Raw genomic sequence first — 120678 nt, 5'->3', positions numbered from 1 at the left:
TCACCCTTTCCAAGTCATGGGTGGGCTGAGGAAAGGCACAGTGTGGTTGTAGGGGCTGTCAGGGATTGTTGCTTCACTCAGGAGGGAGACAAAACCTCAAAGACAAACAAGACCTTGAGAGCAAGTGCATCAAGGATTGCCTCTTTTTGTGAACAGGGTGCAGTGGAAAAGGCCTGAAATTGTGGGTGAAGACCTCTTCTAGCCTCATCCCTTTTCTCTTTTTACCATGGACTCTTAGGGCATCTCTAACTCATTTTTTATGGATTGGCACCAGCAGATGCAGTTGAGTGCTCAGAAGCACATGGCTTCACCCTTTCCACCTCCACGTGTCACTCACAGCAGCTGTCCCTTGATCCAGTGTCCAGTGCCCGGCCAGTTTCAGCCCTGAGGAGCAGCAACTGGTTACAAGCAACGAGCTGTGATGTCCTGCACAGAGCCTGCAGCAGGTAATTTTGGAGATGAAGTCACTTGTGTGTCACTTGTGCTGGGTGGCACAAGACAAGACACAGCCATTAACACTGGGAATTAATGAGGTATATAAAAGCAGCAGTGGGAAGGTGCTTTTATCTGATCCAAGGACATTATGTCTCCACAAACAAACAGAATTACTGAGTCAGTCCTTTGCTTTCAACACTGGTGATGGCTTTAAAACACAAACACCATGGCAGATAGCTTAGACCCTGAAGGTAGGATGAAATCCATCAATCCATGTCAAGATACAGAAAGTCCATGCTCTGTCCCCTGGCAATTTTTGAGATGTAGTAAGAAATGACTGGTGTGAAATATCTAGAATGACTCCAGGGATAAATTTCTGCTTGAAACACTGAACGAGAGCCCTTTCTCCATCCCCACCCAGCTGGTGGTGGCTTGTGTGAACTGTGCTACCCATAGCCTGGGTTTTGTCACTCACAGCTCTCTCCCAGAGCTATTTTCAAACTCTAAAGCAGATGGCTTTACCTCCCCTTGTACAGGATGCTGCAACATCCCAGCAACACCAACCTGCCAAGGGAAATACATGAACAGCTCGCTCTCTCTGCACCCCTTGTCCACCCATCTCACTCTGCTTCAGCTCCCCCTCACCTCCCACCACCCTCATCCTCTTCTCTGAGGAGAAAACAGCCCTCAAGAGCCCCTGCCCATTGATTATTCATGTCTCTTCCCTGCCTGACTCTTCCCAACATGCCAAATCAGTTTTGGCTTTGAAACCAGCAGCCCTGACCCAAGAGAGGTTGGTTCATACAAGGAACTTGACCTGGAAGGAGTTGCTTCCCCAACATAAGGTGGAGCCTTCAGGGGAAGAAAGCTGTAGGAAAGATAATTCATGTGCACAAATGGAGAAATCTATGTATTTCCAAAGGAGAAAGGTGAGTGTGACATTTCTGGCTGGGATAAAAGACAATGCTCAGACAAAGCTTCCACATTTGGGATGAAGAGATGTGGTACAGCTGCAGAGGATGTGCAGGGTGGTGAGGGCACTGGTGCAAAACCTTGAGAGCAAGAGGGTTCAAACTGGCAGAGATCAAAGATGGCTTTTGGCACTCAGTCACAACCACAGCATCAGCACTGATTTTTTTAAACTTTTGTTTTTAATCACCTGAAACGAAGGTGCACCAGATGGTTTTCCAGTCCTGATCAAATCTGACAGTCATCTGTTTCAATGCTAATTAAGTTTCTATCCATTTTCATCAAAACTAGAAGCCCTGATAGACAGAGGCTCCCCAATGGTTCCTTCTCCCCCTTCAAAGGTGGTTTTAAAGTGAATTCTCCTCTTTACCAGGCACAGGAAAAGGTGCCCATGAGGAGGCCACGCCTCCCAACCACTAAAAATCTTTAGATCAATCAGAATTTGCAAGCAACGTGCTGATAAGAAGAAACCAGGCTCCCTTCATCCTGCTGCTGACAGAGCCGCTTATTTTATATTACATATTTATTGGATGCAAAATTTCTGTGCCACCATCCATCTTCCTGCCCTGTTCTTAGACAGCACCGACCTCATTGGAGGCTGCTCCAGAAAAAAGTCAGGACAAATCCTGCTGTATGAGATCAGCTTGAGCTGCAGCTGGAAGCGTCTGACACTATGAACAGAAATCTCTCCAAGTTATGCTGAATTGACTTGGGAGATACACATGCTCCATTCTTAACTAGAAATTTATGTTCCTCCTTTCTAAGGGTGATTAAAATTGCTGAGGTCTAAATATTAATTTGTGCCGTGGAGGCCTGACTTTAAGGAAAACTGGTTTCTGGAAAGAACAGCTGCTTGGCTGGGCATGTGGAAGGAGAAACAAGTGGAGAAAAACCCAAAATTAAGGCAAATTCTCTTGAATTAATAAATTGTGTTACCCTTGGAGCGCCCACGAAGCTGAAAGTCACAGAGGGATCAGCACCCAGCCCAATTCCCTGTCACCTTTACACTGCTCTGCTTCTGCCCCACTCAGTGCACACAAATCCTGCTAAATTCCCCACTGGCCAGGTCTCCTTCCCCATCTCCACTCTCCACCCCTCCATCATTGCCCTCCAGCTCCTTCTCCTGCCCTCGCCTCCTTTGGGACCACGTGTAATTTCTTTTCTTCATTTATGCCGTTACCTTGAAAGTATTTTTAGCCCATGACCACAGTTGCCCCTGAGCCTTCCTTTTCCCAGACTCTGTAAATTTAGCTCTCTTAGTCATCCCTCACGTCTCCCAGTGCTCACATTGTTCCTCCTGACCTCCTTGGGTTTCCACCTCCTCCTCCTGCACCCACAAGGACCAAAGCCGCACCATCAGATTGCCATCACCTCAGTGCTCTTTGACCTCATCCCCCAGGACAAGGAGGCTCCAGGACCTCGTCCCACACCCTGATGGCCACCACAAGCTCCTTGGGGACGAGCACTCAGAGATGGAGGAGCCTTGCCACCAAGAGCCCCCTCCCAGCGTCTCCAAACCAACGCTGTGCCCCTCACAATACACAGCTTACGGCAACAAAACCAAACCGGGTCTCACTTGGGAGCTCTTCCAGCCTTGCCTGGGTTCAGGAGCTTGGAATCCAGCTCAGGACTGGCTCTGGTCCCAGCAAAGCACCTCCCAGAACCATAACTGCATCCTGGCTCGGGCCCAGTCCCACAAAGCCCATTAGGTGCTTTGTTCCCATTCAAGCACCTGCCTCCCACTGACTTCAAAGCTGAATCAAAACCTGCATGAATATTTAGGCACTGGAGGTTGTCATCCGAAAGAAGCAAGCCCATACTGAAATAGCTGATTCTGACACATCATCTCTGCAAGGAGGGGCACATCAGATTGATCTGTGCTCTAGCCTGACATGGAAGGGAAAGCAGCTCAAATAAATATATTCCAGATGGTCCCAGCTGTCCTGGGTTAGGAGGGGAGCAGCGTGAGGAGATGCTAAAGCCCTAAACCTGCATGGAGGAAAAAATAATTTTCTTTTTTGGATGCAAAAGCTTTTTTTCAATTCTTTTTCTTTCTTTCTGAAATGTCAAAATCTACAGAGTTGGAAAGTAAGAAAACCAAACACAATTACTAAAATACTGAAAGGCTTGAAAGCTAATTATTTTACCTCTTCATTGTTGAGAAAGATTTTAAAAAATCCTTCCAAATAAAAAAAAAAAAAATCTGCATTACATTTTTCCATGTAATTTTTTTCCATTTCAAAAATATTGAAGAAAGAATATTAGATTTTGATTTTAGTTGGGAGGGCTGCTTTTGATCCATGTTTCAGGTTTTAAAAAAATGGAAGTATTCTGCTGGGAAGCTGCCAGGCAGACGTGGCTGTCTCCATGCTCCTGCTTCTGTCACAGCATTCCATGTGTCATCTGCAAAGAAAAACTCTCAAAGTAACTGAATTCATAGTTTCTATGCACCACGGGCTTTTGCTGCAGGCTTTCGTCAGTCTTTCAGCCTGGACACCTGGGAAATCAAAAGAACGTGAAAGGGCAAGGGTTTATGATTTATTTATCTTTAACCTGAGGTCTTAAGGAAAGCTGGTGTACATGCATCTGCATCTCTCTTGCCTCCTTTAATAACTGCAGAGCTTTTGGGCATTTTTTATCTTCTTTATTAAAGATTGGGGGGACATTTCAGATCGCTTTGAGTGAGAGTATGTGATGAGAGAGAGGACAGAAATCTCCTCAGTGCAGGAACTGGTGATGCATGGACACGATAACAATGGGCATCAGAGAACCCACAGGATATTATTAGAAATATAAATGTATGGGAAAATGGGCACCCCTGGTTCTACTGGTGATGAAATTCTCTCTTTGTGGGCTCACCTTGGATCCTGTGTGGGAAGCACCTGCTGAACATCTGGGGTGTCAGGGCAAGATCAAGCACTTTGGGCATGTTTCCCCAGGTGAAAATGTGGGTGCTGTGCCTGCAGGGTGGCTTTTCCTCACTTCCAGCCTGATTTTCCTGCAACTCCTCTTTTGTTTTCCCAACTTCGCCTTGCTCATGCTGTCCCTGTCCTTGGGGACCCATCGATCACTGTCACCTCCTCCTGCCCTTTCTGGTCACCACAGTCCTTCAGGGTGGGATGGGGACAATTCCATGCTGTGTCCTCGGAGAGGATCCTCTCACTGCACTGATGTGAGGGGTGGCAGGGCTGGCACACACACTCCTGTGTCCCCTACACTCCTGGCTTACCAAAACCCAGCTCAGACACCCACAGCCTGTGCCAGGTGACTGCTGTCCCACCCGTCACATCCCCACAAAGCTGACATTTGGGGATTGTCCTCTTCTCTTTGCCCTGCTTGTGTCCCCATCCCAAAGCCTGGCTGCTGCCAGACTCATCACTCTGAGTGCTGGGCTGTGGCTGGCCAGGACTGCAGAGAGCATTCAGCAGATAGCAGGCAAGAGAACAGTGCCAGACTCGGGGTGATTACAAATCATTTAGACTTAGCAAAACCAGGCCATCCTAAATTTGCAGGCAGCAAAGGAGTGTTTGTGAGCAGAGCTGAAGTGAGTTATTTGAAGATGCTGCAGTACTTCTACATAAAGCATCAGAGTGGTGGCTAAGGGAGAGGCAGAAGGGAGAGTCTGGCCCAGAGCTGCACCCTGGGCTGGGCTACAGTTCCAGTTTCTCTTCAGCTCAGCAATATTCCTGCACAGGGTAAAGCACAGGCCAAGAGGAGGATGGGACGTGCCAAGTGGTGCATTGCCCTGGCCAGAGCTGCTGCTTTGTGCTCCCCTGGCTGCAGGTGCACCTGCATCTCAAACTGGGCAAATGCAGAGGGAGGTGGTCAAAGGAAATCAGTCAAAAACTCTCAGGTTTGGCCCTTAGAGAATGTTGGGGGAGAGCCTGGCTTCCCTCCCTCTTTTCTGAATTTATACCTCTGGGGCCAAGGGTGGCTGATGGATTTGCGAAGGGGGTGTGATGGAAGCAGGATGGAGAGATAAGACCCCCCCAGCCATGGATGTTCCCTGCCCTGATCTGCCTTTCCCCAGCTTCTGGTCTGGCCCATCTGCTTCACAAGAAGGTTTAGTCCGAGGGATGTGTGTCCAGCCCCAAGGACACGAAACCCAGGGAGAACTCCTCATCCCCAGGCACTGCCCAGGCTGTGGGGATGGCCTCAGCCCCTTCTGCTCTGACCTGGGTGCCCAGCATCGTGCAGATCTGCTCAGGAAAGAGGCCAAGCCCAGATACTTGGGCTGGGCAGCAGAGCAGAGGTGATTTACACCAGGGCTGGATGGAGAGCTGCCCAGGGCAGTGCAGCTCTGTAAGGGAAACGGGCTGTGCAACTGCCAAAGGAGAAGAGAAGCATCTGCTGGGGCACAAGGGAAGACATTGTTCAGGGATGAAGTCACTGTCTGAGGTCACACAGTCACTTTGTGCTGCATGTGCATCATTCCCACTGCTACCACAGATGATTCAGCATCTCCATCACCAGCAGTGATGGCAGGACTCCCTTGGGTGATGTCCTCTGGAAATTCTGGGCTGAGCAGCACCTTGGCCTCCTTGGCAGTCAGTGGCATTGTCTTCTAAGGCAGGAAAACCAGGATGGGAGGTCAGGAGATCTTTGTTTGCTTTTTTCCCTCAGTGGGGTGTATTTTCAAATGCTGTGTAAATGCTTCAGTTGTCACCAAGACTTTTGAGTCAGCGTGACAGAGGCAGGACCTCAGTGCCTGTGTGGGGTTAAGGTTCAGCAAAGTCTGGTGACAGATGAGGGAGCCATGGGAGAGGAGCTGCCCTGACTGGAGAGGTTTTCTGCATGCCAGTGATGTGTGCCCTGTGCTGGGTCTCTGCAGGGACCTGCCCAGGCTGACAAGGGGCTGTGCCTGATGCTTTAACTCCCCTCCAAGTGCAGAAGGGCAGCAGGCAGTTCAAATTCCCCCAGCTCAGCATCTGCAGCCTGGATTCCACTTGCAATCTTGAAAAAGCCTTATAAATTTTTTAGAGCAGCCCCAAACGCCTGCTGAGTCGGCCAACCAGCTCCAGTGGATTAAGAAAACTTACTTTAAATTATTAACAGCACCCAGCCAGACAGGAGGGTAGAGGTGGGAAGGGAGAAGCGCTCATTCCTCATTCCAGTGGATGCCACCAGAGCAGTCAGCACCAGGTTCGGCAGAGGATGTCCATTCACACCTAAAGGATGGTGCCACCTATGGGATTTCCCTTCTCCATCAGGAGCCCCCACCAACAGTGCCATGCAGTGCACAGGGTGTGCTGCATGTGGAGATGATGTCCCTTTGGGAGAGCTGGTCACATCCAGCCCCCACACACCTCCCTCTCCTTCCCTCCTCTTCCAGGCCCTTTGGATTCTCTCCTCTTGAGGAGCTGATCCCCAGCTGTACAGCAGAGCCAGCCCTGATGGTTTCTGACTTTCCTACAACCTCAATTAATTTTCCCTCCGCCAGCTTCAAATTTCAGGAAATACAATGACATTTGCAAACTCTGGTCCCCAAAGAAACGGCAATAAGCACTTTGCATCTCCCGAGGCTATTCCTTTTGCTTTTGGACGTCCCTGCCAGGATCGGGGATGCGGGTCTGGATTTCCTCTGCTCGGCATCTGTTCCTGGAGGATTTTGTCCCTGTTTCCACGAGATGGCACCGATGAGGCTGCCATGGGATGCAGCCACCGCGACGCCTTCAGGGAGGACCGCAATGGAAAACGACTCCAAAACAATAAAAGTTGCTATAAAAAATACCTCTGGCCTCCACCTTGTGGTGTCCTAGCACACATCCTGGCCACGGCAAGGAGGAATTGGAGGAGAATTTGGTATTTTAAAATCCATCTCACCAACACAGCTCTGTCACCTGCCATGGGTCGCACACACCCACCTGCTCCAATATGGTGCTGGTGGTTCCAGAATTAGCTTGAGCTCGCTGCAAGGTTTGCCAAAACCCACCTATGGTCCAGTTCAGGGGGCTGTTGGGTTGTTTATCATTTTGGTATGACCCCAAAGTGGATCATGTCAAACCAAGAGCATCACTGCTTGCGTTCCTGCAAGCCCTGTGGGTCCTGGCAGTGATTTGCACATGGTGGGTTGTTGATCCAATCCCAAAACACAGATCCACATGGATTCAAACCCAAGGTTTGGCTGGAGGCAGGTTGTGGCCTCATGGGTACTGTGTTGAGATGCCCAGAAATTCATAATATTTTTCTTTTCTTCATGCTTTGAAATGGGTTTAAATAACAATATTTCTGTTAATTCTGTTTCACTAAAGATCCTGACCCAAACCTCCCAAAATGCTGCTGCTGCTGAGATCTCACTGCAGGCACCATCTCCTCTTTCTGCTGCTGCAGATCACCTTGGGCACCAACCCACATTGAAATGAGGCTGAAAGCTTGGCCCTGCTCTGAGCCATGAGCAAGTCTGAGTTAAATCCTCTGGGATTTATATTTTTGCTGTTCTGCAGTTCCATCATTAATTACCTCACCACTTGTGCAGTGCTACCAGTGTCTCTTTCACAGCTCCCCTGGCATATTTCTATGGAAACGAAGCCGTGGTTTTTGTCAGGCCTGTTTTTGCTTTTAAAATAGCAGGAGAGGTGCAGACTTTGCTCCTGCTCTTCTCTGTCCCCCAGGGTTGTCCCCACTGCCAGGGGTTGGCTTCCATGGGGCACAGGAGCTGGAGGTTCCTGAACAGTGTGGGAGGGATATTCCCACAGGAATTCCTGTTTCTGCTGCTTCTAAGGATGCAGGAAGATCGTGCACATGAGGATGTTCTCCTGCTTGGAAATACCCAGGAAGAGGCACAAGCTGTCTCAGGGAAAACATGCCTTGGGAGCTGGGAAATGCAGGAGGAGCTGGAAGATGAGATTAAACCATCAGTGGGATAACAGCCTTCTCCTGTGGCTGTGCTGTGCCTGCAGGGATCCCCAGATCCCCTTCCAATTTGTGGCATGCCAAGGACACGGCACTTCAGAGAGTCCAGGTACCGCAAAGATGTTGGGAATCAAATTGATTTCTGTGTTGGTGGATGTGGGGTGTGTGGTGAGAGATGATGAGCCTTGGTGGGCTGTGCAGAGTTTTGGGGATCTTGGCCCAGGGAGCCAGCCTGTGTCTGTCAGATGCAGAAATGGGATGGGAGAGTTTTGGGGAGCAGGCAGGGGGAGATCATGCAGAGCTCTCGGTAATTCAGCTGCATGTCAACTCCTCGAGGCTCTGCCTGGGGACACTCAGCACTGCAGAGCATCAGATGCTAATTAGGATCATTAAGGGCTTTGTGACACAAACAGTGATGATGATGATGCTGGTGCCTCTGGAGCTCTCCTGGGCAGGGCCTCGCATGGTGCTGCCCTTCACAGAGGCTGTAGAGCATCTGTTCCCAGCACTGTCTCCTCCTTAAGGCCGAGTCATGGGCACAGACAAGCTCAGGATGCCCCAGCACGCTGCTAATGCCTCCTCCAGGGAGGAAATGTCCCTTGGAAACATCCCTGGAATGATGCAGTGGATGTACAACTCTCACACCGCCTCCCTCCTTCTCCCTGCCCCACTGCACCTCCTGCAGCTCCCACTCAGGCCCCTCACAGCTCCTGGCTGGGGCTTTTTGGTCAATCCCAACCACTCAGCAACCACAACCCTTTGGGCTGGGGGAGCTGCACTGGGTGGAGCTGGGAGAGATGCACACCTTGCCTGGGGCTGCAAGGTTTTGATGGGAGTCAAGACACTGCCCTGGGTGAAGACTATGAGTTTTGGGGCTTCTTGTGAGACCTGAGTCGTGTCTAGGCTTCAGTCAGGAAGAAATGTTTCTGTTGTGTTGTTTGGAAAGGGCTGGGGATCCACCATGTGTGAGGCAGAGCAGGATGTGGGGAGAGAAGGCAGTCTCTGTCACTGCTCCCAAAATGATAGGGGATGACAAAGACCCAAAGTGATGCTGCTCACCCTTACAGAGACATGGGGTGCCCTATTTTCCTTTCTTTCAGTGGCATAACTGTAAGAGCTCAATTTAAGCCTGTTTTGCATGAATAAAATATAATAATGACCTTAGAAAATTATTTTAGAGGCTTGAACTGGTTAAGTAGATCCTCAAAACTGCTGTGAGAGCTGTTGCTGCTTCTGGCTGGGGGAATCACCTGGGTCAAGTGGTGGAGAAGGGCTGAGTGCAGGCTGACACCCTGAATATGGGCTCCCAATGGTCCTCTTTCCTCCTTATCTCCATCCCAGCCCCTCCTGTGCCCATCCCCACCATCTACTCTGAGTGAGACTACACAACCCCAGCCAACCCAGCCCCTCTCAGTGACAGACACACACACACAGCTCCACACCTTTTGGGTTGGTTTGGTTTGGTTTTTTTTGGGGGAGGGAGGGGGGATTTGTCTGGTTTTGGTTTGTTTTTGTTTTTTTTTCCACTGTGGATGTTGCACCAGTTTTATTGGTAAAATTAACATGAAGCCTCACAAACGCTGGAACATGCTTTTCCTTTTAAAGAATTTCCACTGGACCTTAATGGTGAGCATCCAGTCGTTGACATATAAACTCTTACAAGCTGATGTGCACACGTGCGCCCGGGGGAGTCGGTGGCAGCGTCCTGGTGTCAGGGATGGTTTCTGCGCGATGCACTGGGAGCCCACGATTCATTTGCCAGCCTTCTGGGCCTTCTGGGCAGACTTGGTGACCTTCCCAGCCCCACCACTCTTCTTCTCCACGTTCTTGATGACGCCCACGGCCACAGTCTGCCGCATGTCACGGACAGCGAAGCGGCCTAAGGGACAGACAGAGGAGGAATGCCAGTGAGACACCAAGGCTGGGCTCTCAGGGCTTGTCCCTGCAGGAATGCCAGTGAGACACCAAGGCTGGGCTCTTTGGGAGGATGGTGGTGGGGATCTACATCCTCCTACTCATGGTGCCATGTGCTATCCTTGCCCTTGGAGCAGGGACAAGCCCTGAGATATCAACCCTTCCTAGTCCTAATGCTCCCCTCTATTTAAATTACTGTTTTTAAACTTAAACCTAATTTCTTCTTTGCAAGCTTCCATCACTGCTAAACTTCCAGATGCGCAACATCAGCCTGGTCTAGTTGGAGGTGTATCTGCCCATGGCAGGGGGGTGGAACAAGATGGCCTTTAATGTCATTTCCAATACAACCATCCTAGAACTCAAGTATGGCCCTTCCCTGCATTAAAAGGTGGCCTCCACTGAGCAAACTTCCTTCTTTCTTCTCCTGACCAGTTGTTTTAGGGCAGAGAGGTGGAAATGTTTCTGTGCTCAGAAACTATCATGGTTTAGTAACCATAAAGGAAAAGTCTTGCTGCTCCCAGAGAGAAGCAACCCAGCCTTTGGAAACTCAGCTCAGAAGCACATGGGGGAGCAAAAAACCATCCTCAGCTCCCTCCTCATCTAGCTGGGAGAAGCTCAGCATGCCTGGTGTGAGCTCTGCACCCACAGAGCCCTCACACTCCTCCACAGGAAACCTCCAAAGCGCCATTCCCTTACCAAGAGGTGGGTACTGGGAGAAGCTCTCCACACACATGGGCTTGCCAGGGATCATCTCCACGATGGCTGCATCACCCGACTTCAGGGACTTGGGGTTGTCCTCCAGCTTCTTGCCGGAGCGCCGGTCGATCTTCTCCTTCAGCTCGGCGAACTTGCAGGCGATGTGTGCGGTGTGGCAGTCGATGACGGGCGAGTAGCCAGCGCTGATCTGGCCAGGGTGGTTCAGGATGATCACCTGGGGGACAGAGCAGTGTCATGGCAGGGCTGGCTGTAGGAGCATCAGGGGTAGGATGGTGGGGATGGACGGAGATGAGAGATCTCTGAAGCCAGGTGGTGGAACTTGGGGTTTATTGCAAAGGACCTGGGTGCAGGGCCCTGCTGGGAGCTGCCAGCCACAGCTCAGAGCAGGAATGAGAGAAGAGAGGGGAAGAGAGGATGAGAGTGTAAGAGCATAAAAGGGTAAGAGAGCAAAAGCATAAGAGAGTAAAAGGGGTAAGAGAGCAAAGTTCCCTTTACAATACAATAAATTGTCTTCTGTATTGAATATTCTGATTCTCACTAACCAATCTAGTACAATATACAAATTCTGTAGCATTTACATACAGCCTATAAGAATCACTATATTACCATACTGTGCTACATTTTAAACCCTAAAACTCCTCTTTGGGCCCCTTCTTCCAAGCTGGTAGGGTCTGCTCTGACCCTTGGATCTGCCTGCAAGCAGAAGGAATTGTTTCATCAAAAGAGGATTACCTTCAGCTGGCCACACCATTGTTTTCCCATTGTTCAGTAACTAAGGGATCTCAAAGCTTGCTTTCATTCCAATCTCACTTATAGTTTCCATATTCTCAAAATCTTTTGCCGCGCAATCATATTTATAAGGCTTTCCTGTTTCATCTTCCCCAACGGCTGGCAGCTGGGGGATGGCAGCGAGCCAGGCGTGGTGGCACCACCAAGCCCTGCTCACCTGAGACGTGAACTGGGCAGCCTCCTGCGGCGGGTCGGACTTGCTGTCCCCGCAGACGTTGCCGCGGCGGATGTCCTTCACGGAGACGTTCTTCACGTTGAAGCCGACGTTGTCGCCGGGCAGAGCCTCGCTCAGGGCCTCGTGGTGCATCTCCACGGATTTCACCTCAGTGGTGATGTTCACAGGGGCAAAGGTGACCACCATGCCAGGCCGCAGGATGCCGGTCTCCACTCGGCCCACGGGAACTGTGCCAATGCCTGCAGAAACAGGGACAGAGTGCAGCAAAGTTCAATCTGCTTGGTATATCCCTGGGCCAGAACCTGGGTTCAGCAAAAGTAAGATTTCTACACTGGTTGTCCCCAAAGAACATGTTTGATCCTTGCCAAAACCCCCATGTTTTCAGCAGATCAACACTAGGATCTTGATAATCACTATGAGTCCATCCTTCCTACTCAGAGTTTTTTTTTTTAAATAAGTAACCCTGAGCAATCTGCATGCTCCAAAAGTTCTCCTGGAGCAGCTGTGGCATCTCCTGCGTGGAGGACTGGGACATCCCAGCATGTGTGCAACAACACTGTCCACATCCCTGATGGCCACGCCACCAGCTGTGACAGAGAATGAGGGTGGCTCATTACATGACTGGGGTCTTTTGCACCCTGTGTCACCAGGAGACTTTGGGGAAATTCCCCTTTGAAGGCACATGAAGAATGATTGAGAAAAACAACATTGAAAAGAGATTGAAGAGGCTGGCTGGAACCATCTGCTCCTCCACATCCACCCAGCTGCCCCCATCTCCCCTCTTCCTACAGTGTCTCTCCTCCTCAAGGACTTGCCTCCCAGTAAAACCATATCCCTTTGCCCCAGCTGAGCTAGGGGAGGACACAGACCTGCTCACCACCTTTCATGTCCACTGCAAACAACAGCAGCCTGCATTAAAAACCCAGCTAAAATCCCACGTTCAACCCCTGCAGTGCATGTGTCCTTGGAAAAGGGTGGGAAAGAGCTGGAAAAGTCTGTGCCCGCCTGATCCAGCAGCCAGGGAGTCAGCAGTGCTGTCCACTTATGCCAGCAGGTCAGAGAGCTCACAGAGGGGTATTTATAGCTGAGCAAAGTGTCCCCATCACCTCTGCAGAGGGAAGGGGACACGCGTCAGCCGCGGTGCTCCCTACATGGCTGGCACAGCTCGGCAGGAGGAGGTGCCAGTGATGGACACCAGCATTTGGGAAGCCTGGGCAGGTCACAGCCAAGCTGCCATGCACCAGCTTCAGTGGCCCTCCCTGCTGGTCTTGTCTCTCACCTGGGTCACAGAATGTGTGTTTTGCTGCCTCCAGCTTGCCTGGCCAGCCATGACCTCTGGGACACACAGATTTGCAGCCGTTTTGGCATCGTGTGTTGCCTGGGGGAGAGCTCACAAAGCTGCTGCTCCTCTCTGGTCCCTGGGCACCTTTGGGCATGTCCACCTCCACCCCAGACAGCCCAAGCTCAAATGGGGTTTTTGCCCTGGAACTACCACCCTTTTCTCTGAAGAGAAGAGTCAAATCGGTCCAGTTTCCCAACACCTGGAAATGTCATTCCCAAATTTCTGTGGAATGATGACTCAGTTAAGGCAGAGGAGGGGCAAGGCTCACCTCCAATCTTGTAGACATCCTGGAGGGGCAGGCGCAGGGGTTTGTCTGTGGGGCGGGTCGGGGGCAGGATGGTGTCCAGGGCCTCCAGCAGGGACACCCCGCTGGCGTTGCCTTCTTTGCGCTCCACCTTCCAGCCTTTGAACCAAGGCATCTGGGGAGAGAGCAGCCAGAGAACCATGGAATCACAGGATACTTTGTATTGGATGGGACCTTAACAACCATCTTGTTCCACCCCTCTGCCATGGGCAGGAACACCTTCCACGAGACCAGATTGCTCCAAGGCCCATCCAACCTGGCCTTCAACACTTCCAACATGCCCTGGGTGTGCCTGTCCTCAGCACCCAGAGGTAAATGCAGAGAGCTGTCCCACCAAGACAACATCCACAAAGTCAGTCCTCCCAAGTCCTGGCTTTACCAGGGTGCTGGGGAGCTCCTTCCACTCCACCATCCCTGCAGGTTTATCTGCTCCTCTTTGCTCAGTCTCCCTCTCTCTCTTCTAGAAAGCAACACATCCACTAACAGGAGAAAAAGGATGGACGTGGTTAAAGCCAGCAAACTCACAGCCCACTTCCAACACCAACCCCTGGGCACTGCACCAGCTGCCTGGATCCCACCCTCCAGGGATGCTGCCTCCAGCACAGGGACTGCAGGGTCTGCAGCCAAGCACCAGCTACAAAGTGCTCAACCAAGGTGCTCTCCAAGGCGAGCCCCAGAGAGATGCTTCTCCCCACCCTCTCCTGCTATCATCCCTCTAGGGTCTGGATTCTAAACCCTGGCTTAGGGAGGGTGCTGCAAACCCAGCTGCCAAGAGACAGCATTGCTTTTCACAGATGTTCCCTTCTCCTGCCTTAAAATGGGTTTTGAAACTAAAAATTGCCCAGAAAAGAGGCAGAGAGGGGTGGAAATGGGCTCAGGTACCATGGTTGAATGCAGGGAACTACAGTGCTTTATTGGGGTGAGGCTGCACATCTGGAAACTGTAGCAACACCTAGAGCTTGCTGGAAACACAAATTTAGTCCTGGGTCTGAGGCAACCCTGACACAACAAGCAGAGGTCAGAGTCTGCAAGGCCATTCCCTGCCTCTGCACAGAGAGGGTTAGACAGTATTTTCCCATTATAATGTCAAATGCTTCCTGTGTGTCCCAAATCCATCACACATTTTGTGGATGTGGCTTTTTCCCCTTAGCACCAGCACCAATGGCACAGAGCAGTGGGCATGGGGAGCTGGGGTGAAGCAAGACCCCAAATTGCCCCCAGCTTCACAGGCATCCCTGCAGGATGTGGCTATGCCAAGTCTGGTTTCCTATCCTGCAATCTGCACCAGCTTTGGGAAGGAGAGAGGGAAAACATGCATCCAGGGAACTCAGCTTGCATCCAAAGCATTCAGGCCAGCCCCTTCGGAGGGTCACATCTGACACCACTTGTCTTTCCTGGTGGCAGTGGCAGGAGGAGCCTGGGGACACTCTTGCAGTGGGTTCTGCTCAGGGCACTGCAGGTCTTGCTGTGCAGCCAGACCCAGAGCCAGGCACAGCTTGGCAAAATGGGAGCAGCATCCAGGCACTGAGGGAGCCTCGTGCTGTGTGCAGGATGACTCAGAGCTTCCCCCACCCTGCTGGTGCACGGCCCAAACGCCAGGCAGGGCCCTGTGCCAGCAGCTGCTGGTGGCCACCTGCCCACAGGCTCTGCTCTCGAGGATGGTGACCACCAGGTACCCACAGCTCCTGTCCCTCTGCCCCACACAGCTCTGGCACACAGGAGAATAACAATCTCTGCCCATGTCCCTCTCTCCAGGGGACTGCTGACCTGCCAAGAATCAGGTAAAGATGAACTTAGAGACCTTCTGGGAACAAATCTCTGCAAAACCTCAGCATGGCCTCAGGGTGAAAGGCATCTGCAAAACCTGGTTTGTGCTGCCTATGGCCATCCAAATAAAACCTCTGTCATGAATTCCCCAAAACTGCCCCACAAAGAGCAATTCCTACTCCATCGCTCCTATGGCAAAAGCAGCATCTGACCAAATCCTGCAGGCAGAGAGGCTCCAGCTCCCCAGAATAACAGCTGAGCTCCAGCTCCTTAACACTCAAAGTTTATTTTACAGAGCAGTCGTCTTTCCCTGGTTTTTCCCAGCCCATGAGCACCTCAACACCCCCCCACACATGCACTTCAGTGTTGAGGCTGCAGCCCCAGGCAACCACACCAGAGACTGGGAGTGTTTGGGTTGCAGCATCCCATGGGGTGAAAATCTCCCATACCACATTGGAATGGCCCTGTTCTGCCAGCTGGAGCATCACAAAGCTGCTTCACGGAATACCCCACTTCCCAAAAAGCTCTCAAATGCCAAACTTTGATGGAAGCACAGCCCAACTGTCATGTTTTCAGTTGGCCTTGGGATTCTGTGCAACAGGGCTGTGGGCTGGAGTCTCCCACACAGAGCCAGCTCCACCACACCACCCTTGCTCAGAGGCAACAGGAGCTGCAGGGACATCATGGCTCTAATCCCCACTTTCTGATAAGTCCCCTGACAGACAGACAAGTCACTTGACTGCCTTGTGCTTCAGTGAAACCTGTCCAGAAATTACAAGGGAAAATAATCAGAGCTTTTTCAGGCGAGGAAAGAGAGAAGAGACATCTACACCAGGTTCCTGCTTAAGCTCTCACAGAGATGATGCAATATGAGGAGGAGGAGTCTGTACCCAACCCTCTCCAGAAGAGCTCATGCTCTTCCAGGCCAGGTTTTCTTCCCAATTCCCTAGGAGCCAGCTGGTTCCTTAGGACAAAGGAGAGAGTTGTTTCCTGCCCTGCCTTCTCTCAGGCAGCACATCACACTGGGAACCTGCCCTGAGACCCCTCTGGAGGAAGGGGGGTCACAGAGCCCCTCCTGCTCCGTGCCTCCCCTCTGCTGCCTATTTATAGGAGAATTGTTCAGGATCATCTTCCCAGCCCAGCAGCTGCTGACATTTGGAGCCTGCCTGATTTGAGGCACTCAGGAACCACGGGGCTGGGTTTGGCATGGCCGTGGCTGACCTTTATCCCAGCTCTGCTCCTCAGGGAGCAGGAATCTCCCAAGCACCCCAATAATTCCTTCCTTCCAAGCCATCCCAAGTGAGCTGCCTTTCCTGTGCAGGGCAGGAGCTGTGTTTCATGGCTGTGTGAGTTTGCATTGCAGCACTCCCCTTCCTCAGGACTGTGATCCCTGACCTCCCTCGGTTGCTGCTGGACTCAAGGATTGCCTCACTCACCACAGAGCCCTGCCCTCACCCACAGGTGATGTCCTGAAGTCCCCCTAAGCATCAAATTTCCCATTGGTTTCACAAGAGACTCCTGGGGTGTCTGATCTGAGCAACTTGATCAAGGTCACACAGAAGTCACCAGGAGAGCAGGGACCTTCCCCTGGCCAGAACTTTCCAGCCCATTTCTTTAAAAGGTTAACCCTGAGGTAGGTTTTCTCCAACAAAAGCAGTGTCAGAATAGTTATGGGCAGCCTGTCTGCCAAAAACCTCCATCTTTCTTAAGCTGGTGTATGAAATAATGGCATGGGCACACCCAGAGCACCCTGCCTTTGTCTCCCCACCATCCCCATCACAGAGGGAGTAAAAACCAACTGGAAAAGGAGCAGCCTCAAAGGGATACTGTAGGGAACTGTGGTTTTGGCATGGGAAACCTGGTAATTCCTGAAGAAAACATCACCTGTAGGTGGTTTTGGCATGGGAAACCTGGTACTTCCTGGAGAAAACACCACTTGTAGGAGTGAGATCCCAGCACTGGAAGAGGAGGTTTGGCCACTACAGTGACACAGAGCATGGATGGAATAGGGGACCTGAGACCCAGCTGCACTGTGGGAGCTGCTCCAAGCCTGACCCCAGATTGTTTTACTCCCCTCAGAAAACAATGCCCTAAAAAACACACCCTCTGCTCCTGCTGAGAGTGACAATTGCTGCTCTAATGTCACCATGAGCTCTGACAAGGTGAAAACTTCAAATCCAGCAGAGCCAGGCAGATCATCTCCTGAAGATGCCCATGTTTAGCTGTTGGGTGCCTGGCCTGGGCACAGCACCCACGAACAGTGAGCCCATCCATCCTGCCCAGGGCCAAGCAGAGCTCCATGGCACATCACCCGCTGCCCTTGTGCACAACGGGTGCATGAAATGCTTGCAGAGCACAGAGCTCATCTTCAGCCCAGGTCAGGATCCTCAGGGTGGGGGGAGAAGTGCAACACAAGGCACACTTACATTGGGAGAGGGCTCCAGCATGTTGTCTCCATGCCAGCCCGAGATGGGCACGAAGGGAACTGTGGCCGGGTTGTAGCCGATCTTCTTGATGTAGGCGCTGACCTCCTTGACGATCTCGTCGTAGCGCTTCTCGCTGTAGGGGGGCTCTGTGGAATCCATCTTGTTGATGCCCACGATGAGCTGCTTCACCCCCAGGGTGTAAGCCAGCAGGGCGTGCTCGCGGGTCTGCCCGTTCTTGGAGATGCCAGCTTCAAATTCACCCACACCGGCAGCCACGATCAGCACAGCACAGTCAGCCTGGGGATGGAGAGCAAGAGAATTGCTGCACAGCCCTGGTGACACCCCAAGGGCTTTGAGCAGCTGCCAGCTGCTGATCTGCCTTAAAACTGAGCCAGCTGTGCTATTTCAGACTTGCCAACCTCACATGGTTCTGCATTGTGGGTGGGAAACCAGTGTGGATCCCTCCTGGACTCTGACCAGGACCTCATCTTGATCATCTACAGACAAGGTTTTATTTAAAACCCTACTGAGGTCTTGCAAAAAACCTTCCTGGGTGATGGGTGTGACTCCAGGAATGGAAAGTGTTCCCTAGATTTGCTTTTGTACCGAAACACACAGCAGAAGCTGCCTGGGTTTGGCAGATAGCCATGCCCAGTCCAACTGGTACCTCACTGGAAATCTCACTGGGCATGCAGTGGGGTTAACTCAGCACCCATCAGTGACAGGGAGATGCAGGAATGTCCCACAAAGCAACGAGGGGAAACCACCCTACTCAGGAAGGGTAGGCCATTGGGTTTGGCAATATAACGTGGGACAAAGAACAGTTTGAGGAAAAGGAAGGAGAAAAGATCTGTGGAGCCTCCTTTATCCAATAAAACCTAGGGGATTGGTGGAATTTTCTTGTCTATCTCATCTGGCTGAGGCTAAAATAGTGAGGAGATGCCCTCACACAAAGGTCTGTAGCTCGCAGCATCCCAGCCATCAGGCAGGCCACATTCATCCCACCTTCTCATGTGGGTGGAAATGGGGTGGAGAAACCACCTCTTTGTGCCCAAAGAACCCAGGGAGGTGCAGGACCATGGCGTGCTGGGGCCCCTGGTGCCACCCAGTCTCTGGGGTGGACCCTGCTGAACACTCCTCCATGTCTGCTCTCTCAACTCCCCACCTCCCAAAGGACTCCAACAGCACCTGCACGACCCTGAGCTTGTGAACAGCCCCAGCCTCTCCCCTGCAGCAGCCCCCCGTGCCCTGGGCCCCATCCCTCACCTGGGAGGTGCCGGTGATCATGTTCTTGATGAAGTCCCTGTGGCCAGGGGCGTCGATGATGGTGATGTAGTACTTGGTGGTCTCAAACTTCCACAGAGAGATGTCAATGGTGATGCCACGCTCGCGCTCGGCCTTCAGCTTGTCCAGCACCCAGGCGTATTTGAAGGATCCCTTCCCCATCTGGCCAACACAGAGGCAAGAAATAGTGAGAAATAGTGAGCCCACAGCACTGGTGATTGCCTCCTACTCTCCAGGGCACTTCCCAAGCTCACACAGCAAATACTTAAAGGTAAAATTGCCTAAATTCAAGATCTATTGGTGGCCTATTTACTAAAAAATACAGCTGAAAGGATGTACTGTTCTCAACATGTTCCTCAGCAGGATGCAGGAGAGGCTGTAAGAAGAGCCATGAGGTGAATTTGTGAGTGGGGCTGGGTGGGCAGGATGTAAAGGCAGCAGCCCATGAGGTCTCCTCCATGAAACACCCATCATGGTTCTGCACTGCTGCTGGGAAATCGTGTACAGAAACAAGGAAAGCTGCTTCTTGTCACACTAAATGTCTCTGAGAGGATATTTATATACTTATCCCATTTCCTAATGCTCATGGAGCTATTGAAAAATGGCTGTTTATGAGATTTATTTAATTTCCCCTCAAAGAGATGCATACACAGGAATGTGGTCTAGTGGTGGGTTTGCCAGTGCTGGTTGGACTCGATGACCTTAGAGGGATTTTCCAACCTAAATGATTCTCTGATTCTGTGATCTTAATCCATGACTCAGACCTGTGAGTCAGCTGGTTAGTGGGAAAGGGCATTACTACATGAGAGAGCCCAAAACTGGCAGGGGGGGAATGGGTTAAAAGAAATGAGAGATGGTTGCTACGAGCAGAATAGAAACGTGATTGATTTTTGCCACAGAGTGTGCAAATTCACAGGAAAAGCTTCTGTGAGCCGCAGCCAGACCAACTGTTGTTGCCAAATGGCCAAAATCTCAGCCAACATTGCAATGCAGGAAATCACGCTGGGGGAGATTAGCTCCAGTAAATCTTCGTGCCCTGTGATAAAGCACATTCCCTGGTAAAACCACAGTGGCACTTCTGGGAGGCCTTCTCCTTGGGGCTGGAGCCCTTCGACGTCACTGCACCAGGGAGAGCTGGATTTCCCTCCAGCCTGGAGGTCATGCCCCCAGTCTGAGCTGGGATCCTGACAAGGCGGAGATGGGGCAGGAGGAGCCCACCCTTGCTGACCACACTGTGAGCTTGGCCAAAGCAAGGGGTTAAAATGGGCTCCAGCCATCAGCTCTTGGCCTCAGATACAAGGAGGTTTTAAGGTAGAGAAAGGAATTTAGGCCATTTGCAAATGATTTAATGGTCTTCCATTGTTCTGCAAGGTCAGAGCTGTGATACCCTGCTTCCTTCCATCCATCCATCCATCCATCCATCCATCCATCCATCCATCCATCCATCCATCCCCTGCAATCACAGTTTCTCCTGCCCATTCTCAATCATGGACAGAGGGAAGCACTTCTCGATGGCAAGTACTGAACACTCCAGTGATGAGCCCCCCCCCCCGGAAAGAGCACAGCATCCCACCCACACCTGCCCTGCCCACACCCTGCCCAGGGGCTGCTCTGCTGCTCTGCTCCATCTCCCACACTCCAGCCCTGCTCCCAGCCAGCACAAGGAATTAATGGTGACAGCCTGTTTCGTAACAGCTGAGTGCTGCGATGACTTTGCAGCTTGCTCCAGAGGATTAAGGGCAAAATCCTAAAGCCAGGGGCAAGACTTCCCCTCCTCAGAGGGGAGGCCAGGTCGAGGAGGTGATGCCCCATCTCTGCTGGGAAGCTGTGAGCTCTCGCTGGCATGGAAAAATCCAGAATCAAGTGTCTGCTCCTGAGCATCCTCCTGACACTGGATTTAGCAAGGGGGTGGAGGAGGAGCTTGCAGGTTTTTAGAATCACTAAATGGTTTGGGGTGGAAAAGACCTCAAAGATCATCTCATTCCAATCCCTCTGCCATGGACAGAGGCACTTTCTACTAGACCAAGTTGCTCCAAATTCCATCCAGCTTGGCCTTGAACACTTCCAGGGACGGGGCCACGTTAACCCTTTCCAGCACTCACATCAAACTCCCCGTTCCCAGGAAACAGGGAGGAGTCATCAGAGTGTGCTCATTCACTGCTGGAAATGGAGGCACAGCAGGGAATGGTGCATTTGTGCATTGCATTAATAATGGGCTCTTCTCGGGCAGGAGGTCAACTGCACATCCCACAGCCTCTCCCCCATCAGCAGCCTACTCCCTCCCTTCTGGATGGGGAAACTGAGGCACAGAGCAGAGCCCTGGCTCTCCCATGGCAGCTGAGTGGGAATGAGCCCCTTCTTGCCATCAGCCATGTCCACATACACATAACCATCTTCTCATCACGTGTGTGACCCCCCCAGAGCTCGGCACCACACGTAACATGAAGACAAACGAGATCCTTTATTTAGCAAACAGTTTCCCTCCTTTCACGGGGTGTATTCAGTTACCCAGGGCTGGTGTTGAAAAACCCAGGGTATTATCTAGCTCTGCACAATACCTTCCCTGTTCAGTGCCAGAAATAGCCTGAATTTCCCTCATCGAACCCCAGTGGAGGGACAGCTTTCTATTCGGAGGCCACAAATACTGATTATTTAATTTTTTTAAAAAACAGAACAACTCTTCGTTCAGAGATACTGTTACGTCTGCCCTTGAATCAAAAGGGAAAAAAATAAAGAGAGAAATCCTCGCTCTTTTCTCTTAAATAAAACAACAGACTCTGGGGTTTTTTTGTTGGCCTTTTGGGTGCACGCAGGCCTCCATTTCCTGTGAATGCCACCTAATGGAAGCAAACCCTTCCCCAGCCCTGCATCAGAAAATGGAGTCTGTAAGCTCAGTCAATAGGCTATTAATAGCAGCCTCCGGTGCCCGCGGATCCTGGCAAGGCAGTGAAAGTGCCTGTTCAATTAAAATCACTGCAATCACGTCGACAATATCCTCACCATGCCTTATCTGATCTTGTAGGTAAAGGGGGGGGAATTCGTGGAAGGATATCAGCAATCATTTTAAACCAGGGGAGAGATATAGTTCTGTATGGAGGAAGAGGCTCTTTGGCTTATGGATGCAAAAAAAAAGGCTGAAAGTGAGGCAGGAAAATAAGGGATTAAGCTCAGATGCTATCGGAAAATGAAAAAGGTTAAGGCAGACAGACAGAAAAATGTGAAATCAAAAGTAGCAGCTCTGTAAATCTCTTTTTTTTTAATTAAATGTGAGATTTTAACCAGAAAAAGAAATTGGAAAAAAAAAAAAAAAAAGGAGGGATATCTGCATTCCCAGAGCGATGACGACAAGCCATCTTCTGAGTGACAGGAGCTGCCCCATGGATAACACAGCCAGGCTGTTCCTGGCTCACCCACCTCTCTAGAATTTACCATCATCAATTTCCCAGCACTCCCAATTGGCATTTTTCTTCCCAAGACTGTTTTTTCCTCTTTAATCTTGGGGTTTGCCACATTACAGGTATCAGGGGCTGTTTTGCTGTGTGACAGCTTCTAAATGCATGCACGATAAAATGGTTATAAATGCCACCATTGCAAGGGTCAAACAAAAGAATTTAACTTCAATGTTTGGATTTCCAGCCAGTTTTCTGTATCACAGGCTGCCAATCACAGTACAAACCAGACCTCCTGCCTGAGGAAAATGGGAATGAGGTTTTTCAACTGGATCAAATGAGTGGTCCAGCTGATGCTGCACCTTGACCCCAGCAGGCGCTGGAAACTGATGCTTCAGAGTGAAATTCAGGCAGCCCTGACCCATGCAGGGAGGGATTATCAGGTTTTCCCCCCTCACACACCATAATTAGAAGGAATTTCATGCCTTGAAGCACCATGGTTTGTGGCTTTTCCAGAATCCTGGTGATTTCTGCATCTTGCAGACCTCGGCGTGCCCCTGCCCTCATTAACAGCCGGCAGCAGGGAGTCCCCCAGCTCCGGAAAAAGAGGGTGGCCAGCGCCCAAATGGCCTAATTTCCCAAGGCCAGAGAAATTGGGAGGACCCAGAGGCACAGAGGGAGAAAAGCAGATGGGAACAAAGGGAGAAATGGAATGCTAGAGAAGGGCAGCACCAGCAGAAGGGGAACATTGCCCGCGGGATGCCGGCGGGGACCAGCGCGGAGCATCCCCGCGGGTGGGAACGCGGGGCGGGGGCGGGCTCCTCACCTCGGCAGCCTCCTTCTCAAATTTCTCAATGGTCCGTTTGTCGATGCCCCCGCATTTGTAGATGAGGTGCCCGGTGGTGGTGGATTTCCCAGAGTCCACATGCCCGATGACGACGATGTTGATGTGCGTCTTCTCCTTCCCCATGCTGCTGCTGGGCTACGCGGGGCTGGCCGGGGCGGGCGGCGCTGGGGAGGGCGGTGGGAACGCAGCTGCCTTTTTTCGGGGGGGGGAGGCTGCGAGGGGAAAAGAGTCAGGAGAGTCAAAATGAGCCCCCTACGTGCCAGCACCCTCCCAAACCTTTGGGAAAGGATGTCGTCCCCTCGCCCCACCTTCCCGCTGGACCATGAGCCCGGGGGTGCCCGGCCTCGTCTGGCAGCTCTGGGTCAGAGCCAGCGTGCCCTGGAGGAGGCCAGCCGGGCTATTTCGGGCTGCCATGTCCAGCCTCCAAGTCTCGGCAAGACGCCGTGTGTTTATCGGCATCTTGCCCTCCGCCTCGGAGACCCCCAGCTCCCAGCGCTACGTCATCGATGCTTCGAAGGTGCCCTTCCCTCCTGGAAAACCTTCCCGACGCTCAGGGATGCTCTTCTCGCTCTTTCCAAACCCGAGGGCATCTCCTGCATGCCCTGGGAGGAGCCGAGGGTGCCCGTCCTCCCTGGGCTGCCCCCACCGCTCCCCAGCTGGGCACAGTTCAGGTGACAACAGAGTGTCTGCAAAGCGGGGCGGACAAAAATAGCCCTCGCCTGCTGCCCCGAGCAGGGCTGGAACAGCGGGGCTGCCCAGGGCTCCTCTGAGCCTGCACTTGGGGGGGTTTATTATATTTTGCTGGATGGAACAGAGGGAGGAGGCTGAAAACGCAAACGGATATATCCGGGGAGCTGTCCTGGCATCTCCCGGCGTTGCCATGGCTCTGCAGCCGCACACAAACCGGGCACAATTAGGAGCTTTAATCTGACGTCTAAAAAAAAAAATCCAATTTCACGAATCTGCCCGTAGAAGTAAAGGAGGTCAGGAGGAGTTTGCGGCTCTAATAGCGACTCAGTCATGCGGGTGGGAACATTCCCAGCGAGAAGCTTGCCCGGGCAGCAGGAGCGGCGGCTGCCCCGTCCCTGCTGCCCTTGAGCCCTGCCAGCCCCGATCTGGCCATTTTGCGGCTCCACTGAGATGCTCGGTCCCGGAGCTCCCAGTGCGGGGTGCGGGTCCCTCCCTGTCTGCCCTGCAGACCCCTGGCACACGGGGGGAGATGCAGGATCGCCTTGGGAATTGGGGAATTATTTTTTTTATTCCTTCCCCAAGGCGCTAAAGGCATCCCTGCCCATGGCCGGGGGGTTGGAAGGAGATGATCTTTTAGGTCCTTCCGACCCAAATCATTCGAGGATTCCGGGATTCTAAAGGCAGGGTGGGGGGAGGGGAGGGGGGAGCTGACGGGGGGGGGGATTATCAGGTTTTCCTCCTCACGCACAACATTTAGAAGGATTTTCACGTCCCGAAGCACCACGGCTTGCGTGCTATTCCCCACCTGCGGCAAGGACGCACCTGCGGGATGAAGGAATGGTCCAGCCCCATCCTTTCCCTCCCGGGGGTACCTGAACAGCACCCACACAGGGGAGGGGGGGCACTGATGCCCCGCAGCCCCTGGGGCAGGGCAGGGCACCCCCCCCGCATCCCCGCTGTCCCCCCCATCCCGCCGGGGTCCCGCAGCTCTTACCGGGGCGGCGGTCGGGGCGGCCAGAGGCTGCCGGCTTGGGCTCCGCCGGCTTTATCTCCGCGGGAGGGGCCCACCTATCGACGGCGGCAGCGCAATGCAGCGGCCCCCCCGCACTACGGCAATGCGGTACCGGGCGGGGGAGGAGGAGGAGGAGGAGGAGGCGGCGCGGGGGGGACGGGGGGAGGACGACGACGAAGAGGAGGAGGAGGAGGAGGAGGGAGAGGCGGGGAGGGAATGTGTAGGGATGGGAAGGAGGTGGAAGGATGGGAGATAAAGGGATGGAGGAAGATGGAGAGATAGGGAAAATGGAGAGGGATGGGAAGGTGGAAGGCCGAAGTCAGGGGGAGGCGGCAAGATGGAAGATGGAGAGATGGGAGGAAAGTGGAAGGAGGAAAGATGGAGAGACAGGAGATGCGGAAGGTGAAGGCTTGAGAGGGAGGTGGAGAGATTGGAGGCAGAAGGATGGAAGGATGGGGGAAATGGAGGAGAAATGGAGAGGTGGAGGGGTGGAAAATGGAGGGATGGGAAGATGGAGAGATGGAAGACTGAAATCAGAGGGTAACAGCAGGATGGAAGATAGAGGCAGGAGGAAAGATGGGAGGATAAAAGATGGAGAAACAGGAGAGAGGGATGATGAAGACATGAGAGGGAGATGGGATGGAGGAGATGGAGAGACTAGAAACAGAGGGATGGGAGGAAGACAGGTAGATGGAGGGAAGGATTTGTTTGGAAGACAGGGGAAATGATGGAAGTGCTGGCCCAGGGAGACTTGGACTCCCTGTGGGAACCTGGGAAGGGCCAGGGCTGGCTTTGGAGGGGGCCACCAAACCCCACATCCCTTGCTGTGCCCCAGTGGTGAGAAGGGCTGTGCTCCCATCCGGGCTGAGAGGGGAGGGGTCCCTGCAGGGCACAACACAACCCTGGGCAGACCCCGAGGGCACTGCCCCACATCTCTGTCCCATCAGTCCAGGAGCAAGTGACAGAGCAAGGGACAAACACAGCAAAACAGATTTCTGCATCTGCAACACGTGTGGGGGCTGCTCAAAAATTTGTGATATAACAACAAAATCTCTTTTTTAATTGGAAATGGGGTTCAAGTCCTAGGAGGACAAGGAAACCATAAACCTTCAGTAATATAATGACATTTTCTTTGCATAAAAAAATAATATGTAGTGGTCAGAATATTTATGTCTGTGTCAAGTGTGGATTTCCAAGGCCAATCCAAAATTTTCTGTGTCCCAAAGCCAAATATAGGTCAAAAGAAAGCTAATTTTGACTAAAGCTATGAAATAACCCAGAACAATTTTATGGCCCAGACCATCCTTCCAGTGAATTTAACAGCTAATTTAGATACTCTTATGAAAATACTCTTACCTTCCTAGGCTAATGGCTAAAAACTTACTCATTATGTGGATAAAAATGTTCCTAACTTCTCATTAGAGCTTAAAAGGAGGCCTTTTTTAATGAATATTATAGCTCATTGGTATTTTCTTAGAAATATGATAGTCAAGCTATCCTTTGTTTTTATGAAGCATTCCATGCACAACATAAAATGTACTGAGTGCCAGGAAAAATAAAAAAGAAACTTCCAAGGAGAAGCTCTAAGAGGATTTAAAGAGATTACCCCAACCTTGTTTTGGGACAGGGGTGGAAGATTTACCACAGGTCTGGATGGGCTGGAGATGGACAGCAAGTGTGACAACGTGGAGAGGGAGAGGTTTATAACTCTCTTATTCTTTCTATCCATATTTTAGTGCTTTGCCCTTTTTTTACACAAAGGCTGAGGCAGCCTGGAAACAGTGGGGCAATGGCTGAGTTTAATAATGAAGATGGGGATGGAGTAAATCCTGGTCACCTCTGCCAGGTGAGCATGGGATGGGCCTCTCCTGCCTCCTTTCCTTCTCCAGTAAATAGAATTTTTGTTTGCCCCCCTTTTCCCAGGCAGGAAGAAGGGAGCTGGGCAGTGCCCTGTTCTGCACTGAAATAGAGCCTGACGGCCCATCAGCCTATAAATAGTGCAGGACCTGAGCAGGAGAGAGGGCTCTCAGACCTGGCTAATCCCAGCTCCCTTAAGCCACTTTACCCCAGCCTGGAGAGGCTTAAAGCCACAGCTGTGTGCCCAGGTTTGGGCACAAAAGGCTCTTCCTTAATGCCAGGTTTGGCTGGCACCCGGGGCAGAGGACTTCACTGAGCACATGTGGTCCTGGGGACCATCAAGCTCAACAGCCATGCCTAAATGGAATAATATTCCCTCAGAAAAAATGGTGTGAATTTGCCCTTAAATGTTCAGCCGTGTGAAATTACAGAGACCCGAGGAAGTGAAATCCGAGGGTGGCTGAAGTTTAGCGCCTTGTCTGCCTCCATCTGGTGTCAGACCCAGGGCCCCCAAAACAATTCCCCTCCATCACACTGGGGCTTGATTCACCCTCCCTGTAAGCCACCACCAAATGATTTAGGGTGACTCAATAAAACAGAAATCCCCTTCCTCAGAAGGGATGGGTGTCGCAGACATCTTTTCATGAAAAATCCTTTCTTTAGGATTTTTCCTCTTGAGAAGCTGAGAGGCTTCAAGAACAAAATGTTAACATTTATTATCTGCTGCTGTGGAATGCAACAGGTGGATCTGTGATTGGTCTCATAGAGTTGTTTCTAATTAATGGCCAATCACAACCCAGCTGGCTTGAGCTCTTTGTCCAAGCCACAAACTTTTGTTATCATTCTTTTCTATTCTTAGCTTAGCTAGCCTTCTAATGAAACTTTTTCTTCTATTCTTTTACTATAGTTTTAATGTAATATATATAATAAAATAATAAATCAAGCCGTCTGGATTTATCTGACATGGAGTCAGATCCTCATCTCTTCCCTCAACCTGAGACCCCTGTGAACACCATCACAGATGGGCAGCCTGCACATAAACATGGCAGGGACCTCTTTAATCATCATCACCTCCACCCCACCCAGCCCCACAGCCTCTGGGTTGAGATTTGGTGCTTTAAACTAAGCTAAAATTTCCATTTGCCCAGACATAACAACTGGAATTTATTTTTTCCTCCAAGAGGCCCTCACAGTGTGACTGGGAGAAGGAATAATCCGCAGTGCTGGTAATTTGTATGGATCTGGGATGTGAGCACTCCAGGCTGCCTGCCTGGATTTGCCTGGCTCTGGGGGTGTTCCTGCCCATGAATGTTCAGCTCACTGAGCAATTGTGTGTTTGTGGTTATAAAATGCAGCAGGTCTCCTCTGAAGGAGGGAGGTTTGGGCAGGGCAGATGGCAGCCACGAGGAATGCCAGCCTGGATGTCACCCCAGGAGCTCTGGTCTCACAAGGGAGAAGTTGGGGCTGGACAGAGGGATGGCTGTAAATTGCTGCTTTCTTTCTATGCAAAGAAATAGAGTCCTTGAAAGGAAGAAGTGCAGCCTGGCCTCATGCAAGAGCCATTGGAAAAGCAGATCCAAGGTGGGTAGGGCAGTGGTTGTCCTTTAAAAGGCAGTTTGTGGACAGAGTGGAGGCTGTTAGGTTTCCTTCTTGCCATGTTCAGGCTTTCAGCTCCTTCCACACCAGTTTTGGAGGCTGGGGCCAAGGTTTTGCACCCTGATATTTCAGCATTTACCATCTGCTGGGAGTGGACAAGCTCTAAACACCAAGGCACTGACCATCCTCTGCTCATGTACACGTCCTGCATCCCATGGCAATCCTGACTGCTGGTGCACACGAACCAGGCATTCCCATTGCAGCTAAACCCAGATTAACTGGTGTTAGAACAGGGTGGGATCTTCTGCTGTACATCCCAGGGGTTTCTAGAGCATGTTTACCTGGGGCTGGCTTTGGGGTCACACTTTCCAGGCCCCTGTGTTTACATGCCATGACCCTCCCAGTGTGTTTGCCTGGCAGCACTCCTGGCCCAGGGCACCAAATAGGAAAATATCATATGATTATAGAAACCCAGACTGCTTTGTGTTGGAAGGGATTTTAACCATCATCTCATTCCAACTCCACTGCCATAGGCAGGGGCATTTTCCACTGGACCAGTTTGTTAAAAGCCTCATCAAACTGGCCTTGAACACTTCCAGGGTTGGAGTAGATTTCATGAACTTTTAACATGAGCAGGTTTTTCAGCTCATGCTCGTGTTGTAAACCTGGAGAGGAGAGATAAAAACAGGATTTATGGGACAGAAAGGCAGGGGAAGGAGGAGAAAGGGAGTATTTTAAGGTCCTGCACTCAGCTCATGCTGCTGATACCTTTAAATTGGAGCCAGAGATTTAAAAATAAACTTTGGAAGTGATAACAAGACATCCAAGTCCTCCAGCCACTTGGCCAGCTGGGGATGGAGTCTGGTGTCACCCCTGATGGGACAGCACAGTACCTAGGGCAGGGTGGCTGCTCCTCAGGACCCACCATGGTGCTCACATGGGTTTGGTCACAGCCATTGGTGATCTGAGGTAGCAGTGCTGGAGGGACAATGCTTAAAGGCCTGGAAAACTGTCCCCATTCCTCCTGGGTGTCAGTGGTAGCACACAGCTCCAGGCATGCTCTTCCAGGAACCCCTTTTCCACCAAATATCTGAGTTAGGGGGTTGAGGCTGTGGAGGATAAAGCTGCTCAGCCTGAGCTGCTGTCCATGTGGAAGCAGCCAGGATGAACATTTCCATGCCCTGAAATATCTTTCACCACCAGGGAAGGAGACAGGCACCATTTCATCCACATCTCATCAGGGACACTGTGACATTTCTGCTGCCTGGATGCAGCATCTGTGGGGGCTGCAGACTCTGATCCCTTAAATCTCCCTGTGAGCTGAGGATGGGGCAGAGCCCAATCTAGGTCAAGCCCAAATGAGATAAGGCACCTCTGGCCTGTGTTTAGTGCTGATTGCTGGATGCTGCCTTGCCCTGGACCATGCTGGGTTTTCAGCAGAGATGTCTGGTGCTGTGTCAAGCTGCACCAGATTGATGTGTTTGTTTTGGCAGCTGTGCACATCTCCCACTTAGGAAAAGCCTGATTAATCCCAGGGATGGCTTTTCCTATCAAACCACAGGCACTGAGTGAAAAGAGCCCTGGCTGCCCACATCTTCTGATGGCTTTAGTGGAAATGTTAAAGGAGATATCTGGATAGCAGCATGAGCTTCGGGTGCATCCAAAGGGTGAAAACAGGATCAGAGAATTTAATGAGAATTTTTTTTGCTGAACCAACCCCTGTAAAAGCCCTAGGATTTATATTGGTGAATAATTTGTTTTCATGTGAGGATAGTGACTGGTAGTGGCATCTCCCCTGATCCCACAAATGTGGGTCTGGGAGTTTTCTGCAGACATGGGTCCTGCTCAGTGTTGCTGCTGGTTTCTGCAAGATGATTTTCCAGTTTTTAGAGAGGAACAGATGAACCATAAGTCAGGAACTTGTGGAAGCAAGTTTACCACAAGCCTCTGGATTGCAGCAAGAGGCTGTCTTCTCTCTTCACTGGCTTTTCCAAATTGGAGACATCCCTTTTCACAGTAAATCAGACATGTTGTGACTCTCTATCTAACTCTCTCCACAATGTATTTTCAGATCAGACTCACAGCTCTGGGAGTCCTGATGCCAATTCCCTGTGCCCTTTGGGAACTCAGACTGCAGGTGAGCAGAGCTTCTCCCATCACCGTGGGGACAGTGATCCACGCCCTGATCTGACTTTGGTTTATTCTCCTGCCAAGGAGGCACTTGGGTCATTGCTGCACATGTCCCAGAAAGGCAGAGCACGAATTTCACATGACAGGTAAAATATGCTGCTCAAGCACCGCGCTTCAGGGAGGTCTTTCCCTGCATTTCCAGGACATTTCCCTTTCCAATTTAAACCATACAGGCAGGGGAAGATGTCCAGGCATTTCTGTCAGACAGAAGCATGGGCTGAGCATGGGCTTGGTGACACCTCTGGCTCTGACAGAGACGGCCCCAGTGTGGCATCCAGGATGAATATTTCGGGTATGTTTTATCCATAGGTGGCAGCAGCTGCCTGCGCCGGGCGGACGCTGCCCTAATCCCAAACCTGGCACGGAGGAACAGGCAGGGGAGGAGGAGGAGGAGGAGCGAGAGAAGGAGGAGGGGAAAAGGAGAACGAGCCTGAACGCAGCTCCTGCCCGCTCCCTCCTCTGCAGCAAGAGTGCCTCAACAGAGGGAGGATTAGGGAAACACCTCCATGGGGCAGGATCAGGCTGAACAGCGCTGTGGAGAGCTCAAATCTGTCACTGACCAGACTGCCCAGAGAAGCTGTGGCTGCCCCATCCCTGGAAGTGTTCAAGGTCAAGTTGGACAGGGCTTGGAGACCTCTGGGTTAGTGGGAGGTGTCCCTGCCCATGGCAGGGAGCAGGAATGAGATGGGCTTTAAGGTCCCTTCCAAGCCAGTCTGTGGTTCTGCTGCTGTGCCAGGATGCAGTGCTGCCTTCTTACCCAGGAAGAAAATTGCTGCATACTCTGGTGGGGAAGGGGCTGCTGGGCAACCTTTTATTGACCAAATTCCTGAAGCCACTGGGGTGCCACATCTGGTAACAGCATTGGGGTACCCCAAACACCCACTGATGCTGGCCCACAGGTGCTGGTTCCTTCAGCAGTTCCTTCAGTTCTGGGGCTTTTGCTGGCTTCCAGAAATTTCTGCCAAGTTCAAAATGACACAAAAGCCTCTTGCTTAATGGCCCACACAAATGGCGGATAACAAAAGCCAGTTGCCAGAAGCTAAAAGCCAGATTAAAAAAAAAAAAAAAAAAAAAAAAAAGAAAACAGAGAAACCTTGCTAAAAAGCAAACTGGAGACACTTGCAGTCCTGGGCTCTAGCCTAGAGGCTCTAATGAGAGGAAAACCAAAGAGAAAAATCTATCCAAATCTTGTCATCTGCTCATTTTGAAAGTACCATTTCTTGATCAATATAAATGAAATGTATCTTCCTCTTTTCAACACACCTGATACGAACAGGCTTTGTCCTGGGAAACCAGACTGTCTGCTCAATCTCCCCTGGCTGCTCTGTCCTACCCATGCTGCTCCTGCTGCATCATTAAGGCAAAATGGAATTGATTGTGAGAGGAAAAGCAGAACAAGGCACGAGCAAAGCCCCAGTTCACCCCTCATGGCTGTGGGGGCAGCATCACACCCCCAGTGTTATCTGCCTAATGAGGTGATCCTTTAAAAGCAGCCCCAAATGTGGGTGTAAGTGGTGAAATTGCACAAAGGGACTGGGGCAGGTTTGTTCATTTCTGCTCTATCATTAATTAAAGCAATTAGCCTGCTCAGGCTCGGTGGGGTACACAATCATCCTGTACCTGCTGGGGAGAACATAATCCATTATGGAATATAATCTTTCTATCAATACACTCTAATTGCTCTGTACATTATTAGGGGGGTGGAGGATGCAGGAATTCATCTCTAGGGAGCTGAGGAGGAACCTGAGAGATGACACAGGCTACACTAAAACAAAAGTGACTTCTCATGTCTGAAGCACTGACTTTTTAGCCTTCTATCATTCCTTTCCAGGCCAGGAAAATCTCCAAGCCTGTGCCCTGGAACTCTCCATGCTGTGTACCCAGGCAGGGCTGGGAGTGTCAGGACCCCGAAATCCAAGCAGTGCTCAAACCCAGTCACACAGCACAAAAGCAAAGCCTTATGCTGGGCATGAAAACAACCACGTGGCTGTTTTAAACTGCCTGCTGGAATTTGTGTATTCAAAGTCCATCTCAACCTTTAGCCAAACCCTTCCCTGGAAAGCGCTGAGTCAGTATTATCAGTGGGGAAACTGAGGCACGGCTGGAGGAACTTGGTCCCCAGCTGGACCACGCATGTGCTTCTGTTGGCCCTTTAACCTCTGGGGTAAATTTTGTAAATAATCTATTTATTTACAGACTTTATTTACTTTATCTATTTATTTACTGCCAAGATTTTCCCTGAAAGCTGTGCTGGCTGCTTTCCTCATGCAGTGTCCATGCCAGTGGCCATGGCAGTGGTCACTGTGGCCTTCTTCTTGGGTCAGCTGGGGACAGGGCTCACATGGAGTGTCCCCATGCTGGGGTGGTCATACCCCACTGACAAACACACCCCTGAGGGCAGCTCGGCCTTTTTGCTGTCCCATGAGCTGTGCAGGGAGGTTGATGTCCTGGAGCAACCCAGGGCAGCCTCCCCTGGCACTGGGTCCTTGTCCTGAGGATTAAAGAATAACTCCAGATCAATAAGGAAAAAACCAGACTGGGGAGGAATGAAGCTCGTTGCATGGGGAGTTTGTGACAGAACCACCCCAGGCTGGGATGTGGGCTCCCTTCTTCCTTCAGTCCCTAAAACTGTTAAAGCATCACCCTCCAAAAATGTTCTTTTCCACAGCTGCACCAAAACTGCAAGGTTTTACTGCAGCCCTCAGCATGCTGGGCTGCAAAGCTCTGCTCTGGAGCATTGCTGAATTTTAGGGGAGAGAAAATTAGCAATATTTTAGGTGTAACAAGTACCAAACTGCCTTTGTGGAGACACCTTAAGGCTCTGGCATCTCTTAGAGCGTTTTGTGCTCAACCCCATTTCCATCCCAAACAGAAGGAAATTGTCTGTGGAGTTTCAGTTCCTCTTCAACACATCTGCTTCCTCTTACACATCCATTGCCTTGGCTCTCCCAGCCTCACAAAAGCAGTTGTTCATGGAGCAGCACCTGTACAGGATGCTACCCTGGTACCCAAACACAGAGGAGCTGCTCTGTGCTGTTGGTTGTACTTTGGCCTTGCCGCAAGCTTTTCCTCTGAAATAAAGGGTTCTTTTCCAAAAGTCATAAAGCCCAGCCAGCTCAGAATCCTTCGAATCCCTATTTATTTAGTTTTCATGTTTACCCTCATTTGGAACGGAGCTTGAAAGGAGAAAGAAACTTCTCCAGCTAGGATCTGGAGCTGAACCACCTCAGAGATGAAGAGATGAGGGGTGGGCAGGATTTTTGGGAGGATCATTACTGAAATTTAGAGGAGAGAAAATGAGGAACATTTTACATATACCAAGTACCAAACTGCCTTTGTGGAGATACCTTAAGGCTCTGGCTTCTCTTAAAACGTTTTGTTCTCAACCCCATTTCCATCCCAAACAGAAAGAAATTGTCTGTGAAGTTGCTGTTCCTCTTCAACACATCTGCTTCCTCTTGCACATCCATGGCTCTCCCAGCCTCACAAAAGCAGTGGTTCATGGAGCAGCACCTGTACAGGATGCTACCCTGGTACCCAAACACAGCTCTGTGCTGTGGGTTGTACTTTGGCCTTGCTGCAAGCTTTTCCTCTGAAATAAAGGGCTCTTTTCCAAAACTGATAGAGCCCCCTCGAATCCGTATTTATTTATTTTTCAAGTTTACCCTCATTTTAAACGCAGCAAGGAGAAAGAAAGGAGAAAGAAACTTGTCCAGCTCGGAACTGGAGCTGAACCACCTCAGCGGAGCAGGGTGTTTGGGCGGAACCCCCTCTCTGCGCGCTCCGGGCGCTGCTGCGCCGTGCCTCCAGCCCTCGGGGGTGTCCCCTGTCCCCGAGGCTGTCAGGGGCGTGTCGGGCGCGCCCCCGCTCCATTGGCGGCGCGGTGCTGGGGCGTGCCCGGCGCGGATAAAGCCGCGGGGCGCGGGGGCGGCTCGGCAGCGCCGCGGCTCAGGCCGTGCGGTGCGAGCGATCCGCGGCCCCGCGCCGGACCCCGGCCCTCCCTGCCCTGCCCTCCCTGCCCGAGCCCGCCGGACCCGCACACGGCCCAGGTGCGCTGCCGGGGAGGGGACGGGGGGCCCCCGAGCCTTTGCTTTGCCAGGGGGCCGCGCTGGGGTCGCTGTGGGGTGGAATTTCGCCGTGCCTCAGTTTCCCCGCTAAGGTTGATTCCCCCGCGTGTCCGGCAGCTGTTGGCAGCTGGCGCTGTGAGCCCCTGAGCGGTTTTTAGAGATTTCTTGGAGAACAAGGGGTCGGGCTGTGGGAAGAGTCAGCGGCTGGCAGGAAGGTGCTTTGTGCCCGGAGGAGGGAAGGAACTGGAGCTGCAGTTCAGAAAGAATTTCTCCAGTTCAGAACTGGGGCTGGACCGCATCAAAGGTGAAGCGGGCGGGTTTATCCCGGCTCTGGCTGATGGGGAGCTCGCCGAGGACAGGCTGGGGCTGGAGTTTCTTGCAGGAACACCCTCGGTGTGTGCCCCAGCTCAGGTCAGGCTGGGGCTGGAGTTTCTTACAGGAACACCCTCGGTGTGTGCCCCAGCTCAGGTCAGGCTGGGGCTGGAGTTTCTTACAGGAACACCCTCGGTGTGTGCCCCAGCTCAGGTCAGGCTGGGGCTGGAGTTTCTTGCAGGAACACCCTCGGTGTGTGCCCCAGCTCAGCGTTTCTCTGCTTCTTATGCAACATCCGCCCCAGATTTTGTAACTCCAGATGTTGATCTAAGGAGGGGAGCTGGATTCCTGCAAGAAAATCACCCGGGGTGGGGCTGGGGGGTCGGGAAGGGGCTGTGCCAGGCTGTGCTCTGCACAGGCAGTTGTGTAGGACGGAATTATTTTGGCTTTGCACGTAGCTCTTGGAGCTCTGTGGGTTTAATCCGTGTGCAGTGAGCCCCAGCCGCCGTTCCCAGTGCAGGGCTAGGAATGGAACTCTGTGAATGGTTCCATTTGCACCCCTGCAGCATTTGGGGGCTCAGGGCTGGGTCGGGGTGGGTGCTGACAGCTGCCTCTGTGCTCCCAGGTTCAGATCTGCACAAGAACCAAGATCAGGAACCATGGCATCCATCCCATCCAGCGGCTCGCTCATGGCCACGCACAACTATCGCAGAAGTAAGGGCAGGCTGGGGCTGGGGGTGCTGGGTGGGCACATGGGGGTCTCTGCCAGCTGTGGGGGGATGCGGCTCCAGCAGAGATGGAGCTGAGCTCGGGTCTGTGCTTTCAGCTGCATCCCCATGGGAGTGTTTGGTGAGGAAAGGGCACAGCCAGCAATGTCCCTGCTGCTGCCCAGACCCTCCTTGGGCCCCCCAGCCCATCTGTACCGGCTGCTGAGGGGGCTCAAATCTCTTCACTTGTTACTAAGATTGTAGGGGATGGGGTGGATGGTTTCACCTTGCACTGTTGCTTCAGAAGTGAGCTCCAAAACCAGTCTGGGCAATGGTTGCTCCTGGTTCCTCATCTGGGAGAGAGTTTCTGGTTTAATGCATTGCTTAAACCAGAGGGAATTAAAGGATTCCCCCGAGATGAAAAAAGCAGCAGGCTTGGAGCTGTTGTACTAAAAGCACATGGATTATACACAGGAATTTGCATCCTCTTGGCCTCAAGTCATCTCTCAAAGCCACTAAATTTTATCCTTGGGGTTGCAGGTTTTTCCCTGCAGACGTGTTCAGGTGTTTTTCTGGTCCCTATGTTTGGAATGTCTCTTCCCTTCCTAGTGGTTTTTGCTGGCCTGGCACTAAACTGGGCACGCAGTGGAGTGAGTCAGTGATGAGGCTGAGCTGTATCACCCAGGCACAGCCTCACCAAGGCTATGTTTTCCTTCTCATGGCATGACCACAGGTCAGCAGTGGTTCTGATGGCCGTGATTTTTCCACAGGGCGCCTGAGCTCCACATCCAGCACCAGCTCCTGCAGCTCAGAGTACTCTGGGGAGGTCATCCCCCATGGCCCAGGTGAGTGTCACCTGTCCTGGCTCGTGGGAGCTCTTCCTGGAGGTGACCCAGCCCCTCCTGTGGGGTGAGGTTGGGGTGCCCAGGTTGCACTGACCTGGACTCTCCCTGCCATGCCCTGTTCCTGTTCCTCAGAACTGCCCAAGTCTGACCCTGGCCAGTGGTGGTCCAGCTTCTTCTTCGGGAAGACAACTCACCCAGCCATGAGAACGGTGTCAGAGTCCCAGGAGAGGTGAGTGCCTTGAGGTGACACGGGGTAGCAGCACCAGGGGCCATCCCCGCTGCATCCCCAGGGCGCATCCCGACCCCATGGACCACATCCATATCATCCAGGAATGAACGCAGGGCAGCAGTGCCGCACGCGGGGGCTGGCACGGTGGCTGACTGTCCCTGTGCTGTGTGTTACAGCCCGGTAGCCCTGCGGGTGGCCACAGCACCGATGGCCTGCGGGCTGGTGGCGGCCCCGGGCGCGGGGCGGAGGCGCCACGCCAGCGAGTCGAGCATCACGGCCGCTCCCTCCCACCCGGCGGGCACGGCCCCTCCTCCCCTGTAGAACCCCGGCTGCTCCGAGCAAAACGCGCTGCTCCCTCATGGAAAACCGCAGCGACCCCGACGATTCCACTCCAGCCTTTTTTACTCTCTCCCGGTGTAACTAAGCCCTCTCGAAGCACATGCAGGAACACGTTTGTATTTTACCCTCAACTCGTACAATGGCAATGAATAAACTTGAGCAGCCTTTTAAGACGTTGTGGGTTGTTTTTTGTCCGCAGAGCGGTGCTGGGGGTGTTGGTGGGGCTGGACCAGGATGATGGTTTGTCCCAGGATGTGCTGGTGCCAGTATCACGTGCCAGCCTGGCTCCGTGTGTTTTGCACATGAGCAGGATCTGGCTGGGCTGTGCTGGTGTTGCAAACGCCTTCCCTCAGCCTCTTCTCTCCTTACTTGGCTCCGCAGCCTGTCCCTGCTGGCACTGAAGTTGTTTTGTTCCCTGAGCACACGGCTGCTCTGCGCTGCTCTGGTAGCTCCAGGGGCAGGAGCGAGTGCCAGGGCCTGAGCAGGTGTGGCTGGGGCTGAGGGAAGGATTTGGGTAAACAGTGACCCCTCCATAAAGAGGAGAGAGGTTAAACTTGCTCAAGGCATGCATTTATGGACCTGGATATCAGGCTGGAGCTCATGGTGTGGATGGCTGCACTGGATTTGCAGCCCTGGATCCCAACTGCCCCAGGTGCTGTTTCCCCTGATTTTTGCCTTCAATTATTCAATTTGGCTGTTTGATCTTTCTGTGACCAGCCCAATAGCTGGGAAAACAAGAGCCTGCATGAAGAGAGTGCCTTTGTTCCTGCTGGAGGCAAAAAAAACCACCTTGCAGAGGTTCATTTAAAGGTGCCAAATCTTCCTGTCTGCTGCCAGCCACAGCACGAGGTGTGGGGCCGTCCTGTGGGCACTGGGGGCTGCAGCTGAGGCCATGGGACCCCTGAGCTCTGCTTTGCCTCCTGGTGTCCCTTGCTGGCAGGACAAAGGGCAGGGAGCAGCTGGGGCCAAGTGGCTGCTCTGCTTTGTGGCTGCTTGCAGGGGCAGTCAGGGTCATTCCAGTTCTGTTGTTTTTACAGCGGGAAGTGTTGAGTAAGCTTTTCCCTGAGCTCTGGTCCCTGTCAGGGCAGAGTGTCTGTGTTCCCTGTCCCTCTGGGGGGCCAGGGCAGCACTGGCACCTCTGCTGCCCCTGTGTCAGTGTGTGCACCCAAGGGGGATGGCTTCAGGGCTGTTCCAGCACTCTGGGCACTGCCAGCACCCTGAAGGTGACCCCCATGTCCATGGCAGCAGCTGATCTGATGTGACTTCCAGCCAGGCAGCAAACTGCTGTTGTTGTTGTGGGGCTGCCTTTGAAATTCAAGAAACACAGGAAAATCACGATAAAATAAACCATTTCTGAGTAAGACAAGGCAAGGTGGGCTGGCTGGCTGGGACATGTGGTTGTGGCACTGCTTCAGGGTCTTCCCAGGGCCAGAAAAGCTCTTTGGGTGCTGCTCAACCCCAGGTGCCTCAGGGATCTCTTCTGCTGCTGGTTGCCAGCAAAAGCCACGTATTTTGGAGAGACAAATACTTTTTTTCCAAGCCTGAGAATCAGCGTGGACACACAAAGGTAAAGTCAATATTACTGTATTTGCTTGTTGGTCTTGTGATCATGGAGGGACAAACCCAGCAACTGTCCTCAGGCACCCAGGGGACGCAGTGACAGGGCAAAGACACCAATGCCACATCCCTGGCTTTCCTCTGGGCATGTTCCCCACCCTGGTCCAGCTCTAAGTGAGCTGCTCTCTGATGCCATGAGCACATGGATGCTCCCCTATGCAGTGTTTGGATGCTGGATGAAGGTTAAGTTCATTCCCACATTGCTCCAAGGTGTTGGATTTACAGCAGGGACTGCAACACCTGTCAGTGTCTGCCCTTCTGCCCATGGTTCCCTGTCCAGTGAAGCAAAACGGCCTGGAAAACCCCTGCTGAATTAAAGGCTGTTTTTCTGAATGTCTGTGAAGTGTCACAGACTCAGACTCCTTCTCTGCTGAGAGTGGAGATACAGAGAGAGTCCAGATCCCCCAAAATGTGCTCCTGGGCAGCTTCATGGCATTTCTGAGAGCAAAGTCCTTGGCATTGCCTTTTATTGCTTGGGATTGAAAGGCTTTTAGGGCCTTTCTTATCCTTTCACAGCCTGCAGACATTTTGGAAAAGCATCTGACAGCCAAGCACATTTATTTTTGTTCTATCTCCACTGCTGTGGGTGTCTCTCTGCTCAAGTAACAAGTGATGAGAGAAAACTCTCATTTCACAATTCTATGGATCAGCCTCAAATTGTGGCAGGAGAGGTTTAGGTTGGATATCAGGACAAATTTCCACACTGAAAGAGTTCCCAAGCATGGGAGTCCCCACCCCTGGAGAGTTTAAAAGCCCCATGGATGTGGCACTTGGGGCCATGGGTTAGTGGTGGGCTCAGCAGTGCTGGGGGAATGATTGTACTCAATGATCTTAGAGGGTTTTTCCAACCTATGATTCCAGCTGATTTCCTGTGTCCTCATGTTGCTGCTGTGGTGGGATAGCAAGGGAAACATTGTGCAGTAGAAGATAATGAAAGGGGGTCCCCATACACTCCACACCTCCCTAATCAATCCCCTTCTTCCTGTAGGGAGGGACAAGCACCCACCTCCCATGGCATTCCACAGGGGCTGATGTCCCCCCTCTGCTTCCTTGATGGTGTTTTAACTGTTGATTAATGCAGATATTTGCTAAAAACTCGTGCTGCTGTTTTCTGCTCACTCGTCCTTTGCAGCAGCCCTCGCGCCACCCCGCCGCCTCCAGTGCGAAATATTTCTTTACATTCCCTGCCTCTTGCTGCTGGGGGCTGTTTTGGTTTGGTTTATTTCCCTCCAGCAGCTTTCCTTCCCCCTCACCCTTCAAACGCTGATGTGGGCCCTTAAAAATAGAAATGAGCTGTGCAGCTGAAATACATTGCATTAGCCTGAGGCTGCTTCCAAATGCCACTGGGTCAAGGCTCCCATCCTTGAATCCTCACACGGGCACATGCCAGGCTAAGTGGAGCAGGAGGCACCTGTAACAACAGGATTTGCAGTGCCCTCCAACAGCAGGATCTGCAGGAGGCACCTGTAACAACAGGATTTGCAGTGCCCTCCAACAGCAGGATCTGCAGGAGGCACCTGTAACAACAGGATTTGCAGTGCCCTCTAACAGCAGGATCTGCAGGAGGCACCTGTGACAACAGGATTTGCAGTGCCCTCCAACAGCAGGATCTGCAGGAGGTTCCTGTGACAGGATTTGCAGTGCCCACCAACAGCAGGATCTGCAGGAGGTTCCTGTGACAGGATTTGCAGTGCCCTCCAACAGCAGGATCTGCAGGAGGTTCCTGTGACAACAGGATTTGCAGTGCCCTCTAACAGCAGGATCTGCAGGAGGCACCTGTGACAGGATTTGCAGTGCCCTCTAACAGCAGGATCTGCAGTGCCCACTCTGGAGCAGTGCTGGAGGGACTGGGACCCCAGCGCTCCTGCCTTTGTGGAGTGGATTAAGGAAAAGCCTGGTGCAGTTTTGGGGGGAGGGTTGCAGTGCCCAGCTCAGGCTGAGATCCTGGGAGCAGATAAGAAAATTTGGGTTCCCCCTCTCACCACTAAGTTTATCTACTTTTAGAAAACAAGTAATGGCTCTGAGAAATGCCAAAACCCAGCAGACCGTGTTGGAGGGCACACCCAGGCTGTGGATTGGCTTTTCATGCAGCAGAGGAAGAGGAGGAGGAAGGAAAACTGCTGTGGACAGCACCGTGTCATTACATCCCCAAATTCCCTCTCCTCATCCCCAAGAGCTCACTGTGACTGCTGAGTGAGCTGTTTTGGGCCATGTGTGTGACAGGCTGGTGGCATCTCCAGGTACCCCACCATGGATGGCTGTGCCCCACACCAGCCCCGTCACCCCACGCACTCCCCTCTCCTGCTGCTTATTTTTGAGCTCCATCTGGTGGCAGCCAGACCTGCAGATTTACTGTTTTATTGCCATTTGAGCAGCCTGCTCTAGGGGGGTGGAACAAGGTGAGCTTGAAGGTCCCTTCCAAGCCAAACCATTCCGTGATTCTGAGGTGCAGCAGCTCCCCACCGTGTTCCTGCCCTTCCTTAGTGTGCCACAGCCCTTCACCTGCTGGATGTGCCTTCAGTCTTTATTTTCCTGCAGGATAGGACCTGGGCTGGGCATAGCTGTGCTCTCTGCTCAGGTGTTTGATCAGGCTGCAAAATGTTTGTGCAAGGAGAGGATTTCCTCTTGCAACCATGTCCAAACACAACCTGTTGCTTTTTCCATCTGGGAATACTCCAACCAGGAGCTGCTGGGACAGGGACAGGGACAGAGCAGGCTTCATCCCACCCCTAAACCACATTCCTGCCTCCCCTTTCCAGGCCCCTTGTGCTTGGAGACTTGCTCAGCCAAGAGCCAGACTTGTTTCTGCTGCTCTGCACAGCATGGACACTGCCCAGGCATGGGGAATGTTACATAAACTTTATTAACTTTATAAATTCCAACGTTGCTGTTGGCTCAGTCCCCCTGGTCACCTGCAAAGGGGCAAGATGAGCTTGTCAGGAGGAATTCTAAACCCCTGCCAGGTGCCTTTCACCCACAGCCTGTCTGCTGCTGCTGCCACCACAATTGTGTTAGGGCTCTAACAGCCCCACTTGGGCTGCCCACGCCTGCACCAGCCTGGAGCTTTGACATTGTTCCAATTCCTGCTTTTCCATGTGTCCTTCCACTGCTGCCAGGGACAGTCCAGCCTCTGGGAGTGTGCATGGGCAGGGGGCAACAGGAACTTGGTGCAGCAAACTCTGCCGTGGCTAGGGAGGGACAAGAGGCTCAAGGTCCCCCTGCAATGCCAGATCCTGGGATTAGGGAGGAGCTGGGGGTGGTGGGAGCACCTCTTGGCCATCCCCATGGGTGGGATGAAGAGTAAGTAGGGTGATGCAGGGTTTTACCTTTGCTGCCTGCACCTGGGATAAAGAGGCAGTCAATATTAGAACATAGAGATTCATTTTTCTTGGAATTACCACAGGATGGTGAGTGAGACAAGGATCCAGAGCAGAGCAGCCCAGTCAGGAGCTGACTCTGCAGAGTCCTCAGGGCCATGTGGGGAAAAGGGTGGCCGAGGCACACAGGGGTACTTGGGTGAATAGAGTCCAAAGAGACACAAGAACGGTTTTATCTGTGGTTGCAAGAGTGGGGCTGTTTGCAAATCAGTGCTTCCTTGAACCCATCCTTGGTGGGCTCTTTGAACCCATCCCTGGAAGCGTTCACACCCAGGTTGGACAGGGCATGGAGCAATCTGCTCTACTGGAAGGTGTCCTGTCCTTGCCAGGGGGCTTGGAACAAGAGGAGCTTTCGGGCTGTGCCCACCCAAGCCATTCCATGATTCCTGAGAGGGAGTGGAGCAATGTGCTGAGGGAGGAGCATCCAGCAACGCCCTGTGGATGCACACACATTTATTGATAAATACACCAAACACACACTACAAGATACATGAACTGCAAACCTTCACGTCTGTGTGGGGAGCAGCAGGGGCCTCCCACCCTGCTGAGTGAATGAAGATGTAAACTTTGAGTGATGCCTCCGTGGGGCTTCTCCAAACTGTTACACAGCCAAGCGCTGGCAACGAGTTCTGCACAACTTGTTGCTTTCTGCCTTGGCCACCTCCCTGCACCCTGGCTGTGAGGGACCACAGGCTGTTTTCTGGGGGAATGTGCTTTCCTTGTAGCCCTGTCAGAGGGCAAACCAGAAGGAAGGAACTTCTTGGCAAGAGCTGGCCTGGAGGGGCTTGTGCAGGAAGGATGGTGGGAAGGGGTCCCTCAGGAGAGGGAGCTGAGCAGCCGCCTGTAGATGAAGCCCAGCTTCTCCCTCAGGGCCAGGAAGGTGGGACGCTCCTCTGTGTTGCCATTCCAGCACTCCAGCATGATGCTGTAGATCTCAGGAGGGCAGGGGCTGGGCCGGGGCAGGCGGTAGCCCCTGGTGATTTGCCGTACAGTTTCTTGGTTTGTCATTCCTGCAAGGAAGGAGGAGAAGCCCCTGAGTCTGATGTCCCCAAAGGATGCCCTGAAGGTACACCTGCAGTGGCCAAGATGTCACTGGTGGTGCTGTGATGTCTCTGTGCCAGAGGGGTGGTAGAAAAGAGGATCTGGGATATCCAGACCAACTTTCTGCCCCCAGCTCCTGCACACACTCTGCAACCACTGAATATCCCTCTAAGCCATCCCTAAATGGACAATAACCTGCTCATGCTCCAGGAGCTGTTGCCATATCCCTTAGGGAAGGGACAATATAGCAATTTCATGGAGTGGGGCAGCAGCCCTACCTTCATAGGGGATCTGTCCATACGTGAAGACCTCGTAGAGCAGAATCCCATAGGACCAGACGTCGGACTTGAGGGAGTAGGTGCGGTAGTTGGCTGCCTCTGGGGCCGTCCACTTCACTGGGATTTTAGTGCTGCTGCTGGTGGAGTAAATGTCATCCTGAAAAGCAATGGCAGACAGGATATGAGGGATGGGGTGAACACCATAGACACAGCTTTAAGGGATGGCAGGGATTGCCTCCATCATGGGACAGCTCTATGAGCTCGAGTGGTGGCAGAGAGGGACCAGAGCATCCCCTGAGCTGACCTTGAGGAGCCGGGCAAGTCCGAAATCAGCAATTTTGCAGGTGAGCTCCTCTCCAACCAGGATGTTTCTGGCTGCCAGATCCCGGTGGACAATGTGCTTCTCCTCCAGGTACCTCATCCCATCCGCCACTTGGCAGGAGATGTTGAGCAGGTGGGAGGTGCCCAGGGACTTCCCTTCAGGACCTGTTAATCCAGACAATCCAAGCATTGGGGGCAATCTACCAACACCTTTTTTGGTGTTTTGGTTTGGAAGGAGACCCTGTGCTGGCACTGTGGGACATGAGGATGATATAAAACCTCAAATTTGTGCTCCTGTCTAACTGTCCTTGTACTGTGTGGGAAGTTCAGTACGGCCATGTGCTCCTCAGGCATGGGACGGGGTGGGCTCTGAGGAGCACCAAGGTCACAGATATCCATGGCTTGTTCAAAGCCAAAGGTGACCATCTGCCATGCAAATCTCCCTGCAGGCCTCTCAGCCTGTTGTACCTGTGAGCTCCAGCTCTGCTGCTGGAACCGCAACCAGAAACAAGGTCAGTGTAGATGGGAAGGGGAGCACCCTGTAGAAAAACAGGTTTTGGTGGGAGAGGTTTGTTTGGTTGTGCTGGGTCAGGGAAAAAAAGGCCAAGAAAATTAAACTGGGTGATGAGTGGTCCTTGGCATGTTATGAGCTCTGCACATGCACAAACCCACGGGGAGGTTTGGCTGTTTCATTCCTAAAGAGGGTGGGGTTGTCCAAACACAGCAGTGAGATTCTGTGCTCTGGTGGGAGTGGCAGACCATGGGGAGCTGGAGGAGGGATGAAGCTCCCTACCAACGGGATTGGGCTCCCAGGGGTTGATACAGAGCCAGCCCACATGGACACCCAGAGGATCATGGCAGACTTCGTGTCCCAAGACCATCTCCACCCATCCATCTACCCATGGACTGCGCTGTGTTACCACTGATCAAACAGGGCAGAAACCAGGCTGGCACTCTGTTAGGGTCCCCATTCAGGTTCATAGGGCCCCTCTGAGGCACAGGAAGCAGGGACCCAGCACTCACTGTTGAGGTAGCTGTGGAGGTTGCCCTTGCGCATGAGCTCGGTGATGATGTACACGGGCTCCTCCAGGGAGCACACGGCGTGCAGCTGGATCAGCTTCTCATGCCTCAGGCGCTTCAGGTTCTGAATCTCCTTGGTGAAGTCTTCTGCTTTCATGTCAGCTGTGGGACAAAGCCAACACAGCCCTTGTGAGCCACTTTCTCATGTAGACATTGGGACTTCAGTGACTCCAGTTGGGATAAGGACCTTTTTTACCTCCTCACAGCCCATCCCTGCTCTCAAAGCTCTGCACAACCTGTGTTTCAGAGCCAAAGAGATGTTTTCCATGTGGCTTTGGGTCCCATTTTCAGGTTCATAGTCCCATCAGGACTTGATGTATCACAAACCCACTTGATTTGATGTCACTTGTCATACACTCAGTGGCTGGAGCCATTTATAGGGATACAGCCCAGAGTTAGGTTTGTGCACAGAAATATTCCAATGGCTCCTCACCAGGTCCTCCTGCCATTTGCATGATAAAACAGTCACCGTGGCCAAGAGGATGAGGAAATAAAGGAGGGTCTGTCACCCTGATTTTTAAGATTTTCTAAGCCTTCTGATGTTGACATTCTTGTAGTGAACTTTCTCACACACTTTCTGTAAATAACTCATTATTTTGCATTTCTTTATAGAAGAGGAGAAAGTTGATAGACTGTTAGTTTGTCCAGTGTCATTGGAGAGGTGGCAGTCACCCTCCAATCCACTGTCACTTTTAGAAAACTATAAATGTTAGAGTCAGAAAATAAACTTCCCTTTTTCTTCACCTTAACAACAGCAGTGTGCGCTTGTGTACTTTTGTGTCCTATAGCGACAAGGGTCAATGATAATGGCAGTGAACGAGAGACTCAGTTGGCTGCTGTCAACATCTGATTCTCCACGCACCTTTAATGATCTTGATGGCCACTGGCACGGTGTTCCTCCACAGCCCTTCCCACACCTCTCCAAAGTAGCCCTCTCCCAGCTTCCTCCGCAGGGTGAACTCCCAGCGCGGGCGCTCCCAGCCGTCCCTCTCGGGGGGAGTCTGTCAGGTGGACATGGAATGGCACACTCGGACCAGCCAGACAGCCAGGACCTGCTGCTGGGGCCTGCAGCAGCCCTTGGTGCCCACAGAGGAGCAGGACATGGTGCTCCACCAGCCAGGGCTGAGCCTGAGCACTGCCCTTCCCTCTGTGCTCACTGCCGGCACAGAACACACGGGGCATCCTCTGCATGAGCCCTGCTGGGACCCCAGCTGTGCAAGCAGGAGACTACATGGAATACCAAGAGTTCAAGTCATGATTCACTCCTCATCAGACCTCAAAAGTGGCTTTTCTCCATCCCCACCAATAAATAAAAATGCGTGAATTAATATTACTGCATATTATGGCTGATTTAGATTTTAGTTCATTGAACATTACTTTTGTCCCACACCTTTCAATTTCACTCTTGGATTATTCACATGGTTAATTGCTGTTTCCAAGTCATAATCAGTAGATGGAACTCTAATCAGGAAATGAGCTGGCAATTTGAGATTAATACTGTAATTAGACTTATGAGAACTGCACTAATTGATATGAAAACTTTATAAAAGCCATGTGTTTTGTCTTATATTCTCAGGAAAAAATTGGAAGGGCAGGTATTTCCAGAATCTGTATTGAATGGAATTGTAACAACTTGGTTTCCAGTCTTTGAGACGGACAACACATTTCAGAAAATTCTGCTCAAAAATACATATAAATGCCTTAACGTGGCTGATCAAAGGCAATGCTGGCAGCTATACTAATGGTGGGCTTTAAATTTAGTTTAATAAACTCAAAAGCCAAAGGGACAGACTAATTATTTCTAGTTTCCCTTTCCCTTTTCCCACCCCGGGGAGAGCTGTGCCCGTACGCACCGCGGGGCTGCAGGGCTGCAGCAGGGGGCTCTGGATGACCTTCCAGTGCTCCGTGTAGAAGGCGAGCAGCTCCTCCATGTTGGGGAAGGGGTGTCCCTTCTGGATGTAGAGGCTGCCCCGGGGGCTCTTGCAGATTCGGAAGTGGCTGACCTTGGCGTGGTTGCGCACTGCGGGGAAGCCCAGGTTGGGGAAAACTCAATTTGTGCAGAGATCAGTCCCTCCCCACCTCCCTGCTGGCTCCACCTTCCCTCCTTTAAAGATTCCAAGTCTTCTAATGAAGCTAAAGCAACACAACTCTCCTTTGGACTGCTTCATCTCACTCCCCACGTCCCTTCTGCTCCCACCTCCGGGCCCTCATTGTGAGCCAGGCTTCTTTGGACCACAGAGGTGATGCGTTATTATCAGGTGTAATTAATTAGCTTTATTGCTAGGAATAACTCCACCATGGACTGCTCAGACAACATCAGAGCTGCTCCAAGAGGATAAACCAGGAGTGGCTGTGACTCCCACAGCTCAGGGACTGATGGTGGGATGTAGAGTTTGCCATGAATTTTCCTAGGATTACTTTTATGGGGATTAAAACAAATTGTAATAGTACTGCCTGGTCCAAAACCCCCTGAATTCAGATTTCAGTATGTGGGAGCAGCCCAGGCCCTGGTAATCTGGAGTGGCAGCATATTTTTAAACAACCCTCAGATGACAAAAGCTGCTGGAATGAAATCCTGGGAGTTAGTGCCACGGAACCATCATTAAGCTGCAGTGAAATGTTTACGGCTTTCATACCCCAGACAGGAGCCACGCACTTTCCTTTGCCACAGTGATTCAACAATCCGTCCCTGCCCTGTAAACTTTCCCCTCACCCTCAGAAAGCAGACCATTCCCTTCAACAAGGTGCTGAAAAACGCTTTAAACTTATTCTTGTTTTCACCCCATGCTAAGCAAGCCAGGAGCTGTTCCTAAGGAGCAGTCTGCTTCCTTTCCTTGTGCTAATTATATCTGGATAATTGCCACAAGGTCACCTGAGAGAGAGTATTCGCCCTTGCTGCTCTCGCTGTCCCGGACGAGGAAGGAGCCGTGCTGGTTGGGAGGCGAGAGGAGGAGCTGCTCCGCTTCATTTCGGCTGATCTTGCTGAAGTACCAGCTGGGGAGCAGAGCAGAGGGGTCACAGCAGGGCAGGGGAATGCTGCACTGATGGGTCTGCATCCATTTCAGGGGATTTTGCACCCTCTGAGCTGGGGAGGGGGAGCAGCTGCTGGGATCCCACTGTTTGCTCATTCCTGCAGCCACCAAGCAAGTGGCACAGTGGCTAGACTGTGTCACAAAACCTGTAGACCAAAGCTGTTTCCATTGGGTGGGCTTTACAGGCACTTGCTGCAGTTTATTGTAGCTCACTGCCTGCAGACCATTTCACAGAATCAGAGAATCTCAGAATGGTTTGGGTTGGGAGGGACCCTAAAACCCCTCCTGCCATGGGCAGGGACACCTTCCACTAGCCCAGGCTTCTCAAAGCCCCTTCCAGCCTGGTACTGAACACTGCCAGGGATGGGGCATGTCCTCCACCAGTCTCTGGACACTGCTGTCCGGGCCTCAGCTCCATCCCAAGCCCTGAGGTGAGGTTTATACTCTTGGGCTGACAACCTGTGGTAAATAAAGCACTGAATGACCTGGCGCTGTGTGGAAAATGCTCTGGAGAGGTTGTCCCTGTGTCCTGCCATGACACAGGGACATCTGGAGGCACGGGATCCCTTTGCACTTCTTGACCTGCAGCTCACGGGCAGAACCAGCTCTGAGCCTGGGCATCAATGGAAACACCTCTGGCAATTGCCATTTGCTGCTCCAGCCTTGGCAGTGCTGGCTGGGGACTTCACAGCACCAAGCCAGGGGAGGACCCAGCCAAACCCCTTTTCTCTGTCACCTCACTGAGATTCCTCACTGAATTCCTGTAAGGAAAGGCAGGTCGGCTGGCTGGATCCCGACACAGCGGGATGCACATTAAGACGCAGCTCCATCCAGCCTAAGGCAGCCAGGACGTGAGAAGCCAAAAGTTTCATTAGCTGGGATCGCCAGCGTCTGAGAAGCCGCGCAGGAAATTATACGTGATGGGGTGAACAAATTACCGGGCAGCTGCGAGGCGGCTCCGCGCAGTCTGCCTGAGCGCTCACGGCTCGCTCGGGCGGGGAAGCCGCGCACGGTCCGGCCCTGCCCCGCCCCAGCATCGGCAACGTCCCGGTCCGCAGCACGGGGCTGGGCAGCGGCCGCGCACGGCTGCTGCTCACACGGGGACACACACACAGGTACACACAGGTACACACATGTACACACAGGTACACACATATGCGCACACACAGGTACACACACACAGGTACACACAGGTACACACACATGTACACACACAGGTACATACACAGGTACACACGCATATATAGACACATATGTTACATACACATGTACACACACTGGTATACACACACAGGTACACACATATACGCATGTACACATACACACACACAGGTGCATATAGACACACAGGTATACACACACAAGCACACATGTACACACACAGGTGCACACATACACACATGTACACAGGCACACGTACACACAGGTACAGTCACATGTACACACACACACATATGTACACACCCAGGTACACACACATGAACACACACATGAACACACACAGGTACACACATATGTACATACACACAGGTACGCACAAGTCCACACACACGTACACACGTACACACACACAGGTACACACACGTGTACACACACAGGCACACACACACAGGTACATACATCTGTGTGTGTGCCACATGCTCCCCCGTAGCCTGTCCTACTCTTCCATGCCATGGGAATAGGGCAGGGAGGGAGCCGACCCCGCGGTCCGCACCGGTGTGGTCCCAGCACAGCCCAGCCGGATGGGTTTGCCTTCCTCAAAGCACACGCAGGGAGGGTCTCTCCTACCCCACCCGCACATCGGGGACCCTTCCCGGGCTTCTCCCGCTGCTCTCCTTCACCCCACCCAGCACAAGGCTGGCGCGGGGGGGTCCCCGGGGTGCCGCAGCCCCGCGCTGCCCGCGCTCGGTGACTCAGGGCACGGAGGGAACAGCTGTGGCTCGGGGCGCTTCGCCCGACGTGTCGGGACCAGGTTGCCTTATGCAACGAGGAGCTGGGCTTTTCCCGGCTGCCAGAGGGCTGAGACATGCCCCGAGCTCCCGGCCAGCTGGGAGAGGCACCCCCCGGGAGGAAACCCCCAGCCCTGGATAAGCAGGATGGCAGCAACAGCTGGCCCTGAAGAGCTCTGGGCTTCCTGGCAGGTGCCAACCCAAAAATGCTTCTTCTCGTTCTCTCAAGCCATTTGGAGCTGGCAGGGGTCAGGTACAAGCTCCCCAGCTCCCTCTCTTCCTGCTGGGTCCCCTTTAACAAGACGGAAAGCAGTAGAAACAAGCAGGAGCCTTTGCAACCCTGCCCAGAGCCAGCCCAGCCCGTGCCAGGGTGATGCAGCCAGGAAGGGACACCGGCATCTCTGGCGCATCCCCCAAATCTCGCTGCCTCTGCCGAACACCTCCACCCTCCTGCCACGACCTGCAGGAGCTGCAGGGGCTGCAGGGGCTGCAGGGGATTCAGGGATGCTCAGGGAAAGACAAATCCCCGCTCAGTCCCAGCGCCGCTGATGACCAAAGCAGGGGACGGGGAAATGGTGCTCGTCGCCGCTGTGGAGGGTGAGCGCTGCCTCTCCCTGCCCGAGCCCAGCCTCCATCCATCCCCCGGTGCATGCAGAGCCGGGGATACTTACGGGCGGTGAGCAGAGGTGCCCTGGCTGAGGTTGGCCACGTAGGCAGCGGGGACGTAGCCCATGGCCGGCTCCCCCAGCAGCCGCCGGGCTAAGACATACTCGCCCTCCTCTCTGAGGACACGCAGTTTGTCCCCTGCGCTTATGCTCAGCTCCTCGGCGCTGCGGGCTGTGAAAGCGTACAAAGCGATACAGAGAGACGACTTGGGGATGAAGGAAATGGAAGTCGCCTCCGAGTTGAGCGAAACGGAATTAGAGCCAAGATACCCCAGCGAGCAGCTCTCCGTCACGGAGCGGGGACGGAGCTTGTTCCAGAAGGATGTCAGGAAGGTCAGGCGCTTCCTGACGAACTGCTCCATGCCCGGCGATGCTCTGGATGCGTGGGCTATGCCCACCGGGAGGCCGGGGGAAAGGGGGATGCGGAGCTCCTGCCGCCGGCCGCGGAGCTCATCCTGCCGGCCCGCGTTACCCGCACGCGTCTGGGCGCTCGCCGGCCCTTCCCGGCCAACTTCCTATTTCTGAAAGTGAAACTGGTTCGTCTGGTGCGACGAGTCTGCCGGCGGGACGAGTCTGCAGGCAGGAGTCCCACGCTCAGACCCACGGGCACATCTGGGAGACAGGCACAGCTGGAGCCGGGCTTGCTGCTCTCGAAGAAGGAGGAGAACGGGTGTTGTCTTATTTAATCATTATTTTAAAGTGTGCTCTTTGCTTCTTACCAAGGCACCATAAACACAGCTCTCTGCTCTTCGTGCAGCTCTTGTCACTAGTGGCTGACTCCAGCTAATAGTCTTCATCTCACTTGTGTGGGAGGATATTTTTTTTTCCATAGGACAATAATTGCATCCACAAATGTGGGAGAGTTAAAACAGAATTAAGGAAATAACCTTAGAAGAGATCTCAAGTGTTTGGATATTTCCTGGTTGGATATTAGGGGGCTTATAACACAAGATCCTTTGTTCCTTCAGTCTACAATGACCTCCCAGAGTGACCCCACTAAAGCATTTGCCTCCTCACATTAATTCCCTGTTGCAGAGGATTCCTAGGGAATTAGCATCTCAGATCCACCAGGATCTGGTGCTCACTCAGCTTCCACCAGAAGTGGGTCCCTCTCAGAATCAGGAGATCTTTTCCTGATGCAGGGTCTGAACCAGCCTCAGGTGCTTGCAATGCATCCACAGCCAAGCCCTGCAATGCAACCCCCAGCTCTCAGTGTCAGCACAGCCCTGGTCACACTTGGGCACTGACATGCTCCAAACCCCCTCCCAAATCCCACCACCCACAGCCATCACCCAAAAGACCCATTACCCCCTCACATCTTTCATGTGACTTTAGGTCACCTAAAGATTGCTCTGGTGAGAAATCCCAACTCCAATTCCCCAGCCCCCACCTAAACTTTGTCATTTAACTGTTCCATCTAATTAGTGGGAGTTGTTCACCTGGCAACCCCACTCCTGGCCTTGAGCCTATTATTTTGATTCTCCTCTGCTTGCAGTTAGTCTGTGTAGCTCATTTTGGGCATGTAGTTGGGATTTGAAAGAGGCTACTTAAAAAGATATATGAAAAATTAATTGTAGGAGTCTGGGCTGCCAACTGCAACCATGTGGGGTATGAGGAACAAGCTGGACCCACCCTTGGGTCAACAGCTCTGGACATGCTGTGTCCTGCATCCTGGGTGTCCCATGATGGCCAAAAAAATTGCAAAAGGATTTCCTTGTCTGGGTTTTGGACTCAGCAATTTCCTCACCCTCTCCAGGCAGAGATGCCCAGGGCAGAGGGCAGGAGTACAGAGCGCTCCTCAGCGTGGCCTGTGCATTCCTGAACTGATGAGAACTGGGAAGAATGGGAGTCTTTAATAAAATATTCTGCTCCCTCCTTACCCAAGCAGCACCTGAATAGATGGGTGAGTCCCCCAAGGTCTCAGCTCAAAGCCTTGCCCCCAGTGCCACACTGGGTGTGCAAAATCTCCGTGCATTTTCCCACTGAGTAATGTCTCCGTGCATTCTCCCCATGTGTAATGTCTCTAATGTGCATTTTTCTCACTTCACCATGAGGAGGGGAACTGAGGATGGAGCACAGAAGGGTTTGCAGACCAAAGGAAAGGGACACCCCCTCTGCTGTCCCTCTGCAGCCCTTGTGTGCTCCTCACATCACACTCCATCAGGAGCAAAAGGGGCTGCCTGGTTGTGCCCTGAAAAAAAATCTGATCAGATGCAGCACAGAGAGCTTGTGCCTCACTGTTTTAAATGAGGTCTCACTGAACTTCTGGTGTGCAAAAGGAGACTGTGAACTGATTTACCTTTATTGACCTTTGCCAGATTAGATCCTCCAGTGGTACCAGCGATAGACGAGTGCAGCTGATTTCTAACAGCAAGGCTTTGGATCTTGATTTGCACCTAAATGAAAGAGTACTTTCAAATGACAAACATCCCTGAGGACTAAATACTGCCTCTGAGCTGAGCCTACCAGACATGCAGAGCACACACTCATCCCTGCAAACCTCTGTCTGCACAGGACACACACGCACAGCTCAGCCCCATGCCAGGAAAGAGATGATAAATCACAATCTTTTTCTAGTATCTTTTTTTATTATTATTTTCCTATTCAGTTCCAGGAGCATTCCTGCTGCTTTGAATCCCTTTTAGTACTATAAAACACCTAAAAAAAAAAAAAAAAAAGAAGAAAAAGCATGTTCGTAGAAGTTTCTGGTCCTTGTGCTGTGGGAAAGAAAGTGGGAGTATGCAGTAAAAGTGATAAAGATAAGGAAGGCACAGATATCTGATGGATCAAGTATTTCCTCTTCAGTCCCCGTGACCAGCTTACAAAGATATATTAAAAACCAATCCGTCCACAGATTTGTGGTTGTGGTGGGCACACAGGGACTTCAGTTCTAGCACCACTAAGGAGCACCTCCAAAGAGCACCCAAACCAGCAGAGCTGCCTGCACAGCCCTGGTTTGGCTGCAGAGCACCAGGGAGCCACAAACACAAACAGCATTTTGCATCCACCCAAAACCCACAGCGTGGCCTCCCAGCCTAATTGACAGAAACCAGCAGCTCCCCTCCACTAATGAGAGCACACATTACACCTAATTAGCTGAGGTTCTGTGCCAGGTCCTGTTACGTTTCCACTCAAAATACATCTTCCAGCAAAGAGCCTTCTTGGAGGAAAAAAAGGAAGAGGAGCATAATTCCAATTAAGCCCCTAAATGGGAAGAAAGTTGGAGAATGGAGGTCATGCTGAGGAAAATGGCATTGAGGAATGGCAGGTGACTCTGGGGCCATGGGCTGTGCCACTTGTCACACACAGCTGGCAAAGCACAGCTGGAGATCCAGGGGGGCCACATCTGGCCCCCAACCCTGAGGTTCCTCTTGGTCTTTTTGTTGGCATCAGAAGATGGCTGGGGTTTCCTCTGGGCTTCATGTGTCTTTGTCTTTTATTTTTTAGTGATTTCTCCTGATGTTTGCTGGCACCACAGTGCACTTGAGGAAGGTTTAGCCTCTTAATGAATTGTTTTGGATGGGTGTCCAAGGGACAGCTCACACAAGGGCTGGTGGGTCATGACAGCAGTGCACGGGAAGAGGAGCAGAGTAGAACGGTGGCATCAAAGCAGCTGCAATTTGTCTCTGTTTCCTGGGGGCTGTGGAGGAAAGAGGCACCTTGGCAGACTCTGGGCTGCCCCCATCGAGGGCAGAGCCCATCCCTGGGAGGCTGACAAGGGCAGGAAGGGTCCAGGGGCTGAGGGGCTCGTGGACAGTCAGTGCAGAGGGTTCAGTACAGGCAAAAGTACAGTGGTCCTGGGACAGGGGGTGGCACAGGAGATGTGAGAGCAGGCACAGCACCATGGTGGCTCTCTGAGCCCTGTAGGGGTGGCTTGGACTGGCTGGTGGAGAGCAGGAGTGCAGGTCACAGGGCACCTGAAATGGCACAAGAAAGCAGAAAAGCTCTGTGGGAGCAGCTGCAGGCAGAGTGAGCTGTTTGTAGGGTGCCTGGCAGATCTGGGGCAGGGAAACCTTTAAACCCACAGTAATACTTTTCAGGGAGGGACCCTGTAAACCCAGGCCTCATCAAGGATCTGAAATGATGGCAAGGAAAAGCCAATTCATACATCACCCTGCACTCTGTCACATCTCTGAAGCAGAGTCTCTGTTTGAGTGGAAAATCTGTAAAGACCAGAACACCAACTCATGCTGATAAACAGCCTGGCCAGCCTCCAGCCTTTCCTTTTCTGCTTTTTCCTGTGTTTATCAGCACAGACCAGCCTTTGCTTGCCCCATCCTTTAATCTAACTCCCAGAGAATGAATGCTCCTCCTAGCACTGACTGCCTGGCAGAACTGCACTTCTCAAAACTCCTCTGCTCCTGTCCCTGAAGGAATAATTTGCAACACATAAAACCCATTCACCTCCTTCTTCAGATTGGCAGGTGCCAGGGAGCTGTTCAGCCTCTCTGCAAGGCCGCAGGGATCTCCATGGGAAGCAGGAGAAGGGAGCTCAGGCTGTGTTCCCCATGCCCATGAGCACCTGGACTGGAGTTGTGGCCAGGCCTGTGTCACTGCTGAGAAGCAGGGGGGGTCCCCAGGCTGGCAGGGGCTGACAGGGACTCTACACAGGCACCTCACAGCTCTGCTGCCCTGGCTTGGGCTCAGCAAACAGAGCACTGGTGCCTTCAGGAGTGAGGAGCACAGTGACTCAGATGGGCAGGGGGAAATCTCTGCCAGTTTGTAAGCAAATGATGGATTGCTCCATCTGCCCAGATGTCCTTGTTCCCCAGGGGAGGAACCAGTCCATCCACTCCATCACTGAGCTTTGTGATATCCCTCCCCACAAAGGTCCTTCCGAGGCTCTTGGATTTGGGGTTATGACATTAAATGTTGTTAGAATAAACCTACCCAGAGTCCCAGGAGAATAGGCCCAGGAGACCTCACCCAAACCACCTGGTCCATCCTATACTTATGTCTTTCCCCATCTTTGCCAAACCAGTTCCTAAAGGACCTCCAGGAATGGATACGCCACCACGTCCCCAGACAGCCCATTCCAGTGAGTCACTAATCATTGCCAGCAGAAACAAGTGTCTAACCTGCTCCATTTAAGGCTATTACCTCATGTCCCATTCATCCCCTCATTGCTCCATCCTCCCTGCATGGGAACACTGCTGAGGTGCCCCCCACACTGACCCTGTGGGGCCCCAGCCCCGAACAAACACACTGACCTTACACAAGGAGGCAACATGGTCATCTTCTTCTCCATTTGTCCCCAATCTTCCTGCCCTGTCCACGTGTGCTGCTGCTCCTGTGGTGCCACCTCAGCTGGCTCTCTAGTGCATTCATCTGGGGGGGAGAAAACAGCAGCTCTGAGAGGAGTCTGCAAAACTGCACAGGTAATCTTTAACCTGTCCCAAATGCAGGGATTCTTCACCACTGCACAGGTAATCTTTAACCTGTCCCAAATGCAGGGAGTCTGCACAGGTAATCTTTAACCTGTCCCAAATGCAGGGAGTCTGCACCACTGCACAGGTAATCTTTAACCTGCTACAAATACAAGGAGTCTTCACCACTGCATAGATAATCTTTAACCTGTCTCAAATACAAGGAGTCTGCACCAATGCACAGGTAATCTTTAATCTGCCCCAAATACAAGAAGAAAATGCTGGCTCAAGTTTTCTTTGCTGAGGTTCATGACCCCATGAAAGACGAACATTGGGGCACCAAGTGTTACCTGTTTCCGTAGGGAAGTGACTGTTTTCTCCAGTTCAGCCACAAGGGACTCGAGGTTCTCTCTGGAGGAAGAGCTTGGAGAGGGTGCCTCGTCTCTAGGGTCAGGGATAAAAAGTGAAAGGGGTTATGCAAACTGCAGCTTCCTAGGGGAGGGAATCATTTTGCCTTCTCCAACATCAGCGTCCAAGTGAGCATCAAAGGGAAGGGCCCAGCTGCCAAAGAGTCCCTCAGCCCAGGTGTTTACACATCAGAGCTGGGCTCTGCACTCAAGTGTGGAGGACTGGCTGAGCTCAGCACCTCTCTACTGATCCACCCCTGACCCCAGATCTCTGCAAAGAACCAGACTCAGAGGCGTGGATGGACTGAGTTATTGAAACTTCTGTTCCATAAACTGCAGGAAGAAGGGGTGATACTGCACCTGGGCAAGGCAGGCTGGTGCTTTGCAGGGTTTTCCTCTGGGTAGCTGAAGCCAGGAGACCTCTTGCTTCGGAAGCGCTGCGAAAGAGCCCTGAATTGCCCTCGCGTCCTGCAGTCTTGGGAAGGAAGGGAAAGTCTGCAGTGAGCACTGCTGTTTGAAACAGGACGGTGTGAGCTGCACAGCACAAGGCAGAGCTGCCCTCCTGCACCATCCACCCTGGACACATCTCTTGGGCCAGAGGGAAGGAGGCAACCAAGGTGTGCAAAAGGGTGTGCATCACTCAGGGATGACCATGTCTCAAATGGACATCTGAATCAGAATGCAGCCCAAGGGGACCATGGCAAGATCTGAGGTTTAATAGCAGAGATTTAGGCTCCCAAATGAATCTGTGAAGTGGCAAGTAGTGGGGATCATGTCCTGCTTCAGTCTCTTCCTCAGTCAGAGACCAGAGCCCTCAGTGAGGTGGGCTTTCAGACAGATTAAATGAATCTAACAGAGTTAACAGGCTCCCTAGAGAGGTGGCCAATGTCCTAAATCTCTCAGTTTGGATATAATAATAAGACATAATTAATAATTTGCTTTAACTTTTGATCAGCCCTGAATTGGTCAGGAGATTGGACAGGAGGATTGCTGCAGGTCCCTTACAGCTGAAATACTTTATTCCATTCCATTCCATTCCATTCCATTCCATTCCATTCCATTCCATTCCATTCCATTCCATTCCATTCCATTCCATTCCATTCCATTCCATTCCATTCCATTCCATTCCATTCCATTCCTGTTTTCCATTTTCTTTGCACCCATTTGCTGACAAAGGGGTCTCATGGTACAGCCAGAAATCAGCTACAATTCCATAAAAGCTGCTGTGGCACATGACAAATGCCACCCAGAGTGGTGCCCACACCAGGCAGTGCCAGAGCATCCCCTCCTTACCCTCACAACAGTCCTGCCACAGGCGGAGGTCCACGGCAGGGATCTCCTCACAGCTGACCATGCCCTGCAGGTAGGATGGCACCTGGAACACGTCCCTCTGCAGCTGCTGGATGTGGTCACTGTTGTCACAGATGACACGAGCCAGGGACGCCTGTCTGATCTGAGTCAGCTGCGCCGCCGTGAACACTCCGGGGTTCTCATACCAAAATCTGCAGTGGGGTGTAATCACAGCATGACTCAGGATGGGAGAGGAGGGAGTGAGTGAGTGAGTGAGTGAGTGAGTGAGTGAGTGAGTGAGTGAGTGAGTGAGTGAGTGAGGCTGGGAGAGGAAGATGAGCTCCCTGACATCTGTGTGGCAGCACCCACACCCCTCAAAATGAGCGTCTGCTCCGGTGTCAGGTGGCTGCAAACACAGATGGCTTTTTCTGAACCACAAACCCCTGTGCTCCTGCCCTAAGTGCATCACCAGGCAAAGGTGTCTCGTTCACACAAGCAGCAAACAGGGAGAAAGAAGCTCCCGTGGACATTTTCTACAATTTTCATGAGATACTGGGAACATCCTCAATGATTCCCAGTGTTTTGTAGTGAAATGAGAATCATTAAATCAGGAAAGGACACCTTGACAGTAACTGTGACAAGAGTTCTTGCAAACACACTGCTCAGAGAACACTGTTCCTCATATCACAAGACAATAAATAAGAAAAGAAATACATATTCTGCTTTTTCCTGTAAGGCAAAAAACCTCCCAAAGAGAATACCAAAGGATTTGGGATGATTCTGATGGCAATACCTGTCTCCATCCCTCAGCCTTCTGAACTGAGTCGTTAACAGGCACATCAGTGTTGGTCCCACTCTGGTCCCAGGGACAAGATCCTCCACCATAAGTGCTGGAAACAGGTCAATATTTTTGGTAGTTCCATATAAACTGCAGGATAACAGATATTTTTTAAAAAAAAAGTTAAAAGGCTCTCAAAGAGTGGGGATAATATAAATCTGATACCAACATAGAAATTTGTATGTCAGGAACTCATCTGGACAATATTTTTAATGGTTTTATCTAAAAGACAATAGGATAAAGACCTGCCTTGGAAGAGGCAGACAGGGCAGATAGGACGCAGTTTAATCTGACTGGAAAATAGCTCCAAGGCTCAATCTGCTCCCAAACTACACCACAGCAGTGCCTGACAACATTCCACCCAAAACCAGACTGATCACTTGGAGAAACTTCATTTGTCTAACCTCATTGCTAAACCACAGTTATTACCCTATCTTAACATCTGTGGGGGGCAATATCTGGGAAGGTTAATCCATGGGTGTACTGGAAGAAGCAGGAACTTTCAACTGACTGGTCTCCAGTAGTTTTGATCCTTCCACATCCAGGCTACAGTACCTCCTGAGCTTTTCTCTGATCTCCAAGTTCTTGATCTCATTTCGGAGGTCTTCAAATTCCTGTGCTGAGGAGAGGTTGCAGAAGACCCTGAAGTCGTTGTAGGGTGGGATGCCATGGTCTCGCCCTCTCTGGATGTTGATAGCAGCCAAGTCCAGTGACACAGAGTGTGCCATGGAGAAGAGTTTCTCTGTCAGCTCCATGTTGAGGAGTTCAGAGGGCACCCTCATTTTCCCAGGAACCCCAAACAGCCCACGGAGGAGGGGGTCGATCCCCCCTTCCTGCATGATCCTGAAAGGGGAGAAGAAGGCCTTGTGCAGGGGGATGTGGCCTTGTGGGATGGGCTGGAAGGTCTCATTCAGCCGGTACAGGATGGGGTTGATCAAGGTGTGCCCAAAACGGAACGCGGCCGTGGCAAAGGCGTTGAGAATCCCCGCGTTGATGTTGGGGTTGTAGCCTTTGTACTCACCCAGCATCTTCATCCCAGCCTCCCCGAGGACCTTGGGCAGCCACTGGGCATAGGTGATGTGCTGCATCTGGGCACCCACAATCTTCCTCGCCTCGTGGTACAGAAGATCCCCGTCCCAGTGCGGGTTGAGGGCGGCCAGCTCGGCGGCAACGCGGTTGTGCTCCCTGAACCACAGCGTGTGCATGGCCGTGAGCCCCAGCTGCTCGTTGGCACGGTGGTCTCCTGCCAGGAAGCAGGGCACAGGGCTCTCATTCTCATCCCTCATGCACTCTGTGGGTGGCCCCACAGCAAAGGGAAGGAGGTGCTTCCCCGAGCTGGGCACAACTTGCCCTCTCTTCAGCAGCCCTCTCCGGCCGCTCAGATCCCGCAGCTCCCGCGATTCCTGCTCCGTGCTGCCGTAAACGTTGGAGGCGTCGATGTAGGATGTCAGGTGGTTGATCTGCTCCCTGGCATAGACAGAGTTCATCAGCAGGGAGGTCATGCCGCTGCCACACACGGGGCTGGAGCGCACAAAGAACATGCAGCGCCCATTCCGCACGCGGGGGTCGTTGGCAGGGACGGTGATGGAGAAGCAGGGAGGGTCGTTGGTGCACACCTCGCTGCAAGGGGCTCCGTCTGAGAAACGGGACATGCTGATGGCTGCCACCGTCTGGTCCATGTCGTGGTCCAGGAACTGGCCCCACTGCATGAGCATGTGCGTGAACTGGTCATCAGGGGTGATGGTCTCAGTCCCAATCATGGCGGTGGAGACAAGGCGAGGTAGAGGAAGGGGCAGATCCCTGGCATCTTCTGCCAAGGAAAACCCTCGGGGCAGGTTGAATCCGTTCTGGTAGGCAGGTTTGAGGAGCCTCTGGAAGGCTGTGAGGGATGCACCCCACATGGGGTGCTGGAGGTTGTTACAAGAGCCGTCATGGGTCCTGTACTTCTTGTGGAAGCAGATGTCGGAGCAGTTGGGCGTGCGGCGGTGCGCGGAGCAGCCCGACAGGTTGGCGATCATGGTCAGGTAGTGAGGGGACACCAGGTCATTGTAGCGATAGCCTGCAGAGGGAAGGGCAGAGCACCAGGTCAGGCATCACCTGCAGCCTCCTGATTCCCACTGTCTCATGGGAACAGCTCTGTGTGAAAACCCCTGTCGGGATGGGCATGGCACGGCTGGGTCTCTGAGCGTGGTGTTGCTGTGGAATTTATGGGAGGCAAAGGAAGCACAGGATCACATCTGACCCACAAAGCAAAAAAGAAAGGGAAAAGAGTTTAACTGCACAGAGCTGGAAAACAGAAATGTGACTGGCAGAGCAAACTGTGGGGGTGGTCTTGGTCCCTATTCTAGGTTTATTTTATGGCTCCCTGGGTTTTTGCTGCCACCACGAGCTCTGTCACCCACCCAAGCTCTACGTGACGAGCAGCAGGAAGCCGTGGGTGACTGCCAGGGCACTGCTGGCCCATGTGAAAGCGCTGAATGATGCTGCATTGTGTGGATGCTGACAGGGCAATGAGGAGGAGAAGCTGGCAGTCCAACCAGCCCAGACCAGACCTGCTGCCTGGAGAGACATTCCTTGCACCCTGGAATACATCCAGGCAGGAAAAAATATTTACAGGCCCCAAACACACAATGCCTGCTACATGATGAATCACACGTACAGGTAGAAGCACACAGCGTACAAGAATGTTGGTTGTATATTAAGGAAGTGCCAGGTAGGAAGTTTTGGGGTCCAGCTGCTGCATGATTAGACCTCATTAGGTATTTTTGGTGTTACACTGCTTTGTTGTTTGCTGTCTTACCTTGATAGAAGGAATCTGAGTTGCTGGGACTTACCTGGGTTTGTAGCTAAGAGGTCAAAGTAGTAGAGACAGAAAAGGGAATCCCACTTCCTCTGTAACAGCACCCAAATGCCTTAGAGTTCACAGCACTGTTCTCGTTGCCATTTGGAGGGCAGGAAACACCTCAGACCATCTGTTGAGGGTCTGAACTTCAGACCCACAAAGATACTCCTTTATCAGTGAGATGGCTGATACTTTTTTAAAGAATAGAGCTTTTATAGCCATCTAAGAAACCTTTACCAAAACAGGAATCAAAATATTTTCCTGGGTATCAAATTGGTTCAGTGAACATAAGACCAGCCCTTCAGCTGTTAAAAAAAAACACGAGGCATAGAAAGAATTGCCACCCAGACAACACATTTCTTGATATACCCAACATTTATCTGGATTTTTGATATACCACTGCACATTTTAAACTTCCTGGATGTCTACACATCATTGTTTTCATTTCATCCTGTGCACAAAACTAAGGGAAATAAAATCTCTCCTACCTGTGACATTCATGTCCACAATCAGCCCTTGCTGCACGTGCTCCTGGATCAGCTGCAGGGTCCTTTCAAAGATCTCCCCTGCCCTGGCTGTCTCGAGGGTGTAGGGGTCCCTCGGGTAGCGGAACAGAGCCAGGAGGTCATTGGGAGTCTTGGGGCGCCTGTTTCCAGGAATTAAAAGTGATGCAGGATCATTAAAATTAATCAATTCTGCCCAGGGCAGTGAGACCCTCCCTACAAGCAGCAAGAGTCAGGCTCTAAGCTGGTCTAGTGCTTGGCCCCCAAATTAGTGCATAAGACCAACATGGCTTGTCTGCACATTGCAGATGATTAAAGAAAGGATATTTTTCCCCAGGAAAATGCACATATTTAATTCCCTTAGTTTCTCTGGGTTTTTTCTGTGATAGTAACTTATTTTTTCACTTTTCAACAGCTGAAACCCAGAGGGTTTCTGGCTTAATACAAACTATCCATCCTTCCAATAAAAACACATATAGGGGTAGAAAAGGATTGAATCATATTCACTCGAGAATTTATTTTTTCTTGAGGAAATGGTTGGAATTTTTATATTATTATTTCTGCACACTCTCCACAAAGTCAGTTGCATTCATAAAATGACTCCTTTGATAATTTTCCTTTTTATTCACTATCTCCACAGCCAACTCCAGCTGACAAAACGCAGATAGAAGTGACATAAGAGATGATGCTTATGTATCTCACTTTTCCAGAATCCCAAATCTGTTGGGAAGCTCTATCACATCCTACAGGGTGCAGCTTCAACCTCCAGCACTTGAAAAAATCCTGTATCTTTGCTTTGCGGGCTGCCAGCGCTAAAATGAGCTTCGAGAAATCTTCATTTCTTGTGGGTTTTTGTCACTTTTCTGCCTCAGGCCGCAGCTCCAGGCCCTTCCCACACTCACTTGCTGAAGAGCTCGGTCCGTGTGGAGTTGATGGCGTGGTCCACGCTGCTGATGGCCTCGCGCAGCGACGTGGCCACAAAAGTGTCCCCGCTCCGCCCCACGTCCGTGGCTGCCCAAAGCACAGAGAAACAACAAAACAACCTCAATTTGCTTCCGTATTAATGGGCCCTCCCAGCTCGTGAAAATCTGTGCAGCAGCACCAGCTCCAGGGACCGCGCTGCAGAACAAACAGCTTTTCTGTTTGTAATATAAACAACATGGGTTTATTTTATTTATTATGAAGAATGTGAAGTGCCTGAAAAAGGAGGTGACTTTTTCAGGAGATATCTATGGGCACACATACAGAGTTTTCTTCTGTACAGCTTTCCAAAAAAAAGGTCTGTTTTGGTTAGTGGTTAAACTGCAAAAAGAAAATGGAAAAATCACAATGGGTTAATCCAAAAGAATATATTTGCTTCCCACAAAGGTACTTGTCAAATTAATGAAATTAATTTAAATATTAAATTGGGCACCCACATATATTAATATATAATCATATATTAATTTTCTGTTTGTGGAAGGCTTTACTTATTAATTATTTCTAGTATTTAATAGATATTTATGATAATAATAGTCCAAACTTAGTGTTAACACATTTGCTACATCATTTTAGATAAAAATACCAAAGTTGTTGCTGGAATACCTTCAGAAGTACAGACATCACTTCTTTAAAACTACTACAGGATGCATTTTTAAGCCAGGGCCTTTGTCACAGCTGAACAAACCAGTTCCCAGTTGGCAACTGGTGTATGCTACAGCCAGCTGGTGAATGAGGCACCAATCAAGAACAAACCCCAGAAATTATCTCAGGAACTATTTCAAACAACAAAGACATTTCTGACTTTTTTCAGCTCCTTGCTTACAGCCCCTGTATGGCATATGTTACTAAATTAATCTAATAAGCCACTCATTAGCCACTGTGGCTATTGCTGGAACAACTCTTTACTTATATTTTAAACTTTTTGTTTGCCCTTGATTTCTTTTTTCCTTTGCCAGTTTTCTTACCCTCTAAAAGGTACAATTTCCACTCCTGAGCTCTGGTTTGACCAGCAGAGGAGAGCTACTCCTCCTTGTTCATTACACCTTCCCTAACGCACAGAGCAGGAGATTGAAAACCAGACCTAGTTCCCATTCCCAAGAGTGGTGCACAGTCTGAGGCTGCACTTGATGATCCTGAAGGTCTTTTCCAGCCCCACTGATTCTGTGAGTCTATGATTCTATGGCTGAGCAGACATTTACACCCCTGCATTTGCAGTGACAATATTGTTCTGCTCCTGCCTTCCCCGGTGTGTGAGGTTTTGGTCAGATGATGATTTGTGAGCACATTGGCACATTTTAATAAGTTTCTCCCTCCCAGCAGAGGCAATAACTACATGGACACTGACAGCTGGGCTTGCAGGAGGAGGTTTAAGACAACACCTTTGGCTTTGCAGGGAGCAACTGCAGCTCAGCTGAGCAAACAGCAAGGGGCAGCTGGGAGATGCGTGGGCTTTCTCAACAAGGTGACTCCAATCCAAAAGGACCTGTCTGCAAAGAAGCTGAAGAAATAATTTCTTACATAATTATCTGCTCAAAGTGTAGCTGTCAACAGAGCACAGCAGGTCCTTACAGGGGAGCCAGAGAAGGCTCAGGGGGAGATACAGTACCGGTGATAGTGAGCTGCATGGCACTCGAGGTGAAGCCAAAGGGGTTCCTTGCTATGCACTCGTATCTGCCCTGGTCAGCCACCCCCAGGTCCTGAATGGAGAGGGTCCCATCCTGGCTGATGTGGAACTTGCCGCTCTCTGTGATCTGGATGCCCTCCTGTTGCACCATCAAAAGACAGAAGCTGTGTCAGAGCACGGAAAGCTTCCCACCAGCCCAGCCTTCAGCCTGCTCAGCAAACCCAGGGATGGATGTGATGAGCAAATGTGGCCACCAGATGTTAGCATTGCACTTCCAGAGAAACCAGAGAGACGTCCAAACACACACCTGTTCCTGATGGGAACCACAGTGAGGAGGTCCCTGCTCAGCTCCTTCCCCAGGTTTTCCCCACAGAACATCCCACACAGACACCCCACACTGCCAGGCTGGCTGGAACAAATCCCAGGCCCTCATGCCCCCACAGAAGTTTCATAGCACAGAATTAAGTTGAAATATTTTCAGTTTTTGGACAACCTGGAACTGATGTATTTTTGCTGGCCTTGACCTGCAAATCCCAGCTTTTGCTGGCTCTGACAGCATCACTCAAACCCAGCCTCTCAGCCTGGCTGGTGGCAGACGTGACTTCAGGTTTTACTTTTTTATTCTCCTACTTCTTACCATCTTTCTGCTGTCCTGCCACAACCTAAAGCTTGCTCTGCTGCCCTCTCAGGCCTTTTCTTCTGCTCCCACTGCTGGTTGAGTGATGTGAAATCACCACGTACCTTGACCCAGGTGATGGTGGGCCTTGGGTCTCCCTGGGCAGCGCAGGAAATGGAAACATCCTGGCCTGTCTCTGCCACCAGGTCTTGGGGGGGATGGAGGAACACTGGGATCACTGTGCAAAACAGGGAAAAAAAGTCAATGGGGTGAAAGATGCACCAAGGAAAATAAAGAAATCTGTGTGTAAAAAAAATCTCAGCATGGGGAATGCTGAGCTGCTGCTCTTGCAAGGGCTCTGCAGAGGGGCAGCAGCAGCTCACCCTGTGCTCTCTGTCTCGCTACCAAGCTCTCTGTTCATAAATTTATGTAATTTATGTTCATTATTTGCAGCTCCTCTGCATCTCTACTTGGGGCAATTACACAGGAATGTGCTGCACCATTTAAAATCCTTAATTCAAAGGCTTTCTAGAAAATATGCTTCTATTCTATTCTATTCTATTCTATTCTATTCTATTCTATTCTATTCTATTCTATTCTATTCTATTCTATTCCCTTCTATTCTATTCCCTTCTATTCTATTCTATTTTATTCTAAAACTATACTAAAGAAAGAGAAAGGATACATTAGAAAGCTAGAAAAGAATGATGATAAAAACCCATGACAGACTCAGAGAGTCCGACACAGCTGGCTCTGATTGGCCATTAATTATAAACAATTCACATGCTGGGTAAACAATTCTTCAAATCACATTTCAGAGGAGCAAAACATGGAGAAGCTGAGGCCTCTCATCTTGCCAGGAGAAGGAACCCTGGTGAAGGGATTTTTCATGAAATATCACAGTGACAGTAGGCCAAATGCAGTCTTCCCTCGCGGGTCTGTGCCTTTCAGCACAGAAAGTTTAACATTCTCAGCATCCAGGGTTCCAACAATTTACCACAAAAGCAATGTCAGGGCTCTGCCAGCCCAGCTCACCTCGCGGGGTCACGGAGAGCTGCACGGGGACGCTCGTGCCGCCGATGGCGCTGATGGCGTGGCACTCGTACTGCCCGTGGTCGTGCAGGGCCACGCGCCCCACGCGCAGCGTGCCCGTGGCCAGCACGCTGTGCCGCCGGTCGCTCGGCAAGGGCCCACCTGGGGGACCAAACAGCTCGTTAATTCCCTCATCCCACTGGTGACAAAATGATTTTTTGCTTTGGTGTGGTTTTCGCATCTATCCGCGGCTCTGGAAGCGGTTGTTGGATTGTTATAAAGTTTCCTAACGCTAGCGCTTTTCCTATCATGCCAACAAATTTCTGAGGGCTGGTTCTGATCTTGCTTCTTATGGGAGTCAAGGACAAGACACCTTCCCAAGGCACTTCCTTGTTCATTAGACATGAACAACTAGCAGGGATGGAGGCTTCACAAGGGGTTGAACCAAGAGGGTTACCTGTGTTTCTAATTAGGGATTCTTGTCAATTATGCAAATTTGCTGAACTTATAAAACTGTACTTGCCCCATGTCACATGTGCTTTGACACGTGTGCATTTTCAGCACATTTTCAGCACATTTTCACCGTGCAATTTGCCATATTTGCACCTGGATGCGTACAGTTAAAGACCTGCTTTTATATTACTTCCTATATTAATATTGTCACAAAAGTGTTTTATGTTGTTTCTAGATTCACTGTAGGGGTTTGTGTGATAGTCACACATTTCATTTCCTTCCCAGCATCAATTGCTCTGAAATACCACCTTTACACACTGAGTTGTCTTGTCTGAGCAGCTGGGAAGAGCTGGAACCCTTTTTCTTTCTTCCTAAGTATTTTCTTAGTGCAACCTGCAGATTTTTTTGACCCTTGATGGATAGCAAATCACTCTTCAATTATCCAAATTCTCTGTTTCATCAAATAAATGGGAACATTTGGCATTGTCTTTCTAAATTTTTTGGTCTGATTTTTTGGTCTGGAAACAGTTGTTTCAATATTTTCTCTATTTCAGGAGAAAAGCTAAAAACTAAACTGCTTTAACAAACCCAAATAAAATTACCAAAATTTGTCAGGCTAGCAACTTTTTTTTTTAATATACTCCATTTTCCTCCATTTATTCATCCTCTAGTTGTTCATCCCAAATACCAAAACCCCCTATGTTCTCAAAAGTGGCTTTGAGATGAGCAATGCTCGTCTTGTCTTGCTTTCAGCATGTGAAAGCACTGTAAAGCTCCATTGGTTTTTTATTTATGGAGTGCCGAGTGCAAACCTGGTTACAATGCAGTTATGAACCTCACTTCTTGTCACTGTGCTCCTTTCCATGTGCCTAAGATATTATTTTCTGGGAAGTGGAGGAAAACAGGTTAAAGGAGATGGAGAACATGCTGGCAGAGCAGAATTTCAGCTGGTCCTTCTTAACTCCGCGTCAGGGCCATTGCTGTGGAAGCTGGAACACAATACCCACAAAATCTCCCCAGCCCTAAACCATTAATTATGGCTTGTGAAGCATAAGGAAAAGTTGGAGGACCTCTGGGCCAAGCATTATTGGCTTCTGTCCCAGAAAGTGTTGGATGAGATCAGTTCAGTGGAGCCAGCATTAACAATTATTTGAGACTTTAAAAGTTCACCACCACCTGTTGTCCCAAAATCTTTTTTCCTAAGCTATGAGAAAACTCTGAGGTGTGCCAGTGAATGGTGCCCTTCTCCAACGTGCTCCACAAGGGCAGCAAATTAGGGACAATGACACAGAATTGGCACATGGTGGTACTGCAAAAGGAAGTGGTGGAATCATCCCCAGAAGTGTCAAAAAAAAAAGTGCAGATTTGGCATTTAGGGACACGGTTTAGTGGTGAACATGGCAGTGTTGGGTTAAAGGCTGGAATTCATTATTTTAGAGGTCTTTTCCCACTCAAACAATTCTGTGATTGGCATCCATTGATTTGGAGGTTCCAGACCTTGCCTTTTCAGAGGAGGTGGCAAGCCACTGCAGGAAGAAGTGTAATGCTTTCCATGGGTTTCATGCTGATGAAAACCATCACACTCCTTCCTTGTGACAGAGACCCAAAATGCTCCTTCCTCAGTGTTCAACACCATTCTTGGTGATCTACCACACACCTCCTTGTGGGACTGGATCTGTGCTGGTCACAATTTGTCCTGTGCCACCACTGCAAGCCACCACCCTGGGCCAGCAGCTCAGCTGTTCCCACCCACACCCCGTGGACGATGGCATGGGAGAGAGAAGCCACAAATGAAGTAAGGCAGTACCTGCCCTTGTCCAGGTAATCACTGGGGGAGGGTGACCCTCAGCAGAGCAGGGAAAATCCACACTTTGTCCCTCAGTTACTGTCTGATCCGTGGGAATGACAAGAAACCTGGGAGAATCTGGAAGGGAAGGCAATGACTGAGGAGCAGGAAACACTCAGGGAGCTCATGGGAGCAGAATCAGCCACAAGACTCAAACACACCCCACTGACTAAACACAGTGTCCCAGAAATGTCCCAGAACCCTTCCAGGCTCAGCCTGGGAGCCCTGACCTTGCACTATGATCCTTGCTGTGGCCTGGATGGAGCCCTCAGAGTTGCTGGCATTGCAGTTGTACTGCCCCTGCTCCGAGAAGGTGACGTTCTGGATGAAGAGTCCTCCAGAGCTGGTGATGGTGAAACGGGAATCCTGTGGCAGAGGAGAGCCCGAGCCAAGGGTCCAGCTGATGCGGGGCTGGGGGTGCCCAGAGACCCCACACTCCAGGGTGACACTTTCCCCAACCAGCACTTCAGTGTTCTGGGGCTGTATCACAAAGGTGGGCTTGGCTGGAAGGAAAGGAGAGCTTTAGGAGCCAGCTCTGCTGCTCACTGATGAGCAGAAGTTGCTTGGGCTGCTCTGCAACCCAGCAACCCACTCTGGTTCTACCCTGACATCCAAATCCTCACTCTGAGCAATGCCCCCAGCATCTTCCTGCACCTCCTCACACCCACTCACCCAGTGCTGGAGCATCCCCACACCCCTGTGCTGCAGAATTGATCCCAGACTTCAAACTCCCTCTCCAGTCCCAAATTACCTTCAATCCCTAAGTACCCCTTTTCCCACTCCAGTGGGAACCCCTGAAGTTCAGACCTGCCTCCACTCTCTCCCGCAGCACACCAAGAATAACTTGGCACATACAAAGCTGGGACTGGCTGATTCAGCTCCATTCCCATCCCCAGGTTGTAAAGGGGTGCACAAAGCTCAATTACATGGGGTGCCAAAATAGCGCAGCACGACCTCCTGTGTCTTGACCTCCCCAGCAATGTTCTTGGCCATGCACTGGTAGACGCCTTTGTCCGACTCCTTGGTGTTCTGGATCATCAAGGTCCCATCTTGCAGCAGGTTCAGGCGGTTGTCATCTTTCATGTCAATTTTATTACTGAAAGAAACAACCACAAACAGGCAAAATCTGAAAGGAATAAAGACTGGTGGTCCCCCCTGTGGAGGGATTTGGGGGCTTTGCATTGCAGTAGGTTGGTGTTTCTTGGAGCTATTCTGAAACTTCATGAAATTTGCAGCAAGAATTCTGACTCACAGCACTGAAGTGCAGCTCCAGCTCTGATTTGCTCCCTGGGTGAGCTGCTTTTCCTCTCCCCACTGATTACACAGGACATTTACAGCCCATCAGGAGAGCACTCTGTTCCCGTGTCACAGCATTGCTGCCATTGTCAGGACATCCTGGCCCGGAAAGCCTGTTCCCCTTACTCACTAAGTGCAAATTTAACAATGAGTTAATATTGTTCTTGTGTGCAGCCATTGCTATTCAAACTCCAGAGTCAAAGGCCTGAGAGGAGCAAAAAGCTCTGAGAAGTCACCATGGGACCCCAACACAGCTTGGACTCCAACCCAGCCCGAGAGAGCTGTGAAACATCTTCCTTTTCTCTGCAGTGACCTGTGACTCCTGGATCCCAGCCCGTGGCAGAAGGTCCCAGTGCTGCATCCCATTTGTCCCAGCACGAAGGAATCTTGGATGGCTGCAGATGATGGAAAGGGAAGAAGAGACCTCTCTCCCCCTAGGACAAAGGCTGAAGCCACTATGCAATCTAATCTGCTTGCTGGGCATTTATTTAATTCCCCTGGTGTCTCCTCTCTCCAGCTCTATCTCGTTTGTTGAGCATTTATTATCATTATCCTTCTCACAATGCTGTCTTTGGGAGCCTGCCAGCATTTCCCTAACAAAACCTTCCTTCCAAAGGGACTTAACTCAGCCATAAACTTTTGCTCTGGGCTGAAACTCTGCCTGGTGGGGGGTTTGCTGAAGAAGCACACATTGATCATTTTTATTAATAACCAAGCCCTGCTCAGGCTTCACCAGACAAGAAGCTCATAAAGCAGCAAGGCAGCTTCACTTCCACAGTGGGCACAGAATATTTTATTGTGCAGCATTTCCCAGAACACTCTGGCATCTAGCACATAACCTTTACAAGACTTTGCAAATTCTGTCCTGCAGTGGAGCACAGCAATTTTTCCCTTTGGAAAGAAACCTCATACCTAGCACAACCAGCCTTTAGTGAGAAGCATCTCAGCAGTTAACAAATGGCAAGCATGGTGGCCGAGAGCAACATGAAACTCTAATTTTATTTTTTTCCTGATCAAAAGACAACTGCTTTCAGCCTGCAGAATGTGTTTATAGGAAAGTTATAAGCTCTTGGAATCCATTACAAACGCAGATGAAATATTTCAAATGCAGATGAAAACACCACTTGGATTACGTGGTCACCAGGGAATGCTGTTAAAAGGAAGGTAAATATAACCCATGAAATAACCACTTCTTTTTTTCTTATTATTTTTTTTTAATGTTGTGTGAAACAACTTTTGTAATTACAGGCAGGCACTGAAGACCTCAGTGCTTGAAAACCTTTGCCACCCCAGGGCTCCTTGAATGTGACTTACTTGTTGTGCAGCCAGATGATGGCAGGCTTTGGGTTTCCTTCTGCCCTGCACGTGAAATAAACTGTGTTTCCCAGGAGCACATCCACGTCCTGGGGCTCTGAGGTTATTCGAGGCCTCTCTGCAAAACACAATTTGAACACAACCCAGTCCAAAGCATCACAAAAATTCAGCCCAGCTGGGGTGTGGTGGGGCCAACAACACCCATCCTGCAGTGCCCCAAGGAACAGGCACAGCCTCAGGCACAGCAGCATCCACTCAGAGCCACCCCAAAATTCACTGACACCTGAAAATATCATGAAGGAGTAGCACCTGTAAAGGCCATGGGGAATTGCTGCTGTTCCTATTCGCAGTAGCTGGGCAGTGGATGAGTTCCCACAGCCCTGATTGTACAGGGGTTCATTACAGAGCTGGTCCCTGCCTCCCCCCGAAGAAGCAAAGTCAGTAGCATCCTCACTTGGGTTGTTTTTCTGCCCTTGGCAGCCTGCAGCTTTCTGCTCCACCTGAGCACAGAGCCAGCTCCCTGCAAACCAAACCACTTCCTTCCCAACAGGATTTCATTCATTATGGTCCTAATTCATCATCCTGTCCCTCTCCAGCCAAGCCTTTCACTGTGTTCTTCACTTTGAATACACTCAAGCACCAAGCAAGTTAAACATTGAAAGGATGTGCTAAAACAGGGAGGAATTTATGGACAAGCCTGGAGTGCCTGATCTTGATTCAAAAAGCCATTCCATTTCACAATCTGCATGCTCACCAGTGATCCAGTAAAACCAGCTGGATTATTGCTAAAATTGAGAACCTGTCACCCCCTCCAGTGGAAGGTCAGGGTCCTCACTCCTCATACCACAAATTAATGGCTCAGAAAAAATCCCCAAAGGCAAGGCCAGCACAGCCCAAACCCAGCTCAGCCCCACAGTACAAAACACTGACCCAAGGCAGATTTGCCCCTGTGGCTCACAGCTGCTCAAAGCCATGGGTTAATGGTACCAGCAGCTTTCAGACTGACTCGAATATCAGCCACCTGCATGGGTAGAGCTCTGTGCTGAACTCTGTATCATTTGTCTTCCCAGCTGGCACACCACCAGGGTGAAAGCCAAATGCCAGCAAAATCTTCCCACCAGGTGCTCTGGTAATTTGACAGACATCCCACTGTGTTTCCATGCCTAAACCAGAACAAATTTGCACTAACAGCTGTACTGTGGCACTGGGAGTGTGTTGGGGAGAGCATGCTGTGCGGCACAGCCACTCCAAGTGTCCCCAGCTGCTTTCCCTAGGCCCTTCCTATCCTCCCTCCCCTGAGGTCACAGACCTGTTTGTGCCAACTCAACTCTTTCCATGGCTGTGCCCTAAATTAATCTGTGAAATGGTCAAATTAAAAAAAAAAAAAAAATGAAATCATAAGAGAAAAGCTGGATTCAATGGAGAGCTCTTCAAAATCCAGCTGATCTCACACATTTGGCTCACAGCAGGGCCATGCACAGCTGGGCTGGCATATCCAGGGGGGATGCTAACAGCCAGCCCACGTGGGTGGGAATTTCTCAAACTGACTCTGCCAGCAGCAAAGCACCATGGAACTACAGCCAATGTTTGTACCAACCTCAACTTAAAAATCAGAGTTTTGTCTCACCTCCACTTAAAAGTCAGAGATTTGTCTTTTCCTATATGAAATAACTAATTTTATGATTTTTTTTCAGAACAAAACCCAATTTAAAACTCTAAGTTTAAAGAATAACAGGCTAACAAAATCCAACAGTTACACCACAGTCAAACACAGCATTCAGCTCCATATCTACGATGCTCTCCCTCAGGTTTCCAGTTGTGTTTCCTGCCACTGCAGCTCTCCCAGTGTTCCCCTTCTGTTCAGCCTAATGTAGGGTGTTTCCTGGTTTAGCCACTGGTGCAGCAGATCCCTTACCAGCCATACTTTGTGCAAAAAGCCAAGACCTATATGAAATAACTAATTTTAAGGGTTTTTTTTCAGAAAAAAATAATAATTTAAAACTCTAAGTTTAAAGAATAACAGCCTAACAAAATCCATCAGTTACACCACAGTCAAACACAGCATTCAGCTCTATGTCTATGATGCTCTCCATCAGGCTTCCACTTGTGTTTCCTGCAGGCCTCCCAGTGTTCCCCTTCTATTCAGCCTAAGGTGGAGTATTTCCTGGTGCAGCAGATCCTCTACCAGCCCTACTCTGTGCAAAAAGCCAAGACAACACCCACCAGCCAAAGCGGAGTGTCACAGACATTTCTCCACAGAAATCCTTTCTTTCGGATTTCTGCATCTTCTGGAGGCCAGAGGCCTCAGAAGACAAGGTAAACAATTATTATCAGCTGCTGGGGAATGCAACAGGGGCACCTATTTTGATTGGTGATTGGTTCATGTTCCCATGTTTATAATTAAGGGCCAATCACAAGGAACAAGCTAGGGACTGAGTCCTTGGCCACAACTTTGTTTTAGATTTCTTTCTATCTATTCTTAGCCTAGCCCAGCTGCTCTGCAAACCTCTCTCTACATTCTATTAGTATAGTAATAATGTATTATATATAATATCTTAATAAATCAAGCCTTCTGATTCAAGAAACAAGATTCACCGTCTCTCTCTCACCAGCTGCGACCCACTCAGGCGCAGTAATTGCGGAGCTGCCTCCAACACCCCTGGGAATATCAGCTTCCTCCCGCAGCCCCACTGGGATTTCCCCATTCCAGCAGTGAAGGAGGGAGAAACCAGGATGCCAGCAGAGGGAAGAGGGAGGCGAAGGGCAGGAGGGAGGAACTGCCAGCCCGAAGCACAGCTGCAGGGCTGCAATCTGGCTCACCACAGTTGAACTCCCGGGCGGTCAGCGTGGCGATGGAGCGGCCGTGCAGGTCCCGCGGAGCCTCGCAGGTGGCGGCGCTCTGGATGCTGCCCTGCTCCGCGTGCTGCTTCAGCAGCTCTGCCAGCCACAGCAGCTCGCAGTCACACACCAGGGAGTTGGAGTCCAGCCTCCTGCAACAGCGAAAGGCAGCTAGCTGAGTGCCCGGGCTGCAGCTGCTGGGCTGCCTCCTTCTGCAGGGGACACAGCCCTCCAGGGTCACCTGGGTGGTTTGCCCTGCATTTGGTGACATCCCAAGTGAAAATCTGAGATATTTCATTGCCACGATGGTTAGCTAGGATGCTTGACCAACACTAGAAACTATTCCGGTTTCAAATAGAAATTATTCAGTTAAACTGGATTATGCAGTTTTGGGATACTTGAGACACTGAAATGTTGGGGTTTATCCTGGGATGGAGATTTCAACTTTTACTGAATTCTGTAAGAACTGCCTCTGTTACAGCTTTTCTCTTTCATCTCCACCCCCCTCCCCCCATTTATTTATGTGTGGATGGGATCAGACCCTTCCTGCAACCAGCTGTGAGGAGCTGCAGCATTTCTGCACCACTGGAAGAACTTTTATTACTGCAACACAAGCCTGAACCACAGCAAATGGAGCTCCAGTGACCTCGCAGTGCCCCCATCCTTTTCCCTGCACTGACCTCATTCCTACAAGCAGTGCTCTCCAGGAGGATAAATGAGGACTACAGGGGGATTTAGTTTGTTACTGCTTCCCCACTGACAGTTTTACAGTCCACGGGTCTGAGCCATTGTCATGGTTTTCAAAACCAGGACAGCCATCCAAAAACAAAATAAATTAAAAAAAAAAGCCTAAACAAACAAACAAACAAGCAAAAAAGGAAGAAAAATCTAACACTTTCAGGGTCACATATTTGAGAATGTGAGATTTCACACAGGGCCATGACCGAGTATTTTATAGACATCCCATCTTTTTCTCTGGCACCTACAGAGAGCATTTCACAAGATATTCCCTCTTAAAGAGAAGTGAAGCATTTAACCTGCTTGCAGAAATCACTGGGCAGCAGTGAGAAATACATTACTTTATTGTACTTGAAAATCATGGCAGAACACCAAAATTCTTTACCTTTTGAATTTAATTTTTTCCTCCCAAACATGTCATAGAACTTATTCCCAGAGATCATAAAAGCAAAGCAAGAAAGAAGTAAGCTGAAGAGACAGGCAGGTTATGTGGGAATGGCACTCTGGGGAATTCCTGCATGGAAAGGGAATCATGCCCCTTGGCACTCCTCTGACTAATTTCAATCTAGAAAACAAGCCTTTTCTTTTATGACTATGATTCTTCTAACCATGCTAGATACTGATCTACAAACATGTTCAAGGTCATATCCGTGACCTGGACTTTCTACATTTTTCAAGGATGTTTTATGGGTTCAAAACCTTGTGAAGACTTTCCAGGAACGTTCATTCCTGTGGCATTATTAAGCTGTAAGCTGATTATAATTAGACACTAGCATAAAGAAACTTCTAACTGCTTAAATAAGCTTTCAGGTCCAATCAAAACTGTTTTATAAACTAAGCAGTGGCCTTAGAAGTGCAACAACTAAAAGCTTTGCCAACCAGGCACATTCTTCCTCAGGTCCTGCCCATCTGATTGAAGATAAACAAGTCCTCTTTGCAGGCAATATTTTTTACTTACAGCCGTTTGAGGGATTCCAGTTGAGAGAATGTCCCTGGATGAATCCTGGAAATCTTGTTGTTGTGCAAGAATCTGCAGTGGGAGAAGCCATGCCAGAACATTATTCAGTATTTGCACCGTGAGGATGATAACACCCCAGGTCACAACTCAGTTTCAATGCAAAGGCCACTCATCCAAACGGAGCTCAGTGTTTGGATTCCATGTTTGTTTCCATGAGCTGGAGGGATTTCATCCCTTGGTGGGTGTGACGTAACCTGCCAAAGGCGAGAGCGGGCGTGGGCTGCAAATGGTGACTCAGGATGGGGTGCAACAGGTTGGAACTGGACCCTTCCAGTCTCCCTGCACAGGGAGGAGAAAGGGCACAAAATCCCCTCAGACTGGACCCACCCTCTGTTTTCTGGGCCTGGGTCAGCTCCAGTTTAGAAGGGAGCTTTTCCTTCCCCCGTGCAGATGATGTGACAATTCCACAAGGGCAGCCATTGGTGTTAGGCAACTCCTGCATTGGACTCCATGTAGTTATTAGACCAAATCCATGAGCAAATCTAATTCAGACAACAGCCACCTAAACTGAGGCAAATTCTCACTTCCAGAATCTTAGCACACACATAAAACTCTCCTGTTAGGGAGAAACCCTGCTTGCACTAAAAGGCAAATATTAGTGGAGACCAAGAGGGGATCATTAATTCCCCATTCCCATAACGGTGGAGGAATTTACTGGTGTTGGTTACATCTCAAACTCGTAAGAGACCATTGATATAAGAGATGAAGCAATTTTAGTAGGTGGTGGAACAGGAGAGCACACAAAAGCAGCACAGCTAGAGTGCAAATGTCTGCACACACACGTGTGCACCAGAGTCCAGCCTGGTTGCCCAGCTTGGAGGCTGAAAAACCTTCCTTTAAAATTTAAATCCAGAATTTTTGTTGGATCCAATACAGTGACTGAGATCAGCCATGTACTGATCCAGGTCTGAATTTTCCTAAGGGTGTGGGATCCCACAGTTTTATTTCTTTGGCATGTATGGATATAAGGCACATTTCCACACAACCTAGGAAAGTCTGCTGGTTTCTCCATGGAGTGGGAACCACACATGGACTGTTGTGCTGGTGGCTCCATTACTGCTAGAAGCAATCCTGGGGAGCAGGAGACTCCATTTCCTTAGTTCTCTCAAGAAGGATGTGGTGTGTTTTTCTTGTTAGACTTTCTTCTGACTTTATCCCTTTTCCACCCCCTTTTTTTAGCTCACTCTGCCCAACAGTGACTAACGTTGCTGACCTTATGCTCAGAGTAAAATTTCACTTGGCTTGACCAGCTGTAGGACTTTCTGCAGATTTACTCCTATTTAGATGGAAACCTGAACATTACATAAAATGGGAAATTCCCTTCACATCCTCAGTCACCCTCCCCCTCGGCAATTATGTAAAATCTCTTTCTTTAAAGAAGTTTCTTTTTGCATTTTGGAGATCACACTCCATGCTAGCAAAACTGCTACACTAAATAAAGGGGTTTTTCCCCTTCTCCTCACCCTCTTAGTCCCAATAAATATCCCATTTTTACTCACAGCCTTTCAAGTTTAGGCAGGTCACTAAAAGTCTCCAGCTCCAGACTTTCCAGGTTGTTGAAATGCAGGTACCTGTGACAGAAATCACACACAGATTGAATTTAAGAGACAGAAGATCTTCCCAGATCAACCCACCAGTGCTCCCCAGGATGTCACCACTCATCTCAGGGCAGATGTGGAGAAGCCAGAATCCATGTTAGTGTCCCCAGTTTCCACAGGCAAACATAGAGGCTAACATGCTTTTCTGCTAATACAGACTAAAATTTTTAGTTCCACTAAAATCCAAAGTGTGACCTGCCACTCCAGAGGCCAAGGGGACCTCCTGCCCATCCCAGGTCACCCCTTGCCATCAAGAAAAGAAATGTGGTGCCTGCAGAGCAGCTCACCACAATACCTGAGCCTCCCTGTTGCCATGAGCTGTGACATTCACCAGCACAACTGACACATTCCTGACTTTCAGATGGATTTTTTACAGTCCCCAAATTGCCTAAACTATTCCTCTTTATTTTACACAGGCATAAATTTCACAGCAGACACAGATTAATCACAGATCTACAAATACTCATTCTGCTATTGTAGCTGACTGCATTGAGAAATAATTGCCTAAGCCTCCACATGGCTGCTTGATTTGTAATGGAAAGATTCTTGATAAATGGTGCAGTATCAGAGAGGGTGACTCAGATTCTGCACTGGAGGGGCACAGTGGGGAGGACAGGGACGTGCTCCAATCGCTCTCAGATGCCTGCTGAGATTGCTTTGGACCTTGAGGAAAGCATCTGATCCTGTCCATCACTTGGGTTACACTTTTTCTTGAAAAGCTGGCTTGTGGGGACAGGAAAACGGGGTAGGATTTGAGCAAAGCTATTTCTTCTGGAGTTAAGCCTGCCTTGATTGAAAACAGATGGGACTTTCAGCGGGTTGTTTGTTGGTTTTGTGGGTTTGTTGGTTTTGGTTTTTTTTTCTTTTATTCGTGACATCAAGTCTGGAACACTCACTGCTGAAATATCCCTGTGGGCAGCTTCAGCTCTCTAAGCTCAGCTTAGAGCCAGTTTCAGCTTCCTAAATTTTCTCCCAGGCATCCTTGCTGAGCTGGCTGATGAAAAACCACATTGTACACAAGCTTGGTGGCACACCTATTGTTAGGATTGCCTGAAACTTCCAATTATGCTCTGTCCTGTTGTGCTGTCAACCTAGAGAACAAGCTGGATCTTATTCCTTTTACAGCAAAGTCCTTGGTCACATTCCAGCCCTATAAATGCTGCAGCTGGGAACAATTCAGGAATTAGACCAGTTTCACCTTTGGTCCCTGCTCTCCAATGATACAAGCAATTCCTGTATTTCAATTATCTAGGAAGAATAAGTCATTAGGAAGGAATTGTTCCCTGTGAGGGTGGAGGGTGCCCAGAGAAGCTGTGGCTGCTCCATCCCTGGAAGTGCCCAAGGGGTTGGATGGGGCTGGGAGCAACCTGGGATACTGGAAGGTGTCCCTGCCCATGGCAGGGCATGGGAATGAAATGAGCTCCAAGATCCCTTCCAAATCAAACCATTCTGGTATCTGTGATTCAAATATCCAAGCTCACACTCTCTCCACCAGTCCCAAGTAAGAAAAATCCAGACCCAGTTTAGGAAGGCACTTCAGAAGAGTCAGACCTCAGTCTGCCCATCTCACCTCCAGAGTGGTGCACTAAGAGTCAAAAACCAAAACTTCTTTGAATAAACAGGAGAATTTTGCCCTAGACAGAAAGGGAGCAAATGGGGACTGTTGGAGTGATGGACTCCAGCTGCCAGGAAAGCACAGGAGGCTCCCTCCAGCCCAGACTCAGCACAGAGTGCCACGAGGGAAGGTCAGGACTGTGTTTGTTTGGATCCTTCATCTTCCCCCACTGCAATTTCCAGATGCTTTGCAGCATGGGAGCAACCATCACCCTGGTAGCTCCCAGGAATACTTGGCAGCCCCAGCTCCCAGCTTGTACTGCATCCACTCATTTCCAGCAGAGCTCTGGATGAGAGAGAAAATCAATCAGCACCCTCAATTTAAGTAAAGGACTAATCTGTCTCTCTGCTTAAAGAATCCCCAGACACAAACCCAGCAGAACATTCTGCTCCCAGCCCTCTCTCCTCCTTCATAAGGTCCTTGGAAATAAAGGCCATCAGAAGCACAGCTGGGTTCTTCTATGCTCCAGAGATTTGGGTGCAGGAGAAAACACACGGAACACCAGTAGGAAGAGAGCTCAGCACTAACTAACCAAAACCAATAGCCTGAACAGCTGGTTTGAAATGAACCCAGTGTAGTCTGGTGATCTGGATGAGAAAAGAGCAGCAGCTCCATCCTACCCCTTGCTAAATGCCTGCTGCTCCCCAAGCCTGGCAGCACAGCATGCAAACAAGGCTCATCTGTACTTACAGCTGCTCCAGGGAATGCAGCCCGTGGAAGGCATGTTGCTGGATGCTCTGGATTTCATTTTTATACAGGTAGCTTTAAAAGGAGAAAAATGAAACAGCATTAAGGGAACTGATCAGCAGTTGTGTTCTAAAAAGGCACAGGAAACAGCAATGACCCTCTACCCAAAGCAGAATTTGCTGCCTGGGTTCAAGGGCAATGTTTTATAGCTCTGACACTCAACTCCAAACAGTACATCCTTGACTGGCAAATATTAAAAGTGGGTAGCTAGATTTTGAAGAGATCAAGAAATTATTGAGCCACCAACTCACAGGTATTTCAGGTTCTCCAGATCTTCAAAGGATCTTCTCACGATTTGTTTTATCTGGTTGTTGTTCAGCAGCCTGTTCAAATCAAGAAAGAAAAACTCAGCTGGTGAAGTCAGCACGTGTGAGATTTGTGGCATTTCTGTTCTTGGATGCCCAGTGAAAAATTCTGAGCCCAGGTGTCACAGAATTAAAGATTTAATGGGGTTGGCAAGTCAGGGTTTGGGTCCTCACACCAGCCATGGCAGTGAGAAGGTTTCTCACCCAGAGGTGCCACTTCCAATATTGCAGTGTTCAAAGTATTTTCCTTACTTTTTGCCACAGTTTTCATCCCAAAGTGACAAATTCATCCAGGAAAGGGATGAGGGGATGGGAGACAGGCAGAAAGAAGCAGTGGGGAGTAAGATATTAAATCATTGCTGCCACTCTCGTACAACCACAGTGGGTTTTGGAGGTGCCTGGTTGTGTTCAACAAGTGAGCAGGGGAGTGCAGAGCCAGTTTTTAGAAGTACAAATGCAGTTTAAAACACCAGTTCCCAGTGGAGTTATAGGTGCCACAAAATGCTAATAGCTTTGCTTTAATCACTTTGTAACTGATACCCACAAATAAGAAATAAATTCAACGTTGACTCCTGAGGCTGCTCAGAGACAACCTCTTTCCATCTCAGGAGCTTTGTGCCAGATTTTATTCCAAAACCTCTGGGCCACGTGGCACTGGAGAGCTGTGTGACACCGGTGTGTGCAGTTGCCATGGCTGTGTGTGCAGCTGAAGGCTGGTGCCAGTGACCAGGAGCAGCCCAGCTCTGCTGCAGCCACGCTGTGCAGCAGTGGAACCACAGAGCTGAGCCCTGCAGAGCTCTGCTGCAGCCCCTGCCAAGCCCAGCGCTGAGAAAACACAATAAATCACTTATAAATAGCTCCCTAACACACAGAGCGAGCTGCTCCTCGTGGCTGCACTCCCACGGGTCCCTCGCTGTGGCTCTCACTGAGGTTCAGGTCTGGCAAAGCTCAGAGCTGGTGGAGTTTTTAGTGCTGAACAGCCCAGAGCAAGGATTTCAACAGGCACCACTCATTTTTAAAATTCCTAAATGGAGCTGTGGGCAGAGAGGGAATCTGTGACTCTATCCTGCAAAGATTTCTTTTTCAGGTGTTGCAGGAAAAGCAGCAATTTCTGTGCAAGGAGCCAGACCTTATTGCATTGGGTCACATTAAATACATGTGCTGGATGTGCATTTTACAAGCTGATTTTTGCCATAGCTCTGCTCCTCAGGAACAATCTGCTACCAGGCAGCAGGTGAGAAGACAGTTCAGCACTTTCCCTGCAGCAAAACCCAATCTTCTGCTTTTCTGGACAAAAAAGAGCAGGCAAGCCTCTGTCATTACAAGCCAAGGTCTTTTCCTGGTCACAGCCAAGATTGTGTAGGTAAAGGATGGAGAGAAAAGACAAAGAGATGGGGAGAAAGGGTAAAAAACTTGTGGGAAAAATAACTTGTGGGAAAAGAAGATGAAGGTGAAATCAAACACCTCAAGGATCACAGGAGAGATAGATGTCAGAAGCACACACACACATGTGATGGCAGCTTCACAAGTTCTCTCCAGGCAGCTGATGCAGCTTTCCACCGGCTTTTTCTCAGGTGGAGAATTACACCGAGGGTCAGAAAAAGCATGTGAGAAACTCAAGAGCAAACAACTTTGTACATCAGGCAACGAGCGAGGGGTTGAGAAAAACCTCATTGCCCCGGATTTGCCCATCCTGCCTGGAGCAGGGGTGTGGGTGCCACTGCCAGGCTGCACAGCCCAGGGCTGGAAAGCTCCTGCACAGCTGGAAGCAACAGCTCCACACACACAGCTGAGGTCAAACAGCCCGGGCTCACTCCTAAGGATGCAAAAATGATGTCAAGTCCTTGGAACACACCATCCTGCTTTGACAGCCAGCTATGCTGAGTGGAAATACAGTCCCTGAGCATCAACCCCAAAGCTTATTTGATGACTGAACACCCCAGGGCTGGCAGTGACTGCCTGAGGGCAGTGTGGGAGAGAGCTTTTGCCTATTTGCCCACAGGACAAAGACAACCCAGGCACCAGCCCTGCTTCCCTCCCTGCCCCATCAGCTTCCATCTCTGGCCAGAGCAGGACCAGGCAGCTCCTGCTCTGTTATCTGAGCCCTGGCCCCAGTTCTGATCATCATTGCCATGGATGTGAGCAGCTGGCACACACCTGCATTGGCCATTTGCCTGCCAGGGGACAGGTGGCACTGACCAGGTGAGCAGGGTCACACCAACAGCCTGAGCAGCCCCGTGCAGCAGCACAGGCTGCAGCCCTTTGCTGGTTGTTGCCTTTAATGCTCAGAGTTCAGACCAGGACTGATCTCCACTGGGATTTCAAATTCCATCATGTTGTCTGGCTGTGTTTTGGGGCTATTTAAAAGCATTATCCCAGTCTGTTTTGTTGTCTTGGCCATTTTGTACAGTTCAAGGGAGTGTAATCACTGAGCCAGCCAAATAAGATGAATCCTGGAAGTTCAGATGGCAAGCAGCACACAGGGCTCTTATCTCATCGTCTGATACTTAAAAACTTGTTCATTGCCTGATTTAGGAATAATAAGTGCATGGAAGAAGTCATCTCTGCTTCCTGTCTCAGGATTCCCCATTGTAATGGAAGGATAAGTCCTGGAAAACACTGGAAAGTGAGATAATGATGAAGTCCACAATAGCCCACTTATTCCAAACTGCTGCTTTCAGAGAAATCCATGGACAAAGCAGCACAGCTGGCTCCTAGAGAGAGTTTGGATGGCTCCTGCACAGCTGTCTGCTCCCTGACTCCTCTGCAATTCACCAGGCAGAGCAGTGTGCCAAATCCTGCCATGGCCTGGCTATTGTCCCAGCTGCTATCCACAGCAAAAATGCCCAAATTCCTGCTGCCCTTAGAGAGCTGGAAGCTGGGACCCAGATCTGCTGGGAATAAAAGGCAGACAGAGGCTGGGAAGATAATTATCTCCCTCATTATCTTAACCACACCCTGTAGCAAACCAGGCTAAATTAAAGGTACCAGAAGCACATTTCCTGGCAATAGGATGGGGCATTTCCCTTCATGCCCCATGAACTGGACTCCACATGAGTAGGAGAACTCACACAGGTTTTATTCCTGCCAGACTCTTCTGGGATGTTTGAGATATACAAGCACCATGAGATCTGGCCCAGATTCACCAGGAGAACATTTTACATTCAGTTTCCTCTAGATTTTATGTGTGACTGCCTCTCCTTTCTCCTTCCCCACCCTCTCTCTAGGTTTCCAGGCACAGGCTAAAGTTCCATTAAATGAGTGGTTTTCTGTTTTGAAGACTGTATTAAATGATGTGACAGGACAGAATTCGGACTCAAACCATGTTCTCTTTCCTCCTTTCATTTGACAATCCACATGCTGCAGTCATTGTGACAAAGCAGCTATTTTTTTCCTCACACCACTAATAGAAATCATCACGTAGTGTATTTAGAGGGGGAGGAAAATGGAGTTTTATGTTCAACCACACATTCCCCCTTGTTGACAGAATGATCTGGAATAGTTATTTCCCATATTTAAGGGAGGAACTTTTATTCTGAGATCCAGGCAGGCTCCGACATCCCCTCCTTGCTGGCAGGAGCACATTCTCTCAGGAATTACTAGAGAGTAAAAGACAGAAACTCCACATTGCTGCTCTGTTCACTCTCAGACTCTTCACCAGCAGCAGCACCTAAAGCAGAGCTGCAGGACTCACCAGAAATGTTTTGCTCTCACCTGAGCAGAAAGAGAAACGTGATGTGAGCAGTGGCCGGGCAAAGGGCCAGGCAGAGGCACAAGCAATGTGGTCTCCACAGAGTCCCTGTTCTCCAGGGTGCCTCAGGAATACCAAAATACACACTGGGGGTGTAAAGAAACTTTGGTCCCTGGCTTGGACACTTCTATGGGGGATGCTGGAGAGACCCAGGGAGCAGCAACCCTGTGAAAATACAGCAGGGAACCAAAGGGGTTGACAGGGCAGCACTGACTCCCTGGGAAGTCAGGGCTGTCATCATCCATCCCCACCCAGAAATGACCTAAAGGAGCAGAAACTGGGAAGCAGGGAGAGGCTGTGCCTCACCATGGGCTCACAGCATTTCCTCTCTCTCCCACGGCACCTGCTCTGAGCTAATGCTGGCTTCAGCCATGCAGCAAGTGATGGCAAACTGCAGCTGGGCCTGGGGGAGCTGGGGGTGCCATACATGAGGGGTTTGCCTCACTCTCCCTGCTACTTTGGTTTTTTTTTGGTACCAAGGGGAAATATTAAGAGTTTAAAACTGCCCAGCACCATCAGCACAGATGGGAACAGAGCAGAACCAGCTGGAGGGGACAAGGAAATCTTACAACTCTCTGAGATGTTCAGCCCAAGAGAACTTCTCCACCTGCACACAGGAAGTTCCCAGTGGTGCAGGATTTGGGATAACTGCTCATTCATTCCCTGTGGTGCTGCACCAGGAGTGCCCACAGTGACTGTGACTCTTCCACACACAAAGCTCCTGTTTTTAATGCTAAAGTAGTGCTCTGTGATTTATCAAATCTCCCACATCAGAAGAAAGCAGAGGGAAGGGTCTGAGCTGTTGAACAGCCCCACTGGACATCCACACAGGCTGCTCTCCTGTCAGCATCTCAACCCATCTCCCTGCATCCAACACAGGCTACAAAGGTTTCCTTTTCAGGGTGGTTTATAAACTGTCAAACTTGGACACAGAACAGCCACCCTGCCCTAAAGGAGATGGAGAAGAGAAGCTTCACCAGAATCTGTTGCTCTTCCTCTGCCATTAGTGGGAGAAGCTCTTTTAAAAACATTTATTTGCTTATGGAAGATTTATTTAAATTCAATGGCAGAAAGCTGCAAGCTCAGAGCTCTGCACGTGGAACCTGAGCTATTTTATCTTCCAAACTTCTCACTTCAAATTTTCCCAGGAAGTCTCTCAGGGATTTTAAAGGATTTATTCTCTTTATCACTTGAAACACTATCTAAGTCCTCAGGCAAAATTTACCATCTAAGAAACACCAGCAAATTCTTCAGCTCTTGTCAGTTTTGACGTGGGAATTGGACAAACCAAAGTTCCTGGAGAGAAATTTCCTTCAGGAGTGTGAGGTCCAATGTTCTCTCAGTCAGTTATCAAACTCCTCAGCTGTGGGAGTTTATTACAAGTGTGAGAATAACTGAGTGCTCCAGTCTGCTGGCCAGATAAGGAAATACAACTAAGCATAAGAAGTACTATCTAAATGGAAAGGTTTCCTTGGCAAATCAGGTTGATTTTCAGAATCCAAATATAAAAATGCAGTTTTGTTGGAGCAGTGTTTCACCTGGTCCAGTATTCCAGCTCTGACAATGGCTACAGGACACTGTTTAGGAAAAGCAGGAGTGTCTGCCTACCATCTGTGAAAACACACTGTTCTTTCTGCCCTGGCATCCCAAATCATAAGCTCAGGGATGCCAGAGGTGCATTCCTGACTATTCCCTCTAATATCTGTTCATGACTTGCCGTCCTTGAGGTCTCAGTCCAGGAGACAGAAAGGAAAAAGAACTGGAGACATTTGTGGAGCACAAACAGGTGTTAGAGAGAGAGTCAGGTCCTTCTCCTCAGCCTGGCTCTGTCTGTGTCTACTCTGCACAGAGTGCAGGAGTCAGAAGGCAGAAGCAAAATCCTGCAGGGCTCTGAGAGCTGCCCAGTCCAAGGAGCTGGCAGGGCAGGAACTGGGACCCTTACAGCAGGTTGGGTGAGCCCCTGTCCCAGTGAAGCCCTGCCAGCATCCTCCTTTTCCCCAGGGCTCTGCTGGAACTCGCCCGGTGGTCCTGGGAGCTGCTGCCAAACATCTGCCTGCAGCACACTGATCTGACATCAGCTGGAACCCTCTGTTTCCTCACTCAGGAGAGCTCCAGGGGTGGAAGAGCAGGGCTGGAGATCAAGAGGCCTCAGCAGAGCTTGGTGATAAGACAAAACCCTGCAGATTTGGACTCTATTATCTCTCTAGATAGTGTTCTCTCATTTCTCGCTGTATCTGACCCTATTTCAAATGACAGAAATCCATCCAAACCATCCTTTCTTCTCTATTATTTTTGGCAACTAAGTACCACACACTGCTGTTTGAGAGACTAACCTGGGCTGTTCTGGATGAACAGCACTAGTGGCAGTAAAGTTTTTGACCAGTCCATTTGAGCCACAGCCAGGGTACTCTGAGCATCCTGCACTCACGGCTTGGCCACTCAGCCCCAGACACAGATTGCAAGGATCTTGGGCAAATGCTGATTTTTCAACGATAACACTTCAGCAGGTCTCAATAATAAAGTCCTGCTGTAATCCCAAATCCCATTTTTCCTACAACTGCTTAGTGTTGACTGAATGCCTTATTGCCCAGGTCTGCCACCTTCACAGGACCAGGGACTTCAGACCACTCAAGGCCAGAGAGAAAAAGACAACCTGAATTTCTGTTACCATTTGGGATCATGGATGTATGAACATCTGTCAGGTTCCCAAAGGAGCTGCTTTGCCTCACTGAGGAATTTCAGCCTGGACCTGGAAATCCTGTGGCTGTTAGCACCGTGTCACAGCGCGAGTAATTACATCTGAGCCCCAACACCCCGACTGCATCCAGCACAGTGCAGTGCTGACACAGCTGCTGGTTCTGATCTGGGAGCTGGGGTGTTTGCAGCTCCTTGGCTACGGGGTGCAGATGCTCTCAGATCTGTCTCCAAGCCCTCAGAAGGAGCAGAGAATCCCAGGGTTTCCCTTGGGAAGAGTGAGAAGCTGGTTAGGGCAGCAGTGTGAGCAGTGATGAGAGTGTGATGCAAGGCTGGAGGGGCAGCTTTGCACCCCCATTCCTACCTGGATAGGGCAGATGTAGGCACCTCTTCTAGGGAAAAGGGAAAGATGGCATTTGAAGGATGCTCAGTGGAACTCACACAGAGCAACTGATGTGGTTCATGAGTTAGAGGAGACCATGGAAAGGAAGATGATTTTAATCCACCCCTCCACTGTCTTGATACCAGATGAGAACTTCTTCTATGGGCTACTCTAAGGCCATACCTGCTCAAACATCTTCTGTCAGTGCTAGAGCTCATTGCATTTTATTTTTAAGCAGAGAACTTAATTGTGAATAATGAAAGTTATTAAACACCACATTTTTTAAAAAAAAGAAACATGACACAGGGTGGAACCGAGGGAATTTTAAAGCTTTGGCTGGATATGCACAACTTGACTGAAATAAATAAAATCCCAAGGCCACCTTCAAGCCACGTTAGGGGACAGTACTAACACAAGTAATAAATGGATATCCTTGGAGTGCAACTTACAGTGTGTTGAGGTTCTTCAGTCTTCTGAAGGCTCCAGGTTGTATCTCCTTGATGTGGTTGAAGCGTAAATCTCTAAAAGCAGAGGATATAAACAAGCCATTAGAGCAGGGAAGGGAGTGGAGAAGGATAAGGGACAATGGTTGGGGTCTGCTCTTGTCTGTAGAGTCAGGCAAAAGCTGGGACAAGCCTATAGTGCTAAAATTCTTTATTCTAATTCCACAGAAAACCAGACACTAAAAGGAGTCAAGGAATCATTCCCATGAGAAAAGAGTCTGCAGCAAAACACCCCAAGTTCACATGCAATTACTCTTGCATCTCACCCTGATTTATAGAGAAACGCACATCATCAAGTGGAGCCATAATTTAGCTCCCTACTAAAACTGCCTCTGCCTTACAATGGTTAAATCTGCTCAAATAACCTCATATAACAAGAATTTCCCATTTTGCTCTGCAATGCTCCAAGACTTACAACAGCTTATCTCTGCCTGCATTTCAGATCTGTGCCAACTGCAATTAGAATTACTGGAGTCCAGGGGATTCTGGCAAATTTCAAGGGCTGCCCATGGAACTACATCAGCTTGGAACCCAAAACCATGGGGTTTGGCTTGCTAATGGGATAATGAAATAAGAGCTAAGTGGTTTAACCTGGTTAACCAAGGATAAACACATCTATAGGGAACGTGGTGCATTGATTTGGCACCTTGCATGGCCCAGTGTATTATAACAAATCACAAAAGCTGACAAATGGGGATTGCTGCAAGTTTCTGTCCAAAGCACACACTGAAGTGGATTTTTTTTTTCTCCTGCACTGCTTGATCTATCACATTTAGGGAATACACAGATATTTTCCATGTTAAGGCAGCCTTTTAAGGGCATTTTCCTTAAGAGGAAAAAAGCAGTTTGCAAACCGTAGTCATTCTATGCTAAAAAAATCATTATAAATTTTCTTACTTTTTAGGCAGAAAATGTTGGGTTTAACTTGCATTGCTTCAAATGTTCATTTCTTGCCCCTTTTTTCTCAGAGGGAGTTCTGCATCTTTCTTCCCTGTCAATGTGAATTTGAGGGTATCTTTATGGATTTTTCAGGCAATGGCTGCCACCACGAAGCCAGACACAATTAAACCCTGGCAGCAGTGACAGCACACTGCGCTGCCTCTTCTCCATGGCCTCGTTAAAAGGAAACGAGGAAAGACCAGGAGAAAAGGTGAAGAAATGCAAATTTGATTTACAGCCTGCAATGTACAAACACCAACCGTGCTGCCCTGGGGGGGTGCAAAGGGCCCTGTAATTAGTGCAGGCTGCAGGTAATAGGGAACGTTATAAATACATGGGAGGAACACACAGGGGTCAGGGCTGGAGCTGGCCATGCTCAGGGAAGGCAGTGAAATGGAAAATCCAGTTTTGGGTCACAGGCTGCAGGTGGGGACGTAAAGCCTCAGACAACTGCAGTCCTTTAAACCACACAGAACTACTGTTCTTTTTAAACTACACCACCCCCAAGGAGCATGTAATAAAGCTTAGCTCATTGTTTTAATGAAATATTTTAATTTTTCTTCTGTTTTATGTTCCAGGTAAAGCCTTTAGATGATTCTCTGGACCTCAGCTATCCTTCGGTCCTTTGGCAAGTTCTTTTGGGTTTGTTCTCCATCACAAAGGCAACAGCTTTCCCCACAGACAAAAATGGAGCAGAAACACTGCATCCCTTCTCTGAGCACTTCATTTCAAGGAATGATGTGAAATAACTGGAGAGAGTCCAAAATAAAGCAATGGGAATGATATGAAGTTTAGAAAACATGACAATGAAAAGAACTGAAATTGCTTATTTAACCATAGATAAAATAACTATGGCAGGAAATTGCTACAAATAGAAAGGGCAAATAGTCACTGACTGAAACTGCAGATTCAAGGGTTTTTTAAAAATATCTGAATTAGCAAGGCTCATAAAACACCCAGTGCACTTTAGGTGAGACAGGCATTAGCCACACATGGTTTAGGAAGGTGGATTCTGCCCTGGAGCATGGACCAGGCTATTCTGCCCCTGTACCCCAGACAGCATCAAAAGGTACCTGTGTTGATGTCCCTGGGCATGCAGAGGAACCTGCATATTCCTCTTTACTATATAGTAACTCCAATACTTTGGCTCATCCTTGGCATTTTCACTCCAGACCTTGCCTCAGCCTAAAGCATCGCCAGCAGCAAAGGGCTGCACTGGGAATCCCTGGCTTGAATGTGTTTGATTGAGAGCATTCCCCACTGAGTTTGTCTCCTCTCCCACAGAAACACTTGTTCCTCTCTATTCCCAGGGCGCTCACTCTGGAAATTCACGTTTCTGCTCAGGAACAAATGTGTTTTTTTACAGGGACTCACCACAGAGCCCCTCCCAGGGCAGCTGCTCCCAGCTGCCCCACACCACAGCAGCTGGGCTCCCTCCCTCCTGCCCACTGCTTTCCACCTGGGAATTCGAAAAATGGGGGGGAAAAATAATCCCTCGTGATTTTACTCCCCCCCATGATTTCAAGGATGGCGGTCTGGGATTACAAATGACCTTCCCACAAGGAGCAGCTGCTGCTAAAGGATTCTGGATGCTCATCTGCTTTCACACAGAGAGGAGGCCTGGGACAGCAGCATCACCCAACACAGATCCCTCTGGACAACACCAGTTTGACTGGCTCTGCTTTAAATCCCACCGAGCCCTCATGCTCTGACAGGGAAGTGACCTGGGATGTGTGGATAATCCTGGACCTGCTGTAGAAATCAGCCACCTTTTCTGAATTTGGGGAATTATTGACAGAGACTACAAAGAATGCCAGAATTTGCACATGGATGGGGAAATGGATCTTTACAGAATTACACAGTGTGAGCCTCTCAGCTGCTATCAGAACAATCATCCCTGCAAGCCTTCTGTTAAATAATTATCAGTGATTAGCACATAAAGCAATCAATGGCTTTTACAAGAAACTTCCACTTCTGTTTAATCTATTTAGGCTTTCACAGACTCATGTATTACTATGTTAACTAAGCAGATAATTAGCTACAAGAGGCGTTTTACTGCAGTTCTGTGGAAATTACTGGGTTTTTGTGTCATTGAAGAATCCTTTGTGCTCCCAGCGCTGTGCACAGCAGTGATGCTGACAGTTCTGCCCAGAACTGGTTGGAAAGTGGCAGCCACACAATCACCACCAACAATGACACAGAGAGTAAAGGTGCTTTTACAGAGATTATTAGGTGTTGAAGTTCCTCCCAGTGTTTCCAGAGGAAGGGAGGGCGTGAAAGACATCCTATAAAAATATCCTATAAGACAAGTTTCCACCGTACAAGAAGAGCCAGGACATTTATCAGAAAGATGCTCGTTCCTCACATTTATCTGCACAACATCAGAGTCAGCTCTGCAGGTTCCCCAGTCCTGCCAAACCACTCCAGTCCTGGCAGGAAGGGAAAACTGCCTTGCTGAGATGGAAATGAAGAGCTCCAGACTCACTGTCATCAGCTCCCCAGCTCAGGAATGTTCCTGTCCCACACGAGTCCCCAAGTGGCTTCAATAAATGACAGCCTTCATCCCAGAGCCCCTTACATGGACAGCTGAGCCCTGCCAGCCCTGAGAGGCAGATGAGGAGGCCATGGGGAGGCTCAGGGCTGGGGATTCTCCAAGTCCTGGCTATTTTGGGCCTTAACCAGCTCAAGACATCAAGATCTGGCTGTTCAAAGAGCGAAGAGGAAGGAAAATATGTTGAGCATGGAGATACAAGGAAATGAAATGATGGGATCATGGTTGAAACAGTGGAGAGCGAGCAGCTGCAGGGAGCCTCATGCTGCAGAACAGGCTGTGGCTCCCTGCTGCACTGCCACACCACTTATTCTGAAGATTCAGAAACACTAGATTTTAATTAAGAAAATTACCACAGGCATTCCTGAACCCAGATTTTTAAGATCCCAGCTCCCACAAACAGGAGTCAGGTTTTGTAAAGGGCTCCCTCTGCGTCAGCTGGGGCAGGAACTTGACCAAAATCCAGCAGCCAGTGTACCGAGCTGGTTTGATCTCACTTTTTCTGTCCATGTAAGCTGCTGGGAATGCTATGCTGGAAAGGGCAGTGCCAGGGCAGGAGGGATCTGCTGGTGCCTCATTCCTGGTGGGATCATTTCAAATACCACCTGGCATCCCTTTAGCTCTTTCCAGGAAGGGTAGGGCCAAGGATTACCTCCAAAACACAGTTTTGGTCCTAAACATGTATTCAAGTTGGAAGATTACGAAAAAAGATGTTGAATTCATCAGTGTTAGATAATTTGAGCTATTATTTATTAACAGTGATGAAGAGTAGGGTCTGATCCTACCCAAAGCAGCTGAGTCTGTTCTTGGGCATTCACAGCAGCATGATTCTCTTAACCTAATGCATAATTCCTTTGCACCATTTATCCAAGATACATCAAAGGAAGAAAACTTTCCCTCCTCCTGAAGTGTGTTCTGACCCTGATTCAGAGGAAGTAAAATAAACACTTTAATATTGAGTCTCATGTAGCTAAAGTGTCAGTCTTCCACTTTTTTACGAGCATGATCAATAAAGTTTTTACCCAGAATACACACACATTCTTTCACCAAAAAAATACTGACTTCTCCTTAAAGAGAACAGGAAAGAGTCCTGGTATCCCTACAGGGAGAGGGATGTGTTGAGGGCAACAAAAGTACAAATACTCAAGTGGGAACCAGATGCTGAAGCACTGGAAGTTCAGTAAAGCAGAATTTTAAACACTTAAGGTAGTTACAATCACAAGACTTAGAATGCTTCCATCAAAAGATGCTGGAATGTTTCTAGAAAGAAAATATATTTGAAATACCTTCCCTCCCCATTTTCTTGCCAATGAAGAGACTTCTAAAAATAGAACATTAAGTTCTTGGTCACCTCTAGAAGGTTTAATAAGGATTAAACACTACAGTGAAAGAAGTCAGAAAGAGATTCTACCTGGCACATGCAGAATGTGTGGGTGTGCATTTAATGGCTGTATATAAGATTATCACAGAAGAGGAAATGAGTAATCCCTTCTTCAACCCAAAACACACGACAGAGACCACAAACAGAGCAGCATTTCCAAGAACTCATTTGCTCAGTAAACCTTTCCCCAACAAATGTATAAAATTCCTTCTCAAAATGTGCTTATTAATAGACCAAGAGAGCTACACCCTGTCTTACTCCAGCCTTCCTCCTGCAGGAGGAAGAGAGGAGCTGAGCAGGCACCAAAAGCAGCACAACAAGGAAGGGAAAGAAAACTTGTCCAGCTGGCCAGGCTTACATTGCCCAATTAGCAACCAGGTCTGTGCACAACTGGGTCACCTTCAGTTCATGCCAGCCATGTGCTCAGATCCCAGATCCTGCCCTGTGCCCTCAGCTATGTTTCTCCAGCAGTACTCATTCATTATGTGCCCTGCATAATGCAGAAAGAAGAATAAACCCATGGATAATTGGATTGCAATCCATTAGCTGCCAGCCAGAGGGGAACTTCTTTCCATGGATTTCTTCTACTCATGTCCACACGTTTGGAAGTTTATTGTTTTAAATGTCACACTGCAGAACAAATGGCTGCGGAGGTTAAAGACCTATTGAAATTTTCAGAGTGTATGTTCCACAGCTGTTCCCTTCCCTGGGCTGCTGGCTGGAAGAACTGCCTGAATCCCAGCAGTAACCAGCAGATCACATCTGGATAATCGTGTTCCAGTTGAACAGACACCAGCCAAAATACGTTTGCAGCTCTACACCATGAATTTTTATGGCTTATCTGTACGCGTGGAGTCGTTCCTGCCATCCCATTCTCTGCTCGGGATTAAGCAAGCAGTCTCCATTACCAAGGATAAATAGCCTACTGCTAAAACCAGACTTTGGGCCAGATCCTCAGCTGTACCCAGCTGGGATTGGGAAGGGAGGAGGGAAATGGCGACCCCAGAGGAGCCAGTAACAGCTCATCAATCCTGGAGCTGGTTCCGTGCCAGCCCCAGCATCGCTCAGGGAAGGCGATGGGCGGCCCCAGTGCCGCCAGCTGGCTGCAGACCCAGGGGCCATCTGCCAATGGCAAAGCACGGCCTGTGCCAGCCAGGAGACTTCCCCACTCTTCCAGGATTCTTAGAGAGGGTGGCACGGAGTCACGGAGGTCAGAAAGTCCCAAACTCCCAACTTCAAAGCAAATTCCACCTGGGAGCTGCAGCTGTTCTTCGAGGGAACCGAGCTGGAGCCTGGGATCGGTGCTGGGAGCTGCAGTCACAGACTCAGCCCTGTTCACACCAAAGAATAACTGTGGAAAATATCCCAATCCCACATTTTCTGCTCAGAATAACTCCGTGATCAAGCCTATTCTTGCTATAATTCCAAATGTTCAGTCTGACACAAGGGTTCTCCCAGGAGAAACACTAACATACCAAAAAGCTGGAGGAGTCAGGGCTTGGTTAAGAAGCATTCCTTGATCTTCCACAATTCAAAAAAAGTTTAATTACTCAAATGCTATTTATAACAAATACAAATGGGATACTGGCTGGGAAATGCATTTGCATATATTAGATCTTCAAGATAGCCAGACAGTCAGGATTTTTGCTTGCCACACAAAGGCCCATGATCTGCCAACAGAGAGCACTCACTAGGCTCATCTCTCTTTATGTCTATGATCACCAATATGTGGTTTGCTTATAATTATGCAGACAGCAGTAAAAGAGGATAAAATGGATAAATAATCTTAAAAATAGTGGTTCATGAAGAGTCATCTTTCTTTGCAATATTGTGAGATATAAAAATCTCACATCTGTACTATTTCTTTAATGTTTTTAAAGCCAGTATCCCATTCAAGGTGGTGCAGAGAATGAAGTGTGCTGCTGCACACCATTCCAGAACTGGGAAAGAGTTGGTGAGACAGTAAACTTCCCTCCCTCTGAACTCCAGGAATCTCGAGCAGAAACTCACTCAGGCTCCACTGTGACAGCAAACATTGCCTCATTGCAAATAGAGAACAGGAATTAAGCTTCAATGATCTCAGAAATACCTCAGTTCAGCCAATGGAACAAACCTTTCCCTCAATAAAATCTAGGTTTAAACAAGGAGCAACAAGTTACTTTGCTAAAATCAGTGTCAGGGTACTTTAAATATTTTAATATTACAAGATGCAGGGGAATAAGAGGGAGAAAAAGGTTGGTGAGAGTGTGAAGAGAGATGCTGCAAATCACTGTCAGAGCATTTAAGACTGCCCAGTGAGCAGGTACAGAGCAGGGTCACACTGCAAATAATCATCCCAGCACCAGCCCAGGCAGTGAGAAAGCTCTGGCAGCTGTAGCAAGGGTAGAGCTCATCCTGTGGGCTACCAATGCAAGAACCTCTGTGGTCTCCACCCACCACAGCAGACCTGGATGGCAGCAGCCCAATGCCGGCATCCCGCTCACAGCATGTTCCTCTGGCTGCCAGCAGAGGAAGTGCATTACAGTATCAGTGAGATGTTCAAGGGAGAAATGCTGGTGTGGATGTGCCAGCTGAGATTAAACTGAACTTGTTATAAGCAAAGGGAAAAGGCTCAAACTCATGGAAAAGTTTTTGGAAACTTTTGGAAACTTTGGAAAAGTTTGGAAAAGTTTTGCAACAGGCAGCAGTTGAAGGAAGATGAGCATTAAGATTCATTTTGGACAAGTCTTTCCAACTACTTACAAAAAAAAGGTCATCCAATACAAGGGATCAGATAAGAGTATCACAGAGGGAAGGATTTTGTCACGTGTCGCTGCATCTTAAAGCCACCTTTAAATTTAGGATTAGTTTAGAATCACAGGGAAATGCTCTTCTGTGCCTATCAATAAGAGCTCTTGAAGATTGTCCAAGAATTCAATGTCCTTTTCCTCCACCTTTCCTGTTTGAATGGATTCAGCCACCAGCTCCCTCATCTTCTTATTTCTCCAGTATTCTGTGAGTTGCCACAGCTGTTACTTTCCAAATAAACCTCAGCTTTGATTTGAACAGTTCAAGTAGAAAGCGGAAAACCAGTACTTAGAAATTCAGTACTGAGATGGTGTTGTATATATAAGGGAAGTGTTTGTGTCACTGGAGACAAAAGCCTGAGCTGCTCTATTTCCTCTCTCCCCTACACCCATACACAAAGCCTTCTAAAATGCAAACTGTGCTCCTTTCCATAAGCTCAGTTTAACATTTTTGACCTTTGATTCCCCAAAACTGTCTTCCAGAGCTTGCTTGGAATTACTCTCATTAAATTTTTCAATTCCTTGATTGTCCCATTAGCAATTAACTGATGCCAGAAGCAGCAGTTTCTGTTTTAAAAGCACAAAACAGTTCTTGAGGATTACAATTCTGTGGGGGGGAAAAAACGGATAAAAAGTATGCCTTTGGCCTTTTTGCCTTCTTTCTCCTTTTTTTAAAGACCAGGCAGGTAAGAAAGGCAGGAAAATGAAGTGGTTACTCACAGAATGTTTGTCTGGGGCGGGATCTCGGGGATGGTTTCCAACATCAGATGCATGCATCTCACTGTAGTCCTGAAGCACAGGCAGCGGCTGGGGCAGGAGCACGAGAAACCAGGCAGGAGGAGAAAACACAAAAAGCCCCCAAGAACCGAAGGTTTGAGCAGCATGGTGTTTGCTGGAGCGTATTTGCCTCAATTCTGAGCTGCAGGGAGCTGACAAAAAAAAAAAAAAAAAAAAAAAAAAAAGTTTCCCAGCCCTGAGGTCCAGGAGGAGGGGACTCATCGGCATGTGTTTGCAATTAAATTAAGGCAGTTTGACAGTCCAGCCGCCCACCCTCTCTGCCATTCTGCACATCACTGGAGATCACACTGTCCCCACCCCTCTCTGATTGTGGCGCTGAAATACAAACTCGTCTATTTTCGCCTTGTTGCTTCTTTTAAACAGCAAGTTAACTCCTCATCTTCTCCTCAGGCATCTCTGAAAGCACAGTGCACCTCCATGAACAGCGACCAAAAAACGACCTCGTGGTCCAGGGCTGAGCTGGGATGCAAAAGATCCAGGGCCAAGATTTTTATGTCAATTTTTTTTGCCCTAGCACAGTCTGCAAACTAAAGAGAGAGATTTATCTAACAGCCTGCCAAATGTATGGTGCTGTAAGGCTTTCAGGATGGAGGCTGGCTCCTATTACATGTAGCTACAACATCAAGCAAAAAATTTGCCTCCAACCATTGAGTGGGCATGGGATGTAACAGATAAGGGATTTTAAAAGGGAGATCACTAACAGAGATAAACTGCAAATAAAGACTAAACCCCACCCAGGAGTCTGTAAAGTTTCTCAGGCAGAGTAAAAGCTGATTCATTTCAAAGGTCTTTGACCAAGTATAATTTCTTTCAACAAGGATGTAACTTGGAAAAATGTTTTTGAGAAATTCAAGGCAATTCAGGGGTGAAGAGGGGTAAAAAATATGAAATCAGCTGAGTTTGAACTGTAGGAAATGCGGTCCTCCATTTGTTTCTCCCCATTGGAAGATAAAATTGTGATGCAAAAGGCAGAATTTGTTTCCAGTTGAATTAATCACCTTTATAAAGAAGCTGCAGTGAAACCAGCTTATCTTTAGGTTTCAAGCTATTACTACACAATATCCTAAATGTATGTGTTGAGAACAAGGGAGGCATTAACATACATTAGGATTTTTACTGAGGAATTTCCAACACAGCAGCATCCCACATAACCTGGCAGCTCAAACGAAAGCTTCCCATCAACCTGCACGTCTGCTTTGTACTGTACACTACAAAATAATTAATATGGCAAAGAAGACAAGAGTGACATTTAAACCTTCCTGGTTCAGATTCTCTGTCACTTGAGCATTTGGGGAGACTGTTTGTGACAAGTCTTTCCAACTACTTACAAAAACGGGTCATCCAAGACAAGGGATCAGATAAGAGTAGCACGAAGGGAAGGAATTTCATGGCATGGAAGGTAAAAGATGTATTGGTTTGTCCAGCTATAAAAGAGAATTATCCTGCAGGCTTTCTGAACTCAGCCCTCAGGCAATCGGCTGTTTGTTTGCCCTGCCATCGCTTGGAAATCTGAGCAAGTTCACTGAACTCATGGTTTTGGGCAGAGTGTCCTCTAGCGGCCACCCAACCCAACCCAGGCCAACCCTGCTCACAAAACCAGGTTGTAAAAAGCCAAATTATCATTTTCAGCCTTCACACAACAACTGGCAGCTGAAACCAGACCGCTCTGGTGAATAGCACAGCTTTTAATTCCGGAGGCACTGAGTGCTTTAGAAGCACATCCTTCATGTGCATCAGGCAGTGTGTGTTATGTGAAAATCCTCCTGAATGGAGTTCTCTGTCTGTGGAATTGCATTCCAGGTCTGGCTGTGCTGTGGGGGAGCAGCTTTGGGATGGATTGAGGGGCGTTTGCCCATTGCCTTGTAGGAATGGGATCTTGAGCCAAGGCAGCAGAGCCAACAGAGCATGGGGAATCCTTGCAGTGCAAGGCAAGTTCTGCAGCCCACACATTTTCTGGACAGATCTTCACCACTCCTCTCCTGCCTTGCTCATCTCCCCTCAGGATAAATGGGACGTTGGTGAGGGTTAAGGAACACCAGCAATCCCAGCCCCCTTACTTTCACATTAATGTGTCTTATTTTCCATTAACATGACAAATTCTTTCAAAAGGAGTGTGCATCTCTGAGCAAGAACCAAAACTTGTCTCCTGAACAGCAGGAATGATGTCAACCCTTGTGTCCCATGCTCCAGCATTTCCAGCCTCGGCTACACAGGCTTTTCACACCTGTAGAAATCAAGAAAGTTGGGGGGGGTCCCTCAGGTGGGTTTTTTTCCCCTTCACCCTTTGTATTTTTTATTTTTAACTCTCCCTTCTATCCCTTTTTCTTCAGCAGAAAGATTTCCCTCAGGGGACCTGCTCCCTCTCTACACCCCAGGGGACTGTGATGCTCTATGTTTTACAATGAAGTGAACATAAACATCATCCGACAAATTTAATTTCATCGATACCATTTGTATGACACATCCATGGCTTTGCAAAGCGGAAAAGGATTTTCTTTCAGCACGCACCACGTGAAGGAAAACATTAACGTTGAACTAATCTCCTGTTATAGCTGGGAAAAGGACATTTATCATACACACAGATGACAGGAAGAAACAGACAGGCAATTATCCTATGGAATAAAGGTTAACAGATTCATTTAATTAGCAGCAGCTGTATTTGCTATTATGATTAGATTCCTAGCACAGCTGAAACCAAAATATTGTTCTCAATACTGGAGAAATGAAAGCCTTGAACACCCGCTCTCAAAAATCCACGTTAATTAAACAATTCAGGCAGAGCCCAGGGGACAAGAGGGGAGCTGCAGTTCAGAATGCACAGAACAAACTCCTGACACCTTTGGCTTAGGCAACTCCTTGAAGTACAGAAATGGATGAAATCACCTTTTGATACCTGTTGTTTATAGTCAAACAGGCAGGAAATTAAGCCCACTCTTTAACCATTCTGACGTATTAAATCTACATCAGTGCTGTGTGTGCTGATCCCAAAATTCATCCTGCACAGCTGCATTACCTCAAGGTTTGGAACTCATCATCTGGGCAGGTTTGAGACATCACATTCTGAGGAGTTCTTCTAAAACTATGCACCTGCACCATACTGTTAAACACTTTTTCTGCTGTTTTTGTGTCTTGACCTCCACTTATGGAAATAAGCACTCACCTACAAAGTATTCTAACCACAACATAATGCAAAGCCATGTTAAGAAGGCTAAAAAGTTTTTACTGAGTTTATTGATACAGAAACACTTATTAATAAAGTTTAAATTGCATAACACTTCTGCATGCCTCAGGCCAACTGAACTCTAGTTTCTATACAGAGATTTTTCAGCTTACACACTCATGACTAAAGCAGTTTGAAGTTCAGCTCTCTTTGCAAATTTGCTGCAGGATCAAAACCTAAAAGGAGTCACATACAAAAAAAAGTGACAACTACTGAGAACACAAAAAGAAACAAAGCAGGTACAATTCCTGGACAGCTCATAGATCCATAGAAACCCAACTCTGCCTCCATCCCTCTGCTAGAAATGCTTACAAAACTACAGTGCAAGTGCTTGTGCACAGGGAAAATGTATTTACAATTCCCCTTTATTTACAGGCTATAAGCAATACTATTTCACAGTTATATTATACATAGAATTTCTACTATCTGCTTAGATCTGTAGGGTTTTTTGCACAAGAGGACAATGACAACCCAGAACATAAATTTCCTGTGTGTGTATATATATATATATTTATTTATTCATCCTTATCCAGGAAAAAATAGCAGTATTTATGCATCTTATAGAAAGCTACAAAAATCTAGCAAATGTAATAAAAAAGGCAAATCTGGTGAAAAAAATCTGATAAAATACCTTTAACAACTGGGGCTGGGATGGGGATAAAAACCAAACAAGGGATAAATGAAAGATAATCCTCCCTCAACTGGTCAGCTGTAACAGAATCTCTGCAAGGCTTACTAACAGGAACCTGAAGTTTAATGTCATTTTTAAAGGGACTCCTTTAAAATGTTGTGATTAAACTAAAGGTTGACCTGGTAGCCAAGAGCAGGAGGCATCCTGGACTATGGAGGGGTGTGGAAATTGTGCCACAATCCAGAAAGGCACATACCTGGCATGACACCCATTAAACAGACTTTTCCAAAAAAATAAAGAAGCCACAGCCTGTAGGGAAGCACAGAATAATTACACACAGATTCTATAAACCCTCTATTTACCACCATATTCAGGATTTACATTTTTAGAAAGAAATTCATGGGAGTTGCCAGAATCCAGTGATGGGGATGTGCATCTTTACAGGAAACATCAGCTCAGTGACCACAGAACTGCCCCACTGCAAATAAAGACATCAAAATCCAAGGGAGCAAGATAACTTGGGGTACCATTGAGACCAGAAGTGGAGACATGAAACCAGAGGCAAAACCCAGCCTATGCCTGTGTTACATGCCAGCAACTACATGATACAGGATTATCAGACAATATTCCCTAAGAGACACAAAAATCCTGTTAAGCAAGGAAAGTTCTCCACTACAGGCTTAGACATATATGTTATTCATTTATTTTCAAAGCCACACAGAACTTTGAAACTATTTTTCATGAAGCAAGTTGTGCAACTCAGGACCATTTGGCAATAGAGTCTTCACTCATTCCTCCTCAGAAAATGAGGAGACAGCACACATTAAAAAACCAAAAGATATCAAAGTGATACCAACTCAGGTGTTTCTGATGGGGCAATGCCTTAACACAGTTTCATAACCTGCTGAAAGAGAGCTTTTCATGCCCCCTAGCTTTAGGACTATTTCACATCAACACAAACTCCAGAGTTTCTTTCCAGCCTTTTACCAGTTCAGGTACATTTCCCAAACAGGCTGAACCAAGTAAACCTCCTCTAAACACAGTATTTTATCATCCACAGACACTGTGGACTCCTCATTCCTGGAAATACCCAAGGCCAGGCTGGATGGGGCTGGGAGCAACCTGGCCTAGTGGAAGGTGCCCCTGTACATGGCAGGGGGTTGGAACAAGATGATCTTTAAGGTCCCTTCCAACCCAAACCATTCTGTGATCCTGTGATTCCATGGCATTCCCTTCCATCACCATGACAGAGAGATCTGGGAATAAAAATGACAGCTCACATCCACAGAACTGCAGAGTGACAAGTCCTTCCATCTGAACCTGTTAACATTTCTACTTCATTGCTGCAGGAATAAAATCACCTACCCAGCTGAGCAGCTCCTCTCCACTGGGGAGCACTTGTGAACAAGTTTTATTCTGCCCACCTTGCCACAGCAGGGACACACACACAGGAACACCTGAGAACTGCATCAGTTTGGCTCCCTAGGCTGCTCTCAGGTTCTGCAGATCCCCCACAAAACTCTGTTTGGCTGATTTACTGCTCAGGCTGGTGCTCTGCACCTCACTCTGCTCAGCCCAGACAATCTGAATTATCTCACATGACAGCAAAACCCACGGATACTGCTTCCAGCTTGCACAAACTCACTGCCCTGCAGCTCTTCTCTACCCTTTTCCCCTCTCGGAATTACTCTGTAAACATTTTCAGAGACAGCAGTCCCAACCCTGACTACCTTGCATCCTGTCAAAGTTAAACAGCTTTGCGATTCCTCACTTGCCTCCATAGCTTTGAAAGAACCACAGAAACCTAACAACTCATTCTCTAGAACAGGGGTTTCCCCTTAAAAAAAAAACAGTATTTTGTAAAACTTTTTACTAAAAAAATTATATATAATTTACAAGCAAAGCAGACCAGCCAAAGGGGAGCTGATGCTTTCCTTCTCATTCAAAGCCTGGATGCCACAAGGGTAATGTCAAAAATTCTTTCCTTTCTGTAGAAGTTGTGCTTTTCAGATTACTGGAAGAAACATGATTTGCCAGGTCAGGTTTTAACTAATTATCTCCATCCTCCATTAAACACACACCATGGCAAATACATGGCAGGTTTAGTGGGAGAGAGCACAGACAGGAAAGGTCTTTGGGGAGCTGCTCAGGAGTTTTTCCCAACTGATATTCGGTAGAGCAGCCATGAGATTTTCAGGGATATCTCCTGCAGTTAGTTTCAAGGGAATTAAATCCTCCTTTCCCTAAGCAGCTGAGCATTTCACCAACTTGCTTCCTAAGGAATCCCTGCTGTAGAATAAAACTATAGCACACAACTGAGAAGAAAGAAAGAACTCAAAAAAGCTATAATGTCAAAGTTTACAGCAGCCACATTCCCCAGCCAGCCTACTGCCTCGGGTGTCACATTGGCAGGCAAGCAAGTGGGACACGTTTGTCAAGCCCTAAGGAATACTTTATTCTCTGCCTACTTCCCACTTCCTAAAAGAAGAAAAACTACTTTTCCCTGTAATAAAGCAAGTAATACTTCAAGGGATCAGGCAACGGCAGGCTCAAGACCTTTTCTCTCAAAAAGTTCACAGGAGGCTCTGGCTTTAGTTCAGAGGGTTTGGATTCCTCCTCCTCCTCAAGCCTCTCCTCCTCCATGTCCTCGCAGTTGTTGTTGTCGTCGGAGGGGCTGGAGATGCGGCTGGCGAACACCTCCTTGTCCAGGAACACGATGGTCTCCATGCGCCGGCGCCGCAGCCGCCTCCTCTTGAACCTGGGGGGGCTCTTGAGGCCGTCCCCAGCCCTGCCCAGGGCCTCCTGGTGGATGATCTTCTTGATGGTGCCTCGGATGGCGATGCGAGCCAGGTCCTGCAGGCTGCGGACGGCCACGGGCGCTGCGAGCAAAGAAACCCGGTGAGCACAGACAGAGAAACTTCCCCCCCAGAGGTACTCCCAGGAAAAGTTCTGTTTGCTCAGAGTAAATCAGGCCATTTGAATTCCCTGCTGGGATTACACAAACAGCTCTATTCAGCTCCTGTCAACCCGGATAAACTGTGTTGCAACTTTCCGAATGAAAATTAATTGCGCGTTTCTCTCATTAAAAAATGTCCTGCCTCGATTTCAAGTTCTCAATTATTCTAAGATGCACATCTTAAAGATTGTTTGAATGCAGACTTAGTGATAGGAGCTGTGATTGTTTCATGGCTTAGAATCAGGTATTTTCCTCGGGTAGATAACTAAACCTGAAGTCTGTTTAATTCTTCCATAAAATAATTTTTCTATTGCTCAGCTCCTTCAGCTTTGCCAAGTTCTGCACTTATAAAACACAAGTACTATTTATGCTCTTCAAAAACTGCTTCAGACTTAGTGAGTGAAGACAGGCTGGAAACCATTTTGTAGAAGTAATTATAGCAACATCACAGTAAGTTACTGTATTAAAATGCCTCCCACATTAATGACTTGGAAGACTATTCTGTCTCCTGCACTTCTTTGCTGCCAGTTTAGAAATGCAGAAAAAAAATTTAAAAATGTATAGATGCACACAGATCCATGAACTAAAATAAATTAAAACTGACACAAAAAGTCTCTGTTCTCTGCCAACAAGTGAACTTTCCTGGGACCTAAGTGAAAAAAGTAAAAAATAACTACACAGAATTTATGGGCAGGTCTCACTACAAAGTGAGAACATGCTGAAACAGGCACTTGTTGGATTTCCTAGCATGCTGTAGACTGTTCCCTGAGCTCCTGTCATGCAGACACCTTTCCAGGTTAAGACCAAAGCCTGACTAATCTCTTTATGAAAGTACCTCTGTCTTCATGTGTTCTTAAGAGGCCTCTTGACACTGAAGTCTTAATCTAAAGATTGGGGCCACTGATACGACCTGCATTTCAAACAGCTAACCAAGAACTGCACAACTTGTATCCCTCGAGCATTCCAGGTTCAGGATAGCTCTGGATTGCTGGGGGTGAGTGTCTTTGAGTAGATACAACATTTGTTCACATGTGGTGCTTGTTTATTTCCCTCTCCTTGTGGCCCAGTGCCTGAGAACCATGACAGGATTCAATCACTCGGGACTGGAGCAGAATGTGCAAAAACAAGGACAAAACACCTTGCAAAGTTCAGGTACAACTTCACAAGAAATAATTTGTGTTTAGAATGATGGCCCAGTGGAAGGTGTCCCTGTCCCCAGCAGGGATATTGGAATTAGATGATCTTTAAGGTCACTTCCAACACAGGCCATTCTGTGAGTCTGTGATTAAAATCCATTAAAATCTATCAACTCCAATGCTTGCACAAGACAGACAGCTGCTCAAAAAAAGGAAGGACTTGGAGTAATTTTCCTGGAAAGGATTCCCAGGGATGTTACAGCTCACAGCCAAGCAGAAGGAAGTTCCCCAAGCTCAGGAATGTCTGTACTCACGCAAGTGAACGAGCCTTGGTTTTCCTGAATCTGTGTGGTTTGGCTGAATCAAAGGAGCAAAGGAAACAGCAAGAATCTTCTTGGTCTCCCAGGCAGAAGGACCAGTCCGAGTTATCTTAGTCAACTGAGGCAAAACAAGGAGATTATTGTCCATTGTGGGAACTACAGTGAGATTTTTGAACAAAAAAAACCGAATAAATGAATTTTCTGGTGGACAATTTGAAGTAATGGAAGCTGCAACAGTAAATGAGAAACAACATTGGATTTTTGAAAAAAAAAAAAAAATGGGAACTCCTTGCAGGACTAGCCCCAAGTAACTTCATCTATTCCAACAGAGCATGGGCACTGGAAATTTGGGTCACTCTGCTTGCCCAGATCTCCCTCCAGGCTGGAGCAGAGCAGCTGTGCCTGACCTCTGGGAAAACTCCTGAGTCACCACGAGCACTGGCTCCTGAAAAGGTCACAGATCAAATCTCCTGCCCCAACCCACTGCACAGCCTCTCACTGGGAAGAAACCCTGCACCCTGCTCCTCACATTCCCTGACAGTGGTAAAAGGTCAGGCACTTGACCCACTTTTTACTAAAAGAATCCACTGACACTTGTAAATAGAGACATCCTGCACACTCCTTCAAGAGCCAGACAGGGAGCAAAAAGTTGTGTTTTGCCATTAAGCACAACAGTAAATTATATAATTAAACAAAGCTTTGCTCACATTTTCTGCAGTGTGAAAGTAAAACTGCAATTAACAGATTGTAATATATGGAAGACTGCAAAACTACACATTTCTTAAATATTAGGAATGTGCAGAGTTCAGTTTTCAGTCATTGTGAAAATTGGGGCACTTAATTCTTCTTCAGCCTGCTACACGGGCAAGATAAAAGAACAGCTACTGACCAAACCATGATCAGAATTAAGAATAACTGAAATATGAGTAAAAAGGCACTCAACCTTCTCTTCTAGAGGCATGACAAGAATTCCCCCAACTTTCAACAGGTTCTTCATGTAGTCCTCGTGCTCCTTCTGGACTCCAGCACCACAGTAAACACGGTCATACTGAGTGCAGTCTGGAGAAATCTCTAAACAATTGCCAATGACAAAGGATGGCTCACAAAATTCAAACCTGAAAGTGAAAAAGATTTGTATTAGACAAGAAAAAAATGATTTATCAAAATTAATTATTTTCACAATTCTGGAAAAATTGAACTATGGAAAACACTTGAAAAAAAACCCACAGTTCTACAGGATTTCTCCTCCAAAGCCCATCTATTCTGGACATTATTGTTAATAGACCACAGCTGTAAGTCTCAAAAGCACAGAAAAATGAGGTCAGAATTCATGGATTAAAATCTCCAAAGGATAAAGATGTATAATTTCATACTTGAGCTGCAGGTAACTCTTCAGAACAAGCTATTTTTAGCCACCTGATGCTGACTCAGTTATAAAATGCAAATACAAATACTAGACCTGCACTCCCAAATGTCAGTCTTTTAAGGACTGCACCTGGGTTTATTTTTGCATTTTCAAAGCTTTTAACTGCTTTTCAGATGTGGGGAATTACCACCTGATGATACAGAAGTAAGCTGTGCTGAAGCCAATGGAAGTTTTGCCATCAGCTTCAAAGAACTGTAATTTCACCCTTCGTAAAAAAGACTTTTTGCCTACAGTATTTCTGACTTGGTTTAAAAGAAGAATGAGTGATTCTCTGATGCCTGTGGTTTTCTTACAAGCTCCAAAACTCCCTAAGTTTTAAGCCCTATGTTTAAAGGCTGATTTTGGTAGAAGTTGCTCAACACATCCATTCTTTTACTGGTATCTTGAGTGGCAGCTCAACATAGCACCTATTTATTCCTAATGCTTCCTGGAGCTTTCTGGGTTTGCAAAGAGGGCTGGACATTCAGAGCAGCCAGAGAACAGTTCCTGCACACGCTGTTCCAGGAGCACAACCCAGCAGACATCACTCAGCAAAGCCAATTTTCCAGGCATGGTAATTTCCGAATTCAGCTTGCTTTTGCTCCATTGCTATATTTGTCTGGAGAGAGAAGAAAGTCTTCCTTAAAACATCTCCTCAAACAACAGCAACATGACTGAAAAAAAACCCTGTTGAGAACCAGAAATTTTCAGTCTTCTGCCAAAATGCAGAAAATACAACCCCCTCCCCAGCAGCTTCCCAGAGCAAAAAGCTGAGTAGCCTAAAATCCTGCATGCCATGATTTTCATTTTCTTCCTCCCAGGAGAGGAGCATATCAGGTATTCACAGATGCTTTGCTTCCCTGCTTGAACAGACTGTGAAACAGATCCAAAAATGTGACAGCCACAACTTTTACTGCTGAGGTTACTATTGGCAGTGGTTATCTAGCTGGGAAGTTATTACCTGTGACAGCAGCAGAATGGAGGGTCTAAGGAAGAACATAAATCAAATCCCAGGCAGTTTTAGTACCAACTTAATCATCATGAAACTATCTTCATATTTTAAAATGCCATTTTTCCTTCTTCTCAGATAAAACATATTAAGCCACTACAAAAACCAGTTCATAATCTCATCACTATGCAGGCTCTCAGATCACAGGCACAACCAAGTACTGCTACTTGCAAGTTTTAAGGTGTTACTGCAAGTGCATTTAAAAATAAACAAACTTCCTCAGCTCCCTCTAAGCCCTGCAACATCAGCACTGCTATTAAAAACTCTGCAAACATTTCTGAAGCTCCCTCACGACACACACAGGCTTCGAAGGTCACACACTGCAGCTCAGCAAGCCTAAGGAGCCTGAATCCTCAGATTACCCTGAATCCAGAGGGGCCACATGGGAGCTAGAACTGCCCTGAGTAAAGCCAAAAGCACACAATTAATCCCAACAGGCATTTTGCATTCTTACTTGTCAAAGCTGTCACTTGTTTTAATGAAAAAGTCCAATTTCTGCTTGGCGTACTCGATCACGTCAGAGTGAAGCTCCACACCGTGGTTAACCCCAAAAGGACCTGCAAGGGCACAACACCAGGGGATGGCAACAGCAACAACACCAAATCCAGCGGCATTAACACACTTTGGGCTCCTTCCTCCAGCAAACTGTTCCATGAGTGTCAGAGTCGGTGTTTGTGTGGGGTCAGCTCTCTCACTGCTACAATGAGATTTGCAACCCTATACCTGCAATTTCTGGCAGCAATTGAGCCTCTTGTGCACAGCTGATTCTGAATCATTTGCTCTGAACTATGCAGGAAACTTCTCTATAGGAGGAAAACACTGATGCCATTGCTGTGAAAGTGATCAATGGCCTGCATAGGCCTGCAAGGCCTACAAATTTTATTCTAAGTAATGTCAACAAAACTAGGAGAAAATCACAAATGGGAAATGAGACTTCATCCTGAGAATAAATATCCCAGCAGTTAAAATTCTGGAGACTCCCCCAAATTTTACCCTATAGCCACTTGCCATCTATCCTGGCAGCACAACTCTGACTGAAACACTGCAGGGGGAATTTAAATTGTCCAATTCCACTTGGATAATTTGCTTTGTGCCGCTGTAGATGTGGTCACAAAATCAGTTCTGCTGCACTAAAGTGTCTTCCAGAGAATATTCCCATCTGTGTGCTGAGGAGTTAAGAGTCGAAAATGAATCTCAAACCTGTCTCAGACAGGGCTGTGAACACAAACCAGGCACAGAGCAGTCACAGCTTTTTGTGGACTTGCTCAGCCCCAGTTTCAACTCTGCACTCCTGATCCTGACCTGGGGTCTTGCTTAAGGGGAAACAAACCCAGGTTTATGCCCAGACCTGCAGGAATCCATTACAGCCACCTTTGGAACTACATTGCTGCCTGTTCTGATCTGCCACAGAAATCTGGATCCCATCCAGTTCCAGAGAAGGCTGTGAGAATCCTGATAAATTGCCGAGCAGGATTAATGCATTCTTTCCTTTCCCAGCTACCTTTTTAGCTCCATTAGTGGAGGAATACCTCATCCCTGATTTCAAAACCTGCTTTTAAAGCTCTAATACAAGCAGTTAATGTGACTGAAGAGGTATTTACCCAGGATGAGTCCCACCATGGAACTCAGATAACCAGTGCCACTGCCAAGGTTCAGAAACGACAGCCCTGGTTGCAGGTCCAAAGCTTCCATCACCTCTGAGTAAATGCACGGTGCTGAGAGATGAATATTTCCATGCTTCCATGCCAAATCCTTGTAGGCATTGTCTTTGAACTCCTCCAGGTAGTAATCTGCCCTATCAATGGCTCTGAATGCCTGCTCCACCAGCTCTGTCCTGATGTACTGGGCCTCCTTCAGGTTATCAATTAATTCATCGTTGTCTTCTCCTGCACTCACTGCACCTCCCATCTTCAGCAGCCTCCTATAAACACTGAAAGGGAAATAACAACAAAGCAAGGTGAGGTACAGAACATGCTCTCCAACACCAAATTATGCTGCTGTACATGGAGTGCTTTGAGAGAGATCTTTACCTACTCCAAGCTCCAGAAAAACCTCACCCAGTGCTCTCCCCACCCATCCCAACAATGGAAAGCTAAATGCAGCAGATCTGGCATCCAGTACCTGACACCAGTAGGGAAAAAAAACAATCACAATAGGCAATTTCAATGTGCAAGGCCTGTCTTCAAACCCTCCCACCGTTTTACCAGCACATCAGCTTTTCCACTGAACCCTTTTATAGAAAGGATTATTCCAGCTCCTGCGCTTAGGGGTCATTTTTCACTGCAAGCCCAAACAACAGGGCAAGTTTGGGCTGTCTGTCAGAGCTCCTGTCACACACAAACTTTCCACCTCTAACAGCACCTGACAAGACTAAGAAATAGGCAGAAAATCCAGAAAAATCTCAAATTGCATTTTCTTTGAACGTGCATCGGGATGTTGACTGCACAGAGGTTCAAAAAACCCAACAAAACTCTGACCTGTCAACCTTGCTTACTTTGGTAATGCACTTTAGCAAATGCACTTTCACACAGCTCATCTCCAGAGCCTGAGCCAGCACCATTAGTAAAGCACTTAATGACACAGACAGCAGCTCCACAGAGAATTCCCACTGCAGCCTACAGGTTTTAAAGGAAAATGTACAGGGGAACAAAACCACTCAGAATTAACCCGGCTTCTTCTCCCCTTCTCAAATATTAAGGGGAAAAATCCTTTCCAGAAAGCACAACGTGATTTTAAGGCGTGTTTGTTTACAATGCCCTTCCCTGCTCACAGCAATAACCACAAAGCAGCAGCTTTGGAGTTCATTCCTGGGATCAGGAGATCTGCCTACAGCGAAATTGTTGGGGTCTGTTTGTTACATTCAGCCAGAGCAAATTATAAACTTTCATTTTCTGAGGAAACAAAGCAAAGCTACAGGACTCCAAGGAGATTTCACAGTTGTTCAAATAACACACTGTTCTGATTACCTGTAGAGGCAAACAAAACAGGATATACTTAGGCAGGGAACTCGAGCCAGTTCTTAATCCATTCATGTCTCAAACACATTAATCCAGTTCAAGACCATTAATAACACTTGAAATAAAACATCACCCCTCTCCTTTCCACAGTTACTCCTTCATTTTCTCTACAAAAAATGACTCTGTTTTATTACTTCACAGTGGGAACACATCAGTTTGAAGGTTCAGGTGGGTTAATGTACCAATTATATTTTCCCCCTCCCCTTACATACACAAAACCTCACTGCATTTGCAACACAGGGCTGCCTGTATCTTTTATTTAACATTCCACATTAAAATACTGTCTTCACCAAGAATCTTGATTCCCTTGACTTTCCTTTATATATTTTTGTTCTTAAGCTTCCTTTATTCTTCCACTCCTTTTGCTATTAAAAAAATAAATAAAAATATACATTTTTAGATTTAAAGCAAGAAGTTGTGCCTTTAACAGTGCTCCACTTTGGATCCCAAACAAATTCCTGCTGATGTACGCAAGCCCCACTGGGACAACTGGTCTGACCTGGTTTCAGCTCAGCTCCATGGACAAGTGCTCTTCCATGTTCTACACCACGGAAAACAACAACAAACACAGCTGGCTGAGACACTTTCATAATGGGAGCAGGGATATCTGCCCTGTGACAGGTGTCAGTCACTTCTGAAATCATCACTTTCCCTGCATATTAACCTACTTCCACTAAAATGTGTGTTTTTTAAAACTCTGACATTCAAAGGTCTCTCCTCATGTGATTCCACACCTTTGTTTATTTTGGTGGGAAATGAGAACCCACTAGGGCTTATTGTTATTAAATTTTTCTAAACAAAACCCTCTCCCTCCGCAGCAAACCCCGGGTGCATTTTCCTCGCTTCTAAGGCAAAGCAGAGATTTCCCCAAATCTGAGCAGGGACAAAGTCCACAGGCAGAAACCCGGACCGCTGCCCAAACCAGAGCCACCAAAGGGGGCAAAACAGAGCTACCAAAGGGGGCAAAGCAGAGCCACCAAAGGGGGCAAAGCAGAGCCACCAAAGGGGGCAAAGCAGAGCCACCAAAGGGGGCAAAGCAGAGCCACCAAAGGGGGCAAAGCAGAGCCACCAAAGGGGGCAAAGCAGAGACACCAAAGGGGGCAAAGCAGAGACACCAAAGGGGGCAAAGCAGAGACACCAAAGGGGGCAGAGACACCAAAGGGGGCAAAGCAGAGACACCAAAGGTGGAAGGAAAACAAACCCGAAGGCGAACCGGGAGCCTGCGGCTGCAACCCCGGCACAGCAGCACCGCTCGGGGAGGGCTCAGAGCAATGCCCGAGGCACAGAACCGCGGCTGCTCGCCCCCGGCAGGTCTCCAGGGCAGCCCCTGCCCCGGCACGGCACCGGGAGAGGCACAGGGGAGGTTATTCCCGGATTTCAGACAAAAGCAGTACCTCAACGGATGGCTCGGCTCCGTTCGCTTCGTCCCGTTTCGGTTCGCCTCGGCTGCGTTCGGTTCGGCTGGCCTCGGTTCGGTTCGGCTCTTTTCGGCTCCGCTCGGCTCAGCCAAGGCCGCCGCGCTCGGGCCGTAAACACTGCCCAGCTGAGCTCCGCTCGCGGCACTGCGCATGCGCGGAGCGCACGACCGCCGCGGGCTGGGGGGGGAAGGGGAAGGGAGGGGAGGAGGGGAAGGGGGGGTGGCAGGACTGTACCACGGCTGGTTCCGTGAGGGGAGTCCCGGGCATGGAGCCGGCTGGAATTGGCTCCATCAGATCGGGGAAAACTTCCAGCAGCTTCTCCCAAATCCACTCCACTAGCCAAACCTTGCCGTGCACACTCAGAGTAACATACCAGGACCAGACACAGGCTGCCACTCTCATTTTGCCCATCGCAAAGCTCCTGGGCGCGTCTCCCCATGGCAGCCTGGGTGCCTTTCCCCATTCCCGGACTCTCTGCCCTTCCCGAAGTTCGTGTTCCCATCACGAAGCTTCATCTCCACACCTGCTCCTCCATCTCATGGCCAAGGCTCCATCTCCACACCTGCTCCTCCATCTCATGGCCAAGGCTCCATCTCCACACCTGCTCCTCCACCTCACTGCCAAGGCTCCATCTCCACACCTGCTCCTCCACCTCACTGCCAAGGCTCCATCTCTACACCTGCTCCTCCAGCTCATGGCCAAGGCTCCATCTCCACACTTGCTCAGTTGTCCCAGCTGTCCCAAGCCTGGTGTCCTGAAATGGTGCTGTCACAGCACCTTGTGGGATTGGGGCATCCCTGTGATGCCTCAGGTTTAGCTTTTATGTTTTTCAGATTCTGTGCTACTTTCTGAGCTTCATATTAGGAGATAGGAAGCTCTCTTCACAGAGTAGCCAGACAAAATTCCTTCTCTAGCTGGAGACCAAGGACAAATGATTCAAATCTCAGGCCCAAGAGCACAAACAACGTGGGCTGAAGAGAAAATAACAACCAGGATGGGACTTCGTAACCTAAATCTATAATTGGAAAATTAACTCCAGCATGCAAATGGAGAAAAACTTATAAAAGTGAGAGACCCTATGTCCAGTTGTGCATTTTGTGACCATTTTGGTTCATCTTGAGTGCAGCCCTGGCTGGGCTCTTGTGTTGCCCAAGGTGCATCCGTGGAGGCCTTTTAATAAATCCCTGCTTTATTCTTTAACTCCATCCAGCCTCTGTTCTGGGTCAGCCTGCTCAAGGCATCCCAGCATGCAGGAGTGAGGGGCTGGGGGATACCTGTGAGCTGCTGGCACAGACACAAATCCAAACCTCCTGAGTGAGTGAAGCCTGGCCAGCACCAGATATTCTGGTATCATTAGTCAGGCTTGGGAAAAAATCATGGGAACTTAGGGGAAAAAAATAATTGTGGTGGGAACAGGTTGATAGTCTTCATTTTGAGCTGATGAACATCCAAATTTAGTCACATGATCAGATTTATTTTTTTTGCCTGCAGGCATGAATGCCACATGTGAATTTACTGATGGATAAATAAGTCAGATGCAGATTCACCTGATTCCAGGGGCTTGAAGGAAATATGGAATATTGTTAAACTTCACAACATCTGACATCCCATTCATTTTGTGTGGGATCCCTGTCCTATAACTGAGTGTTAGGGCACAAATTTAAATTTTACACACCTGTGTGAGCTCCTTCAATGACCTGGGGAAAGCTGTCTCCTGTCACCTAAGACAGAGAAATTATCCTCTAAAAGTGTGTGTTTGTTTTCATGTGTAAGTGACCCACCGAGCACTGGCTGATGCTGCAGATTTGATAAAATTGTCTGGCCTGGCCTTGGATCTAGGACATCATATGGCTCCAAATGAGAAGGAATAACTGCAACAAGACAAGAGGCCTCTTAATTCAAGTTCTCTGGAGATGAATTGTCAAAAAAAAAAAAAAAAAAACGCTGTCTTGGCAGACACAACAAGCCTGCAACAGGAAAAAAATAAGAATTACCCTGGTAAATGAGACTCAAATAGGAGAAAGTGAATCAGCATCCGAGATTTATTTATGCTTTAAGGTGATTATCTCAGCTCCCTTCATTAACGTGATAACAGCAGACCCTGCAAACAGCAGCAGGGTAATGCTGTAGATGTCTGCACTTTCATTTTGCAGGAGACAGCTGCCTGGGAGAATGGGATTATTCGTGGAGAGCCAGCTCTGAAACTCCTCCTTGCTGATTCAACTGAAACAGGCCGTGGTGATTGCACTCTCCTCATCTTTCACACGGAGAATGCTCGGGGATAATGGCAACCCACTGGGAACTGCAAACACAGGACACACAAACTCCCTGCACGTGTGGTTCCATTCAGCATCTGCTCCCTTTGCTGCTGGAATCACTTGAAAAATAGCAGGTGGGCTTGGGGTTTTTTGGGGGTTTTTTAAGTGCAAAAATTGAGCCAGTGCTCGGTGGGTCACTTACACATGAAAACAATTGTTTTTACCTTTTACGACAGTCGCACTTTACGGCAGTTTCGCGACAGTCGCGCTTTACGGCAGTTTTGCGACACTCGCGCTTTACGGAACCTTTTACAACAGTCGCGCTTTACGGCACCTTTTACGACAGTAGCGCTTTACAGCAGTTTCGCGACACTCGCGCTTCACGGCACCTTTTACGACAGTCGCACTTCACGACACCTTTTACGGCAGTCGCGCTTTACGGCAGTTTTGCGACAGCCGCGCTTTACGGCACTTTTACGACAGCCGCGCTTTACGACCTTCAGAGCTTGGCTGTGGCGGGGCTCACAAATGGCAGTGAGCTCACAGGGGCAGAGGAGAGCAGTGCTTGTGCTTCTTTCTGGCAGCAACAAGTCCTCAGGAAGCCCAGTAAGAATCTGAGGGGTGTTTTAAGAATTCCCAAATCCTCTGTCCCCTCATGGGTGTATTCATGACTCCTCGCAGCCTTAAACTGTCAAGATCAGTGAAGCTTGCAGCTTCTGTTTCCAGCCAGAGAATTACAGGAATTAGCCAGGAGAAACACACACAAAGAGGATATTTAGCCACTGCAGGTCCCCACCTCATTGCCTGCACCTCAAACCTGTCAGGAGCCCAGCCTTGGGAGGGAGCAGCTGAAAGGACTCATCATCCCCCAGGGACAGGTTGTTTTCTGCACCTCTGACTCTCTGCTGCACATGTCCCAAATCTCTGGTGCCACACTGTGCCCAGACAGCCCCACCGTCACTGCTCCAGGGGCTCATCCCCATCATCCCACTGGTTCTCCTCCCCTGGCAGCTTTTTCCCATTTCATTTCTTCAAGAATGTTGCTGTGGCTGAAAACACCTCTGTGGGTGTCAGAGCATGGGGGATACCAAAAATTGCCTGATAATATTGCAAAAATCCCCACATTTAGAAAAAAAACACAGTTGGGTGTTTCATCATTCCACGGGTCTCTAGCTGCTGATTCTCTGTGTTTCTTCTTTCTCTGCTCTTTACAAATTCCTTCCTCTCCTCCTTACACTGGGGCTTTGTGAGCCAGGAGTTACAGTCAGCAATAATCAGTGACTCTCCCCTGCCTACAAACCCCTGTGGGCAGCTGCCCCTGGCTTGGAGAGACCCAGCATCCCTGGGAGTAGAAAAAGACGAGCAGGATTAGGAAAGCAGAGCCTGGTGGCGCTTCAGTGGCAGCGTTTGTGTCCCAGCCCTTTCACCACAAGGTGTCCCCAGCAGTGCAGGCATTGCCTCAGGGCTCTGAGGTGGCACCTCAGCATCTCCCGGGCTGGGGCAGGATCCCTCACAGGCACAAGTCCCTGCTCTCAGCGACCACAGTCTCACCAGGGAGTATCAGTCCCCATCCTTCATTAGCTGAGATAATTGCTGAGAGCGAGCAATTTTCACAAGGCCAAACTGAGGCCAAGATTTTTCTTGTCTTTATTTCCCCCTGTTTTGCAGTTTCAAAATTATTTTTTTAAGCCAATTTCTTTAATAAATATTTTCAAAACAACGGTCAGCTTGTATTAACTTCTGATCTCTTAGTGATATTGACTTAAAATGAGATGATTTCATTTATTTGGAAGATCAAACAGCAGAAATGCATTTTAGCCCCCAAACCAGGGCCCAGCAGACTGAGCTGACCTGCAGCCTGGCGATACAGATGGTTGGTTAAGTCAGCAGGGTAATTAGTGAGTGACAGGAGGACTCACATAAATTAAGAGCTGGGGGAGCATTAAATCATAGGGGTATATTTTCACCATATTTTTTTCATTTTGTAAAATATGCTGTGTTGCCTTTTCTGTGGTCAGTTTGGCTCTATACCACTTTCATATGCAAATATTCTATATATGCATATGCACACACATGCATATATGCAAATACATGCAGACAAATGCACTTACACTAGACTTAATATTAACACACTGACAGCAAATCACTTGAGATCATCTTGCCCATGCAAAGGATTTCTATATTTATATAAATGTGTGTGTGTGTGTGTGTGGGTGTGTGTGTGTGTGTCCTCTTGCTTCACTTCATCTCAGGGCTCTGTGAGTAATTGCTGAAGCAAGAGGAAGAACATATGTCTTGATTTCCACTGGATTGCACTGCACATAACCAGTGCCACACGGAAAAGGACTCCTAAAGCCCTGGATTCATCTCACTTAAGTGTGTCATCGAAGGAAGGCAGCCAGGAGATGCTGCAGCCTGGCTGAGAGTGGGAGGAGGTGTCACCAGGCATCCCTGACAGTGGGGACATGGAGCAGAGAGGTGTTTCATCTCTTCTTGGTACTGCCAGGAGCACCAGTGAGCCCAGCTCTCTGTCCTGTCCCTCTGCTGTCTTGTTGTGGCCCATCTGCCATGATTTAGGAGGCAGCTCCCAAATAAAAATCTCAGGAATCAAGCTTTTCATATTGATGGAGCAAGAAAAGCATTCCTGGATCTTTCAAGTGATTTGTGGATTAAATAAAATCAATGGGTTTCATGGATTTATAAATAATAAAAATGCCATCAGATGGCAGCCATATCACACTCCTCTCCTTTGCCTTTGGCAGTCCTCCGTGTCCCACCGGCAGACTCACTGGTGGGGCTGAGCCAGCCACATTTGTCCCCTCAAGGACCACAGGGGCTCATCCATCCTGCTCAGAAAGCCCTTCCAAAACTTCCCTCCTCCAGCAATAGGAAAATATTTTCAAATATCCAGTGGAAATTTATTCCTGGCCAAGATGTGCCTTATTTGATCTCCCACCTGTATTATCTTCTAACATAAATCATTCTCCTTCCTCCCACCCTGAATGTATTTATGAAAAGTAATCATATCCCCTCTTAACCTTTGTTTTTCTAGGCTAAACAAGCCAAGCTCTTTTAATCTCCTCTCCTAAGACAGGATCTCAGTTCTGCTAATCACTCTGCCAGTCCTTCTCTGCACCTGTTCAAGGATAAATTAATCTTTTCTTTTTCCAAAGAGAGACCCCAGAATTACACACAATATCCCACACGAGGTCGTACCAATACTGGTATTTCTCTGTGTCTGCCAAATAAATGGTTTGTTGCATGAGACTTTCTGCAGAACAAATGGAAAATAGATGCAAATGCATAAGTTAATAACCATAACAAAACCTTAAACATAACAGAACCTTGCTCAAGGAGATCACTGTTACTTGGACTTGCATTCTGCTCCTTTGCATCTGTGGGTGCAGGTCCTTAACAGGCCTCAATCGGTGAGTTTCCATATTTCATTTACCCTGGATGAGCATCAGGACCTAGTATTAAAGGAGGCAGTGAGGAAAGTCTTTTCTTTTTATTTTCCCAGTATTTCCCTCAGCCTTTGCTGTGGCAAAACACCCTTTGAAATCACGGCTGACTGCAGAGATGCAAAGTCAAATGATGAAAAACATTTTGCATTCGTCTCTTCTCTTTTCAAAATGATTTTCCAGTTTTACTTGGGGTTTAATTAAATTTCTGTGACCCAGGCAGGGAGCTCAGCCTTTCTTGATTAATGCTCTTTTAGGTGGCTCTGCTGATAAGAATTTAGCATCAACAATTGAGCTAACAAGCCCCAGTGAACAGTTTATAGCAGGAGACTAATTCTATTAACACTTTGCAATGTCAGGACTTCACTTTGAGCTAAGAGCTGAGAGTAGAGATGGGGGAGAGGGAGCAAATGTAAAATTTGGGAACTAAATAACCAAGATTCAGCTTTTTTGTGGGCAGAGCTCATCTAAAAACTATTTTAGCTGACAAAATCAGAATTTCACCTGTTCTTTTTTTTTTTTTCCTCCTGACTGATGTTCTGCACTTTTTTGGCTCATTGTGATAAGGACTGGAAATAAGGAGCGGAACTGAATGGCAGCATTGATAAGAGAAATGAAAGGGTAATGCGATGACATGATACTGGAGTGGGGCCTCTGCAGTTAGCCCTGCCTGTGCTGGATGTGTACTGCAGTGCAGGATGGTCAGGACAAAGATACTTGTGCTGACAGTTTCAAATTAGTCTGTTGTGACAGAAAAATTGAGGTGAATGCTCTGCAGAAACCTTCCTGTTACTTTTTGGGTAGACAGTAGAAATATCTTTCAGGTCTGTTGTGATTCACAAGAATTTTCTCTCTCTCTTTCCTTTTCCTCCCTACCCTGCTGAAAATACCCCTAAAATCTCATTCTGTGGTACAAAGTTTTGGCCAAGATATTGCAGTTGTCCCATTCACCCAGAGCTCCTCATCTCCAGTACCTGGACACCCAGGTTTGGACTTGTCTGTTTTGAGCTGCCCACAAACCTCATGCAAGAACCTCCTTTGTGGGAGCCTCAGAAGCCAGAGCATTATTTTACAGCTGCTGTTTTCCTGGACAGCACAGATGCATTTCTCCATCCCTGGCCACCATCTCTGCTGTTGACCTTTCTTACTTCCTCAAGGAAGGATTCCCATTCATTGCTGCTTTGCGTGGGATCAGTTCTGTGGTTCTGCAGGACTGGAGGAGGATGGGGATGCCCATGGACAACGGGGCTCTTCTGAGGCTGGTGGCTGAGCTCTGTCCCAGCAGGAGCCCCCCAGAACCCTTCAGGACCTCTGAGCTGTTTCCCTGCCCTTCTCAGGAACAGGGGTGGACAGGTGGACACGAAGTGCTGCTGGCAGGTCACCAAGGGTGGCTGCACCCCTGTGTTCACCCATGCTGTGGTTGATGTTCACAGGCTGAGCCTAGTTTTAGTTTATTTATTTTAAAAACAGGCTAATGGTTCGATTCAATTATTTAGGGTATTTTTTTTGGCTGTCAGTGCAGTCATGGGGAGGATTAGCAGTGTTTCAGCCCCTCATCAGCAGTGATGTCCCACCTCATACACTGCTCCTGCTCAAACCCCACTCCCTCAGCTGGCAGCCCTTTGCTGTCCCTGGATGAAACCGATGACAAAACATGCCGAGGGCACACAGCCACCCTCCCTCCCTCTCCCCCCGTGACTTTTGCTACAGCATCACTGCAAATTGTAGCTGTCAGCAGGGGAGCGCACTCATCAGGGGACTCCAGCCATAATCATTGCAAAGCGGATGCGTGGATCTAAGTCCTGGATGCTCCCCAATATCAAATCACAGCAGGGACCCAGCTAATACCCTTGTTCCCTCTCCTGAAAATGTGAAGACCCACTGAGAAATCCTTGATGAGGGAGGCTCAGACAGCACTCCCGACCTCTCAGGGCAAGAGGCAGCCAAAGCTTTGGTCCCCAAAGGCACCTGCACTGGCAATGCTGCCAAGGCTGTGCTCACCATGGGAGCCACATCCTGAGCATGGTCAGAGATCCTCCTGCCTCCATCTCTACAGCTGTTGGAAGTGGCCTCTGCACAAAGGGCAGTGTCCTCATTAAATCCCGTGGAGGGTTGCCATGTGGCCAGCAGAAATTTTGTTTTGTTTTATTTTGGGAAGCAGCACAGTAATATATTCACCACCTCCGAACGTAATGGGGTGACAGATGGGAGCTGGGCCCCGGCTTTCATGGGAAAGGCTCCACTCAGCAGGGAAGCAGTAAGTTTCCCACCTAATCTTCTGCAACCTTCAGACTCCTAACAACTGTAAGAAGCAAAGCAATGGGTAGTTATTAAATGAATGACTTCATCCTCAAGATGGTAATAAATATTTTATAGTTTTATCTCTCCACCCTGTAGAATGCTTCAGACAGACCAGACTGTTTATTAATCTAGCTTCTGGATTTATGTTCTTTAATTGCTAAACATCCTCAGCATGGTTAGGCTGGATTAATAAATGTTGGAGCCTGAGTGGGAGTCCTCTAACAAATGGCAAAACCAGAGGAGCTTGATTTTGGACTTGGCTTATCAAAACCAACTTTCCCAAGTTAGCCCCTGTTTGAGTAGAAACCATTCCACTATTGCCTCATGCTCAGTGTAGGTGGACTTTGAGACTTGTTGTGAGTAAGGAAGAAGTAAGGAAAAGTTCTGGCACATCCTGGTTTCAATAAGGATGTGCTGTTGTTAACCTGCAGCAGGCAGGATGCTGCGAGGGCGTCTTAGCATGGACAGGTCCTTCTGGGGAAGCTCAGGAAGAGTGTGTGTCCTTGTTCTACCCCTTTGTGGCTTTTTGGGTCATCACAGATAGTCCCTGTCATTTAAACAAAAGAGCACTGCAGTCATAGATATGAAAGCAGGCTTTAGAAGTTCATATACTTCCTTGTTGACAGGGTCAAAAATGTCTTCAAAACAGATACTACCATTTCTGCAATAGTTGCTGATTTCTTCATCCCACTGAGGGATGGGGATGAAGGCGGCTGGAATGACAAGAGCTATTTGTCTGCAGAATGCATCATCCTCATGCTTTTTCAAAGCCTCAATCCCACAAGCCCTTCTGTACAAAGCAGGAGGTCGTTTCAGGATATATCTTCTCATAAAGCGTAGGAGAAGTGAGTTTGCTAACAAGTGCAGGCCAGAGCCTTTGAATCCAACCAAGCTGTGCTGGAGCAATTTCCTGCTCAGGGCTGCCCTATTGGCTGCAGTGTCATCTCCAGCCCATCCCACTGCTCCCCAGCCTCACAATGTCTTTCTGAGGTCCAGAAGGGATGAATTTGATGCTAAATGGCATCTCTGAAGGGCAAAGTTGGTTTCTATCCCCAAGTAGCCTGATGGGAATGAGACAACCCCTTCCTGACCACGCAACTGTGTGTTCTGCAGGACCCCTTGGTTGTGGGAGCAGGATTCGAGCCTTCACTCAGAGAAGCTGTAGGGCAAGGGGAACAAAAATCAGAAAAATGCACGAGGCTGGGAAAGACCCCCCACCTTTCTGCTTACAGCTGAAAGCCATGGCTGGAATGCGTCTCTGGGAGAGATCAGGTCAATGCTGACAAGTGGAAGGTACCACTGGAGGAATAGGTCATTAGCAGCTTTTAACAATTAACAGCAGCATGAGTGAGGCCAAATGACTCTCATTGGTCAATGGTTTATCGATGTGTTTAGACGCAACCATATGCTGACGAGTATCTTTTCCCTGGCATCCTTGAAGCCGAAGGCCCACTCTGCTCTGACATTCCTCTCTCACCCTACGCCCTGTTGGAGGAGGCTTAAATGCTCTCCTAAGCACACCTATAAACTGACAGTGTACCATCTTAAACCAATTCAATTCCCTTCCCTGCGATAAAGGACGCCAGTTCCGAGAAGATAACATCTCCCAGTGATGGCTCCCCGAGCTGCAATTTAGCACAAATCTGAGCGCTCTATTATCCAGCTCAGCCAATTCGTTAAGGAAGGACAGGCAAGCACGTCTATTAGCTCGATCATCATAATCAAATATTGGCACAAGGAACTGCTCAGCGCTGCAAAGTCGAGTGAAACCCCCATAAAACAATTATGTGCCCTTCAGGAAAACAGCGTGCCAGCCGCTGAGGTGAACATGAGTCCAACTGCTTTTCCTCCTGTGAGAAGAGGACAAAATCTCATCAACTCCAAGTTAAGTCCAGCAAAGCCTCAAAGGGACTTTGTTCTTGGGGCTCCTGGGCAAGCTGGGCTCCGTCTCCAGCAGTCCTCGTTGTTGAGGGTGTTTAATCTCAGGGACCACTGGCTAAGGGATCCTAAGCCTGTCCTAAGCTTCTGCTGGTTGTTCTGCATCAGAACACCTTGCAGACAGTAAATGAAGGCAGAAAAA

The 120678-nt window shown here is 49.0% G+C and overlaps 5 protein-coding genes across 5 annotated transcripts; 1 reads left to right on the top strand and 4 right to left on the bottom strand.

Moving 5' to 3' along the window:
* Positions 1–9787: 9787 nt before the first annotated feature.
* Positions 9788–23398, bottom strand: EEF1A2 (eukaryotic translation elongation factor 1 alpha 2). Its single transcript, XM_063172475.1, has 7 exons — positions 23190–23398; positions 18957–19136; positions 17691–17987; positions 13462–13612; positions 11834–12090; positions 10867–11101; positions 9788–10135 (listed from the first exon to the last, which is right to left on the bottom strand). The coding sequence occupies exons 1-7, from the start codon at positions 23331–23333 to the stop codon at positions 10008–10010; spliced, it is 1392 nt and encodes a 463-aa protein (XP_063028545.1). The 5' UTR covers positions 23334–23398; the 3' UTR covers positions 9788–10007.
* An 11104-nt stretch (positions 23399–34502) lies between these two features.
* Positions 34503–37225, top strand: PPDPF (pancreatic progenitor cell differentiation and proliferation factor). The gene is made up of 5 exons (XM_063172474.1): positions 34503–34604; positions 35560–35648; positions 36412–36486; positions 36619–36715; positions 36892–37225. The coding sequence occupies exons 2-5, from the start codon at positions 35594–35596 to the stop codon at positions 37034–37036; spliced, it is 372 nt and encodes a 123-aa protein (XP_063028544.1). The 5' UTR covers positions 34503–34604; positions 35560–35593; the 3' UTR covers positions 37037–37225.
* A 5259-nt stretch (positions 37226–42484) lies between these two features.
* Positions 42485–50885, bottom strand: LOC134427018 (tyrosine-protein kinase Srms-like). Its single transcript, XM_063172472.1, has 8 exons — positions 50421–50885; positions 47641–47762; positions 46622–46788; positions 45631–45769; positions 44712–44870; positions 43672–43853; positions 43368–43524; positions 42485–43058 (listed from the first exon to the last, which is right to left on the bottom strand). Exons 1-8 carry the CDS (start codon positions 50774–50776, stop codon positions 42865–42867), a joined length of 1476 nt encoding a protein of 491 aa, XP_063028542.1. The 5' UTR covers positions 50777–50885; the 3' UTR covers positions 42485–42864.
* Positions 50886–52982: 2097 nt separating this feature from the next.
* Positions 52983–95563, bottom strand: LOC134427019 (peroxidasin homolog). Its single transcript, XM_063172473.1, has 23 exons — positions 95389–95563; positions 86958–87029; positions 79628–79699; positions 79320–79391; positions 76916–76987; positions 75357–75428; positions 73643–73812; positions 70823–70940; positions 69139–69308; positions 68443–68715; positions 68174–68290; positions 65917–66075; positions 65007–65119; positions 64248–64404; positions 62563–62671; positions 61646–61803; positions 58871–60374; positions 58271–58405; positions 57481–57689; positions 56548–56662; positions 56131–56224; positions 55625–55742; positions 52983–54331 (listed from the first exon to the last, which is right to left on the bottom strand). The coding sequence occupies exons 1-22, from the start codon at positions 95550–95552 to the stop codon at positions 55647–55649; spliced, it is 4221 nt and encodes a 1406-aa protein (XP_063028543.1). The 5' UTR covers positions 95553–95563; the 3' UTR covers positions 52983–54331; positions 55625–55646.
* A 3102-nt stretch (positions 95564–98665) lies between these two features.
* PCMTD2 (protein-L-isoaspartate (D-aspartate) O-methyltransferase domain containing 2) lies at positions 98666–110729 on the bottom strand. Its single transcript, XM_063172471.1, has 6 exons — positions 110555–110729; positions 107745–108073; positions 106598–106700; positions 104673–104844; positions 103724–103847; positions 98666–102196 (listed from the first exon to the last, which is right to left on the bottom strand). Exons 2-6 carry the CDS (start codon positions 108049–108051, stop codon positions 101811–101813), a joined length of 1092 nt encoding a protein of 363 aa, XP_063028541.1. The 5' UTR covers positions 108052–108073; positions 110555–110729; the 3' UTR covers positions 98666–101810.
* Between the last annotated feature and the right edge of the window lie 9949 nt (positions 110730–120678).

This window comes from Melospiza melodia, chromosome 19 (genome assembly GCF_035770615.1).
Source record: "Melospiza melodia melodia isolate bMelMel2 chromosome 19, bMelMel2.pri, whole genome shotgun sequence".
NCBI classification, from domain to species: Eukaryota; Metazoa; Chordata; class Aves; order Passeriformes; family Passerellidae; genus Melospiza; species Melospiza melodia.
Note: the sequence above shows the minus strand (reverse complement) of the source record. Positions and strands in the feature narration are given on the sequence as shown.

Coding starts and splice junctions, on each gene's coding strand:
- PCMTD2 (XM_063172471.1), bottom strand. CDS start 108,051: ATGGGAGGTGCAGTGAGTGCAGGAGAAGACAACGATGAATTAATTGAT. Junction 106,701..107,744: donor CATGGTGGGACTCATCCTGG/GTAAATACCTCT, acceptor GTGCCCTTGCAG/GTCCTTTTGGGGTTAACCAC. Junction 104,845..106,597: donor ACAAGTGACAGCTTTGACAA/GTAAGAATGCAA, acceptor TTTCACTTTCAG/GTTTGAATTTTGTGAGCCAT.
- LOC134427019 (XM_063172473.1), bottom strand. CDS start 95,552: ATGCTGCTCAAACCTTCGGTTCTTGGGGGCTTTTTGTGTTTTCTCCTC. Junction 60,375..61,645: donor TGTGGACATGAATGTCACAG/GTAGGAGAGATT, acceptor TTCCCTCTGCAG/GCTATCGCTACAATGACCTG. Junction 58,406..58,870: donor ATCAGAGAAAAGCTCAGGAG/GTACTGTAGCCT, acceptor GTTATCCTGCAG/TTTATATGGAACTACCAAAA.
- EEF1A2 (XM_063172475.1), bottom strand. CDS start 23,333: ATGGGGAAGGAGAAGACGCACATCAACATCGTCGTCATCGGGCATGTG. Junction 12,091..13,461: donor GGATGTCTACAAGATTGGAG/GTGAGCCTTGCC, acceptor CTGTTTCTGCAG/GCATTGGCACAGTTCCCGTG. Junction 11,102..11,833: donor CTGCCCAGTTCACGTCTCAG/GTGAGCAGGGCT, acceptor TCTGTCCCCCAG/GTGATCATCCTGAACCACCC.
- LOC134427018 (XM_063172472.1), bottom strand. CDS start 50,776: ATGGAGCAGTTCGTCAGGAAGCGCCTGACCTTCCTGACATCCTTCTGG. Junction 46,789..47,640: donor GGGCGAATACTCTCTCTCAG/GTGACCTTGTGG, acceptor GCTTCCCCGCAG/TGCGCAACCACGCCAAGGTC. Junction 44,871..45,630: donor GGCCATCAAGATCATTAAAG/GTGCGTGGAGAA, acceptor TTTGTCCCACAG/CTGACATGAAAGCAGAAGAC.
- PPDPF (XM_063172474.1), top strand. CDS start 35,594: ATGGCATCCATCCCATCCAGCGGCTCGCTCATGGCCACGCACAACTAT. Junction 36,487..36,618: donor GGTCATCCCCCATGGCCCAG/GTGAGTGTCACC, acceptor CCTGTTCCTCAG/AACTGCCCAAGTCTGACCCT. Junction 36,716..36,891: donor GTGTCAGAGTCCCAGGAGAG/GTGAGTGCCTTG, acceptor TGTGTGTTACAG/CCCGGTAGCCCTGCGGGTGG.